Raw genomic sequence first — 144,179 nt, forward strand, 5'->3', positions numbered from 1 at the left:
TGAGAGTGAGTGTAAGTGTCAGAGAGAGTGAGGATGTGAGTGTGAGTGTGCATGAAATAGTGAGAGTGAGTGTGAGGGCGTGAGTCACAGTGTGAGAGTGAGAGAGAGTGAGTGCGCATGAGATAGTGAGAGTGAGTGAGAGTCAGAGTGTAAGTGTGAGAGAGAGTGTGTGTGTGAGAGTGAGTGTCAGAGCGGTGTCCAAGGGATCTTCCCCCTCCAGAGCTCCATTTCTCCCCGCGGCTGCCAGGCTTCCATCCGGGTGGCGGCTATACCGGTGTTCCAACACTTTAGCATACCCGACAAATGCTACTGAGCATGTTGGAAAACCGGCTCCTCTGCTCCTTGGCCTGCTGGCGGCGGCAGGTACGTGTCCTGTCCTCTTCCTCCAGCGGCGATGGGGCTCCACTTCTCCCCTGGTGGCTGCACAGGCTCCGGGCAGCGGCGGTGATGTGGGCAGCGGCGTGATGTGGGCAGCGGCGGTGATGTGGGCAGCGGCGGTGATGTGGGCAGCGGCGTTCATGTGGGCAGCGGCGTTCATGTGGGCAGCGGCAGTCATGTGGGCGGCGGGCAGCGGCGTTCATGTGGGCAGCGGCGGTCATGTGGGCGGCGGGCAGCGGCGGTCATGTGGGCGGCGGGCAGCGGCAGTCATGTGGGCGGCGGGCAGCGGCAGGCTTCCTACAGCTCCTCTTCCCATGGTGGCTGTGACTGACACCTGTGGCGACTAGTATAGACGTCACATGCGGTGTCAGCCAACCAGGGAAGAGGACAGATGTGGGTGGGGAAGCAAGGAAGGGGTGGGTGGGTTAGAAGGAGGGGAAATGGGTGAATATATTATAGATAGGAGAGCGCCGGCAAGCAAAAGTCCGGCGATGGCGAATTAAATGTCCAGTGCTGCAATACCCCCAAACAATACCTGCAGACATATTTTTTAAAATTTTGAATACAGCATAAGGATCTATATTGCACAAAAGACTCAGACCAGTTGCTGTTGAAATTTGATTTTTATAGTGACAATACCACTTTAAGGGAAACCAGAGCTGGTATAAAGCTAACGTTTTATACATAGCTAGGGCTTCCTCCAGCCCCATATGCACGGATCGCTCCCACGTTGCCGTCCTGAGTCTTCTTCCGCAGCTCCGATACCGGTCCCGTCACTTCAGCCAGTCGGGGTCAGGCTACGCAGGAAAAGTGCGCCCTCTACGCATCTCATCAGCGACTGCTGGAGAGATAAGCAAAGAGCGCACTTCTCCTGTGTCAGACTGGCTCTGACTGATGTAAGTGATGGGGCCCAGTACTGAAGCTGCGGGAAGGCTGAGGACGACGGCGTGGGAGCAATCTGTGCGTATGGGGCTGGGGGAAGCCCCAGGTTTGTATGAAATGTTTGCTTTATACCAGCTCTGGTACACTTTTAGTGCAATTAAAATTACAAGGGACAGTTACAGGTAAACCCGGTATTTTCAAAGGGGGGGGGGGATGGATTCCTGAAAAGTCTTTCTCAGTGTTAGGCCTCTTTTCCACGAACTGTTGATGGGCAGTAAAATGTTGATGACTGATAACTGCTCTCTGCTGCCTGATAACTGCTTGCTGAGCACACAGTTCAACAGTCTGGGGAATAGAGGCCTTAGATTGTGAACTCCTCTGAGGACCGTCACTGACATGTAATGTGCTGCAGAAAATTTCAGTGCTATATAACTACATAATAATAATAATAATGCAGGACATTAGACTATGACTATGGTAGTATTAGATTGTGATCTCCTCTGAGTACATCAATGACAAGACTATGTACTCTGTAATGTGCTGCAGAAAATGTCTGTGCTATATAAATACATAATAGTAGTTAGAATAAGACACTGTTGATTTTGTAAAAAAAAATTTAGGGGCAAGGGTGATAGAGAAATGTTGAGACAAAGACAGGAACGTGGGAGAAAGAGAAGAGAATGGGGGAAAGATAGAGAGAGAAAAGTGAAAGACAGTAAAGGGAAAGAGACATGAGTGTCAGTCAGGGGCGCCTCTAGCCTTTATGTCACTCCAGGCAAAAAATCCTTTGGTGCCCCCCCCCCCCCCCACACACACACACGTAATAAAAAATAAATGAATAAATAACACACATTATAGAACACTTTGCATATGATGTAAAACATAAACCATCAGAAAAGGATTAAAGGATTACTATGAAATGGAGCCCTAGGCAAGAGAACACGTTTTGCCCTACACTGATGGTCTCCTGGCTTATTTAGGTAGGTTTGGTGGGACCTTGCACCCACCAGGCCCCTAGACTCTCACCAGGCCCTAGGAAGCTGCCTTGTGGATGATCCAGCTCTGTATGCCATACAGCACATGCTGCCACTATGTGCCTCAAATAAAAACAGCACCCACACTACAAGTCCCGACATCATGTCACCAGAGAACAATGTAAGGTATCATGTCAGTCACATTGCAGGATCAGATTATCAAGCAAGACGGTCTTCATTTCAGAACACTTTTTCACAAGCATTATGGGATATGTAAATATGTTACCACCTGTTAGGCTAGGACTGGAGTGGGGGTATCATGACACTGAACTCTGGGTAGAACTTACCGGTAGCGGTATTTCTACGAATCCTCCAGGATGGCTGCATAACATGAGAGATAGCCTAACTCCTCCCCCAAAGGAAACACACCCGATACAAACTTTTGCATAAGAAGCCCCTGCCTACCCACACACCTCAGTTAACACAGAGTATACACCTTCCGAACAACCGGTACCTTAATTCCCCTGAATCAGGCCAAAACAGACCCTCATCGGGTGGGAACTAAGGTAGCCATCCTGGAGGATTCGTAGAAATACCGCTACCGGTAAGTTCTACCCAGAGTTCTCTCCTCATCCTCCAGGATGGCTGCATAACATGAGAGACCAGCGAGAAATAAATTACCTTAGGGAGGGATGATGTTCTGAAGAACCTTTCTACCAAATGACAAATCTTGGCTGGATAGTAGGTCCACTCTGTAATGCATGACAAATGTGTGCTTGTCTTTCCATATTGCCGCTTTACAAATTTGCTCTAGTGATGCACCAGACCTTTCAGCCCACGAGGTTGAAATTGACCTAACTGAATGGGCCCTGATGCCTTTTGGAACACTCTGTCCTTCCTGCACATAGGCTGAAGTTATTACCTCTCTGAGCCATCTGGCAATCGTGTCTTTGGATACACCTAAACCTTTTCTTGTGTTTGAAAAAGAAACAAACAGATGATTTGATCTCCTAAAAGATCTTGTAGTGTCAAGATATTGTATTACCGCCCTCCTGACATCTAAACTGTGCCATTCTGCTTCCCTATCATTTTTTGGTGGATCACAAAAGGACGGTATAATAATCTCCTGAGACCTATGATAGCCTGAACTAACCTTAGGTAAGTATGTTGGATCCGTTCTGAATACGATCCTATCTGGAAATATCTGCATATACGGATCTTTTATTGATAGATTTTAAATGTCACCAACTCTCCTAGCTGATGTGATAGAAACTAAAAATGTAGTTTTTAACGTCAGAGCCTTTAGAGAAGCCTTATTTAGGGGTTCATAAGGATCTTTTGCTAAAGACTTTAAGATCAAATTTAGATCCCAGGGGGGAACAACCTTTGTCGGTATCGGTCTAGCTCTAGATACCGCCTTTAAAAAATCAATGATTGCCGAATCTCTGGCTAATTTAATATTCAAAAATAAGGAAAGGGCCGAAACCTGAACCCTTAGTGTACTAGGTGATAGACCTAATTCTACTCCATCCTGTAAGAATTCCAGAATTGTAGCAATATCGTTCCCTACAAAATTCTTTCTCATTTTCCAGGAACAATAAACTTTCCAGAATTTACAATAAATCTTTCTTGTAGTAATCTTTCTACATGAAACCATCGTGGATATTACTCTGTTCGAAAAACCCCTTTTCTTTAACGCCCTCCATTCAAGAGCCAGGCCGCCAGGGAAAATTTCTCTGGACTCTGGTGGAATTTCCCCTGTTGTATTAATAAATCCTTCCTGTGAGGTAGAAACCAAGGGCCTTGTGATGCCAGGATACACAAATCTGGGAACCATATCCTTCGCGGCCAGAAGGGCGCTATGAATATGACCCTGGCCCTCTCTTTTTTTATTTTCCAAATTGAACGAGAAATCAGTGAAAACGGGGGAAAAGCATAAAGGAGAGTCTTGGGCCACGGTAAGGCTAGAGCATCCAGCCTTTCTATGGGGCACGCTGGATCCAGGGAAAAGAAAACCTCTGTCTTTGCATTGTTGGGGGACGCGAAGAGGTCCACACTCGGGCTGCCCCACATCTGTGCTATTTGCTGGAATACCTCCGAATTCAATGCCCATTCTGTTTCCAGCAATCTGGGTCGGCTCAATTGGTCTGCCAAAAAATTTAGAGAGCCCCTTATATGCACTGAAGTCAGTGATTTTAGATTGCGCTCTGCCCCTGCTGCAATATCCAAGGCCAGATCTCTGAGACTCTTTACCCTGGTTCCTCCTTGTTTTCGAATGTAAGAGACAGTCACCATGTTGTCTGAGAGAATTACAACATGTGCCCCTTTTATGTGGGGAGCCAATTGGGATAAGGCCAGCTTTACCACCATGAGCTCCCTGAAATTCGATGATTCCCTGCACATGCCCTGATCCCAGACTCCTTGAGCGTGCCATAGATCTGAGTGCGCTCCCCATCCCCACAGACTGGCATCTGTGAATATTCTGATGGTAGAAGGAGGGTGCCACATCCTGCCCTGATTCAGATTGTTTTGATCCTCCCACCACAACAGGGAGTCTTTGACTACCTGCGATAAGGTGAACCTTTTGTCGAGATGCACTGTCCCCTGCTTCCAATGTTGAAGGAACCATTCCTGTAATGTTCTCATATGTGCTTGTGCCCATACTACTCCCGGGATGGTTGAGGTCATAAGGCCCAACAAGGAGGCCGCTTCTCTTAACGATACCCTGTTTTTTATTCTGAAAGAATATGCCCTCTGCCTTAACTTTTCCTGTTTTTCTGTTGGCAGAAAAGTCCTTTCCTGAACCGAATCTACCCAAAATCCCAGATACAGCACTGTCTGACTGGGATTCAGCATTGACTTTTCTACATTTAGTAGCCATCCCAGGTTTGACAATACCTGACACGTTAGATGTAAATCGGCCAACAATTTTTCCCTTGAATCTGCCAGGATCAACAGGTCGTCCAGGTATGGAATGATTCGGATCTGCAGACGGTGTAACTGTGCCATCACTTCTGCTATGATTTTTGTAAAAATTCGCGGTGCAGTTGCTATCCCAAAAGGGAGTGCCCGATATTGAAAATGGTATATTTTGTCTCCCAGGGTTACTGCAAATCTCAAATAACCCTGATGAGCAGGATTGATGGGCACATGAAGGTAAGCATCTCTTAGGTCGAGAGTTACCATAAACGTGTCCTTCGGAATCAAGGATTGAATGGTAAATATACTCTCCATTCTGAATTTCTTCACTTGAATGAACGGATTTAGTTTCTTTAAATTTAAAATCATGCGATATTTCCCCGAGGGTTTTTTGATTAGAAATACCCTGGAGTAGTAACCCTGGTACAACTGCTCCTCTGGCACATTGCAAATCACATTTTGCTTTAATAAGGCGAGAACTGATTCTTTCAGAGCCATGGCTTTCTCTGGATCTTTTGGGGGTCCTGTAAGAGGGGGGGAGGCAAATATTATCTTGTAACCTGTTCTTAGAAGATCTAATATGAACAGGTTCTGGGTAATGAGACTCCACTGATTGACAAAGTGAAGTAACCTTCCCCCCACCTGTATCTCGTCATTTTTCTTGTCTTGCCCCAGAGAGAGGGGGCTTATTGAACATGAAAGAGGTTTTACCCTTTTCACCTGTATAGACCCATCTCTTCTTTTGGGGTTGTGGTCTTTGATTTTTGTTAAAGAAAGGTCTTTTCCCCCGAAAGGATCTTCGTGGAAGTGACTTGACCTTTTTATTAGGGAATTTTTTACCCTTCCCAGAGGATCTCTCCAAAATACTGTCTAGATCCTTGCCGAATAAAAGGTCTCCCTCAAATCTCATGGCACAAAGCTTTTGTTTTGAGCTTACATCCCCCTCCCAAGTGTTTAGCCATACTGCTCTTCTGGCTGTATTTATGAGGGCAGAAACTCTGGCTGTAGATCTTAAGAATTCCGTTGCCGCATCCGCTAGGAAAGCGACAGATCGGGCTAAAACCGGGAAGGACTCCAGGATCTCCGCCTGTGGCGTACCTACTATTAAATGGTCTCTCAAACCTGACAACCACTTAATCAAATTTCTTGCAATGCAAATGGATGCCATTGCCGGCTTGAACGCAAAAGCAATGGCCTCCCAGGCCCTTTTGAGCATAGTCTCAGCCTTACGGTCCATGGGGTCTTTTAGGGCACCCGTATCCTCAAAGGATAAATCCGTATCCTTTGAATGTTGTGACAGCGCCGCGTCCAACCTGGGACACTTTGCCCATAATGCTATATCCTCCTCCTTGAAAGGAAATCTGCGTTTAAACGATTTTGGTATATATAATCTCTTTTCCGGATCAACCCACTGGTCCGTAACTATCTTTTTAATTGCTGGGTGAATAGGGAAAGTTTTCCCCTCAATGCCCTGTAATCCCATATAAATATCGTCCTGTGCAGAGGAGATCGCGACCTGGTCAGGAATTTGCTCCGCATCATAGACTGCTCTCAAAAGCTCTGACGTTTCCTCTGCACTAAATAAGTACTTTGCTGACTTCATATCCTTTGCAATAGAATCTGATCCCGAATCTGCTTTGGATTCAATCTCTTCAACAGAGTCTTCCGCTGAAGTAGAGATAGCATAACCCTGAACCCCGACAGGCCTGCCCTGCGGCCGAGACTCCTGACTCGAAGCGGGTACAGGAAACTCTACTGATGCCGACATAGATGGCAGTTGAGGTGGAACTGGGTTTGTCATCATTACAGAGCGCAAGGCCTGAAAAGTTGAAGTAAATTCCTTCTGCATCGATTCCATGAAATTTAACATCACTATCGATGGATCAGGCTTATCTTTTGTAATACAATTTTGGCATACTGATTTCGACCAGGAGGCTGAAAGTTTTGCATCACACTTAGAGCATCTCCTGGACTTTTCTCTATGTTTTGTAGCTGGCTGCACGGGCAAAGCCTAAAAGATGAAAAAACAAACAAATACCTTTTTAGACTCCAGCCAGCCTATGCCAATTTCATACACCAATATTTTTCTTTCTGTCTCCAGCCACTAGAAACCACTAGGAAGCCATGGCTGGATCCATAGACGCATGTCAGTAGGTAACACCTGGTGTAATAACACACAGCCCCCTTCAGGCTAACATTACACCAGTGCCCCCTCTACTGACTGCGAGACCACCGCCGACAAACAGCCTACCTTCTCTGCTGTGTCACTGGAGGTTTTGCGGCCTTCCACGGAGGAGCCTTCTGCCTGCTCCATACTCCCCCGTACAGTCCTGTGGCTGGACTCGAATGGCGCTGAGCCGCCGCCGCCTTCCCACTTAAAAAGCGGAAGTTACATGGCCCCGGTGACCCTACCCGGAAGTACTTTGTTTCCTACTTCCGGGTTCGCCTGCCTGAAACGCAGACTACTCCTCTGTCACTACCTCCCCGAAACGAGCGGAAAAATACCGCTCCCACGGATCCTGACCAGCCCCCTCAATCACAAAAGAAGGTGCTGGCGCATGCGACCGACAGCATGCCTCCGCTTGTCGCCAGTGCAAGCAACGCTAGCTCACACGCAGGCATCCAGGAATCCAGGGAGAGAGGAGTCTATGGACGTTCGTATCCGGATGTTTCCAGGGTGGGAAACACAGCAAAACTGAGGTGTGTGGGTAGGCAGGGGCTTCTTATGCAAAAGTTTGTATCGGGTGTGTTTCCTTTGGGGGAGGAGTTAGGCTATCTCTCATGTTATGCAGCCATCCTGGAGGATGAGGAGAGAAATGCTATAATATTAACATTTACTTTCCATGTTCTTTTCATTTGAACTGGGCCCATCAAATGCGCTTCCTGCCATTTTTAAATGGCCCAGTACCAAACAGTATAGAATACGCAATTACGTTTATTGCATTTTATCAACTACAACACATCCCATTTGATATAATGCCATGAAAATAATGCCATTAAATAAAAACCGCCAAATCAGCAGATAACATGGCCACCTCAAAACATGTTTGGGTATTAGATACCATGTCCCCACAGATCCAATGCAGATACCATGTCCCCACAGATCCAATGCAGATACCATGTCCCCACAGATCCAATGCAGATACCATGTCCCCACAGATCCAATGCAGATACCATGTCCCCACAGATCCAATGCAGATACCATGTCCCCACAGATCCAATGCAGATACCATGTCCCCAAAGATCCAATGCAGATACCATGTCCCCACAATGCAGATACCATGTCCCCACAGATCCAATGCAGATACCATGTCCCCCGCAGATCCAATGTAGATACCATTGAGTTAATTTATTATGTAAAACAATTTATTTGTATGTGTAAAATGCATGAGGGTGTAGTTTACTATTTGGACACAAGATGGCCACAGTGAGTATGTTTACATGCGACCTGTAAGTGACCGGAAGGACGCTTACAGGAAGCAGTAGGAGGCTGGGAGACTCACAATGATCGCGCTGTTTCTGAAAGAAGCAGCAGATCATTGCGGGGGCTTAGATCAACGAACGGGAATGGATTTTCCCGTTCATTGATCTCCGGGCAAGCGGGCGGCGGCGTGCACGAGCGGCGGGTGCGCGCGCACAGCGGCGGGAGCGCGGAAGGTACGGATTTCTCCGTCCCTGGTTTTTTAGGAGGGAAAAAAGGGGCGGAGAAATTCGTACCGCCGGTGGTAAAGTGGTTAATTATGGTTTGCATATTATCATGTCAGTGCCATTTAAATTACCAAGGAGGCAGTACAGAAACGGGAGAGATACCTGACCAGAATTGGAATATTTTGCAGGACCAGACTGAGATAATACACAGATATATTGCAGTGGAGAAGAGACGGGGTGAAGGGGAGAAAGGATGGAAAAGACATGGGGGAGAGCAAGACGCATACTTCAGTAAGAAATATAGGTAATTGGATTTAAGAAGGCTATCATGTAAAGAGCCCGAGACCAGGAAGTAGTCAGCTGGCTTATACGTCCAGAACTCCCTCATTGCCGCTTCTATCACCACAGAAGTTGGCTGATTGAAAGCATTGCTATCTGTATTATCCACTGGCTTCTGAAGCATATTCAGTTTGGTGTTACAGGTGACAGTTAATACACATAGTAATCTGTAACGAATGGGAAAGGCTTCTGTAAGGTCAGACTTCCTTTTTTATTAGCACACAGCAGGTGTTGCACATATGATGAATAAACTCAACAGTGTGATAGGGGTGGATAGAGACTGTGTGTTTATTGATAATCAATCTGGAATGAGATGGAGGGCATTCTTTGATTAGGGCAGGGACAGTGTAAACACATAAAACCTTACATAACACAACATTACTCAGGCCTCACATCAATGCAAATACAGTGTAGCATATCACAGGTAACAGCAATCTGCATAACATGTACTCATCATGTCTGCCAAATGCAATGTCCTAACATCACTGCACTGAGTATCAGGGAAGCTGTCATACGACTCGACTACACTGCTCTCATCTCTGCCTCTAGCATATGACAGATCAGGGAATGTCTAACAAGTAAAGTTTAGTAAAACTATAACTTAGAAAAAGAATCATCATACCTGGAATGAGATGGAGGACATCCTTTCATTAGGGCAGGGAAAGTGTAACTACATAAAACCTCCCCACTAACCAAGAAAGTAGAAGTGGTTCCCCCACCACAGGAAGTTAGAGATGGGAAGTTCGGATCTTTTCAATGATCCGGATGATTCGAATCGGATCATTGAAAAGATCCGGATCTTTGATCCGAATCTCGGATCATTTTACTACTGAAGCATTCGGGGGTGAAATGAATAGCAGGACAGGTCTTTCCCTGCAGTGGACAGGAGAAGGGGAGGGGGGTGGACACACAGAGAAGGGGAGAAGATGGACAGAGGGCAGGGAGTGGACAGAGAAGGGAGGAGAGACGAGCAGAGAGCAGAAATGTTTGCTTGCACACAATACCCACATGCTGCAATCATATGCTTTACATGTATTTCACCTATATGCTCATCTGCGTACTTTGAATGCAAACGTCGCACAGTAAAAGAAAGCATTCCCCAAAGCATTCCCAGAAGTAAAGTGCAGCTGTTTAGTGCCGAGTGCAGGAGGATCATATTGCGCTGCAATCACAGTGCCTGCAAAGTTACTGAGCTGTGCTGAGCTGAGCCAAAAGCTTCCAATGTGTTCACTGTGCACAACTACGGAACAGACAGCCTATAATGGGCAGCACGTTATAGCCAGTATGTGTGCTCTACACATATCTGGCAGTGGCACCCATGTCCCCTCTCTCTCATCTACCTGTCTCCCTGCAAGGCTGCCTCCCATCCAACAGAGCGATCCATCTCAGCTCTGCTTCCAGGACCCCGCTGCCCGCTGAGACGCCGTGCCAGTTCGTAGCCAGCAGCCCCGCTCCAGCCTGCATAGTCTTCCGGGAGGCAGAGCAGGGCTACGGGAAGATGAAGTCCGAAGCCCTGTACTGGAGACTTTTTGTGTCTCCAGTACAGGGCTTCGGGCACCATCTTCCCATAGCCCTGCTATTCCATTCAGCGAGGGAGATATGCAGGAGGAAGATCGTCCAGGGAGCTGCACACCAGAGGCCAGCCGGGTGAGAGGACTCCTGGCAGGTGAGTAAATTTTTTTTTTTGCAGGTGAAATGCTGCACACATTGCGTTTATTTTCTCCTGACATGCTGCACACATTCGTTAATTTTTCCTGCTGACATGTTGCCCACATTGCGTGTATTTCCTGCTGACATGTTGCCCACATTGCGTTTATTTCCTGCTGACATGTTGCCCACATTGCGTTTATTTCCTGCTGACATGTTGCCCACATTGCGTTTATTTTCTGCTGACATGTTGCCCACATTGCACATATTTTTTGCTGAAATGTTGCCCACATTGCGTTTATTCTCTGCTGAAATGTTGCCCACATTGCGTTTATTTTCTGGTGTCTGGGGTAACTGTTGCTGCATTTATTATTTGATGGTCATAGTTGGCTATATTTGCTGCTTTGGTGCTACAGTATACTATTAAATAGCATCACATAGTTTCTGCACACCCATGATGCGAATCCTCGTTTGACCACATCATGGCGTAAACACTGCTTTCTTATGCCTCGCTGTTACATCATTACGTTAGCTCTGCCCATACAATGTCATGACCACACCCATTTTTGCCCCCCCCCCCCCCTCAGGTTGAACCCACAAAAATCTGGTCACTGTACTTTAGTGGCAACCTTTGGAGAGGATCCTGAGTGAGGGAGCTGGGATCCTACGTTCTTGGATCTTCCCAGAAGGAGGAGACTGCCAGAGAGACACACAAGTATAACACCTAACCGTCCCTTTCTCAAAAAGGAACCCAAATACCTCCTTCCCCCTTATGTCCTCATTCGCTTTCAGGACTTATGAGCAAATCTGTATTAATATATGTATTTTAGGACTAAAAATGTATTTGTCACTCTTAACTTTAGTTCTCTTCTCTAAATGGAGTTATTGCTCATTTTTCAATGCTGAAAACAAATGATTATTGAAAGGACCACAGTATTTTGCCGTACGAAAATGTCTCTTGAACAATAATTCTATATAAAATGTGTGTGGATGTCACAGAGGTATAACTGAGGTGTGTCAGGGGATTGTTTCCAGGAGTATCCTTTCCCTCTGGAGCTGTAAATTAGCTGCAGGATATGGGCAGATAAGGGTTAAAATGCTTTAATAACACTCTACTTGCTTGAAAAAGCTCATTAAGCACAAAAGGTATTTAAAATAATTTGTTCTCAATTTATTTCAAGATATAAGCCTGACGAAGGCTGCAAGGCCGAAAGCTTGCTTAGTTTTATTCATTTTTAGTTGGCCAATAAATTGTATCATCCTGATTTATAACTTCTTGCTTTTACTGATGGCTAACACGGTACAATACCCTACTGCTACTACAATTTATTTCAGTGTCATATTAATTTTATCACCTACTTGTACTTTTTCATTTGCTAGGTGTCGAAAACATAATTTGTGGTTAACATAAGAAAACATTTTCTGTTACAAACTCGGTTGTAAAGTTTAGTGAATCAGGACTGAAAAAAGGGTTTAGCCTCAGGTATAGCAGGTAAGCACGAAGAACCTTACTTATTTGCATTCATGTCTTACCAAGCATCCACAACACCTCTTTTCCACATTTAACTTTCTCCTCAATCATACACTCCCTCCTCTTTTTACCACCTTGTCCAATGACATAATCAGAGCAGTCCACTGTTTAATTGCCTCTCCACTTTTTTTTTTCTCTGCCTTCAGGGCCCATTTCCACTATCGCGAATTCGCATGCATTTTCCGCATGCGAATTCGCATAGCAATACAAGTGAATGGGACTGTTTCCACTTGTCAGGATTCCTTTGCGTTTTTTTGTGCAGAAAAAATTTGCATGGCAGAGCCATCAGAATTCGCATACCGCTATGCAAATCGCATACAATGTATTTAATAGGAAATTCACATGCGGTTTGGGTATGCGAATTTTCATGCAAATTCGCATAGAAACAATGGAAAATCACACCAGCACTGCCATGGTTAAATTCGCATACATCGTCATCCATGCAAATTCGCATACGAAATTTTCCCGCGACGATTCCCACTGCACAAGTGGAAATGCAGCCTCAAACATGTAATTGCCCTTCCAATGCTGAAGAGACCCTCCATGGATCCCTCCTTACCTACTTCCTTTATAGAAGCAGGTTTTAAAACCCTGTCTAAATATGTTAATGGTAGGGGTATGACTGTAAAGAGAAGGATGAAGTTCCATAGAATGGAATCTGACATTTTGCAGGTAGGTGAAGGACAACATTTGAGTGAGAAGAGCTTGAGTAGGTCAGAGGAACGGTGAGGGTGGTTTTTGACACAGTTTTGTATGAGGCCAGAAATATAGGTGTTGCGTGAGCTGTTAAGTTATTTGAAAGCACAGCTTAATAGCATGGAGTTTATCCCAATGCTGGCTGGGGGAGAGAGAGCACAATCATGCAGGCAGGTTGCAGAATACAGAAGTCTCTATGAAAAAAACAGATTAAAAAAAATGTCATAATGATATATTTATTTGTGTATGCTGAAGCAACTATGTTAAAAGAAAAAAAGTGCATGGCATGTGAAGTGCACTGATCCTGTCACGTTGCAGAGATGGAACGTTCCCACTTAAGAATAGTGTGGAGCCCATTATGCTGGGACAGTGACTGATATCCTATCTGTAAAAGCTGATACTTTGCCTGCTTTGACACCTTGTCATGCATTGTACAGCAATCCTCTCCCCTCATCAAACAACACCCAGCATGACTCTATAATGTTTATTTTCTTGCTATTCTAATCCTGTACAAAGGGAACAAAAACTTTAATTGGTTTAATAGGTTTCTTCATAACGAGGAGGCAATGTAATGCAATATTCCACACAATGGGCATGATTCACAAAGCTTTTTCACCTGTTTTCCTCTGTTTTCAGTCACCTTATCAATGTTACATTTTTCAGCTACAAGAGAGCAAAAATATAATATAATTAGGTAAGAAAAGTAATAATATTAAAGTTAATCAGGAACAACTTACTTTGAGTGATTATTTTGCTTGAAAATGTGCTGATTATTTTTATCAATTAGGTGATAAGTCATTTAGGAGAAGTATTGTGAATAGAGCCCAATGTTAAAGTGATCTGAAACTCTGCATTCCCTCTTTGTTCTAAAACGTTATTTACAGCCTTAAAGGGATACTTAAGTCAAAAATAAAAAAAATATTTTTACTCACCTGGGGCATCCCTCAGCCCCCTGAAGCTGTATGGTGCCCTCGCAGCCTTGCTCCGATCCTCCTGTCCCCGCCGGCGGCTACTTCCGGGTTCGGCGACAGCCGCTGACAGGCTGGGAACACGAGTGATTCTCCATGTTCCCAGCCGCTATATCACCCTCTATGCAGCAAAAGTGTATATGTTAAACGCTATAGCAACATAGAGGGTGATATAGCGGCTGGGAACGCGGAGAATCACTTGCGTTCCCAGCCTGTCAGCGGCTGTCGCCGAACCCGGAAGTAGCCGCTATTACTAGCAATATTGGTAAATAACAATTTAAGCTCAATGTTAAATAACAAAAAACGATAAAAACAGTAAATAATTTAATTGCGTATTACAGTATCGGTAAATTTACCGATAGATGTTGAACCCAACTATAATCTATTCTCTCCCTACTCTCACACAGAACCCTCCCCTGGTGGTGCCTAACCCTAAGACCCCCTAGTGGTGCCTAACCCAAACAACCCCTGATCCCCGCTAAGGGCCTGAGCCCATTAACGCAGTTGTGTCTGCTTCTGTCCGCTTTTCAGCATCTGTAACATTGATGTATAACTTAAAAGCGGACAAAACTGCGTCAGTGTGCTCAGGCCCTTACAATAATACAATAAATGTCAGTTTAATTGCAGCTGTCCGATAAATAGCAAAACAGCTTTCTATATTACAATAACCAACAATTGTGCCCATTTTTGGCCATTACTTTTTCAACTGCTCCTAAATTAAATTGTGCACAAAAGCAAATATGGTAACTGAATGGGTAATACACAATTGGAAAACACAGGAGGTATATAAACTGAAGTGTGCTATTTTAGGGCCCGTTTCCACTAGTGCAGAATTTCCCCACAGGCAAATCGCCATAGGGAATAATGGTGCTGCCGACCGAATCGCTTGCCATAGCGATTCGGCCAACATTGCAACATTTTCCCATGCGGGGGGCAGCGAATCCCATTGCCTGCATGGCGCGGCTTCCACGATTCAGTTGCATCCTCGCACAACAAGGAAGTGCCATCGCCATCTCGCAGGATGCCTGGCAGCTAGTGGAAACGGGCCCTTACAGTAGTTATTAGAGGTAGAAGGTAGTTTCCAAAAGCAACCAGATCTTAGTTTTCACTTGCTAGCAGGGTTCTGCCTGGTCGTTAAGGGGAAGCGCAGGTGTTTTTTTTTTTTTCCTTCCAGTTTAATGGAATAATCCAAGTGTGATCCTACAGAGATGAGGCACCCCTTCCAAACTAAACCTCATAAAATTAAGATGAGCAGAAGCCATGAGAGTATTCCACTTAAATGCTGTACAAGTTGTTACATGATAGAAAATGTGTGCCTTGAGAATAAAGTAACAAGTTGATGATGTCATACTCATCAAGTTTGGGGTCACTCGCGATGTGGTTCCATGGAAACTCCTGTAATTTCTCTAAGGCTACCCAAGTTCACACACTGCAAGCAAGAATGCAGTCCCAAGGACCTACATGTATTATAAGCCATTCTGCAAGTAGCTGGTTAAATGTCCCCAGGCTAAGAGGCAGTAATGATCAGCAGCTTGGAAAGATAGACAACATGTGACCATTTATTGTTATTTGGCTGCACAGGAATGACAGAAGTTATTCAGCAAGCATGGACACATTTTCAATCAGGGATCTGCAGTGCAAAAAGCAGGCTACTTTTCTCTTACACTGTGTACCTGCCACAAATGATGTAGAGGGGCTTTATTTAGAAATATGTTTTTTTTATTTTTTTTAGAAAACTATTTCTAGGTAGTGCTTAAGAGGAAGACATAAACTGAAAAAACTACAAAAAAAAAAAAAACACCTTTCTGCCAGAACCGGATATGAACCAGATACCTGGTTTGGTAGAAGTTGAAGACTGCAGCCATGTCGGCACTCAGAGTTAGCAGGCACGATATTTGACCTGAAGAAGCGACGTTTTGGTTGCGAAATGCGTTGTCCAAAGTGTGAAATAAATTATTTATCATTATCTCTGTTTATGAGTCTTCATATCAGGTAAGACTTCTTACTCTTAGCTTAGCATATTGATATCAATATTACCAACCTTGAATCCTATGGGCGCCTCCTACAGTGTATTATACTAGACGTTTTTACCCCACTTGGGGGATCTGCACCACTATAGCAATATAGGGTGTCTCTTTTCCGGGAGCAGCGCCCAACAAGGCCGAGTGGAGACGGTTATTCTCCATGTGCACAGATAGTGGTTACCTTCATAAGCAACCCATACTTGTGAGTATATTTTCACCTATACTAGACCATATACTAGTACGATAATACACGATATTGTGCTCCCGGTGTCCTTGTGTTTTTTGTCTCCGCTAGTCGAAGGTTCCCCAGTAGGTTAGATAGGTAGGTGCTTCTCAGTATAGGTTAGATAGGTAGGTTCCCTCGAGAATGTAGCTACAAACTCACCTTCCTCCACAATCTTAAAGGTGTTCCGCTTTTTTATCTAAAAATGTTGGGAGGTATGGGCAAGGCTCCACCGTGCATGGGGAAAGATAAATGCAACCACAGGGATGAAAGGTAATGGCGTCAATTCACCAGAGAGGATTTACTAAGAGAAAAAAGGTAGGTAGTTTATCTCATGAGGTATTTTAACACTCTGGAGTCAATTCACCAGTGTGAGAGGACAGAGAGAAAAGTGTTCGATAGCCGGGGATAATGGAGAGATATGCGTGAGGAAAGTGTGAGAAAGCAGAGAGTTAGGTAATCGGTATTATTGATTTACATGGGATACTTTTCCTCTCTGTAAACTTGAAAGTGAAGCATTGTGGGTAGGAGGCGGAATTTTACCACTACCTGACCAGAGTATTCCCGCCTTTTACTGCCGGATCATATCATAAATCATATCACGAGTGAGTCTGAACTTCTTCACCACCTCTGTCTCAGTAAAATTATCAAGAACTGTTCTCTCACGAAAAATACGAGGAGCGATTAAACAGACCCTCCTCCTGCGCCTTCGTCTCCTCATAATAGAAGCAAGCTCTAAGGCCTAGTGCACACCAGAGCGGTTCGGCTGCGTTTTGCGATGCGCTTGCGGCTGCGGATACGCTTGGGTAATGTATTTCAATGGGCTGGTGCACACCAGAGCGGGAGGTGTTTTGCAGAAACGCATACTCCCGGGCTGCTGCAGATTTTGGATTGCGGAGGCGTTTCTGCCTCAATGTTAAGTATAGGAAAAACGCAAACCGCTCTGAAAAACGGCACTTCAGAGCGGTTTGCCAGGCGGTTTTTGTTACAGTAGCTGTTCAGTAACAGCTTTACTGTAACAATACATGAAATCTACTACACCAAAAACGCTTCACAAAACCGCAAAATGCTAGCTGAAACGCTACAGAAAAATAAGAAAAAGCGTTTCAAAATCTGCTAGCATTTTGCGGATCTGCTAGCGGTTTTTGGTGTGCACCAGGCCTAACAGAGTAAGCTCAAAGGGCTCTATCTTCCACAGCAGCAGCTGCTGTGTGAAAACCACGATATCTCCAGGTTCATTCAGGGGATAAAGAGATGAAAAAATAATGAATGGCTACACCCCCTTTCTTCCCTGGTGAATTGTGATTTGGAGAAAAACTAACTACTAACTATCACTTATTTATCTCATACTTATCTCACACTTATCTCTTGCATTTCTCTCTGTCGATATTTTCCCCTATACTTCTGGAGAATTGCTATTTGGAGATATCACAGGAGGTAAATTACCTCCCAAGAGATAAATAGGTTGGTAACCTCTGGTGAATTGACGCCATTGGCGTCAATTCACCAGAGAGGATTTACTAAGAGAAAAAAGGTAGGTAGTTTATCTCATGAGGTATTTTAACACTCTGGACTCAATTCACCAGTGTGAGAGGACAGAGAGAAAAGTGTTCGATAGCAGGGGATAATGGAGAGATATGCATGAGGAAAGTGTGAGAAAGCAGAGAGTTAGGTAATCGGTATTAATGATTTACATGGGATACTTTTCCTCTCTGTAAGCTTGAAAGTGAAGCATTGTGGGTAGGAGGCGGAGTTTTACCACTACCTGACCAGAGTATTCCCGCCTTTTACTGCCGGATCATATCATAAATCATATCACGAGTGAGTCTGAACTTCTTCACCACCTCTGTCTCAGTAAAATTATCAAGAACTGTTCTCTCACGAAAAATACGAGGGGCGATTAAACAGACCCTCCTCCTGCGCCTTCGTCTCCTCATAATAGAAGCAAGCTCTAAGGCCTAGTGTACACCAGAGCGGTTCGGCTGCATTTTGCGATCCGCTTGCGTCTGCGGATACGCTTGGGTAATGTATTTCAATGGGCTGGTGCACACCAGAGCGGGAGGCGTTTTGCAGAAACGCATACTCCCAGGCTGCTGCAGATTTTGGATTGCGGAGGCGTTTCTGCCTCAATGTTAAGTATAGGAAAAACGCAAACCGCTCTAAAAAACTGCACTTCAGAGCGGTTTGCCAGGCGGTTTTTGTTACAGTAGCTGTTCAGTAACAGCTTTACTGTAACAATACATGAAATCTACTACACCAAAACGCTTCACAAAACCGCGAAATGCTAGCTGAAACGCTACAGAAAAAGAAGAAAAAGCGTTTCAAAATCTGCTAGCATTTTGCGGATCTGCTAGCGGTTTTTGGTGTGCACCAGGCCCAACAGAGTAAGCTCAAAAGGCTCCATCTTCCACAGCAGCAACTGCTGTGTGAAAACCACGATATCTCCAGGTTCATTCAGGGGATAAAGAGATGAAAAAATAACGAATGGCCACACCCCCTTTCTTCCCTGGTGAATTGTGATTTGGAGAAAAACTAACTACTAACTATCACTTATTTATCTCATACTTATCTCACATTTATCTCTTGCATTTCTCTCTGTCGATATTTTCCCCTATACTTCTGGAGAATTGCTATTTGGAGATATCACAGGAGGTAAATTACCTCCCAAGAGATAAATCGGTTGGTAACCTCTGGTGAATTGACGCCAATGTGTGTTTAAAATCTGCAAGTTAAGAATGGGAGATAATTTTCAAGGTGGAAGAACTAAAATGTCTGCTTAATTCATGTTAAGTTTAAGAAAATAAGAGATAGCATTAGAATGGTGAATGACAGGAGAAGTTAGTGCAATCAAATTTGGAATAAAAAGATAAACTTTGTCTTCATCAGCATATTGGTAATATTGGTAGACAATCAATCTGATAAGCTAACTGAGACCATACGTATTGATGAAGAGAGAAGTGATCTAAGGAAATAACTAGTAAGTAATAATGTTGTAATGAGTTAAGGCTGGTACACAAACTAGAGTGTTCTCGGCTCTGGTGACCAATTGGAGCCATCTCTGCGAAGAAAATAGGGTGTGTACACCAGAACCGATGTATTGGCAAGAGATTCAAAGCAGCAAATTCTCTAGGCCAAGCGTATTCTTCCCCTCCCTACCCTTCCCGTTGGAAGACATGCTGCCATGGTCTGCATCATTGACCACCTCCCCCCTCCATAGCAACAGAACACTAAGGGCTCATTTACACGGAGTGAGTTGCAGTGAGTTTTGACTCACTGCACATATGTGCATTTTAAAACAGAACATGAAAGTCCATAGACTCATTGGGCTTGATTCACAAAGCGGTGATAACTCAGTTATCACGCCTAAAAGACTTTAGGCGTGATAACCTTTGCACCACTGAGTTATCACCGATTTTTGCTCTAACTCGCGCGAAGTTTCCGCGCGTACGTGCGCGCGCAAAGTCCCATAGGGCTTAATGGGAGCTTCGCGCGAAGCGGGGACGCTGCGGTTGCGCGCGCAAAACTTTGCGCGTGGAAAATTCGCGCGAGTTGCTTCTTATCATGCCTAAAGTGAGTTTAGGCGTGATAAGGGGCTTTTCACTGGCGTGCAAACACTTTGCACTGCTTTGTGAATCAAGCCCATTGTATCATTCACACTACAACAGTTAGTTGCTGTGCAGTGCATTTCTACTCGCCGGGAGTTAAAACTCATGGAAACATACGGAAACTAACAAACCCATTCACACCTATTTATGTTATTTAGTTTTTAGCCATTTATTTTAATGCATTTTAACTCACTGACTGGTGTGAATGAGCCCTTAAGCCTTGTGACAAGTCTGTATGGCTGTTGGCTACAGCAAAGTAGCAGAATTGACTGATCAGTACTGTAGATACACAAGTAAATAATAAAGTTCAGTAATGGGTTTGCATGCAGCAGTAACATACCATGCCTTACCAAAAAAATAAACAGTGCCATAATATTCTCTCTCATAAATTACATTGCTTAGGTAAATGCTCATAATTTGGCACAAACAACATGAAATGAGAATTCCTGGTTAGGTTTCTGCCTCCTGTTTGCTGTCAGCTCGCCTCATGTCTCCTAATAGCTTTTCAGATAAGCTTCACACCTCCAGTAGAGCTTGCTGACTAGGGGTGGAAATAAGACAAGACAGATGTCCCTGCTGAGTCATATCCATCTTGCCTCACATTGTAGATGCAGCACTTGGCAGCAAAAAAGTGATGCACATACACTATAGCAGTATCTCCCTTGTGAATAAGGTAATCATCAATAAGGTACATTGGTAGAAATAATGGATGAACAGTGAACTTAGAGAATCAGGTCATAACAGTGAGAAATATATTTTTTTCTTTGTTCTTTATAATAAACCTGTCAAAGTGCAGTGCCAGTGGTTGCACATTGAAGCTGACCCCTAAGCCTTAAAATGTCTTAATTCTATAACCAATGTTGCCGTGTGCACAAGTTACCATCCCCTAGATCCATTCTACACACAAAGCACATGTCCTCCTTGCTGAGCAAGGGCCGGTTCACACTCGGCGCTTGGAGCGCCGCTTGCCCACGACAGTGTTCGGCTCTGCGACCGCAATTTGCAGGTAAAATCTTGCGATTCAGCGCAATTTGCGATTGTGATTCCTGTTCAATACAATGAGAATCACGCCGCAATTGCCCCTGAAACGCTGCAAGCAGCGCATTTGATGGTGATCGGAAAATGCTGCTGTGTGAATGTACCCATAGGGATACATTAGTAGCAGTGCTTTGCTAATCGCCGAGGATCAGCAAAGCACTGAAAAATCGCCCAGTGTGAACTAGCCCTAACACAGACGACAGAAAAAACACTGCTTAAAGTGCCAATGATTTTTTACTCAAATTCAGAATGCACAGAATATAAGAGTTTGGAGAGGTAAACCCTGCAGTGTTAACTATAGTGTTGGGCGAACAGTGTTCGCCACTGTTCGGGTTCTGCAGAACATCACCCTGTTCGGGTGATGTTCGAGTTCGGCCGAACACCTCATGGTGTTCGGCCTTTTAAGTTCGGGTTCGCCCCGAACTTCTGTATGCCCCCGAACAGGGCCGAACAGGGCCCCTGTTCGGGCGAACAGGGCCCTGTTCGGCCGAACAGGCCGCAATACGGCCCCCCTATGGGGTCGCAGGCATAAGGGGGGAGCATGCCCCGATCGCGGGGGGGGGGTCGGAAATTCCCCCCACCCCCTCCGCTAGCGCTCCCCCCTCTGCCCGCTTCCCCATTCAAAAGTTTCAAGAAGTACCTGTATAGCGGATGGCCTGGCAGTGGGCGGCACTGTGGAGTGAGGAGGAGGAGGAGTCCGGAGAGTGACGAGTTGAGGGAGGCCGGGCAGCGGGCGTGAGGTCAGAGAAAGGGCGGAAGTTCCGCCCTTTCGCTGACCTCACGCCCGCTGCCCGGCCTCCCTCAACTCGTCACTCTCCGGACTCCTCCTCCTCCTCACTCCACAGTGCCGCCCACTGCCAGGCCATCCGCTATACAGGTACTTCTTGAAACTTTTGAATGGGGAAGCGGGCAGAGGGGGGAGCGCTAGCGGAGGGGGTGGGGGGAATTTCCGACCCCCCCCGCGATCGGGGCATGCTCCCCCCTTATGCCTGCGACCCCATAGGGCCCCCAAAATAGGGATGTTCGGGAAGTTCGGGGTTCGGCCCGAACATGCCGAACATCTCGGCCATGTTCGGCGAACTTTCCCGAACCCGAACATCCAGGTGTTCGCCCATCACTAGTTAACTAGTTGTAGCTGGATCACTTTAACATTGACCTTGAACGTACATGAGATATAGGAAATGGCATGTGCAACATACTGTCTTTCAGCTCACTGCCCTACTTGTTTGCTATAACAGGCAGTGTACAAAGACCAGTTGTGTAGCTAAGGAGCTATGGGCCCCAGTGTGAGTTTTACATTGGGCCTCCCAAGCACTCTAAACATACAATTGATAGGGCGCACCAAAACCTGCCAAGGACAACCACAGAGGTGCAAGAAGGGTTGGGGAAAGCTTGTTAATGATAACTACCATTTAAAGCATTTATAGAAGTGATCATTACCCGCACAGGACCAATAAAGAGCTAATACTGCAGTTGAGGGAGGGCCCTATGGGGACCCTCTGGCCCAAGGGCCCCAATGCGGTCAAGACCTCTGCAACCCCACTGACAAAGACAAGTGAGATATAGCTGGCAATGAGTTTCTTGTGGGACAGTTCAGCAGACAGGCATGATCTATTTTCACAGTAGATAAAATGCCATTCATTTGATGACGGGCACCATCAGGGCTGGTTCTGAATGATTTTCTTAACCAAATTTATGGCCAATTAGCTGTGAGTCCGAACATGAACATTTGCTCACTCATCCCCCATGGCTTGGTAAGCTCAGTGACCCCTGACCTACATACACAGGTGAATCCAATTATGAGAGAGTATTTAAAGAGAACCCGAGGTGGGGATCATAGAAAGAAATCTATACACAGAGGCTGGGTCCGGCTATAGTGCCCAGCCTCTGTTGCTAGTTGAATCCCCCCTAAGTGCCCCCTGCGCTCCGCTCTCCCCCATAAATTACGACCGCGCTCTCGGGCATTGTTTACCTTACTAATGTCACTCACACCGCTCCTCCCGCCTCCTGCAGAGCGCCGGTCCCCGTCCGCGTCCCTTCTCTCTAATCAGTGGCGAGGGAAGGGACGTGGGCGGGGACCGGCACTCTGCAGGAGGCGTGGGAGCGCCGTGAGTGACACTAGTGAGGTAAATACAGCCCGCTGCGACACGCTGCGTGTCGCCAGCGTGGCTGTAATTTATAGGGGAGAGCGGAGCGCAGGAGGTACTTAGCGAGGATTCAACTAGCAACAGAGGCTGGGCACTATAGTCAGACCCAGCCTCTGTGTATAGATTTCTTTCTACAATCTCCACCTCGGGTTCTCTTTAAGGGGGTGAATTTTAAGTTTCCCTCCTCTTTTGTCTCTGAAGATTGGCAACATGGGGTTCTCAAAACACCTCTCAAATGCCCCGAAGACAAAGATTGTTCACCACCATGGTATAGGCAAAGGATACGGAAAGCTGTCTCAGAGATTTCAGCTGTCTTGTTCCACAGTTAGAAACATATTGAGGAAATGGAAGACCACAAGCTCAGTTCAAGTTAAGGCTCAAAGTGGCAGACCATTATCTCGGATAAACAGAAGCGATGAATGGTGAGAACAGTCAGTGTCAACCCACAGACCAGCTCCAAAGACCTACACAGGGCAGTTTTTAGGCTAAATTGCACCCAGGGCGAGTGTGTCAAAATTGCCCCCCCCCCCTCAGGAGCCAGGAATAGGTGCCCGCAGTATAGGTTAGTCAGGTCTAGTTGCACCCAGTATAAGTAGCCAGCCAGGGGAGCAGCTAGAAATGACTGGGCCCCATAGCAAATTTTTATGGCCGACCTTCCAACCCCACGGACCTCGGACCTCCCACCCAAACATTCCTCCAGGACCCTCCACCCCAACATTCCCACACCCCTCTAAGTACAGTATAAGTAGCCAGGTCTATAGGTGTCCCCAGTTTAGGTAATAGTCAGGGGCGTAACTAGAAATCACTGGGCCCCCTTGTGGCAACAGCAATTTAAACTAAATACTGTACAAACGTTTTAACTCATACATGAACATTATGGAAAATCCAAGTTGAAAATAAACTGTGAAGATAAACAATTTCATCCATCCTACTCCTGAAAAATATATTCATTTTTTTAGAACCTCCCAGTTTTATTTTCTGTTTTAAAAAGCTAAAAAAGTAGGTTTAATGCGATTGTCTCATATGATGATGATTCAGCTTTTCCCATAGTCTCGCAGCTAGCAATCATTTGACCCCCAACAAGACTGGTACCTCCAGTATAGGCTAGATAGGTAGGAGCCTTCAGTATAGGTTAGATAGGTAGGAGCCCCAAGTATAGTTTAGATAGATAGGTACCCCCAGTATAGGCTAGACAGGTAGGACCCCCCAGTATAGGTTAGATGGGTAGGTGTCTTAAGTATAGGTTAGATAGCTAGGTACCCCCAGTATAGACTAGATAGGTAGGAGCCCCCAGTATAAATTAGATAGGTAGGTACCCCCAGTATAGGTTAGACAGGTCAGCCATGGAGAGGGCAGCCCGACTTCTTCCTCCCTTACTCTCCCGGGCCACCCTCCGTGCTCCCCCTTGTATGCAGAGTAAAGCGCAGGGAAGCGATGTATGGAACAACTCACCTCCCTGCATTCCAATCATCGCTCAGTTGCCGCTGGTCTCCTCTTCTATATAGACGCTGATACACACGCTGCTTCCTGCTAAACAGGAATCAGCGTTTGTATCAGCGGCTATGCAGAGGAGCATAGCAGCAACTGAGCAGCGATAGGAACGCAGGGAGGTGAGTTGTCCTATACATCACTTCCCTGCACTTTACTCTGCATTAGGGGGGAGAACGGAGAGCAGCCCGGGAGAGGAAGGGAGGAAGAAGTCGGGCCGCCCTCCTGGGAGCTGCGAGTCACCCTCCATCACGGGGCGCCCCCGCCTACCCCCCCCCCCCCCTACCCAATGATATGCTGTATGAGTGATGCAGAGGATGCCTTTTCTCTGCCCACAGCACAAAGAGAGCCGCTGGAGGTATGCTTAGGCACATTTGGACGAGCCAGCTTCATTTTGGAACGAGGTGCTGTGGACTGATGAAACTAAAATTGAGTTATTTGGGCATAGCAAGGGGCGTTATGCATGGAGAAAAAACAACACAGCATTCCAAGAAAAACACCTGCTACTTACAGTAAAATATGGTGGTGGTTTCATCATGCTGTGGGCTGTGTGGCTAGTGCAGGGACTTGGAATCTTGTCAAAGTTGAGGGACGCATGGGTTCCACTTAGTATCAGCAGTTTCTGGAGACCAATGTCCAGGAATCAGTGACTAGTGCTGCTCGGATACCACTTTTCACTATCTGGAACCAATTCGAATCTGGATACCCAGATATCCGATCCGGGTCGGATATCAGAGTTCAAAATTTTCCAATCCGGATCCGAATCGGATGTCCAACCTCAGTATCCGGGGTATCTGGCCGGATTCGGATATCTGGATAGAAAAAACGGAAGTGCCCTTTAAATTGCTTTAACCTCCCTGGCGGTAAGAAGCGGATCGAAGCCGATGCACGGCGGCTATCATGTAGCGAGCCCTAGGCTCGCTACATGATTTAATCAAACTTTTATTTTACAAAAACACTGCTGCGCTGCCCCCTGGCGGTTTCTAATAGACCGCCAGGAGGGTTAAAAAGGGTTTTTAGGGTAAATGAGGCATGTATCACACAATTATTTTGCAAAGGGGAACACTAATTGATAATGTGGGGACTTCAAATCCCCCCCCCCCCCCAAAAAAAAACAAAAATGGTTGTCAATTAACATTAGGACCAGGTTCCAGACAGCGGTCGTGCAGCCCACATTGTGTCCAAAGTCCAACCGCACAACTGGGACATGACAGTTTTCAGCCAAGACGCCTCCAAAAATTACGCATCAATTGTGTTTTGGTTGAATATAGGTGGTATCAGTGGCCTGTGGCACCCTGGCCTGGCGGTGGCAGCTGCACAGGCAGCAGGAGCAGGGCAATGCAGCAGCAGCAGGTGTAACGTGTGCCAGGAGCATGCTGGACATGTCACGTGGCACTTGCCAAGTGTCACGTGGCACTTGCCAAGTGGCACTTGCCAAGTGTCACGTCCAGCACTTGCCAAGTGTCACTTGCCAAGTTCCAAGTGACACGTGGCAAGTGCCAGGTGCCATGTGACACTTGTCAAGTGCCGAGTGACAGTCAAACAGCATAGGAGAAGACACTAGTGCTCACTAACTGTCACACTGGCACTGCTCACAGCACAGCAGTTCTGTAGAAAGCTAACACAGTGGTACTACTACTCTAAAAACTACTAGCACTGACTGCTGTACTACGGTACTAACTACACAATAACACAATAATCCTATCCCCTAATCCCTAATCTAACCTATACCTAATGCTAATAGCTGGCCAGCAGGCAACAGGTGGCCTGGTCTGTGCACAGCACACACACAGACACATAGCAGCTGCATGCAGCACACACTGACTGTCACACAAATGACATCAAGCTAATTAATGACTTAAAAATAGTGTAGTGATAGTGAAAGGGTTAATCACTGAACAGCTTTCGGTTTATCACTGTGTACAGCCCCTCCTAGGCTAGCAGCACTGGACCACACACTCTGTCACACTAATCTATGACATCAATCAAGCTAATTAACGATTTAACAATAGTGTAGTGATAGTGAAGGGGTTAATCACTGAACAGCTTTCGGTTTATCACTGTGTACAGCCCCTCCTAGGCTAGCAGCACTGGACCACACACTCTGTCACACTAATCTATGACATCAATCAAGCTAATTAACGATTTAACAATAGTGTAGTGATAGTGAAGGGGTTAATCACTGAACAGCTTATCACTGTGTACAGCCCTAGGCCAGCAGCACTGGAGTACACACTCTGTCACACTAATCTATGACATCAATCAAGGTAATTAACGATTTGACAATACTGTAGTGATAGTAGTGAAGGGGTTAATCACTGAACAGCTTAGGTGCATCACTGTGTACAGCTCTTTGTAGGCCCCCAGCACTGGAGCATGTCTCTCAGTGAGCATTCAGCAAGCTAGGACGATCTGTCTCATCATGGCAGCCCTCCTTATTATACAGGGGGGCTGGCCAGTGTTCCTTTCTGTGATTGGGTGCCAGGGTTTAGGCTGGGAGGCCTCTGATTGGCTCAATGAGGTCAGGTGGGGCTGGCCAAGGTTCCCCTCTGTGATTGGTTGCTTTGGCTTCTGCTGGGAGCCCTCTGATTGGCTCCAGGACGTCTTCTCCTTAGTTACAGTATTTCGGATCAGGATACCCGCAATATCCGCGGATATCCGCAGATAGCTATCCGGATTTGGGCCCAGGTATCCGGAATCGGAATCTGGTCGGATAGCTGAAAAAAGTCCGGATATCCGGGTATCCTGATGAGCAGCCCTGTCAGTGACAAACCTGAAGCTGCGCCGGGGCGGGATCTTTCAACATGACACAACAACCTTAAACACTGCTCAAAATCCACTAAGGCCTTTTATGCAGAGGAACAACTACAACATTCTGGAATGGCCATCTCAGTCCCCAGACCTGAATATAATTGAAAATCTGTGGTGTGAGTTAAAGAGAGCTGTCCATGCTCGGAAGCCATCAAACCTGAATTAACTAGAGATGTATTGTAAAGAGGAATGGTCCAAAATACCTTCTACCAGAATCCAGACTCTCATTGGAACCTACAGGAAGTGTTTAGAGGCTGTCATTTCTGCAAAAGGAGGATCTACTAAATATTGATTTTATTTCTTTTTTGTGGTGCCCAAATTTATGCACCTGCCTAAATTTGTTTAAACAATTATTGCACACTTTCTGTAAATCCAATAAACTTCATTTCACTTCAAATATCACTGTGTGTGTCTCCTATATGATATATTTAACTGACATTTTATCGTAACAACCAACGTTTTATATAGGAAAATGATGATTAACAAGGTTGCCCAAACTTTCGCATCCCACTGTATATGGAAACTGGATTAAAACTGACTTCTTGGAACTGGAAAACTTGAGCTTGACTTTTCAAACCCGTGCGTTAGACCCACCTGGATGATAAGTGGCTGCCATCTGGTGAGGTGATATTTTAAAGGGGAAGTGTATGGATGCACACACAGAGTGAAGCACGTGTGGATCACCAATCACTTGTGGTGTATGATCAATGGTTTTAGTTCAACAGTAATGCACTATGTATAGTTCTACCCTACATATTGTGGAATACCGGAGGAGAGGAGCGCTGTCGTTCTTTATGATTTATCTGTGATTGCTGGACTTTTTGATAGTGAAGACTCTGAATATTGTATGAAGGTGTGATTTATTAGTGGGCAGGCGCAGTTTATATATATTTGATGATTATTAGAAGCCTTGTCAGGTGATGTCCCACAGATCCACGTAACACCATGATACCCCAGATTCAAATAATCTCCACCCATACACAGGTGGAAAAAAAGTCCCTCAACATTGGAACACGGGAATGGTTAAAACTATGTGGGTTGGTACTGGCAATGGGGAAAGGAGATGGCTGCTCATTCCTGGCCAAGCATTTATAGTTGGATGTGTGTGCCTAATGGTTGTGGTACTTTTTTATATTTATTTTTATCACAGTGCATATGAACACATGCATGCAGACTAAAAAATGCACTTGTGTTCTTGAGACTCTGCAGCTACATTATGTAGATCCTCCTGACATTCACTCTGCCGTCTCTATGACGGCAGAGTCATGTGAGCCGGTCAGAAGCCGCTTTCATTGGCTCCTGACCGTGTCTATCAATGTAAGTCTATGGGAGCAGCTTACATTGATAGACACGGCCCAGAGCCAATGAAATTAGCTCCTGACCAGCTCACATGGCTCTGCCATCATGGAGACAGAGCCAGTGAGCTGCAGCGACAAACGTTGGGTTTTAGCGGCAAGATCGGCTGAAACGGCAGATGCACGCAGCGGCCAGCCAGGTAACCACCAAAACAGGCCGTCTATTTCAATCACCGTGGTCCTAAAGTAGTTAAACTTCAGAATTTAATTTTGGGATTCCTTAGTTTAGCAAATCAGGCACTGGGACATAGCGGATAGTAATCTTGCATTGCAGCACTAGGGTCCCAGGCTAAAATATTGGCCAGCACACAGATTTATCTGCATGAAGTTTGCATGTTGTTCCCAGGCCTGCATGTGTTCCCTTGAGGCTCTCTGGTTTCTGCTTACAGCCCAAAAACATTCCGGTAAGTTAATTGGCCTCCATTACCCCATCAAAACCAAAATTTATGTTGGATTATAGAAAGGATATTTGACTAGGACTATAGAAGGGATTAAATGTGAGCTATTTTGAGTGAAAGTTAATGACATGACTATGTCCTCTGTAACGTGCTGAGGAAAATAGTGTTATATTAATGCATACTGTAATTATAATATCAACCTAGTATTATGCTACAGGAATATAGAGATTATTGTCCAAATCAACAGTGAGAGGAAAGCATCAAAAAACTTGGCCTGCCAATTACTTACCTCATCTTGAAAAAAATATTGTATGTGTATATGGTGCAAGACAACATTTTAATACAAGGAACACCAAAGACTGGTCATTTTTTCTATAGTTTTATTTCTACTTTTTTATTTGAAAACAATGAAAACGAATGTTTGTTCAGTGTGTGTGAACATTAATATTCAGTATAGTGCTGATGCTTTTACAAGGTGCACTTTAGAAAGAGTAAAGCAAGGTTCATAATGGTCATTGTGTTGCATCCCCTGTGACAGCAGAAGCGCAACACAAAGGATCAGGACAGCGGCTCCACAAGTTATGCTCTTGTTGCGTCAGTGAAGCATACAGTCTATGAAAAGTATGCTTCACCTTTACTGCTAACATTTGTGTTTAGCGGTAGCACACTTCATGCAGTGCGTTACGATGCTGCAACCCATTATACAGCCACGCTGCCGCTGCACTGTGAATGTCACATAGGTGGTGCATTGCAGTGCTGTAAGCCATGTTAAAAAGGATGTTACACCACACCACTATGAACGCAGTCTAAAAGCCTGGTTTACACATCCAATTATAATTGGCTAATAATTGCCAAATGTTACCACTTCCCTGTAGTATGAGAGCTTAGCTACACAATCTGTTCATAGTATTCACAGTCTGATGGCCCTTATACTTTATGGAGGTGGTGAAATTGGTCAGTACTTGGCCAATCAAAATTGGATGTGTGTATGCACCTTAACTCTGGGATAAACTAGGAGAGAAAAATACTTCTGCATCAAGCATTGCAAAAAAAAAAATAAATAAAAAAAAAAAATAAACAGATACAGTATATCGCCATCCTGGATGCCATGTGTTTGAGTGTGCTTCCAACCAAGACAAGAACCATCCAAAAACCATCCAAAAACCAATAAGAAGGAGCATTTCTGTCCATACTCTTCTCCCAGGGGTGATGAAGGACCACAATAGCTTCTTTAACATCCACTGCATATCCCTTAAATTATTATGTCACATTCCTGTTTTCTATCTCTGACAAGAAACTAACGAATGTTGCGGTTATAGCTCTCATTTCAGTCTGGATGAGTTGTTAAGGAAGTGTCTTCTGACCTGGCTGCTCCATTATGTGCCCCCTCATTGCTGAGCGGAGTGTACAGTGGCTGAAAGAGAAGGCCCCCTCTCTGAAGGGCTTCTAGCTCCTTGGCACTAGAGCTTGGGGTGGGCGTCTCATAGGTGTCATGAAATGTTGTATAATCCACTTCATAAAATCCCTTCTCCAGAGTCAGAACTGGGTTAAAGCGGTGCCCCCACAAGACCTCTCTGTCCACATAGGAGGAGCGAGCTTGGCAGGTCATGCCTAAAAAGATAGCAAAAATCATGAGAGTCATGTCTGGCTAATACAACACTACTCTTCAAGAGATTACATAAGTATAGTGTAAAAGAAAAACAAAAGTTTGCTTTCCTAAAACAGAAAGAATTTGCGATAATTCAGGTTGGAGTGAGCTCGAGATGTCTCCCGGGCACCACTGCTGAATATATGCAAATTAACCATTGTACCCTTAGCAGCTAAACACACCTCCAGAACCGCTGGAATGCAATGATGTGTCAGCTTGTTAATATGTACAGAGCCATAATAATCCAACATGCATACAGACTGTTTCGGATTGTTTGATCCTCATCAGTGCATGGCATGGATTAATTTGGCTCTATGGAGTAGGGCTTGTAAATCCGAGAGGCACAGACTAACCAGCAAGCTCATGGTGACCCAGAACTCATTAAGTATAGTGCAGCACTCTCACAGTCTTGCATGTAAGCCTATTCAACGGTATTACTGTAACCATTTTTCCCCTTAACTACAGTACAATAGATTTGTTTCACATGATGCTAAATTACTGTAGAGACTAAACCCCTTAGAATTCCAGAAAATACAGAAAGACCTGTGAACTATGTGTCATCTTTGTGATTGGAAGAAAAAAGGTGCAATGAGAGGAGGAGGAGTCTGGAAGCTGAGGACAAAGATCCTTAAAGCATACATGTCAAACTCTGGCCCATGAGGAAAATCTGGCCAGAGGAGCCATCAAATTTGGCCTGCAAGCGGTTTCCCCTCTTTGCATTATGTTTGGCCCACACCAGCAAAGCTATATTGGGGGTGAAAGCACAGTTCACCAGGGAAGTCATATGGTGGTGGTTGGGGGGGGGGGGGGGGGGAGGGAAGCACTAGACACCATGGAACTGTATGGGTGGGGGTAGTTAGACACCAGTAACCTGTATAAGGGTGCAAGGGAGACTGCTAGATAGCAGGGGAGTGAGGGAGTCCACTTGACACCAGGGAACTGTATAGGAAAGGGAAGGGGCTACTAGACACCAGGGAACTGTATAGGGAATGAAGGAGGGGGGACCACTAGACATCAGGGAACCATGTAGGGGAGGGAGGAGGTATTAGGCGCCAGAAAACTATATGGGGGGGGGGGGGGGCATTAGACACAAGGAGAATTTATAATGGAGGGACGTGGCCACTAGTCATTGTGTCAACTTGGTCCCAGAGTTCAATTTTGGTCCACTTTGTAATGGAGGTTGGCACCCCTGCTTTAGAGGAAGAAAGGGCAACAATCTTCTCATGTAGTTAGCAGAAGCTGTGATTTTTCTCTGTGATGTTGATGACTGATCCCTGAGGTAAAAGACTTCCTGCATTTCTAATAAGGAGCTGTGTAAACAAACAGAACCAAACTGCAGTTATGTACTGGGACATCCAGCTTATGCCCAGTACGATTTCATTTATCTGCTCTTACCTGTGAAGTGCTGGTGCTACTACCTGTGGACAGATACTGCCTGGATTTAGAAGTACATATATATATATATATATATATATATATATATATATATATATATATATATATATATATATATATATATATATATATATATATATATATATATACATACATACATACATACATACATACATACATATATATACACACACACACACACACACACACACACACACACACACACAGTGTTTCCCCTAAAGTTAGACCTACCCTGAAAGTAAGGCCTACCTTATATTTCAAGCGTGCTTGAAATATAAGCCCTACTCCGAAATTAAGACCTAGCTGGGGGACACTTTGTGTATGGGGAGGTGTGTGGTCTCTTACCGCACCTCCCTTGTGGCTGCGTTCCTAGTAATTCCTCCGGTGGCGTCGGCGGCATTGTAATTAATGTGCGCCTGGGATGCATCAGCCGGGCACACATGAATACAGGAAGAGAGCGCCAGCACAGAGCCCGAACTAGCGTACTGCATGAGGGTCAAAGGGCGCCCTCACAGATTAATTACAATGCCGCCATCGGAGGAATTACTAGGAACAGAGGGGGACGCAGCCACAAGGGAGGTACGGTAAGAGCCTGCCCATACACACAGCATCTAGCCCCTCCCACCCCTGAAAATAAGCCCTAGCACTAATTTTCTCCCCAAAAAGAATATAAGACAGTGTCTTATATTCGGAGAAAGACGGTATATCTGATGCCTTCACACATTTTTCAAAGAGTTAGAGCCTTAACTTTGAACTTCCAATAGTGAAGATATTATTTTCCTGCACCTCTGCACCTACAATTGAATGTATGCGTCCTGCAAATACTAAAAGTTAACGCATCTACTGGGCCCCACTTTGCAATTTTTTTATTATTTTTTTACTAAATCCATTTTTTCCACTTGAATGCTCTTTTTTGTACTCAGGATATAGTGTGTAAATTCAACAATAGTTTGCATGTTACCTGTTTAAAGGGAACTGAGCACATTCTCTTTCAATGGAATCTCTCCTGGCATAGAAGCTGCCATGTTCCCTCCTCCCCTTCTCACATTCCTCATTTACAGAAGTCAGAGATGCTATCTTGACATATTGACACAAACTAGGTCTTTGAAGAAACAGTCCTAATTACTAACCCCCTTTGTTGTCTAATAGCATTGTTTACCTCTTGGTAATTAGCCCAATAAAACAATTAGGAACCTGAAAGCTCTGCGGCCGGGGCCGGCCGGCCGGGCAGCCCTGCTGAAACAGGGTAATTAATCTACTTTGAATGTAAAATACAAGGTAAAATGAAAGTTTATTTTAATAATGAAACAGATTGTCGGCATGCATTTTTCATGTGCTATAGAAATGTGCTGAATGATAAAAAAAGGTGCTCGGTTCACTTTAATGCTATGATATGCATATATTAGCCACAGTGGGAGATTCTGAAATCCCAGGAGCTAAAAGGGGAACTGAACCGGATACCCCATTTCTAAGCCACTCCCATGGGATGGTTACAATAATAAAAACAATTTTGTGATGGTTGCCCTAGAAGTGTATCCAAGCCAATAATACATACAAGGGTTTTCTTTTCCTTTAAAGGACAACTGAAGTGAGAAGACTATGGAGGCGGCCATGTTTTTTATTATAAACAATACCAGTTGCCTGGCAGCTGTGCTGATGTATTTGGCTGCGGTAGTGTCTGAATCACAACAGAAACAAGCATGCAGCTAGTCTTCTCAGATCTGACAATGTCAGAAACATCTGATCTGCTGCATGCTTGTTCAGGGTCTATGGCTGAAAGTATTAGAGGCAGAGGATCAGCAGGACAGCCAGGCAACTGGTATTGCTTAAAAGTAAATAAACATGGCAACCTTCACATATGGTACTTCTGCTACAGTTCTCCTTTTAGAGATTCAATTTGAAGTACTAATATCCACCTTAGCACAGGCCTCTCCATCTGGACTAAGGGTTAAACACCAGGCTGCAGGCTTTTTGTCACTGAACAGCTTGTGTTATTTATTGCCCTGCTTAATGTCCCTTGAAATAGAATAAAGTTAGTTTTAGAGCTAACCTGCCAGTCCCAGAGGTCAAACAATGATTTATAAGTCCTAGTGCCTATACAACACCAAACACAGCCACAAATATGTGTCTTAAATCAAGTGACTGCAGTTAACTCAATGACGGAAAAATACAAACATTATAAAACACTCAGCTTATATAATAGCTGGACTCAAAACTTTGAATATTGTGCATGATACTATTTGCCCTTAGAGATGGCCCGAACTCGCGAAAAAGTTCGCGAACATGCAAACTTCGCGAACCGCAATAGACTTCAATGGGCAGGCGAATTTTAAAATCTACAAAAAATGTTTCTGGACACAAAAGTGATGAAAAAGTGGTTTCAAGGGGTGTAACACCTGGACTGTGGCATGCCAGAGTGGGATAAGTGCCTAAAGTCCCAGGGAAAAGGACGTATTTGACGCAGTGCAGGGTTATAATCCCTAAAGGGCAGAAATCAAATCACATTGCATTGCTAAATTGGCGGGATAAAGATCAGGTAGTGTAAGTAGTGTACTGCTTCACACTGACAGACCAAACTCACTGTTTAATGCACCACCGCAAACAGCCGCAAAGGCTGTTTATATTTGTGTGCTGCTTTTATTAATGCGTGCATACCACTGGTGTTTGTGTTTTACGATCAGGTGCCTTCGCAAAGCAGTTGTCCCTAGTTGAGTTTTGGGCTTTCCACGACTCCGTTTCTTTTGGATGAGGTTGCAGATGGAATTGCTGGTATCAGAGGCACACAAACAAAAATGCCACACTGATGATCTTTGGAATGTCAGCATTCGAGTGGTGGCAACAGCAGGCGTTAAAGGGCGTGTTGGCTGGATGACCCAAAGTGTATCACTAAATGCATCATTTGTGAATAACTCCTCTGACACATCAAGTGGAGCAGCTGGGTTGCTAGTGGTAGTAGTGTTAAGTTTTTGTGTGAAACCAGATGCTGAGGAGGAGGATGGTGCGTCAAGGAGGTTCTGCGCAGAAGCTGTAGAAGATATGGCGCGCTGTTTAAGCCAGTCAACTACATCCTCAGAATCTTGGGGGTTGAGGGTACCTGCCTTAACACTGCACTTTGGTCGAGGGCCACATGAAATCACGCCAGCACAACCTCTAAAATACCTGCGGGGTTGCCTGCCTCTGCCTATTATTTTTCCCATATTGGGGGTATGCAGTACTACTAGCAATATTCAATAGTGGTAGACAGTGTGTGTAATTACAAAGAGGCACACAATCCGTGTCAAATACACAGCAGTTGTGTGTGTGTGTATCACTGTGCTGTGTACTTAAACACACAGAGAGATATCCACTGATCTAATACAGTGTGCTGTCACACAAATACAGTGGAAAGATGTGCACTGGTCTAATATGGTGTACAGTCACAGAGATGCAGTGGAAAGATATGCACTGGTCTAATACAGTGTTCAGTCACACAGATGCATTGGAAAGATATGCACTTGTCTAATACAGTGTGCAGTCACACAGATGCAGTGGAAAGATATGCATTGGTCTAATACGATGTGCAGTCACACAGATGCAGTGGAAAGATATGCACTGGTCTAATACAGTGTGCAATCACACAGATACAGTGGAAAGATATGCACTGGTCTAATACAGTGTGCAGTCACACAGATGCAGTGGAAAGATATGCACTGGTCTAATACAGTGTGCAGGCAGTCAGTCAGACTACAAATCCCAAGCATTCAGCAACTGTCTGTGGGCTGTATCTATGCAGTGTCACCCACAAAGAGAGCTATGCTTTAGTAAGTTAAATCACACAAATAGAGTGGGAAGAAATACATGGGTGGTAATACAGTGTGCAGGCAGTCAGTGGGACTACAAATACCAAGCGGCCAGCAACTGTCTGTGGGCTGTATCTATGCAGTGTCACCCACAAAGAGGGCTATGCTTTAGTATAGTGGTTCCCAACCTTTTTGAAGTCGTGCCATATCATACCAAACGCTCAGATCTCAGTGACACATCACATATGTATAAATCGTATAGCTGCCCCAGTATAGGTAGTATAGTTCCCCAGTGTAGGTAGTATAGATGCCCCAGTATGGGTAGTATAGTTCCCCAGTATAGTTAGTATAGATGCCCCAGTATGGGTAGTATAGCTGCCCCAGTGTAGGCAATATGGCTGCCTCAGTGTAGGTAGTATAGCTGCTCCAGTGAAGGTGGTATAGCTGCCCCAGTGAAGGTTGTATAGCTGCCCCAGTGAAGGTAGTATAACTGCCCCAGTTAAGGTAGTATAACTGCCCCAGTTAAGGTAGTATAGCTGCCCCAAGTGAAGGTAGTATAGCTGCCCCAAGTGAAGGTAGTATAGCTGCCCCAGTGAAGGTAGTATAGCTGCCCCAGTGAAGGTAATATAGCCGCCCCAGTGTAGGTAATAGAGCCGCCCCAGTGTACCCAGTGTAGGTAGTAGAGCCTCCCCAGTGTAGGTAATAGTGCTTCCCCTAGTATAGGTAATAGCGCTGCCCCAGTATAGGTAATAGCGCTGCCCCAGTATAGGTAATAGCGCTGCCCCAGTGTAGGTGATAGAGCTTCCCCAGTGTAGGTAGTAGAGCTGCCCCAGTGTAGGTAGTAGGAAGCAGGGGGAGGCTGGCTGTACACTGCTCGAATCTGCTGTTCTCCCAGCCACAGCACAGCTGCAGCAATGTGTCTGCCACACATATGCTGGCTGTAACATGGAGAGAGACACTCAGGAAGGATGCTGCCTTTTTGCAGGAGCGGGAGCATGTACCTCAGTTCTTTATGGTAAATCCGGTCCTCTCCTCCCTTTCCGCTCCAAGTATTTATCTCTGGCTCCCTCCTCGCTCTGGCCCCCTCCTCCCTCTGGCCTCTGCCCTCGCTCTGAGTAGCTAGTGCAGTGCTACAAAAAAATGGCCGACTATGTCTACAAATGCGGACATCGGCGGCCATTTTCTTGTAGCACTGCTCATACACTGAGCGGCGGACAGAGCCGACAAATGAGGAGGAGGCAGAGCAGGGGAACGCGGCAACACATTCCTGGTGCTGCCGCGACACATGAATGTTGGGAACCACTGCTTTAGTAAGTTAAATTACACAAATAGAGTGGGAAGAAATGCACTGGTGGTAATACAGTGCGTCCACAAGCAAGGGCCAGCTGCCACAGGTCTGTATCTATGAGTCTGTGTCACACACACACTCATAAAAAGCACATCAGAAGAATATTAGCTCTCAAAAGAGCTGCTTTGGGGTTCTTTCAGCAACAAATTTCAGCAAGGAGCAAGCTAATAAGCCTAACTAATGCTTTCCCTATCTCTGCAGCAATGTGTCTCCCTTCTCTCACTAAGCAGGCAGCAGACAGAGTGAGAACATGTCCGACGCTGCTGCCTTTTATAAAGGGGGGGGGGGGGGTCCAGGAGGGAGTGCAGCCTAATTGGCTGCCATGTTTCTGCTGACTGTGATGTAGAGGGTCAAAGTTTAGCCCAATGACAAGTATACGAGGCTGAGCGAACACACATACAATTTCGCTATTTGCCACGGACGAGAATAGCGAAAATTCGCGCAAACTACCCACCGGGCGAACAGTTCGGGCCATCTCTATTTACCCTAACCACTGTTCTACAATTATTTTTTGGGAGTTGAACCAGCTTTGCCACATGAAAAATAAGTACTACTTTGCAGGAGATTAAAACTTGCTGCCATGGTTAAGCTGAGCTTAAAGCTCCATACACACGCTGCATGAAACTCGACAGATGCGGTCGTTATCGGAATCCAGCATGTGTACAACATCACCCCACCCACCTCGTCAGATTGCAATGGCCGAGAGCCTTGTTCTCCCCATAATTACCCAGCCTGCCGCATCAAATTACTCATATGCCTCTCTCCCCTCCCCACACACATAGGAACAGAACACGTTGCTATCCTGCAGGCTTGCTACACGTCTGTACAGCCTCAGCCCTGCTATGTTGCCCAAGGGATTGGGTGCTGATCCCAGTGGGATGACATGTCTTGTATACATGTACAAGGTTTTAATGTACATCAGTTACGACAGATCTGTGGGAGCACCTATTGCTAACTTTCTTCAAATATTGGTCACTTAGCTCTAATGTAAATACTCTGGTTATAATACCTTCCAAGTTACTCACCTGATAAACAGGTATGTAGATTAGAAGTGTCAGAACACCGGGTTTGCATACTTGTTCCAGCTGAGTCAGTGAGAATTTACTATTGCCTGATGACAGGCAGTACAGTCAGAAAACTAGCATTTTTGGGATATGGTCTGCAATGGTTACTTCTTGTGGCGCTTCCAGAGTTAAACATTCAAAGCCTATGCATAGAAGCAGTGGCCCCTTTTCTTTTACAAAACTTTATTGTCCCACCTTGGTATCTCCTATGTACACTGACTAGGTAGGAGGCAAAGCAGCGCACAAACCTTCCAGGTGCCAAGGCTGTCTAACAGACCCAGGTAATTCCAGAAGGAAGCTGGATAATCCAAAGCAAGGTGGAGGAAAAGTGGAGTCTTTTTACTTACCATTGACCTTCCGTCATAGGAGGGCACTCAGCCCAATTATGTTAAAAGGAACACACTGCCAACTTTTATTTTGTTTGTTTTTTTGGGTGGGGTTACGGACTTATGTTTTTTGAGGGGAGCACACAACCCATTTATGTTTTGGGGGGAGCACTGCCAATTATGTTTTAGTGACGCAATGTCTGATTAGGTTTTGGAAGTACACGGTCTGATTATTTTCAGTCTGCCTATTTTTAGGTTTGAGGCTATATGCTGCCTAATTTTGTTTTGGGATACAAATTGCCTAATCGTTTTAAGGGTAAACTCTGCCCAATTGTGTCATCTGGGGCATACATTTTAATGAATTTTGATCTAAGATTCTAAAAATTGTTCTTATGGAAAACAGTACTTGCACTATATCTTATAACTGTTTGCATAGTTTTTCAGTCCTCATTTTGAGATGGGGCTTTATCCAAAAGATGAATGGGGAAATGTCACTGATTTCTAGGTACACCTTGAATTAGGTTCGCATAAGTTTTGGCCCTAACAACAAAATACAGTGAACATTCTGGGTTTTTGCCTGAGCGCCAAGCCACATCATTGGTGACCAAAGGCCACCTCAATCAATACTGTCTGCAGTTAAATCTGCCTAGTTATTTACAACCTATTAATATGACAGAGGTGTCTCAGCTAGCATTGCCTATCAGGCACAGCTGCGGGATTGACTACAGGGAGACGAGAGCTGTATAATGGAAGAGCAGCAAGCTGCTGGCAGACATACCCAGCCATTACTGATAGCTTACGTCAGCCACTTTCAAATTTCATTAACAAAGCCTTTTTGTTATACAATTTTAAAAGCACTTGTTTATAATTGCATTTTTATGAAACAAAAAATGTGACATCAGGAATATATTGAGGGTTTAGAAATGAGTGATGGTGTAACAGAGGTAAAAACCCTCATAAGGTGGTGTTGTATAGATAGAGAACAATTTAAAAGTACAGTATTGCAATCTTAAAGTGAACCCAAGTTTAAAATAAACTGATAAGAAACAATTGGCTCTGTCCTCCTACTTAACTAATGCAGCCTGATTGGCTGAAGCCTCTTTCCCTCCTGTTTTCCCCTGCCACACCTCTGTTTCTCTCCGATTGGCCAATATTTCTTATGCTGAGACAATGCACTTTCTATTGCAGAGCTGGGCGGAAGTGCCTGAAGACTTGGACGAGGGCGGGCAATGCATACACAATCAGGCAGAGGAGAGTTAGGAGAAAATGACATCAGGATTGGCTTCAGAATAGACAGTTAAGATGGAGAATCATAAGAAGGATTTTCGCTTTTTTTACCATAGAATAATCACTAAAATCAAAACGTGGACAGTGCATATACATATGTTATGTAAGTAGAGCAAGTATTCATCTACTTATGTGATGAATACTTCTCTACTTATATATGTATCTACTTATATATGTATTCACTTAAATAATTTTTTTTCTGAGATAGTATTGCTGACAGCTCCTCTTTAATATGTTTTGCACAGTGCATACACGTTTATCTCATGTCACATATGACCTTGGATACACTTTGTAGCTCTGTAGCCCATTAAAGTGAACCATCAGACTAAAAATTGACTCAGCAGCACTGGAAAGGCCTGGTGTTTCTTTAACTGTTTCACAGCATCAGAACTTTTTTTTCTCTTATACAAGGCTCATTTTTAGCTGCACAGAAAAAAACTGCCCGGGCATTTTTCCCCTAATGCTGTGCAAAGCATGATGGGATTTCTGATGTTGTTCTCGTTCTGCTGTTTTGGTGCAATTTTTTTTTTTTTTTTTTTTTTACATTTTGAATTTGAAGCCTAGCGCGTGCAGCTGGGAGGGGTGATCAGGACACAGGACAGTTGTAACTGTGTCTCCTGCTCCCTGACAACTCCTTTCAACCAAAAAGATGGCTGCCCCCATAACAAAGATGGCAGCCCCCATGAATCCCAAACATTTGCCTGTTCTTTTAAAACAAGGTGGGTAAGAGATTATATTACCTATCTATTCTAATTAACATAACTAATGTAACTTAACCACTTCAGGACCACAGTCTTTTCGCCCCTTAAGGACCAGAGCCTTTTTCTCCATTCAGACCACTGCAGCTTTCACGGTTTATTGCTCGGTCATACAACCTACCACCTAAAGGAATTTTACCTCCTTTTCTTGTCACTAATACAGCTTTCTTTTGCTGCTATTTGATTGCTGCTGCGAGTTTTAGTTTTTATTATATTCATCAAAAAATACATGAATTTTGGCAAAAAAATGACTTTTTTAACTTGCTGTGCTGACATTTTTCAAATAAAGTAAAATTTCCTATACATTTGAGCGCGAAAGTTATTCTGCTACATGTCTTTGATAAAAAAAAAAAACATTCAGTGTATATTTATTGGATTGGGTAAAAGTTATAGCGTTTACAAACTATGGTGCCAAAAGTGAATTTTCCCATTTTCAAGCATCTCTGACTTTTCTGCGCACCTGTCAGGTTTCATGAGGGGCTAAAATTCCAGGATAGTACAAATACCCCCCAAATTACCCCATTTTGGAAAGAAGACATCCCAAAGTATTCAGTGAGAGGCATGGTGAGTTCATAGAAGATTTAATTTTTTGTCACAAGTTAGCGGAAAATGACACTTTCTGACAAAAAAAAGAAAAAAAAAAAAAGTTTCCATTTCTTCTAACTTGCGACAAAAAAAAAATGAAATCTGCCACGGACTCACTATGCTCCTCTCTGAATACCTTGAAGTGTCTACTTTCCAAAATGGGGTCATTTGTGGGGTGTGTTTACTGTCCTGGCATTTTGGGGGGTGCCTAATTGTAAGCACCCCTGTAAAGCCTAAAGATGCTCATTGGACTTTTGGCCCCTTAGCGCAGTTAGGCTGCAAAAAAGTGGTATTGCCGTACTCAGGAGAAGTAGTATAATGTGTTTTGGGGTGTATTTTTACACATACCCATGCTGGGTGGGAGAAATATCTCCGTAAATGACAATTGTTTTATTTTTTTTACACACAATTGTCTATTTATAGAGATATTTCTCCCACTCAGCATGGGTATGTGGAAAAATACACCCCAAAACACATTATACTACTTCTCCTGAGTACGGCGATACCACATGTGTGGCACTTTTTTGCACCCTAACTGCGCTAAGGGGCCCAAAGTTCAATGAGTACCTTTAGGATTTCACAGGTCATTTTGCGACATTTGGTTTCAAGACTACTCCTCACGGTTTAGGGCCCCTAAAATGCCAGGACAGTATAGGAACCCCACAAATTACCCCATTTTAGAAAGAAGACACCCCAAGGTATTCTGTTAGGAGTATGGTGAGTTCATAGAAGATTTTTTTTTTGTCACAAGTTAGCGGAAAATGACACTTTGTGAAAAAAAAAACAATACATATCAATTTCCGCTAACTTGTGACAAAAAATAAAATCTTCTATGAACTCATCATACACCTAACAGAATACCTTGGGGTGTCTTCTTTCTAAAATGGGGTCACTTGTGGGGTTCCTATACTGCCCTGGCATTTTAGGGGCCCTAAACCGTGAGGAGTAGTCTTGAACCCAAATGTCTCAAAATGACCTGTGAAATCCTAAAGGTACTCATTGGACTTTGGGCCCCTTAGCACAGTTAGGCTGCAAAAAAGTGTCACATGTGGTATCGCCGTACTCAGAAGAAGTAGTATAATGTGTTTTGTGGTGTATTTTTACATATAACCATGCTGGGTGGGAGAAATATCTCTGTAAATGACACATTTTTGATTTTTTTTACACACAATTGTCCATTTACAGAGAGATTTCTCCCACCCAGCATGGGTATGTGTAAAAATACACCACAAAACACATTATACTACTTCTCCTGAGTATGGCGATACCACATGTGTGACACTTTTTTGCAGCCTAGGTGCGCTAAGGGGCCCAACGTCCTATTCACAGGTCATTTTGAGGCATTTGTTTTCTAGACTACTCCTCACGGTTTAGGGCCGCTAAAATGCCAGGGCAGTATAGGAACCCCACAAGTGACCCCATTTTAGAAAGAAGACACCCCAAGGTATTCCGTTAGGGGTATGGTGAGTTCATAGAAGATTTTATTTTTTGTCACAAGTTAGTGAAAAATGACACTTTGTGAAAAAAACAATAAAAATCTAATTTCCGCTAACTTTTGACAAAAAATAAAATCTTCTATGAACTCATCATACACCTAACAGAATACCTTGGGGTGTCTTCTTTCTAAAATGGGGTCACTTGTGGGGTTCCTATACTGCCCTGGCATTTTACGGGCCCAAAACTGTGAGTAGTCTGGAAACCAAATTTCTCAAAATGACTGATCAGGGGTATAAGCATCTGCAAATTTTGATGACAGGTGGTCTATGAGGGGGCAAATTTTGTGGAACCGGTCATAAGCAGGGTGGCCTCTTAGATGACAGGATGTTTTGGGCCTGATCTGATGGATAGGAGTGCTAGGGGGGTGACAGGAGGTGATTGATGGGTGTCTCAGGGGGCGGTTAGAGGGGAAAATAGATGCAATCAATGCACTGGGGAGGTGATCGGAAGGGGGTCTGAGGGGGACCTGAGGGTTTGGCCGAGTGATCAGGAGCCCACACGGGGCAAATTAGGGCCTGATCTGATGGGTAGGTGTGCTAGGGGGTGACAGGAGGTGATTGATGGGTGTCTCAAGGTGTGATTAGAGGGGGGAAATAGATGCAAGCAATGCACTAGCGAGGTGATCAGGGCTGGGGTCTGAGGACGTTCTGAGGTGTGGGCGTGTGATTCTGTGCCCGCAAGGGGCAGATTAGGGTCTAATCTGATGGGTAACCGTGACAGGTGGTGATAGGGGGTGATTGATGGGTAATTAGTGGGTGTTTAGAGGAGAGAAGAGATGTAAACACTGCACTTGGGAGGTGATCTGATGTCGGATCTGCGGGCGATCTATTGGTGTGGGTGGGTGATCAGATTGCCCGCAAGGGGCAGGTTAGGGGCTGATTGATGGGTGACAGTGACAGGGGGTGATTGATGGGTGGCAGTGACAGGGGGTGATTGATAGGTGATTGACAGGTGATCAGTGGGTTATTACAGGGAATAACAGATGTAAATATTGCACTGGCGAATTGATAAAGGGGGGTCTGAGGGCAATCTGAGCGTGTGGGCGGGTGATTGGGTGCCCGCAAGGGGTAGATTAGGGTCTAATCTGATGGGTAACAGTGACAGGTGGTGATAGGGGGTGATTGATAGGTGATTGATGGGTAATTAGTGGGTGTTTAGAGGAGAGAATAGATGTAAACAATGTATTTGGGAGGTGATCTGATGTCGGATCTGCGGGCGATCTATTGGTGTGGGTGGGTGATCAGATTGCCCGCAAGGGGCAGGTTAAGGGCTGATTGATGGGTAGCAGTGACAGGGGGTGATTGACTGGTGATTGACGGGTGATTGACGGGTGATTGACAGGTGATTGACAGGTGATCAGGGGGGATAGATGCATACAGTACACGGGGGGGGGGGGGGGTCTGGGGGGGGGGGCTGGGGAGAATCTGAGGGGTGGGGGGTGATCAGGAGGGGGCAGTGGGCAGGGGGGGGGATAAAAAAAAAATAGCGTTGACAGATAGTGACAGGGAGTGATTGATAGGTGATTAGGGGGGTGACTGGGTGCAAACAGTGGTCTGGGGGGTGGGCAGGGGGGGGTCTGAGGGGTGCTGTGGGCGATCAGGGGGCAGGGGGGGGGGGGAATCAGTGTGCTTGGGTGCAGACTAGGGTGGCTGCAGCCTGCCCTGGTGGTCCCTCGGACACTGGGACCACCAGGGCAGGAGGCAGCCAGTATAATAGGCTTTGTATACATTACAAAGCCTATTATACAATGTAAATGCGGCGATCCGGGTGCTAGTAACCCGCCGGCGCTTCAGAACGGCCGGCGGGTTACTACGAGCGGTGGGCGGAGCCAGTCCCCGGCGGCTGATCGCGTCACGAATGACGCGATCGCCGCATAGCCACTCCCGCAGTCGCCCCCGCCGATGGGCGTATTGCGGTCGTTTGGGCCCAGTCTTTGCCGCCGCCCATCGGCTGGGGGCGGTCGGCAAGTGGTTAATGACAGTATGTTTGTTTAGGCTGAAGTTCCCCTTTAACCCTACATTGAGGCAGGGTTCACACTTCTTAAAAAGAAAAATCATGTCTGATATGCGATATTCTGAAAAGGCGATCTCTGCACGTGTAAGGCTTAGTAGTGGCATTGAATTCTATTTCTATTTGTTTTTAACTCTGTGTTTGAATTTTTTCTGCATGTGGATGTCAGCTCTTTTTTTTACATATATGGGGCTTGATTCACTAAACCGTGATAAGTCGTATCACGGCCATTTTCGCGCGATTTTTGCATTCGCATGCAATCATGAATTTGCGTGCACAATTGCAAATCATAATTCATGATTGCGTGCACAAATTCACGATCACGCGCAAATTGTGTGAAACCGGCCGTGATAGGACTTTTCACGGTTTAGTGAATCAAGCCCATGATGTGCGATTAGTGTTTCAATGCAGCCCAGTGGGGGGAAAAAAAAAAAAAATCACAGAAAAGATGCATTTTGCACAAGAAACCACATGCAATTTTTATGTTAGTAAAATTAATTTCATGTAAATTAGCTTTTTATTAATTAAAGGTTTTGTTTTTTTCATATAGAAAGCACTTAAAAATGCAAACTCGCATAAAAAAAACTTCATACAAAAAAGAATAAAATTGCACACCATTATTGTAATATTTTGGATTGTATTTAGATTACCCTGGCACATAGCTGTCTGAACACTATACTGTACCTACAGAAACACTTGCTGTATTTTAGCATATTTCACATCATGAAAACATGAAAGTGGGGAGGTTTGTTAAATAGGTGGGTGGGGTGGGCTTGGGTTGATATAAAAAAAGTACGGTAGTTTGTCATTACTTGCTTTCATCTTATGTTTACCTGCTTGAACTTTTTTCTCTGACAAACTGTAAAAAAAATTATTAAAAAAAAAAAAAAATGAAAGTGTGTTCTCTTTCAATTCTAAGGTTTATTTATTTATTTTTATTTTTTTTAGAAACAGGACAAGTAAAAATGCATTGGGTCTTAACAGGTCTTTATGTTTAGGTAAATAAAACATTAGATGAACACCACCACATGACACTGTGTCAAAAGTCTTAAGTATTGTGTGTAATTAGTAAGTACACCCTCACCGCTTCTATATCCAAGAGGGAAATTGTAGCTAGGTGCTAGGAATTAGCCACTTATGGACCAGAGCAACTTTCACATTTCAGCACTCCTTCCATTCATTCGCCAATAACTTTATCACTACTTATCACACCAAAATGATCTATACATTTTTGTTTCTGCCACAAATTGCGCTTTCTTTGGGTGGTACTATAGGCATTTTAACAAAAATAATAAGAGGGAAATTGAAACCATTCATTATTTCTTAGTTTTCAGACATTATAGTTTTAAAATAAAATATGTGACTAAGTAAAACCCACACATTTTATTTGTCCTGGTTATTACATCTAAATTATGTCCCTTGTACAATGTATGGTGACAATATTTTATTTGGAAAGAAAGGTGTATTTTTTCCCATTTTTGTAATTTTTTTTATTACAATCCCTTATTTGCAAAAAAAAAAATAATAATATACCTTCATGGCATACATATTTAAAAAGCCCTAATGTAACAATTTATGTATTCTATCAGTATTTTTTATTATAGTAACTGAGGACAGAAAGGGGTTAAAAGGCTTTTTATTTATATATGTTGACCTTTTTTTGTGGACAAAAATAATAATGCACTATTATATTTGTCTACTAGATTGTGCTGTCAAGTTTAGAAAACTGAATCACAGCTTTCTATACTATAACGAAAGTGAAAGTAATGTTTTGTTTTTTCAGTTTTTCAGTGAATAATCTCTGCTGTTCATTACAGCAGAGCTTATTCATAAATCCAGTACTAAGATTGGTGTATGCAAACATATTCCCATTCACCAATCAGTCCTCTAACTGCCGGTTACTGGCGCGAGCGCGGGTGCACTTGCTTTGCATCAGAAGCCAGAGATGATTATCTACACCCCTGGGACGGTAAGTGTACTCCCACGGAGAGTAGATATACTTCCACAATTGCAGCTACCAATTAAAATGCACTTGATTATTAGTCCATTGGTAAGCTTGAACGCCTTTATTAAAACAAATTCTGGCACTTCCTTGATCTGCAGCATTCAAAAATTGTATAAGATAACTGCTGATGTCTTTCTTCCTTAGAATGGTGTTTAGAGAAGCAATTGCTGCACTTCAGTCTGGGAAAAATGATAAGGTCATTCCAGAACAATTTAAAGTTCATCATTGTACAGTGACAAAATGTATTTACAAGTGCATAGCATTTAAGACAACAATTGTTGCCACAGCTACCTGAGGGTTTTGTTCATCAAGCTATTTATTGTATAAACAAAGAATTTAATTAACCCAACATTTTTTCATTCACCCACTCAAAGCAGGCAATTTGGGCATCTGCAGCTGGCTGGAGATTTGGGTAAGGCCATAGACCACAATGTAATTTGCAGCTATGGCAGTTACCAATGGTACAATTTGCAATGTTCCTGGAAGAAGTCGGCACACCATCTGTTATTTTTGGATGCTTGACAAAGTGGCACAGGCAATGCCACATCAAATACAATGTTGAAAGGATTGTCAGCACACCACTCTCTATAGCACACACTTTATTGTGCCAGTCTCCACTAGACAGTCCAACAATTGTTTCGGGGGCCCACTTTATCAAGGCATGTGGTTACATGGCATTCATACATCAATCGCTTTTTATACCAAATAAACCCCTAAATACCCCACCCCAAATGAGTGACCTCACATAGACATCATATTGATTGACAGAAGTAAACAATGAGAATTTCCCATAAATTGCTTACAATCAAGAAAACTTTTAGGTTCCAAATATGTAACAGTGCACACAGTACTACTGAAGCCATAGATCTTACCATCCAGATGTGCCCATATTGTCCCAGGTCACTTGCTGCCAATTATGCTAGTATCTTTTGAATCCCGCCCCCTGGCCGTTATGTCCAAAGCTACCGATCAGCCCATTGGCTGCAGGCGGCTCATTCCGCCTCCGCTACCCGCCGAAATTCGGGTCATGGTCGGGGCTCGACACCCATACTCCATTCCCCCTGCCGCGTTCGTGTCCAATCAGAACTCTGCATCTAGTTACGCCTCCAGGCATGTGGTTTCCCACGTGCCGAGAGTGGCCAATCCAGTTCCAATTGGCGTCATGCGTCCAATGAGACGCATTTATTGCGTCCCACTAAGCGCAGCCAATTGGAGAGCAGTTTGCGTCAAGCGTTCCATCAGACGCACACAATGCGTTCCACAGGTTGGATGCCCCCGCACTGTCACTCGTGCGCATTTTTAGTCCGATCACCTGACTTCGAACTGTGCGTCCTTAACGACGCATGGTAACGGATTGCGCTTCCTAGGTAGCCAAGCGCAATCGTTACTGCCATGGACAATACAGCCTGCTAGGCAAATTTCATTGCAATGAAAACAATGCCAAAACTAGTTTAAATAACACTCACCAACTGCGACCAGCTGGGCATACATCTATGTAGATCTTACAGAATAGAGTGAGAATTAAGACAAGAAGAACAGTGGGACAAAAAAGGAACAGGTAGGCGGGAAGGGGAAACAAATACTAAGAGGTGACACATTTGGAGGGAAGGAAAATCGGGATGGGGAGAAGAAAGACACAGAAAGAGAGAAAAAAATACACAATGAGTGGGTATTTCAATTGTACCACAGACCACTGCGTATATATGCTAAAATGCTCTTGCGGACTGGCATTTATAGGCCAAACCACAAATCCTTTTAAAAAAAGATTCCAATGCAATCGTAGTGACGTCAGGATTAGAGATGGCACGAACCTCCGATTTTCGGTTTGCGAACTTCCGCGAACCGCAATAGACTTCAATGGGGAGGCGAACTTTGAAAAATAGAAAAACGTATGCGGGCCACAAAAGTGATGGAAAAGATGTTTCAAGGGGTCTAACACCATGAGGTGGGCATGGCAGAGTGGGATAGATGCCAAAAGTCCCAGGGAAAAATCTGGATTTGACGCAAAGCAGCGTTTTAAGGGCAGAAATCACATTGAATGCTAAATTGCGGGCCTAAAGTGCTTTAAAAACATCTTGCATGTGTATACATCGCAAAAATAAGATTAGGAGCGGCACACCTTTCCGTATAGGGTCGAGTGCTGAGTCCTGGATGCTAAGCCAACATCCAAAATATATCATGAGGTTGAAGAGTAGGCTCGCACACCAGCTTCTCAATAGAGCCAAAAGTGTCGTTTAATAATCCATAATGTGTCAAACACAGAGCATGACAATTGTTTCGGGGCCACTTCGGGTCCCCTTCATCAGATAAGTGCAGACAAACGTCTGCACTTATCTGATGAAGGGGACCCGCAGTGGCCCCGAAACTATTGAGAAGCTGGTGTGCGAGCCTACTCTTCAACCACATGTGTATACATCAATCAGGGAATGGAATTAGAGTACTGCTTCACACTGACACACCAAACTCACTGTGTAATGCACCGCAAACAGGTGTTTGCGTAGTGACGGCCGTGCTGGACTGGTGCGCACCATGGCGAGATTGCTCTTCCTCACTCAGTGATGTCAGCTAATGTCTGGCTGCCTTAACTTTCAATGGTTCTTTCTCTACCATTGTTAAAGCTTACATCTATTGTTTTAAATACTTCTTCTGCTTGCTGTTCAGTACCTGCAACGAGAATCTTTTATGGAGGGCAAGTCTGCCATTGTGAGTTACCACTGGTAATGGCCGGGGAATCCTGGTTCAATTCCGGTACGGAGTGGGAGCCTAAGAAATGGCTACCACCACCACACATCCAAGGAAGGCAGCAGGCACACTGTGGGCAAAGGAGCAGGAACGGCTACCACAAATCCAAGAAAGGCAGCAGGCATGGCATGCACGTCCCGAGGTAGTGACCAAAAGAAGGACTTTAGAGGCCCTGCTGTAGATGACACTGATAGACTGTACAACCTGCAACGATAATCTGTTATGGAGGGCAAGTCTGCCATCCATTCAAGTGAAAGGTATGCACTGACTGCCAGGTATAATACAATGTGCAGTCAAAGATGCAGTGAAAGGTATGCAGTGACTGTAAACAGCTGTTTGTGTAGTGACGGCCATGCTGGACTGGTGCGCACCACGACGAGAGTGCAGGTGATGGCGGCTTTCCAGCCCATATGGTCGCCGGGCTGAGGTAGCTGAATTACAGAACAGTGACTGTCCAGCTGATCAAGTTTGGTCTGTCCACAATGAAGCAACGACCTTATTACGAGAGTGCAGGTGATGGCGGCTTTCCAGCCCATATGGTCGCCGGGCTGAGGTAGCTGAATTACAGAACAGTGACTGTCCAGCTGATCAAATTTGGTCTGTCCACAATGAAGCAACGACCTTATTATCTTTGGTGTGCCACCCCCCGAGAGACACATATAGCCGGCGGTCATTGCTTCATTGTGATACGCAAGCCCCTTCACTGCGGCAAGGTAAAAATCATGAAGGGGAGAAGGCACATGTACATGCCTTTTGTTTTGTTGTTGCAGCTGCAGTGCAGCCAGAAAAATTAGGCAGGCATGTACACACGTCAGAAAAAATATTATAGCGGTCGCGGCTAGCAGCGGCCTTAAAAATTCAGAAATCCGCCTGGAGTCCTGGACCCAGTTGGTGGTGGTGGAGAAGGCAGTCAAGCGGCCTGTGGGCAGAGGTGCTGTGTGGGGAGCGACTTAGTTTTGGGGCAGACAGCCAGTCACACAGCGTGCAGGCAGTGATGCTGTTTGTGGGTTAGTCTTCGGGCGAGGTACTGAACACTTTTGTGACTTAGTCGACTTCTCAGTGACAATGCCTCCAGCTGCGCTGAAGGTCCTTTCTGACAGGACGCTTGAGGCAGGGCAAGACAGAAGTTGGATGGCAAATTGGGACAGCTCTGGCCATAGGTCAAGCCTGCGCACCCAGTAGTCCAAGGGTTCATCGCTGCTCACAGTGTCTACATCCACACTTAAGGCCAGGTAGTCGGCTACCTGCCGCTCCAGGCGTTGGTGGAGGGTGGATCTGGAAGCGCCAAGTCGAGGTGTTGGACTAAAGAATGTCCGCATGTCCGACATCACCATGAGATCGCTAGAGCGTCCTGTCCTTGCCTGCATGGACATGGTAGAGAGATTACTGGCAGTGGTACCTTTATTGCGTTGTACTGTGACATCACCCTTAAACGCATTTTAAAAGCATAGTTGCCAGCTTGTTCTGCAAGTGCTGCATTCTTTCTGCCTTCAGGTGAGTTTGTAACATGTCCGCCACTTTGTGCCTATACCGAGGGTCTAGTAGCATGGCCACCCAGTACAGCTCATTCCCCTTGAGTTTTTTTATATGGGGGTCCCTCAACAGGCTGGACAGCATGAAAGACGCCATCTGCACAAAGTTGGATCCAGACTTGCTATCCATCTCCTCTTGCTCTTCCTCAGTGACGTCAGGTAAGTTCTCCTCCTCCCCCCAGCCACGAACAATACCACGGGAATGTCGAGCAGTACAAGTTCCCTGTGACGCCTGCTGCAGTTGTTCTTCTGCCGCCGCCTCCTCCTCCTCCAAAGAAACACCTTCCTCATCATCCGAGTCTGACTTCTCTTCTCCACACGACTCTTCCTCCTCCTCCCCCCTGTGCTGCCGCAGGTGTTGAGGAAACATCTGGTTCTGTTGAAAATTGCTCCCACAACTGTTCCTCCCGTAACTGTTCCTCTTCTCGCTCCTCCACCGTTTTATCCACCACTCTACGCACGGCACACTCCAGGAAGTAAGCGTACGGGATCAAGTCGCTGATTGTGCCTTCACTGCGACTCACCAGGTTGGTCACCTCCTAAAACGGCCGCATGAGCCTGCATGCATTTCGCATCAGTGTCCAGTTGTTGGGCCAGAACATCCCCATCTCCCCAGATTGTGTCCTTTTACTGTAATTGTACAGGTACTGGGTGACGGCTTTCTCCTGTTCTAGCAGGCGAGAGAACAAGACCAAAATCGAATTCCAGTGAGTCGGGCTATCACAAATCAAGCGTCTCACCGGCAAGTTGTTTCTCCGCTGAATGTCCGCAAAACATGCCATGGCCGTGTAGGACCGCCTGAAATGCCCACACAACTTCCTGGCCTGCTTCAGGACGTCCTCTAAGCCTGGGTACTTTGACACAAATCTTTGAATGACTAGATTCAGCACATGTGCCATGCAGGGTACATGTGTCAACTTTCCCAAATTCAATGCGGAAAGGAGATTGCTGCCATTGTCAAACACCACGTTGCCGATCTCCAGCTTTGAGGCAAGACATGTCTAAGATGGCATGACACCGTCGTACCTGGCATGTAGCATAGGCCCTGGGGAGATGGGGCTGTGTAGCTGGAGAGGAGATCGCAGCACCAGTAGAGTTGAACTGCCATTCAGCCAAGGAGGAGGAGGACGACGATAGCAAAGAGGATATAGCAGGAGGAGAAGGAGAGGAGGTGGCAGGAGGCCTGCCTCCAAGCCGTGGAGGTGTCACAAGTTGGTCCGCTGCACAGCCACGTACTCCCTGCTTGCCATCGGTCACCAGGTTGGCCCAATGGGCTGTGTAAGTTATGTAGCGGCCCTGACCGTGCTTGGCAGACCAGGCATCCGTGGTTAGGTGGACCCTTGACCCAACGCTGTGTGCCAGAGATGACACCACTTGCCTCTCCACTTCACGGTACAGTTTGGGTATTGCCTTTTTAGAGAAATAATTGCGGCCTGGTATCTTCCACTGTGATGTCCCATTGGCCTCACAGTCCACCAGCTGGTATGGTAACAGCTGGCGAGCTAACAGTTCCACCAAGCCAGCTGTCAGACGCTGGGCAAGGGGGTGACTGGCAGAAATTGGCCTCTTCCACTCAAAGATTTCCTTCACGGACACCTGGCTGCTGTGTGCAGAGGAGCAGGAACCGCTCAAGGGCAGAGGCGGAGTGGAGGAGGGTGGCTGTGAAGGTGCAAAGGAGAAAGCAGCTGAAGATGCTGCACCTGGAGGAGGAAGAGGAGAAGGAGGGTGGTTTTCTTTTGTGTGCTGCTTTTACTCAGGTGCTCTTCCCATTGCCTTTTCTCCATGTACCTTCGTAAGGCACTTGCCCCTATGTGGGTGTTGGCCTTTCCACGGCTCAATTTTTGGAGGCAGAGAGAACAGATGGCATTGCTTCAATCTGAGGCAGACACACTAAAAAATTTCCAAACCGCTGAGCCCCCCCCCCCTGGGGTGATTGCACTATGGTGGCATCAGCAGCTGACGTTGAAGGGCATGTTGGCTGGCTTGTCCATAGGTGGTGATACATGCCGCCGGACACTGACCCCAGCGGTTTCTGACGACGAGCTCCCCCTGCTTCTTTCAGGAACTCGTTTCCTTCTACTCCTCTCTGACTACCCCTCTGAACTGTCCCCCTGTTCATCACCTCTATTGGGAATATACGTGGGACCCGTATCATCGTCATCATCATAATCATCCTGCCCAGCTTTGCTTGCCTCAGACACCTCCAAAACTGCACCAACAGCAGGTACTTCATCATCCCCCTCCGCACACGTTAGGTCCATAGTGTCGCCTAACTCAGACATATGAGGTGGTGTAACTTGCTTACTGCCTTCATCTGGTTGTAACAATAATGGCTGTGCATCAGTGATTTCCCCTCCAAATAACTCCTGCGAACTGTCAAACGTAGCGGATGTGTTACTTGGAGTAGCGCTGGTGGCTGCAGAAGATGAGGTGTTCTGTGTTAAATTGTCAACCACGTCCTGACAATCTTGGGAGTTGATGGGACGTGCCTTCTTCTGAGCACTGTACTTTGGTCCAGGGCTGCACAAAATCACATAAGCACGACCTGGCACAGACTTGCCGGATGGCCTTCCTTTGGGTCTGCCTCTACCTCTGCCTCTACCCGTTTTGTCCATATGAAGTGAAAGGTATGCACTGACTTGACTAATACAATGTGCAGTCACACAGGTGCAGTTAACAGGTATGCACGGAGTGGTATATCACACTGCGTGCACTCACGTAGGTATGTGGGTGCACTGAACACAACAGGTAGGTATATGCAGTGATGAGGTGGGTGCACTGAACACAACAGGTAGGTATATGCAGTGATGCACCTGTCACACACAGACAGGTAGCAGACAGGCACAGCGACACTGCGTGCGCTCAGCTCACATAGGTAGGTGGGTGCACTGTGAACAACAGGTAGGTAGGTATATGCAGTAATGGGTATTACAATGTGCACCTGTCACACACAGACAGGTAGCAGACAGGCACAGTGACACTGCGTGTGCTCACGTAGGTGGGTGGGTGCACAGTGAACAACAGGTAGGTATATGCAGTGATGGGTAACGTGCACCTGTCACACACACAGGTAGTCACTGAATGTGCTGGGCCTGGAAGTGGCACACAGTAGGAATTATCAAGCCCGTCTATGCAACACAAGTGTCTGTGGGACACACAGAAAAAAAAATAGATCACAAGAACAAGATTAGCTCTCAAAAGAACTGTTGTGGGGTGCAATTTTAGCAATAAGAAACAGCAAGGAGCAAGCTAAGGAGCCTACAAGCCTACAAGAGCCTAATCTTTCCCTATGAGAGAGTCTGCAGCAGCTGTCCCTTCTCTATTTACTGCAGGCACACGAGTGAGTAAAATGGCTGGCGATGCCTGCCTTTTATAAGGGTGTGGGGGGGGGGGGAGTGGCTCCAGGAGGGAGTGTAGCCTGAATGGCTACAATATGCCTGCTGACTGATGTAGAGGGTCAAAGTTGACCCTAATGGTGCACTATGGGGGCAAATCATTCGGGCCATCTCTAGTCAGGATGGCATGGGCAGCGAAGGAAAAGAATGAGAACTTAGACTATACCAAATCTGTGGCTGTACACTGTGTAGAAAATAACCACAGGGCTCATCAAATTAGAGGGGTGGTTATTGAGCAAGTTTTGCACTTTTTTTCATCATAGGGAGAATACAGTAGTAATGATGTTCATGTCTTATTACAGGTTGAAAATTATGTGGGAGCCTAACATTTTTTCTCTCTTTCTGTGTCTTTCTTCTCCCCATCCTGATTTTCCTTCCCTCCAAATGTGTCACCTCTTAGTATTTGTTTCCCCTTCCCGCCTACCTGTTCCTTTTTTGTCCCACTGTTCTTATAGAATAGAGTGAGAATTAAGACAAGAAGATCTACATAGATGTATGCCCAGCTGGTTGCAGGTGGTGAGTGTTATTTATACTAGTTTTGGCATTGATTTCATTGCAATTAAATTTGCCTAGCAGGCTGTATTGTCTTCTCCCCATCCCAATTTTCCTTCCCTCCAAACTTGTCACTTCTTACTGTTTCCCCTTCCCGCCTACCTGTTCCTTTTTTGTCACACTGTTGTTCTTGTCTTAATTCTCACTCTATTCTATAAGATCTACATAGATGTATGCCTAGGTGGTCGCAGGTGGCGAGTGTTATTTACACTAGTTTTGGCATTGTTTTCATTGCAATTAAATTTGCTTAGCAGGCAGTATTGTCCATGGCAGTAACGATTGCGATTGGCTACCTAGGAAGCGCAATCAGTTACCATGCGTCGTTAAGGATGCACGGTTGTAAGTCAGGTGATCAGACTAAAAATGCGCATGAGTGACGGTCCGGGGATATCCAGCCTGTGGAATGCATTGTGTGCGTCTGATGGAACGCATGACGCAAACTGCTCTCCAATTGGCTGCGCTCGGTGGGACGCCAATTGGAACTGGATTAGCTGCTCTCGGCGCGTGGGAAACCATGTGCCTGGAGGCGGAACTAGATGCAGAGTCCTGATTGGACACTAACACGGCAGGGGGAATGGAGTATGGGTGTCGAGCCCCGCCCATGACCCGAATCTCGGCGGGTAGTGGAGGCGGAATTAGCCGCCTGCGGCCAACGGGCTGATCAGTAGCTATGGACATAACGGCCAGGGGGCAGTGCTGGATTCAAAAGATACCAGCATAATTGGCAGCAAGTGACCTGGGACAATATGGGCACATCTGGATGGTAAGATCTATGGCTTCAGTAGTACTGTGTGCACTGTTACATATTTGGAACCTAAAAGTTTTCTTGATTGTAAGCAATTTATGGGAAATGCTCATTGTTTAGTTCTGTCAATCAATATGATGTCTATGTGAGGTCACTCATTTGGGGTGGGGTATTTAGGGGTTTATTTGGTATAAAAAGCGATTGATGTATGAATGCCATGTAACCACATGCCTTGATAAAGGGGGACCCTGAGCGGCCCCCGAAACAATTGTTGGACTATCTCGTGGGGACTGGCACAATAAAGTGTGGGCTATAGAGAGTGGTGTGCTGACAATCGTTTCAACAATGGTACAATTTGGGTGCCAGAGTTCAGCTATTATCTAGCCAAACATTATTATTTAACAAAAGTAAGAATTTAAGTGTGAGATTATAATATATTAATATATATATATATATATATATATATATATATATATATATATATATATATATATATATATATATATATATATATATATATATATATATATATATATATATATATTTTATTTTTATTTTTTTTAAACAGCACAAATAAAAAATGGCAAGGACATACTGATGGCATTTCAACGTAACCTTTAGAGGTATTCATTTCAAACAAGCAATTCCTGTAGCCCAGTAAGGATTCTGAACTTACAAACAGGTGGCCCAGTCCTGTTCCTGAGCAATTTGCTAAAGCTGCATCGGGTTTAAAGAATGCCTTGCCTTCTCTAGACTGCATGCCTCAATTATTTCCACATATGCTAAATAGGATTCAAAATCAGAAGTCCTAGAAAGACACTTCAGAATAGTTAGAGGTTTAGTTCTTAGTGATTCTTGGGTGCTTTGAAATGCATTTTGAGTAATTATCTCATTGGATAATTGGAGGGCTCCGAGGTCACCAGAGTCCCCAGCACCCAACTCCTTGGTACCACCATCTCCAGTGACCTAAGGTGGGAAGAAAACACCACCAAAATGCAGAAAAAGGGGCCCAACAACATTGAGTCTGATGACGAAAGGGCAAAGCTAGAGGCAGGAAGTGACCAGCTGGAGCCGAGAGGAGACGTCCTCCATGTTTTAAACATGCAAAACGCTTTTTTAGTGATGTTTGTGAGTATCCACTCTTGTTTTATACAATAAATGTGTTTGGTTTTACACTATTGGAGGAGTCTTAGTCCATAGACATGGAAGCTGTGATTATAAGGCAGTGTACTTCCATTGAAGAGACCACACACTGAATCAAGTGTGTACAGCTGTCTGCGAGAGTGAGCAGCAACTGCAAAGGGTGATGTAACGATCGGTGTCAGCACACAGAGAGAATCTGATTATTGGTGATCTGCAGTATCACCAAGAATACAGATATATACCCGATTATTGATCATCTGCAGAATCACCAATAATACAAGTATAACTAACCTCTGGACACCTATATAGTGTGAGTGTTTGGTGCAACAGTAATGACTTCGAGTGGGACCACCCGAGGAGCAGGTGGTCCTTGGCAGTATGAGAAATACCTCCCTCTGGGAAGTGTGAAGACCTTCCAATAGCCTGAGACTTCCAAAGGGGAGGAGCCCCAGGCTGAATAGCAGGAAGGCCCTGTGGCTAAGTGACACCTAGAAGGTGGGCGTCACAAGCAGGACTGGAGACTAATCTCTCAATGGAGAGGGATAGCTCGCAAGGTCGGGCAGGCTAGGTCGGCAACACACGGGCAGATAAGGTACAGAGACAGAAGGCTGATTCGGTAACCAGGGACAGGCAGGGTTGGCAACAGGTAATCAGATATGCGTAGGTACCGAATCAGAAAGCAGAAGGATAGTCAGGGATGCAATAGGTCATAACAGATATCAAACAATGCCTAGTCTTGGGTGTGAGGTCCGTGGTCTCAACACCCTGGAACTAGCCTGAAGTATAATACAATGGTAACACAGTATCCATAGTCTTGGGTGTGAGGTCCGTGGTCTCAACACCCTGGAACTAGTCTGAAGTATAACACAATAGTAACACAGTAGTAATCTGGCTCAGTGTGAATTCCCAGGTCCTCCTGGTTCTAACACACTGTGGGATCTGACTATGGTCTGAGTGCTTTCACGTAAGTGTTCGCAACTGCAGACAATTTGAGACTGACCAGCAATAACTATATATAGAGCGGCGCTCCCCGGCGCCACCCATCACTGATCAACCAATAGCCACTCGCTCTGAGATCAGCTGACCAGCCTGGTCAGCTGATCCCTCCTCGTTTGTCATAAAGGTTCTGCCTCTCAGCGCGCACATGCATATTCCTCAATCTGTGTGCACTAACAGGCCCAGCCACATCAGACGCACGCTGCCGCATGCAACCCGCCGAGCTGGACGCGGAACCAGCCGCCTCGCTGCCAGTCCGCGTGACGGCTTTTCCGCAATCTATTACAGATGAGCAGCGAGAGTATTCAGTGTGTTGGGGGCTGTAAAAACTGTTTTTATGTGGTAAATGCATGGGATGCCTATACTATGATTGTCTGTTGGTTGGGGCAGTGCAGGGAGAAGGTGAGCGTGCCATCATAGTAGACACTGCAGCACTTGGTGATGGGGATGACCCTTTATTTTCCTCCACAAAGGAACCTACCCCGGGGTGGTGGCCTCCAATATTGCAAACAGACTGTGCGATAATCTCTATGCTTTTTTTTCTTGGTTCTTTCTGGTGGCCCTGTTCCTGTGGATTTCGGATGAGGAGTGGATCTGGTCTGGGACTGATCAATGTATTTGAAGGAACTTTGTATTTGAAGCGCCCTCTCAGTTGACTATAATGCTGTTGGAATAAGCGTGCATGTAACGCTGATATCGAGGTGCAGCAGGCCTGGACTGTGTTAGAGTTAGATAGGAAGAGGGGAAGCACATTATAAATATCATTTCTAAAGATCAAGGACAGTATAGAAAAACAGGATGAAGCATTCATTTTTCAGGTCTGTGCAATATTTTTTGAACTGATAGAAATTTTAGAATTACCATGGTTCTGCATTAAGCAAGGCTACCGCCTGAGGGGAGAAGCGGTTTCTGTGCCTGGAAACTGTTGGTATCTCACTTCTGATGGCAGAAGTTGTAAGATGGAATGGGCAGGGTGAGAGGGGTCATTGGAGATATTGGTTGCTCTCTTTTTGCACCTGCTAGTGTAGAGGCCCTGCAAGGAAGGTACACTGTAGGCAATTATTGTTTTTGCTGTTTGGATGATGCGCTGTCTCACCTTCTCCGGTGTGAAGCATGCGCTGAACCAAACAGTTACTGATGAATGATGTGATGGTGGATTCAAGGATTGCAGTGAAAAAACTGCACCTTTGCTTTCTATGTTAGGCCAAACTTTTTTGCTACTGTAAGTGGGTAGCACAACCTCTGTTGGGCTTTCTTGATGATGGCAGCAGTGTTGCTTTCCCATTTCAGGTTGTTAGAGATTATGGTCCAAAAGAATTTGAATGACTCCACTTGTGTCACAGAAGATACATTTATCACTAAGTGTAGGCGATCAGGTTGAGTTCTGCTGAAATCTATTGTCATCTCCATGAATTTAAGAACATCAAATAAGTTGTTGCTGCTACACCAGGAAGAAAGCTTTTCCTTTGCATACTTATATGCAGACTCTTCCCCATTTCATATAAGGCCGACTACAGTTGTGTCATAGGAACACTTTAGAACCTTTACAGAAGTATGTGGAGAGATTCAGTCATTGGTGTACAGTGAATAAGCAATAAGGAGAGTACACAGCCCTGAGGGGCTCCAGTACTGGCTGTCAGAAAGTCTGAGATGTGTTTCCCCACAAATTCTAAGAGAAGTTTCAAAGGTAATGCTGGAGGTACTGCAGGTAGTAAAGCCACACTGGCTGACTCCTTGATGTCTTTCCTTTACCCCAGCTAAGTGGTGTGCTGTACTTAAACTAGGCATCTTGTAAAAAGAAAAAATAAATGTTCAGCAATGAAATAATATAAACACAAAAAAAAAATAGAACTTCTATAGAAAAAGTGAAAGTATCATGTGATTTACAGGCAGTTTTGAGCCATACTCATTAGGAAATGCATCTATTCATACAAGGAATGGGGGGTCCGTTAAAAATGGCGCAAGTTATCGTACTTAAAAAACGGCGCCCCATAGAGAACTACTATCGCTAGTTATTTTTCGTTTTTGACAGCTAAAAAATGGCGCCGGCTTTAAAAATGATATTTATCGTTTATATTTATATTTGTATTGGAAAATATCTGCCCGCCGGCTTTAATGTTTAATAGCAAAGCCCCCTTAAAAGCTAAAAACACCAAATTTGCAGGGAATGTTAAGAAGAAAATTGTTAACAAGAGGAAAAAATTTTTTTTCAAAAAGACCTTATAGTTTTTGAGAAAATCGATTTTGAATATTCTTCTTCTGACCGTGGGAAAATTAAACTCCCGCCGACTTTAGCGGTTAATAGCAAAGCCCCTTTAAATGCCAGAAACACCAAATGTGTAGGGAATGTTAAGAAGAATAGTGGGAACACGAAGAAAAAAAAATGTTCAAAAAGACCTTATAGTTTTTGAGAAAATCGATTTTAAATCTTCAAAGAGGAAATGTTTCTATTTAAATCGCGTACTGACATTTCCGTGGAAACTTTTTCCGCCGACTTTAGAAGTTAATAGCAAAGTCCCCTTAAATCCTAGCAACACCAAATTTGCAGGATATGTTAAAAAGATACTGGGAAACAATATTTAAAATTGATTCAATACAAAAATACGATTCATTTGATTCTATACAAAAAGAACCTGCTACTAAAGAACCGGTTACTATACCTTAGGATGCGTCCTGTACGGACATATAGCTGCCAGCTCCGCTGTCTCTCCCCGTCTGCCTGCACCTGTCACCCTTACCTAGGGTGGCACCCATGGGTGCACCAGGTGCCAGGCTAGGTGAGGGTGACAGGTGAGGAGGCGGGGAGGACAGCGGGAGCCGTGCTATGCGTCCCTACGCAGGACGCATTGTAAGGTATAGTATTCTAATTGGCGTGGGAGATCTTCAATCAAGTTAATTGAAGATCTCAAGATAAGAGGATATTGTTATTCGTTGGATCATTTCCGAGGATATATTGGGGTGGGAACATTTTTTTAAAGGTACAGGTAAGTATTTGTGGTTAATTAAGATTATTAAAATACTTTTCTCGTGGTTGTGTTTTTATTTCATTTAACCCTTTGTTGAAATGGGTAAGGGGTACAAAGTAGCCCTATACTCATTTCTCCTGGGAGGGGGGTGGGCATCTGGGGGTCCCCTTCTTAAAGGGGACTCCCAGATGCCACCATGAACCCCCCCCCCCCCCCAGGGAGTCGTCGCCCCCACCTCCTCCTGGGGCACCGGAGGTGGGGAAGAGCCCCTTATCCATGGATTGGACAAGGGCTCCGGGGGGGAGGGGAAGGCTTGGCCGCCCCTCCCCCCGAAGCCCCCCCATACCATGGACCATGCGGGCTGGTATAGCTCAGGGTGCGAAGCCCCAGTCGGCCGGGGCTCCGCATTCTGGCTATCCCAGCCTGCATGGGGGACAAGGGGTTACAGAGGCTCGGGAGGGGGGACCCCACGTCTTTTTTTTAAATTTATTTCCCACACTCAGAACATTAAAAAAATAAAAATTGATACCAAATAAAAAAAAAAAACGACGTGGGGTCCCCCCTCCCGAGCCTCTGTAACCCCTTGTCCCCCATGCAGGCTGGGATAGCCAGAATGCGGAGCCCCGGCCGACTGGGGCTTCGCACCCTGAGCTATACCAGCCCGCATGGTCAATTGTGGCCAAGCCTCCCCCTCCCGGAGCCCCTTGTCCAATCCATGGACAAGAGTCTCTCCCCCGCCTCCCTTGCCCCAGGTGGAGGCGGGGGGCGACGACTCCCTGGGGGGGAGGGGGGGAGGGGTTCATGGTGCCATCTGGGAGTCCCCTTTAAGAAGGGGACCCCCAGATGCCCACCCCCTCCCAGGAGAAATGAGTATAGAGGTACAAAGTGCCCCTTACCCATTTCCACAAAGGGTTAAATGAAATAAAAACACAACCACGAGAAAAGTCCTTTAACCCCCCTGGCGGTATGAAACATTCCGCCAGGGGGCAGCGCAGCAGTTTTTTTTTATTTTATTTTTTTTAAATCATGTAGCGAGCCTAGGGCTCGCTACATGATAGCCGCTGCTCAACGGCATCCCCCCAGCCCCGCCGATCGCCTCCGGCGATAGGCGATCAGGAAATCCCGTTCAAAGAACGGGATTTCCTGGAGGGCTTCCCCCGTCGCCATGGCGACGGGGCGGGATGACGTCACCGACGTCGGGACGTCATTGGGACTCCAGATCTACCCCTCGGCGCTGCCTGGCACTGATTGGCCAGGCAGCGCACGGGGTCTGGGGGGGGGGGGGGCGCGCGCTGCAACGAATAGCGGCGATCAGGCTGCTGGTGCAGCTAGCAAAGTGCTAGCTGCGTCCAGCAAAAAAAAAAATTATTTCAATCGGCCCAGCAGGGCCTGAGCGGCACCCTCCGGCGGCTTACCCCGTGTCACACACGGGGTTACCGCTAAGGAGGTTAATGTTCTAAATTAACCACAAATACTTTCCTGTACCTTTAAGAAAAAAATCCCACGCCAATCAGGTCCCACGACAGTATCCTCCATCTTGCGATCTTCTGATACATCTTGATTGAAGATCTCCGCCGCCCCGACGCCACATACGCCGCCTCCGCCGCACTGCTCTCAGCTATACTAAGTATAGCTGAGAGTTGCGTCTATGCGTCTATATAGACGCATTAGTGCTAGCTGCCGCTGCCCTCCCTGCCTCCCCCCACCTGTCACCCTCACCCATGCTGGCACCCAATGCACCCATGGGTGCCAGCATGGGTGAGGGTGACAGGTGGGGGGAGGCAGGGAGGGCAGCGGCAGCTAGCGCTAATGCGTCTATATAGATGCATAGACGCAACTCTCAGCTATACTAAGTATAGCTGAGAACAAAAGCATCTTTAAATTTTGGCTCCAAGGCTCCCCATTGGTTCCTTATCGACCAATGGGGATCCTCCTGATCCCCATTGGTCTGTTAAGGAACCAATGGGGACCATTGGAGCTAAAATTTAAAGATGCTTTTTGCTCTTAGCTATACTAAGTATAGCTAAGAGCAGTGCGGCGGAGGCGGCGTGTGTGGCGTCGGGGCGGCGGAGATCTTCAATCAAGATGTAACAGAAGGTCGCAAGACAGAGGATACTGTCGTGGGACCTAATTGACGTGGGATTTTTTTCTTAAAGGTACAGGTAAGTATTTCTGGTTAATTTAGAACATTAAAGGACTTTTCTCGTTGTTATGTTTTTATTTCATTTAACCCTTTGTGGAAATGGGTAAGGGGTACAAAGTAGCCCTATACTCATTTCTCCTGGGAGGGGGGGTGGGCATCTGGGGGTCCCCTTCTTAAAGGGGACTCCCAGATGCCACCATGAACCCCCCCCCCCAGGGAGTCGTCGCCCCCACCTCCTCCTGGGGCACCGGAGGTGGGGAAGAGCCCCTTGTCCATGGATTGGACAAGGGCTGCGGGGGGGAGGGGAAGGCTTGGCCGCCCCTCCCCCCCGAAGCCCCCCCATTCCATGGACCATGCGGGCTGGTATAGCTCAGGGTGCGAAGCCCCAGTTGGCCGGGGCTCCGCATTCTGGCTATCCCAGCCTGCATGGGAGACAAGGGGTTACAGAGGCTCGGGAGGGGGGACCCCACGTCATTTTTTTCAAAAAAATTCCCACACTCTGAACATAACCCACAAATTTTAATTTAAAAAAAATAAATAAATAAAATTTTTCAATTTTTTTTTAAATATTGTTTCCCAGTATCTTTTTAACATATCCTGCAAATTTGGTGTTGCTAGGATTTAAGGGGACTTTGCTATTAACTGCTAAAGTCGGCGGAAAAAGTTTCCACGGAAATGTCAGTACGCGATTTAAATAGAAACATTTCCTCTTTGAAGATTTAAAATCGATTTTCTCAAAAACTAAAAGGTCTTTTTGAACAATTTTTTTTCTTCGTGTTCCCACTATTCTTCTTAACATTCCCTACACATTTGGTGTTTCTGGCATTTAAAGGGGCTTTGCTATTAACCGCTAAAGTCGGCGGGCGTTTAATTTTCCCACGGTCAGAAGAAGAATATTCAAAATCGATTTTCTCAAAAACTATAAGGTCTTTTTGAAAAAAAATTTTTTCCTCTTGTTCACAATTTTCTTCTTAACATTCCCTGCAAATTTGGTGTTTTTAGCTTTTAAGGGGGCTTTGCTATTAAGCATTAAAGCCGGCGGGCAGATATTTTCCAAACGGCAGCAAAGCAAGGGTTAAAACGATAAATATCGTTCAGGCAGGACAAAAAAAAAAAGTTTTAAAACGATAAATTTCGTTCAAAAGGTCTGCACTATTTTAACATTTAAAACGATAAATATCGTTTTAAACATATATCGGGCAGAAGGGGGGCGCCATTTTTTTGCCGGCGCCATTTTTAACTAGACGCAAGGAATGGATATGCTGTACTACTGTACATAGAGTATTTTTGGCTACCTGACCACCCTTCAACTTTATTAAATCTATCCTGCAAAGACTCATGTAATTTCCCTCTGTTTTCTGCAAAAACAAAGAAAAAGTAACGGTCAATAAAAAAACAAATGTGCCTACATGTGTGAGCATATAGTAATCAACAATTGCAATAATGTACACTAACTGTAAAACACATGCTTACTCTTTTCTTTTTGTACAGCTCAGACTATTCTGGCACCAGATTTGTAGTCACCTCTTCCATGGTCTTCTCATAGTAGTCATTATACTCGCAGCATTAAAGGGGTACTACAGTGAAAAATTATAAAATGTAAAATATGTGCAAACATACACAAATAAGAAGTACACTTTTTCCAGAGTAAAATGAGCCATATATTACTTTTCTCCTATGTTGCGGTCACTTACAGTAGGTTGTAGAAATCTGACAGAAGTGACAGGTTTTGGACTAGTCCATCTCTTTATCGGGGATTCTCAGGGAAATATTTATTTTCAGAAGCACTAAGTGAATGGCAGTTGCTCTGTCCAACTGCCAAACAACTGTGTCGCGAGCAGGGAAGCTGGCCAGCATCATTGTTTTAATCCTTTTTAGGGAATATCTTTATAAAGAATAAAAGCCTTGCTGAGAATCCCCTATGAAGAGATGGACTAGTCCAAAACGTGTCACTTCTGTCAGATTTCTACTGCCTACTGTAAGTGACAGAAACATAGGAGAAACATCATTTATGGCTCATTTTACTCTGGAAAAAGTTTACTTCTTATTTGTATATGTTTGCACATATTTTACATTTTATAATGTTTCGCTGTAGTGCCCCTTTAAAGCATACCTCCCAACTTTTTGAGATGAGAAAGAGGGACACTTAAGCCACGCCCCTGCCACACCCCTGATCATGCCCTCAGAACACCCCTAGTCACGCATTCAATAAAGATTTCATAAGAAAAATATGTTTTTTTATAATTCAAACCACACTGATCCTTTCTATCCTGGTGTATTTTCGTTCATATTAACATTTGAAAATTAGAAATATATCAATTTAAAAATGGTAATAAAGTTTAGAGGCAATTAAACACTTTTTTCAGTAGAGAAGTACATATATTTACATAAAAAGAGGGACAATGTCCTGAAAGAGGGACAAATGAGGAGGAAATGGGGACAGAGGGACTGGGCTCCCAAAGAGGGACAGTCCCTCCGAAAAAGAGGGACAGTTGGGAGTTATGAGTAAAGGCTGTAGAGCTCAAGCCTGCTCTCCATCTTACAGATAAGTGCTGCAGCTTGGGTCAAATAACACAGAAATGTGCACTTTTTTACCACGGTTTTGTTTGTTCACTAAAGATTTCTAGGTCATTTAGTATGGTAGCCAGACTGCAAAAAAGCATTCACAAAATATTTTGAGAATAATTTCAGAGGCATCCCCCCCTAAGCCGCGTTACCATTCATGAGACTGCATTTTTCAGTAGTCTGGCTGCAATACCAAATGAATGCAGAGAGTGAACAACAGTTTGTTCCGTCATTCTTAAATGCTAAATTGTACCCAGCAACAAAGGATAGGTTCCTCTGCAATTTAAAATGACACAAACAGGCTGCAGGCATATCTAGGGATGAGCACTTATGGTTGAAACCATGCATCTGCTTGGTAGCACTTAAAGAGAATCTGTATTGTTAAAATCGCACAAAAGTAAACATACCAGTGCGTTAGGGGACATCTCCTATTCCCCTCTGTCACAATTTCGCCGCACCTCGCCGCATTAAAAGTAGTCAAAAACAGTTTTAAAAAATTTGTTTATAAACAAACAAAATAGCCACCAAAACAGGAAGTAGGTTGATGTACAGTATGTCCACACATAGAAAATACATCCATACACAAGCAGGCTGTATACAGCCTTCCTTTTGAATCTCAAAAGATCATTTGTGTGTTTACCTTCTGTCCCCTGCAGCTCTCATGCACTGAATAGTGACAGGCTGTGAGGCTGATTGTTTCTTCCTGCAGACAGCTCTGCCTGTGTGTGTAATTCCTCAGTATGTGTCAGCCAGCTCCTTTCACAGCCTAACAGAGGATTTTTATCCAGCTCTCTTCTCTCACTGATATCTGAGATCCGAGACGCTGCTGGCTTTGTAAATAACACACACACACAAGGGAGTGTGCATAGAGGGGCCTGGAGTGGGGCGTGCATAGCAGATCACACTGAAGAGTTGTCAGCCTTCCAGACACAGGGCGCCAAGTCAGACAGGGGAAAGATACATTGATTTATTACAGAGACGGTGATAGTAGAAAGTGCTGCAGTAAGCCAGAGCACATTAGAATAAGTTTAGGAACTTGTAGGATGGTAGAAAACAGGATGACATTTTTGTTACAGAGTCTCTTTAATATACATACATTTCATAACCAGGTGTTCCTCCAAAAACACATTCTTAGCATATTGAGCCAAGTTTGATAACTGCAGGTTTTTTTGACCCATGGTTTAAATTACAGTAGAGCGAGTAAGCCTCAGGGGCGTAGCTAGGGGAGGGCGGGGTAGGTCATGTTCCCTTGGGCGCTGGGTCCCTAGGGGCGACCCAGCCATGACCGGAGTCCTTTTTTTAAAATATATATTATTTAATATATATTATATATATTATTTAATTATAGCGGGAGGCGGGAGCGCAGAGAAGAGGGACAGCAGTGAGCACAGCGGGGAAGGGGGGACGTCTCCCCCCTTCCCTCACCTTGGGGCTCCCCCTCTCTTGCTCCCCCCTCCAGATATGAGCGGCGGGCGGGCGGCAGGACACTTACCCTATTCGCGATGCATAGAAAGATCTGTGCTCAGCTACTCTGGTCTAGTCTAGACCAGAGTAGAGGAGCACAGATCGCTATACTCGGCCGGGAATAGGGTGAGTGTCCTGTCGCCCGCCCACCGCTCATATCTGGAGGGGGAAGCAAGAGAGAGGGGGAGGCCCAAAGTGAGGGAAGGGGGGGGGGGGGGGAGTCCCCCCTTCCCCACCGCAGTGCCCACCGCTCTCCCTCTTCTCTGCGCTCCCACTGGGGGACACACCTGGCTATCTATTCTGGGGATTGCTATACCCCTGGCTACATATACTGGGACATATACCCCTGGCTACATATACTGGGACATATACCCCTGGCTACATATACTGGGACATATACCCCTGGCTACATATGCTGGGACATATACCCTTGGCTACATATATTGGAACAGAGGGAGCTTAGGGAGTTAAATAAGTGGCTGAGAAATTGGTGTAGGAAGGAAGGGTTTGGGTTCCTGGAGAACTGGGCAGACTTTGCAGTCGGCTACAGGTTCTACAGCAGGGACGGGCTGCACCTTAATGGGGAGGGTGCAGCTGCATTGGGGGAGAAGATGGCTAAACGGTTGGAGGAGATTTTAAACTAGGATCTGGGGGGAGGCGGGAGGATAAAGTCTCAACATATAGACAAGATAAGGTAAAAAGACAGTGGGAGCCTAACATTATGGGGGGTGGAGAGGGGGGTGGGGACAGTGTAAAGATTAAGGAGGTTGGTAAAACTTCAAGTAGCCCATTTCAGGTAAACAAAATTGGTAAATGTGGTGGTAAAAATATAAAGTGCATGATAACCAATGCTCGGAGCCTTGCAAATAAAATAGATGAACTAGAGTTCATTCTGAATGACAAAGGCTATGACATTGTGGGAATAACCGAGACATGGATGGATGAAAGTCATGACTGGATAGCCAATTTAAAAGGATACAATGTGTTCAGGAGGGATAGAACAGGGAAAAAAGGTGGAGGGGTTTGTCTCTTTGTTAAGAATTCTTTTACAGCTGTCCTCAACGATGAGATGGAGGAAGATTGCGAAGATGTGGAGTCCGTTTGGGTAAATATTCATGGTGGAAATAAAAGTTGCCAATTGCTTATTGGGGTATGCTACAGACCACCTCATATTAATGAAGCTGCAGAACTGCAATTACTACAGCAAATTGAAAAAGCGGCAAGTAAAAATGAGGTCATAGTTATGGGCGACTTCAACTTTCCAGACATTGACTGGGGTATTGAGGCTACCCATTCTGGTAAAAGCAGCAGATTTCTGGCAGCACTACAGGACAATTACTTGACTCAAATGGTAACGGAACCAACTAGGGGGAATGCGTTACTGGATCTGATCATTTCGAATAGACCAGATAATGTATCAAATGTGCAGGTTCAAGAACATTTGGGAAATAGTGATCACAACATGATAACGTTTGATCTGGTGACTGATAGGCCACGGGGCAGCGGGACCACTAAAACTATGAATTTTAGAAAAGCAAAGTTCAATCAAATTAGGCAGGCACTAAGTTTGGTGAACTGGGATAATGTACTACAAGGGGAGGACACTGAAGGGAAATGGCAAGCTTTTAAACGTATTCTCAATCAATATTGTAGTATGTATATCCCATATGGAAACAAAATGTCTAGGAATAAAAAAAGGCCTCTATGGATGAATAGAAAGGTTAGAGATAAAATGAAGAGGAAAAAGAATGCCTATAAGGTCCTAAAACAGGAGGGGTCCGAGGCTGCACTCAGCAATTACAAGGAGTGCAATAAAAATTGTAAAAAAGAAATTAGGCTAGCAAAGATCGAAGCTGAAAATCAAATCGCTAGGGATATCAAATCTAACCCAAAAAAGTTTTACAAGTACATCAACTCTAAAAAAAGAAAGGTTGACTGTATAGGACTCCTAAAGGATGAAGGTGGAAACTCAATGGTGGATGACCAAGGTAAGGCAGAGTTATTAAATGCTTTCTTTGCTTCTGTCTTTACAAAGGAAACAGCACTGTTGCAAATTACAGAGGCGGAAGAGTCTCAATCTTCTAACTGTAATATTAAATACTTAACGCAGGAAGAAGTAAAGGCAAGACTAAATAAATTAAAAATAGACAAGGCACCTGGCCCGGATGGCATGCATCCTCGGGTCCTAAGGGAATTAAGTTCAGTTATAGATAAACCCCTTTATCTTATCTTTTGTGACTCTCTTGCAACTGGCAGAGTCCCAGTGGATTGGCGTACAGCCCACGTTTTCCCATTATTTAAGAAGGGCAAAAAATCAGATCCAGGAAATTATAGACCTGTAAGCTTAACATCAGTTGTATGCAAACTATTTGAGGGGTTACTAAGAGATACTATACATGACTTCATAGTAGAAAATAATCTTATTTCTCAGCATCAACATGGGTTTACTAAAGACAGGTCCTGTTTGACTAACATGCTCAGCTTTTATGAGGTAGTGAATGCTAATATGGATATTGGGAATGCTGTAGATGTGATATACTTAGACTTTGCTAAGGCCTTCGACACTGTTCCCCACAAAAGTCTGGTGCAAAAGATGAGGATGCAAGGACTGGGGAAGAGTCTGTGTGCTTGGATAGGGAACTGGCTAATGGACAGAAAACAAAGAGTTGTGGTCAATGGATCATACTCAAAATGGGAGACTGTTAGCAGTGGGGTCCCACAGGGGTCTGTACTGGGTCCAGTGCTCTTCAATTTATTTATTAATGACCTAGTGGATACAGTAGTGAGCAATGTTGCTATTTTTGCAGATGATACAAAATTGTGCAGAATCATCAACTCTAAGGAAGATAGTGTTATATTGCAACAGGATCTGGATAGGATGGCTATATGGGCACATACATGGCAGATGAAATTCAATGTTGACAAATGTAAAGTCATGCATTTTGGTCGTACCAATGGTCTAACACCATACAAAATAAATGGGATACAGTTGGGGACATCAAACTTGGAGAAGGACTTAGGAGTACTCATCGACAACAAGTTAAATAATCGTACTCAATGCCAAGCCGCTGCAGCTAAAGCTAACAAAATTTTGGGATGCATTAAAAGGGAAATAAAAACTCGAGATGCTAGCATAATATTGCCCCTGTTTAACTCTCTAGTAAGGCCACATCTGGAATATGGAATTCAGTTCTGGGCACCACATTACAAAAAAGATATTGCAGTTCTAGAGCAGGTGCAGAGACGAGCAACAAAATTGATACGTGGGATGGAAGGTCTCACTTACCAAGAAAGGTTAGATAAACTGGGTTTATTTAGTCTAGAGAAAAGACGCCTTAGAGGAGATCTAATTAACATGTATAAATACATCAGAGGGCAATATAATAGCTTGGCGGATGAGCTTTTTGTCCCTAGGCCTTCTCAAAGGACTAGAGGACATGATCTGCGCATGGAGGAAAAACGTTTTAGCCATTTATTTAGGAAAGGGTTCTTTACAGTAAGAGTGATTAAGATGTGGAATGCATTGCCACAGGAAGTCGTTATGGCAAACTCTATACCTGCATTTAAAGGGGGCTTAGATGCTTTCCTTGCGTTGAATGACATCCATGGCTACAATTACTAGGTAATGCCAATGATGTTGATCCAGGGATTTTATCTGATTGCCATCTGGAGTCGGGAAGGAATTTTTACCTTGTAAGGGTTTTTTCGCCTTCCTCTGGATCAACACGGATATGTGAGGGAGCAGGCTGGAGTTGTACTTTGTACTGGTTGAACTCGATGGACGTATGTCTTTTTTCAACCAAAGTAACTATGTAACTATGTAACTATGTAATATACCCCTGGCTACATATACTGAGGAAATATACCCCTGGCTACATATACTGGGACATATACCCCTGGATCCGTATACTGGGGACATATACCCCTGGCTACATATACTGGGGACATATACCCCTGGCTACATATACTGGGACATGTACCCCTGGCTACATATACTGGGACATATACCCCTGGCTACATATACTGGGACATATACCCCTGGCTACATATACTGGGACATATACCCTTGGCTACATATATTGGGACATATACCCCTGGCTACATATACTGAGGACATATACCCCTGGCTATATATACTGGGACATATACCCCTGGCTACATATACTGGGACATATACCCCTGGCTACATATACTGGGACATATACCCCTGGCTACATATACTGGGGAAAGCTATACACCTGGCTACATATACTGGGCATATATACCCCTGGCTACATATACAGAATCTTCTCAAAAAATTAGCATATTATGATAAAGTTCATTATTTTCTGTAATGTACTTATAAACATTAGACTTTCATATATTTTAGATTCAAATACACACAACTGAAGTAGTTCAAGCCTTTTATTGTTTTAATATTGATGATTTTGGCATACAGCTCATGAAAACCCAAATTTCCTATCTCAAAAAATTAGCATATTTCATCCGACCAATAAAAGAAAATTGTTTTTAAAACAAAAAAAGTCAACCTTCACATAATTATGTTCAGTTATGCACTTAATACTTGGTCGGGAATCCTTTTGCAGAAATGACTGCTTCAATGCGGTGTGGCATGGAGGCAATCAGCCTGTGGCACTGCTCAGGTGTTATGGAGGCCCAGGATGCTTCGATAGCGGCCTTAAAGAGAGTCTGAAGCGAGAATAAATCTCGCTTCAGACCTCATAGATATCCGGGGCATGTGTGCCCCTGCTAAACTGCCGCTATCCCGCAGCTTAACGGGGGTCCCTTCACCCCCAAATCCCCTCCGTAAAGCGGGGGAGCGCTTCCGCAGTGGGGCAGGGCTAACCGCCTCAGCCCTGCCCCACGCGCATCTGTCAGATGCGTATCTCCGCCTCTCCCCCGCCCCTCTCAGTCTTCCTTCACTGAGAGGGGCGGGGGAGAGGCGGCGATGCGCGTCTGATAGACGCGACTGGAGGCAGGGCTGCAGCCGTTAGCCCTGCCTCCAGGAAGGGAAGATTTATGACCAAGACTACGACCAAGTCTTGGAGGGGTGGGTTTGGGGGTGAAGGGACCCACATTTAGCGGCACAATAGCAGCGGTTTAGCAGGGGCACACATGCCCCTGCTAAGTATGAGCTCTGAAGCGAGATTTATTCTCGCTTCTGAGTCTCTTTAAGCTTATCCAGAGTGTTGGGTCTTGCGTCTCTCAACTTTCTCTTCACAATATCCCACAAATTCTCTATGGGGTTCAGGTCAGGAGAGTTGGCAGGCCAATTGAGCACAGTAATACCATGGTCAGTAAACCATTTACCAGTGGTTTTGGCACTGTGAGCAGGTGCCAGGTCGTGCTGAAAAATGAAATCATCTTCATAAAGCTTTTCAGCAGATGGAAGCATGAAGTGCTCCAAAATCTCCTGATAGCTAGCTGTATTGACCCTGCCTTTGATAAAACACAGTGGACCAACACCAGCAGCTGACGCACCCCAGACCATCACTGACTGCGGGTATTTGACACTGGACTTCAGGGATTTTGGCATTTCCCTCTCCCCAGTCTTCCTCTAGAATCTGGCACCTTGATTTCCGAATGACATGCAAAAGTAGCTTTCATCCGAAAAAAGTACTTTGGACCACTGAGCAACAGTCCAGTGCTGCTTCTCTGTAGCCCAGGTGAGGCGCTTCTGCCGCTGTTTCTGGTTCAAAAGTGGGTTCATGCTTCCATCTGCTGAAAAGCTTTATGGAGATGAAGATTTCATTTTTCAGCACGACCTGGCACCTGCTCACAGTGCCAAAACCACTGGTAAATGGTTTACTGACCATGGTATTATTGTGCTCAATTGGCCTGCCAACTCTCCTGACCTGAACCCCATAGAGAATCTGTGGAATATTGTGAAGAGAAAGTTGAGAGACGCAAGACCCAACACTCTGGATGAGCTTAAGGCCGCTATCGAAGCACCCTGGGCCTCCATAACACCTGAGCAGTGCCACAGGCTGATTGCCTCCATGCCACGCCGCATTGAAGCAGTCATTTCTGCAAAAGGATTCCCGACCAAGTATTGAGTGCATAACTGAACAAAATTATTTGAAGGTTGACTTTTATTTTTTTTAAAACACATTTCTTTTATTTGTCGGATGAAATATGCTAATTTTTTGAGATAGGAAATTTGGGTTTTCATGAGCTGTATGTCAAAATCATCAATATTAAAACAATAAAAGGCTTGAACTACTTCAGTTGTGTGTATTTGAATCTAACATATATGAACGTCTAATGTTTATCAGTACATTACAGAAAATAATGAACTTTATCACAATATGCTAATTTTTTGAGAAGATCCTGTACTGGGCACATATACCCCTGGCTACATATACTGTGGACATATACCCCTGGCTACCTATACTGGGCACATATACCCCTGGCTACATATACTGGGCACATATACCCCTGGCTACATATACTGGGCACATATACCCCTGGCTACATATACTGGGCACATATACCCCTGGCTACATATACTGGGCACATATACCCCTGGCTACATATACTGGGGGACATATACCCCTGGCTACATATACTGGGGGACATATACCCCTGGCTACATATACTGGGGGACATATACCCCTGGCTACATATACACCTGGCTACATATAATGGGGACATATACCCCTGGCTACATATACTGGGGACAGCTATACCCCTGGCTACATATACTGGGCACATATACCCCTGGCTACATATACTGGGGACATATACCCCTGGCTACATATACTGGGGACATATACCCCTGGCTACATATACTGGGGACATATACCCCTGGCTACATATAATGGGACATATACCCCTGGCTACATATAATGGGACATATACCCCTGGCTACATATATTGGGCCATATACCCCTGGCTACATATACTGGGGGACATATACCTCTGGCTGCATATACACCTGGCTACATATAATGGGGACATATACCCCTGGCTACATATACTGGGGACACATACTGTATACACCTGGTTACCTATTCTGGGGACACCTAAAGACCTGGTTACCTATACTGGGGGCACCTAGTTTGGGGGAACTTCTGCCAGATTAACTGTATTTTTGGGGAACCCGCTGCTGCCAGATTAAGTGTATTTTGGGGAACAGCTGCCAGATTATATGTATGTTGGGGTAACCACTGCTGCCAGATTATGTCTATTTTGGGGGAACCATTGCCATATCTGTATTTTGGAGGAACCTCTTCCTAATTACATGTATTTTTGATGAAATGCTAACAGATTATATGTATTTTGGGGGGAAACTCTATGGCAGAGCTCAAACTTCCCTGGCAGACCTTTTACACCACTGCTAAGGTCATGTATATTTGGCCCCACCCATTATCACACCCACATTCTGTAGCAGCAATGAACCCATGCAAATTCTGCAGCATTGAACCCATGCAAATAGTTACATGAGTATAGGGCTATCATCTATTAATGTACAGTACATGCAAAACACTTAAAGGGAACCGGAGACTAAGCACCCTCGTGTATTTTACCATATAAATCAGTGGGAACATGTCAGTAAACACCTACTCTGTTGTTTCAATCTTCTTTGCTAAATCTGCCTGTTATCAGCTGTGATAAGAATCCCTGACTGAGCATTCAGTCTAGCTTTGCCTGGAATGATTACAGCTGAGTCATTATAGCAGAGCCACAAGGGGGCAGGCTTGGGCTTGAAAAGACATTACAGAAGACAGACTCCGCTATAATCATTCTGTGGCAAAGCTAGACTGAATGCTGTCTTCTGTAATGTCTTTTCAAGCCCAAGCCTGCCCCCTTGTGGCTCTGCTATAATGACTCAGCTGTAATCATTCCAGGCAAAGCTAGAATGAATGCTCAGTCAGGGATTCTTATCACAGCTGTTAACAGGCAGATTTAGCAGAGAAGAATAAAACAAAGAGCAGAGTAGGTGTTTACTGTCATGTTCCCATTGATATATATGGTCAAATACATGAGGGTGCTTCGTCTGGTTCCCTTTAAAATATTAGAAGAGTCCGGTACAATAGTTTGGCATTAAAAGAGCAGTGATTGTCTCTGCCCCCACCTAGACAAGGGATTTTCCTGTTGCATGGCAAGAAGTCTTAGGCCTGGAACCCACTAGAAAGCGCAAAGCAATATCGCAATCGCTAGCGGTTTGTGATAGCGTTTTGCAAGTGATTTTGGGAGCAATTTCCCTGGTCCTATACAATTCATTAGAATGGAAATGCTCCCAATTGCTGCATTTCCTGCGATTGCGATTTCCTTAATCGCAATTGCTCTATTGGATTCTGTCGTCTGTCCCATCCATTTACATTGGTAGAGCTTTAGGGAAATCGCTAGCGACTGAAAGTGCTCCCTAAGGGCCCGTTCACATTGGAGCGTTTTAACAGCAATTTCAGCAAAACGCTCAAGTAATAGCGTTTTTTAAAGCGCTAGTGCCATAATACCCTATGGGCCCATTCTCACTTGAGCGATTTGCGTTAATCGCTGGTGAGTAACGCAAATCGCCAAATGCACATTTGTATCCTGCACCATTTTCAGGCGATTTCCCGGCGAACGCGTTTAGTGCTATAGAAGCGCTAATCGCAATCGCGAAAAAAGCGCCAAGTGTGAATGGTGATTTTTTTTTGCGTTAATCGCCAAAAATCACCAGAGCAAAATGCTAGAAAAAGCCCTAGCGTTTTGCAAGTGTGAATGGGGCCTAAAGTCTCCAAACAATGCTCTAGTGCATTCCAGACCTTACTGCTGCTAACTTTGTCATAGAAAAAAAAAATCAGTTAATAGGACAGTTTGGAGATGTATATCCTACTCTAACAGCCACACAAATTGTACAAGCCTGGAGGTCTCCAAAAATGAAATATATTTTTTTAGACTAACATTTAAAAAAAAAAACTAAAGTGGTAAAAGGACTTACCTGTAGCTTCCACCATGCCTTCCAGGATGACCACAATCTCAAAGTCCTCTACTTCAAGCTGTGTACGGGACATCTCCCAAAACGGACTCTTCTCATTGATTTCATGAGAAATAATTAGCGGTGAGACCAGGAACAGTCGGTCATCTCCAGTATCAAAACCAACATTTATATCTGTCTGATTGAGTGGGATGAACTCGCCTTCTTTTGTCTGTTTGGATTTAATGAGCTTGGCTCGAATTGAGGCCTCAACAATATGAGAACTGCGGAGGTCTCCTACTCTAAACATGAGACACAGTTTTCCATCTCGTAAGGAAATTACAGCATTGTTGGAGAACATAAGGGTTTCTGCTCGCTTCTTTGGCTGGCTAATTTTTACAAACATGCATCCAACCATTAGAGCATTAACAATAGAGCCCAGTATTGCTTGAATCAGCAGGAGAACAATACCTTCTGGACACTTCTCTGTGATAACTCTGTAGCCATAGCCAATAGTGGTTTCTGTTTCAATGGAAAAGAGAAAAGCAGATACAAAGCCATTGAGATTCTCCACACAAGGAACCCAGTTTTTGTCCCCTAAGTGCTCCAGGTCTCCTCTAACGTAAGCTATAAACCACCAAATAAGTCCAAAAAAAAGCCATGTGACTGTGTATACAAGAGTAAAAATAAACAAACTAAAGTGCCACTTAAGATCAACTAAAGTGGTGAAAAGGTCACTGAAATAGCGGTAAGTCTCCTTGACGTTGCCATGGTGAACATTACACTTGCCATCTTTCTCCATATACCTCTGGCGGGGCTTTTTGTGCTCAGCTAAGAGTTGGGAGCGGTCTAATGTCAAAGGTGGGTGTTCACGAGCCTGCTTGGGTAACTTTTTGTGCTCTCGGGGGGTAATTTTAACATCCATATCCTGGTCCTTGGAGACTCGTAAATCCCGTGCCATGATGGGAGTGTACCTTTAAGAAAAAAAAAAAAAAAAATTGTGCCAACTGCTTTACTCCTAGTGTACAAATTAAAGTAAAACTCCAACCATAAGTTTTGTTTGAAATGTTGGAAAGATTAGAGCCCCTATATAGCTCATTTTGTTTTATGTACCCTATTAGATAAGTTACCCTTACTCCGCTTTGTAGGTAGCACAAGAGAAAGTGAGTGAAAATCTATAATGTCAGCCTAAAAAGTAACAAAAACTATTTCTATTACTGTGCAGAATTACATTATAACCTTTGTCAGTTTTTATGGTTACAGGGTTAATGCTGAGGAGATTCATTCACTTCTTGCTCCTGTTGACAACTAAACCCAGTTATTCACAAACCTTATCTTATGTGTAAAGGGAAGGACCGGCACCATTTGTATTTATCTGCTCTTTATTTTCAAAAAGTCAGGTGCAGCCAATGAAGCAACGTTTCGGAGCGTCCTGCTCCTTTATCAAGCTATGCAAAGTACAGACTAAATATTTGCGTCACAACAACACACACATTTATATACTCTCATGGTAGGCAATACACCAATCCTGGCTGAAAAATCATCTGACCAATAGCGCAAGTCTGTGAATCACCAGACCTGATGGGGAACTGCAAGGCCTATTGTCTATTGGTCGCTATACCCAGGAGACCCTCCCTCCCCAACACACATCATGTAAGTGGAAGACGAAGCCCCAGCTGCCCATCGCATGTGCACAGGAACTCTCTACTGCACCACCCACAACTGTCTATGATAGTCCTAATGGGAAACCGCAGTGCGGTGTAACAGGTCGAGGCGGTGAAACTCACCGCTCTCACACCTACTCGCTGTGCATTCAATGAGAGGGCCTGTGGGGACACCACCCACCGCATGACCATGCGGATGTATGCAGAAGTACCCCACCTCCGTTCACTGCTGGGACAATGGGAGCTATTTCTCCGCCAGCAAGCCTAATACAATAGATATGTGATTGCATAGTAGACAGACGCAACTCGTATCTCTTTGTAACCACATTATTTAGGGAAGAACACTGAGACTGTATGGCATTATATATTGAATACTCATCCCCCTGAAAGATAAATAAGAATACAAAGAAACACTGGTGTGTCTGCTGCCAAAATTCCAGCGGTTTCTGTGCACCAATTGCGACCACAGATTGCATGGTCTGTGTGCTGAAACTGATTGGAAGGCATTGTGCGGTCCGGCCACTAGAGGGCATGTGACAAGCCCCTCTGTGGGACAGTTAGGTGACAGTACAATATATACTCTGTACAGCGCTGCGTAAGATGTCGGTGCTATAAAGTACTAAATAATAATAAAAATAAACAAACAAATTAATATTAACCACTTCACCACTGAGGGGTTTTACCCCCTGACCACCAGAGCAATTTTCACCTTTCAGCGCTCCTTCCATTCATTCATCTATAACTTTATTATTACTTATCCCAATGAAATGAACTATATCTTGTTTTTTTTTGCCACCAATTAGGCTTTCTTTAGGTGGGACATTATGCCAAGAATTATTTTATTCTAAATGTGTTTTAATGGGGAAATAGGAAAAAATGTGGGAAAAAATTATTTTTCAGTTTTCGGCCATTATAGTTTTTAAATAAAGCATGCTACTGTAATTAAAACCCATGAAATGTATTAACCCATTTGTACCGGTTATAAAACCATTTAAATTATGTCCCTATCACAATGTTTGGCGACAATATTTTATTTGGAAATAAAGGTGCATTTTTTTCAGTTTTGCATCCATTCCTAATTACAAGCCCGCAGTTTATAAAGTAACAGTGTTATACCCTCTTGACATAAATATTTAAAAAGTTCAGTCCCTAAGGTAACTATTTATGTTTTTTTTTTATTGTATTTTTTTTTTTTTTAATTACAAAAAAAAAATAAAAATTGGGGAGTGTGGGAGGTAATGAGTTAATTTATTGTGTAAATGTAATGTTTGTATATGTAAAATGCTTTTAGGGTGTAGTTTACTATTTGGCCACAAGATGGCCACAGAGTGTTTGTTTACATTTCTCCGTCCCTGGTTTTTTAGGAGGGAAAAAAGGGGCGGAGAAATTCGTACCGCTGGGGGTAAAGTGGTTAATAACAAAAAAATAAAAATAAGAATAGAAGTAAAAATACCAAACATATATAAACACACAATATTTCAAACAAAACAAAGGGAATAGAGGTATAGCAGATGAGACTAATTTCAGTTAAATAAGGGGAATAACATCTAATTCTCTATTGAGTCCCTTTGGTTCCATGGTGTCCAGTTTTTAATACACCATGCCTCTCTATATAGCAGTTTTTTAGCCCGATCGCCTCTTCTCCTAAGGAGGAAAACTTGTTCTAGAATTTTATATCTAAGTAGGCTGACATTATGTCCGTCTGTACAAAATGATACAAGACTGACTGCTCAGTCAACTTTTCTCTAATCGCATAGAGGCGGCACCTTTATTTTCTGGAGTACTGACACACAGTCCGAGGCACATCATCCTGATCAAGCAGTTGTGCTCCACGACACCTTCTCAAACCTTATCTTATGAATTACCTTGCCTTATCAATATAAAATCTTTTAAGCAAGCAAAAAATACTGAAAGTAATGCTGCATACACACTTGAGATAAAAGTCTTTGGAAAAGGCAAGATCACAGACCAATTTTACCCCATTCCATGTAGTATGAGAGCCATACCTACACAGTCTATTCTATGGAGCTGCACTCCCCATCAGATAAAATCTTTGCAAGATGCTGCACACAAAGATGCCCATACACATTCAAAAGATCATTATCTGCAAAAGATCTCTTCCTGCAATAGATCCATTCCTGCAAAATGCATTCATAGTCTATGAGATCTTCAGATCCTCATACACACCTTGTTTAACAGACTTCATCTGCATATCTGGCAATCAACTGCAGATCTGAAAATCCATCCTGGTGGATCTGATCTGCAGATGATTGCCTGTTAAACAAGGTGTGTATGATGATCTGCAGATCTAATAGACTATGAATGCATTTTGCAGGAATGGATCTATTGCAGGAAGAGATCTTTTGCAGATAATGATCTTTTGAGTGTGTACGGTCATCTTTGTGTGCAGCATCTTGCAAAGATTTTATCTGATGGGGAGTGCAGCTCCATAGAATAGACTGTGTAGAGTATGGCTCTCATACTACATGGAAGGGGGTAAGATTGGCCTGTGATCTTGCCTTTTCCAAAGACTTTTATCTCAAGTGTGTATGCAGCATAAGGGAAAAAGTAATATCAATGTCAACCAGAATTAAATTATCTGGAGTGATCTTTTTTTTCACTTATAGTAAGAAATAGAAAATGCTAAAGAATTCATGAGATACGTTTTTTAATAACCCTGAATCAGAGACGAGACAAGATCCTCCAGCACCCAAAGGCTGAGACACCAAAGTGTGTCCCTCCAGCACTCCCACCCCAGCTGTCACACACTTATTGCTATTAGACTAAGAGGCACCCCAGGGGCCCCAATACCTTAAACTCTAGTTATCTGGCTTGCAGTTACTGCCATGTACCTCCTGTTCTTATTTATCTATGCTTCAAACACAATAGGAGAATAAAAGTTGTGGGAGTTGTGTGCCCCGTCCTACGCTGCACCCTGAGGCTGGAGCCTCTCTTGCCTCTGCCTCAGCCTGGCCCTGCCCTCAATATGTGACATTTCTCAACTGTTTAACAAGCAGGATTGTATCTTTCAAATCAACTTACTGGTAGCAAGAATTACTAAAATACTGGGCCCACCCACTGAAGTTTATTTTACAATGATTTTTATTGGAATGTTACTAATATCAGATAGCGTACTACACCACTATTTTAAATTAAAAGAACCACCTTAAAAAGGTAAAAAAAAAAAGTAAGGCCTTATGTGTCTCTTATTATAACGCTCAAAATAATTCTCTGTACTGTAAATATACAGGACATTAATTGCCACAGCTATTAATGCACACACATTTAAAATTCTAAAATATGTCACTTTAGATTGCAAGCCTTTGCCCTATCATCGGGCACCCTACCTGTGGACTGACCTGGACTTCAATCATGTGGTCTTTAAGACTCCGCTGCATGATCTTGTATCTTGTTGTCTGTCTCCCGATTTATTTATTGTTCGGTGCTGGGTAATAAGTTGCTTTATGAATACAATAATAGTATTCTCTCCAATTCATACATAACCTCCTCTTAACCACTTGAGAATGGCGCATTTCTGGCACCTTACCCTCTTGAGGACCACAGTGCTAAACCCCCCCTAAAGACCAGGCCATATTTAGTAAAATTGGCCACTGCAGCTTTAAGGCCAAGCTGCAGGGCCGCACAACACAGCACACAAGTGATTCCCCCCCCCCCTTTTTTCCCCACCAACAGAGCTCTCTGTTGGTGGGGTCTGATCGCCCCCCAGTTTGTTTTTTTGCTTTTTTTTACAAATATTTATTGCTATTTTTAGTAAATAAACATTGTTTTCCCCTCTCCCTCCCGCCCACCTCCAACAGCCAATCACAGCGATCGGCTGTCATAGGCTTCAGCCTATGAGAGCCAATCACTCTCTGGTGCCCCTGGGGGACAGCCATGTCACACGGCAGTCCCCTGTACAGTGCTGCCATCGATTGCAGCTCTGTACTTAGTAAAAAGACGGTGGTTTCGCCGTCTAACAGTCTCCCAAGCTGTGATCGCCACTAAAGATGGCCCGAACGGTTCGCCCGCGAACTTATTCGCGCAAACTTCGGTGGTTCGCGTTCATGGTGAACCGCGAACTATATGTGAGTTCGACCCGCCCACTATACTACATCATTAGGGTCAACTTTGACCCTTTACATCACAGTCAGCAGGCACAGGGTAGCCAATCAGGCTACACTCTCTCCTGGAGCCCCCCCCCCCCCCCCCTTATAAGACGCAGGCAGCGTCAACCATTTCACTCACTCGTGTGGCTGCAGTAATTAAAGAAGGGAGAGAACCTGCTGACATAGAGAAAGTTTAGTTAGGCTCTTGTGTTAGGCTTGTTAGGTTGCTCCTTCTTGCTGATCTTATTGCTAAAAAGCACTCCTCATCCTCAACAGCTCTTTTGAGAGCTAATGTTGTTATTTTGATCTATTTTTTTGTGTGACCCACAGACACTTGTGTTGCATATACAGCCCTGTCAGTCAGTCGCAGCTGCTGGTGGGACCTTGGCCCCTTGGTAATTCCTACTGTCCCACTGCCAGGCCCAGCACATTCAGTGACTACCTGTGTGTGTGACAGCCGCACATTTGTAATACCAATCACTGCATACCCACCTGTTCAGTGCACAAACCTACCTATGTGAGTGCACGCAGTGTCACTGCACCTGTTGACGGTACCTGCGTGTGTGTGTGTGTCACAGCTGCACATTTGTAATACCTGTCATTGCATAATTGTTCACAGTACCTGTGTGACCACACGCTATGTAATATACCACTCCGTGCATACCTGTTAACTGCACCTTTGTGACAGCTGCACATTGTATTATAATACCAGTTACTGCATACCTTTCACTGCACCTGTGTGACTGCACATTGTATTAGTCAAGTCAGTGCATACCTTTCATTTCATCCCCCCCCCGATATGGACAAAACAGGTAGAGGCAGCTGCACATTTGTAATACCAATCACTGCATACCCACCTGTTCAGTGCACCTACCTACCTACCTACGTGACCGCAAGCAGTATTATATACCAGTCACTGCACCTGTTGACGGTACTTGTGTGTGTGACAGCTGCACATTTGTAATACCAATCACTGCATACCCACCTGTTCAGTGCACCTACCTACATGACCGCAAGCAGTGTTATATACCAGTCGCTGCACCTGTTTACGGTACCTGTGTACCCACGTAGGGACAACTTCCTTATGAAGGCACATGATGACAAAGGATAAACTGCAATGGAATGACCACCTGAGGAAAAGCAGCACACAAAAGCAAAGCCACACACAGCAGTGGAAGACACCAGGCTGTAATTATTTCTCAAAAAAGGTGATACCCAAACTGTACCGTGATTTTGAAAGGCAAGTGGTGTCATCTCTGGCACACAGATTTGGGCCTAGGGTCCATCTGACCACAAGGTCTGCAAAGCACGGTCAGGCCTGCCCGAAGACTAAGTCAGTCCACACACAAAGCATCTCTGAATGCACGCCGTGTCACTGCCTGCCCCAAGACTAAGTCGGTCCCCACACAGCATCTCTGCCTGCAGGCCGCTTGACTGCCCTATCAGCCACCACCAACAGGGTCCAGGACTCCAGGCGGATTCCTGAATTTTTAAGGCCGCTGCTAGCATCTGCAACAACAAAACAAAAGGCATGTACATGTGTCAATTCCCCTTTGTGATCATTACCTTGCCGCAGTGAAGGGGCTTGCGTATCACAATGAAGCAATGACCACCGGCTTAATGAGTGTCTCGGGGGGTGGGGGGGGGGGTGGGCACACCCAAAATAATAAGGTCGTTGCTTCATTGTTGACAGACCAAATTTGATCAGCTGGACAGTCACTGTTCTGTCATTGAGTCACCTCAGCCCAGCGACCATACGGGCTGGAAAGCCGCCATCACCTGCACTCTCGTCATGGTGCGCACCAGTCCAGCACGGCTGTCACTACACAAACTGCTGTGTGCGGTGCGTTACACGGTGAGTTTGGTCTGTGAGTGTGAAGCAGTACACTAATTACACTACCTGATTGAGGTATATGTTACGGCCAGAACCCAAAGTTTGGCCACTTCGCGTTGTGGCTGGCCACTTCTGGTTCTGATCGGAGCCGCCAGGATTCGTCTCATTTCGGACCTTGACCGCAGTGCCGCTGCCACTTCGCACATTGACCGGCCAAAAGCCAAAGTGGCCAGCCACAACGCGAAGTGGCCAAACTTCGGGTTCTGGCCGTAACATATACACATGCAAGATGTTTTAAAGCACTTTAGGCCTCCAACTTAGCATGCCATTGGATTTCTGCCCTTAAAATGCTGCTGTGCGTCAAATCCAGATTTTTCCCTGGGACTTTTGGCATGTATCCCACTCCCCCATGCAAAAACTCAGATGTTAGACCTCTTGAAATATCTTTTCCATCACTTTTGTGGCCAGCATAAATGTTTCAAATTTTCGAAGTTCGCCTCTCCATTGAAGTCTATTGCGGTTCAAAAAGTTTGCGCAAACCGAACTTTTTGCAGAGGTTCGCGCTCGAGGTTCGCAAACCAAAAATCAGAGGTTCGAGCCATCTCCAATCGCCGCTTGGAGACAGAAGGAAGGGGCGGAGCTCCTCCCACCAAGCAGGAGATGCGCGCACAGTAGCAGAAGCAGGAGATCTCCTGCAGTAGCCGGCCCCAGGTCTTGACACCAATTGCCGTTATGCTGTCCTGGGGCTGCCGCCGCGGTCACGCCCATTGGCATGACACGGTTGTTAGGTAGTTAAAGACCAGAGACTTTTTTTTTCTATAAAACAAGGAGTGATCACTGTGATTGACTCACAGTGATTATGGGGTCAGGAGCCAATGAAATTGTGTCAGTGTGAAAGCTGAGTGAGCAGGCTGCAACGTCACAATACCAGCTCAGAAATGCAGAAGTTGAAATTTATGCCCTGGCAGAATTAAAGGATACCGAGTTGAGAGGTATTATGGAGGCTGCCCTATTTATTTCCTTTTAAAGAGAACCAGAGATGAAGCACCCTCTTGTATTTTACCTTATAAATCAGTGGGAACATGACAGTAAACACCTAATCTGCCCTTTGTTTCATTGTTCTCTGTGTAATCTGACTGTTATCACGTCTGATAAGAATCCCCGACTGAGAAGTCAGGCTGCTCCGTCTAGCTTTGCTACAGAAAGATTATAGCTAAGTCTGTATTCTGTGGTGTTATTTCAAGCCCAAGCCTGCCCCCTTGTGGCTTTGCTATAATGACTCAGCTATAATCATTCCCAGCAAAGCCAGATTTAATTGCTCAGTCTGGGATTCTTGTGACTGCTGTTAACAGACACTTTTAGCAGTGAGGAGGAAACAGAGAGCATGGTAAGTGTTTTCTCTAATGTTCTTACTGATATACATGGTAAAATACACAAGGGTGCTTCGTCTCTGGTTACCTTTAAACAATACAAGTTGCCTGGCAGCCCTGTTGACCTGTGTTGTAAAAGGTTTATCAAACACTCCACAAAAAAGTATAAATATAGCTGCCAGAGGTAGACTCCAATCCACAATGGAAATGCAGAAACTGTACTTGTAATCCTCAGCGCTGTTGTGCCACCCCCAATTCTGCTGCAACAGCCTGCAGTCACCCAGTGCTCACAGGGTACACAGTGTCCACCACCAAGGACAAAACCAAAAGGAAGGAGAGACGGGCTATCTCTACTACACATTGTGATAAGGTGCAATTGATGCAGTTCAGTGCAAAAACCTTATGAACGATTTTATGCAGTTGGGTCCAGTTTGCATGGACCCACAATGTAAGTTACTTTTTAATCATTTGTCAATTGTGAAATACATTGTGGGTCCATGCAAACTGGACCCAACTGCATAAAATCGTTCATAAGGTTTTTGCACTGAATTGCATCAAGTGCAAGGCTGTAGCAGCAGAATTGGGGTGACACAACAGCGCTAAGGATTACAAGTACAGCCCTGTTGATCTGGCATAAGTAGTGTCTAAAGTCAAAAACCTGGAACAAGCATATGGTTAAACCAGTAAAACCTGAGTCAGCTGAGTCAGAGTACCTGATCTGCTGCATGCCTGTTCAGGGTTTATGGGTAAAAGTATTAGACACACAGGGTCAGGAGGACTGTCAGGCAACTGATATTGCTTCAAAGGAAATAAATATGGCAGCCACCATATACCTCGGGTATCATTTAAGAGGACAACATTTGGGCTTAGATTTAATGCGGTGGTCCAGTAGCATGCATTACTATATATATATCTATATCTATCTATCTATCTATCTATCTATCTATCTATCTATATATATATATGTATATATATATATATATATATATATATATATATATTCTAGTATCAGCTGTCGGGAGTATAAAGCAACCCCTCCAACGTTTGCCTCTCAAAAAAACCTAATAACGTGTGACCAGATTATGAGCCAAACCTCCAGTGTCTCCCCCCAATTGCATCTTACGTTACCACTCCAACCCTAAATATCTACCGCAACCTTCCCCATGTATGTAATCTATTAGTATTATACTGTACTGTTAGTAGAGGAAGACTTTGAAATGTTAATATTTACCTGATGCTTAATAATTTAACAGGTTAAAGGGCATGTTTTGTTTTGCTCGGTTTGTCATGATATCTTTTTTTTACTGATGTACTATTGTCTTCTACATTTCTATTGATCAAAGTTAATGTACATGCTATTTTTTTAAGTGATAGCAATTGTTTATTAATTGATAGATCTAAATAAAAACTATAACAAAGTTAACCCTTTTCCCAACAAAATAAAGTGAACTGTTTGCAATGGATAGGAACTATTATTATTATTATTTAGTATTTATATAGCGCCGACATATTACGCAGCGCTGTACAGTGTATATATATATATCTTGTCACTAACTATCCCTCAAAGGAGCTCACAATCTAATCCCTACCATTGCCATATGTCTATATTATGTAGTGTAAGTACTAAAGTCTAGGGCCAATTTTTAGAGGGAGCCAATTAACTTATCTGTATGTTTTTGGCATGTGGGAGGAAACCGGAGTGCCCGGAGGAAACCCACGCAGACACGGAGAGAACATACAAACTCTTTGCAGATAGTGCCCTGGCTGGGATTCGAACCAGGGACCCAGCGCTGCAAGGCGAGAGAGCTAACCACTACGCCACCGTGCTGGTTAATTGAACTAATCAATTAACTATTACACCATCATGATAACTTTATACCTTTTCCAATTCCATCCTTGTATTTGAAAATTTGTATTTGTATATTTGAAAAGATGCCTTATATCTCCATGGCGCCATCATTGGATGACCTATCCTTAACATTTATCTCATATTTTGCATAATTTGTTCATTTTCTCCTTTGATTTCTCTATGCTTCTTTCAGCATCTTTCTTTGAATGATGAGAATTTTTTTTAACACAGCCTAATTAAGTAAAACTTTTTGGAATAATTTCTAGTAAGTGGTTAAGTTTTTCTGCCATTCATAGAATTCATCTTGATGATGTGCTCCTGCTTGTTGAGCCATTCGAAGGAAAAAAAGATATCAGAGTGATGCCCACATACTGTATTGTAGAATGTGCTATTGTTGAAAAGCCAATTATCTCCCTCCCATGTTTTGTTTGACATTGTGCTAAATTTGTAGTGGTGTATGGTTTTCCACACCAGAAAAACATTCATTGGGACATTAATTTACTTTAAATACATGATCAGGAGGAGACAGGTAGTTTTGATACAATGCAGAAGCCAATTAGGATCTAAAAGATATTCACTTTGAGGCATTTAATGTGCAGATTGATTACTGAGCTAATAGAAGCATATTTGAAATTCTGAAATCAAAAGTAATACCTTGGGTTGAGGGAAATGATATGTCTACAAATCTCCTTTTGAATTCCCAGCTAATGCCAGAATGGAAATATAAAGGTTTAGAACATAAATTTATAAATATGAGAATGATTATAAATTAGAGATAAAAATAAAAATGGGTTTAATAAATACATTCAGTAAGTAAGGACTCAAAAACTCAAAGCCTTACAAATTAAAAAAAAATAAAATAAAAATCTAACAAACAAAATGTCGTGTTAATGATTTAAAAGGTGCCCAATAATAATACAATCTTGATTGTACAATTTTACCAAACCTACATAGGAGGAGGGTAAACTGGGTGAATTTACTTTCAACAGATCAGTTTAGATAGTCCCTCATATTACATAAAATAAGACTATACAATTGTACAGTTTGTACTATTGTACAGTTTAGTACATTCTGAGAAAAAAAATGCATTGTTGAGCTTAAAAAGTTACTTTGCACTTTACTAAAATACAGAAAAATCTAAAAAAAAAGCCAGAAAAATTTTGGAACAGTGTTTTTGGGCAGATAAAACCAAGATCAACCTCTACCACAATGAAGGCAAGAAAAAGTGTGAAGATGACTTGAACCAGCTCATGTTTCAAAGCATACTATGTCATCTGTAAAAAAAAAAAAAAACAGTGGAGGCTTGCATGGATGCCAGTTGTACTGGGTCACTAGTGTTTACTGATAATGTAAGAGAAAACATTAGCAACTGGATGAATTCTGAGATGTACAGAGACATGTTTAAATCCAGCCAGGTTGATTGGGAGGCATTTTACAATACAACTGGACAATGACCCAAAACATACAGCCAGTGATTGAATGGTAATCAAGTCTGATTACACCAGGTGTGACCACGGGTGACGAAAGGTTAACTTACTCAGAAGTCCGTGGAATCCTCTGCGTGCTGTTTGCATCATACGGGAAGTGTTGGCCACATTCCACGACTCACTACCATGCTTCCTTCTTCTGTCCGGAAGAAGGAAGCGAGGTAGTGATCGTGGATCGCGGCCAACACTTAGCGTATGAGTTGAATTTAACACAGAGGAGTCCATGAACTTCTGGGTAAGTTTACTCTCCGTCACCGGCGGTCACACCTGGTGTAATCAGACTTGATTGCCATTTCAATTCCGAGTAGTTACAAACTCATAGCTACTGGGAAGCCCCATCACTGCATACAGCAAAAGCAAAGAAAAAAAGTTTATTAACCACCTCTGCCACATGTTATTTCCCCTTAAAAACTAGAGCAAATTCCATACTTCATGCTCCTCCCATTCGTTTTTCAAACACTTTATCGATACTTATCACACCTAAATGATCTTGTATTTTGAGGGACTTTGGATGGTACTTTCTACGAAGAATTATTTTATTTTGTACACATTTTAAAGGGAATAAGAAAAAGCAATTGAAAAAAACTGATTTTTCAGTGTTCAGCCATTATACCTTGATAATTATAGCTTGTAGCATTATAGCTTGTAGATAAAACCCACACATTTTATTTGCCCATTTGTTTTGGTATTACAATATTTACATTATGTCCCTAGTAAAAAGTATGGTGACAATATTTTATTTAAAAATAAAGATGTATTTCTTCAGTTTTGTGTTTGTTTGCACTATATCAATAATTACAAGCCCCTATTTGCAAAAATAACCATAATATAGGGTATATGACATACATATTACAAAGCTGAGTCCCTAAGTGAACTGTTTATCTTTTTTTTTTAGAGCTAAATCCCAAATTTCCTTGAATCCGTATCCAAAAAGAATCTCGATTTCTTGAATCTTTTCTTGAATCTTTCATATCCTGTACATAAGAATGGTGTGATCAGTGTAAGAATAGTAGACTTAGAATAGTATATTCTAAATATAACTAAGTACTATTCTTACATGGATCATACAAATCTTATGTACAGGATTAGTTTGATTTTTTTTACAAGTGTTTTATTATGGTAACTATAGGGGAGGGGGGGGGGAAAGGCGTTAACAAAAGACAATAATAGATGTATTTTGTAACGTACATTATTTTTATTTTGGTTTTCCTTTTTGTCCACTAGAGGTTCCCACACTTCATCGGGTGTACATAGAACAGTACACAAGAAGTGAGTGTGTGTGTGTTTTTGCTTAAATTGTAATAAATGATTACTGGCTTCTCGCTGAAGTCAGAGTAACCAAGCAGAACAGGGTGACCCAAACTACTAGCAATGTATAGGGGGATAAAAGGGACCAAAAAGCCCTCCTACTAAAAAAAAGCAAATTTTGGTGTATTTGAATTCTTAAAACAGAAGGAAATCTGCAATAATTCAGCTATAAGTGAACATTTGTGGTTACCCACAATGCACTACTACTGAATATGCAAATTATCCCTTTTCGCCCTTGGTAAGCTTGGTAAGGGCTTACCAAGGGATTATTTGCATATTCAGTAGTAGTGCATTGTGGGTAACCACAAATGTTCACTTATAGCTGAATTATTGCATATTTCCTTGTTTTAAGAAGGCAAATACACCAAACTTCGCTGAAGTCAGTGTTCATTCATTAACAGGCATTTTGTTCAGCTTTGAGAACATATTCACTACTCAGTGGTTGGAGGAACGGCAATAGGGGATTGCAAACAAGGAAGTGCGTTCCTATACTCCCCTAATCATAAAGTGTCTGTGTGTGTGTGTGATACGGAAGTGGAATTATACTCCCAAACCTAAAATTTCACCAACTCCTCTTAGTTATATAAAAGAAAATTTGAAAGAATTCTGTGTGTAAAATCATGTATTTTCAGAAAGCATTAGAAGCTTCATTATCTCTGGTCAACAGCAAGGACAAGACTATCCTTGTATCTGTGTCTTCACTCTGCCCCCCTCCTATTCTGCTGAAGTGACTCAGCTGTTGCCAGGACAATGTGTCTATTCAGTAGAGGGAGGGAGGAGGGCAGAGTGAAGACACAGGCACAAGGAGATTCTTGCCTTTGCTTATGATTACAGATAAACAAGCTTCTACTGTTCTGCCGTGAAAATAATTTTACACGCTGGTATGCTTTCAAATGTTCTTTTATGTAAATAAGAGTGGTTGCTCAAATTTTAGTTTTGAGAGTACTATCCCACTTTAAAGCAAAAAACGGGAATATTCCCCAATGGCCTAGTCAGCCTCCTAATCTCTACCTAATTAAGCACACATTTCACTTGCTGAAAACCAAACTTCAGACAAAAGACCCCCAAACAAACAACTACGGAAATCCACTGCAGTAAATGCCTGGCAAAAAAATACAAAGGAGTAAACAGTGTGTGGTGCTATCCATGGGTTCAAGATTATTAAAAATTGACACTTCATTTCAAAAGATATTACCTGTATATACTCGCATATAAACCGACCCGCATACAAGCCGAGGTACTCACTTTTCCCCCAGTAACCAAGAAAAAGTGACTCATGTATAAGCCCCCTCCCCAGTATAGCCCCCTGCACAGTAACCAGATGTGCCCCCAGTACAAGTCATTCCATCTCCCCATAGCCAGATGTGCCACAAGGATGATACAGCTGTGTCTCAAGTTGTCAGATAGCATCATAGATATGAGACAGTGATTGCCACACAGGAAGAACACTTGATCATTGCACTGCTGACACATTGCTTACCTGCTTTGCTCCAGGGGACACAGGTAGTCTTGAGCAGTGCACTCTGCACACCATGTTCCAGGGGATGCGGGGCACAGACAGAGCAGGGAGCCAGCTGGCAAGAGCAGGTTCACTAGTGCATGATCCTTACTCTCCTCTGCCAGTAACAAAATTCGCTCGACTATCTATTCTGCTCCACTGACTCGCATATAAGCCGAGAGGGTAACTTTTCAGCACCTTTTTTTGTACTGAAGAATTAGGCTTACACGTGAGTATATACAGTAATTTGTCCAATTGCATTTAAACTCCTGAAATAAAGGAATTGTAAGTGAATAAGACTCCAGTTCCTAAATGTTGAAATACAATATTTTCATTTGTCCCATTAAATTAAACACAAACGCCTGCACTTCAATTGCATCTCAAATGATTAATTTAAATTCTATTGTGATGATGTGAGGAAACGCGGAAAAGCCGCCGTCTCTCGAGGTGAGGCGGCTGTTTCCGAGTCCAGCATGGCGTCACAACGCGGAAAAAACGCTGCATGCAGCATGGGCAGTGCGGCGGAATCCGCATTGGTAACGGCGGAATCCGCATCAGAGGCGGCCCCCGCACTAGATACATTGCATGACAGTACTGGTGTGGCTGGGACTGATAGTCCACCAGGATTCAGACTTACACGCGCGCGAGCACAGAGGCAGAGTTTAAATAGCAGTTAGAAGGGTGTCGGCTGACCAGCTGGGTCAGCTGACAAATTCCACTGCTCTCATTGGACCAGCATGGAAAGGTCCTAGAGTATATATACTGCTGGTTGTTCACTTGCTCTTTGTCTGGCGTGCGATCACATATGTGGGAGCACCCAGATCCGTAGTCAGATCCTTAAGTGTGCCGGGACCAGCTGGAGCTGTAATCCTACACTTAGCTAGATTCTGTTGATAGCTAAAGTACTAGTTTGATTGTGATTATATGTTATGACTTTTGCCTGCTTTGACTATCCTCCTGAACTCTGATCTTGTACCTCGATATTTCTGATACTCTGTTGCCGAACCCCGGCTCGTTCCTTGACTCGGTTTCTGCCTCCTGATTTTGTACCCCGATATATCTGATACCCCGTTGCTGAACCCTGCCTGTACTTTGACTCCGCCTTTGCCTCCTGATCTTGTACTTTATCTGTCCGTGTGTGTACGACCTGGCTTGTCCGACCTCGAGAACCGACCTTACCGTTAGAGGCGGTTCCTCGCTCTGTTAGCGATCCTTCCTCCTGAGGGTCACTTTCAGATATACCTTCCTACTGTCAGTCTGACTCCTCCCGTCTTGGAGAGCAGGTCTGCGGAAGGAATCTGTGCAGTACTCCTTGCTGCATTGAGGCCTTGTCCTCTAAGTGTTACTGTTACACCAAACACTACACTCTACTCAGGTGAACAGAGGTTAGTTTGTATATCGGATTATCGGTGAGACTGCAGATCACTTATAATCTGGTATATATCTGTATTTCCGGTGATACTGCAGATCACCGGTAATCAGATACTCTCTGCGCCCACCGATCGTTACAGAACGCCAGACCAAAATACAAAATGGACGCAAACACTGATTGTCTGGGTGTACTTGCCGCTTCGGTGGACAACATCAATCAAGTACTGGGCACTCACATAACTCTTATTGATGCCCTATCAGGGTCTGTACAAACCCTCCAGACATCAGTGGATCATGTGCGATCCTCTCCTAGCTCTGACATACGTATGCCTGTACCTGAAAGCTTTTCCGGCCACAGATCTGACTTCCGGAATTTTAGGAGTAGGGTGTTGTCCTATTTTGAGTTGAGACCCCAATCTTCGGGTACTGAGACCCAGAGGGTCACGTTTATTAAAACTTTGTTGTCCGGCGACTCCCAGTCTTGGGCGTATAGCCTGCCCGCCGGAGACAAAGCTCTTACCTCTGTAGAGGAATTTTTTAAAGCTATGGCGGTAATTTACGACGATCCGGACCTTGCCTCGACTTCTGAGCGGAAGCTCAAGCTTTTGCGTCAAGGCGAAGGTCCGGTCGAAGATTACGCGGCCGAGTTTAGGAGGTGGTCAGTTACGGCCAGGTGGGACACCTATGCCCTATTAGATCATTTCTTGTCAGGGCTGTCCGATGAGGTCTCTGATTTGATGTTAAGCCAGCCCGAGCCCAGAACAGTCGATGAGGCCATCTCAGCGGCCATCCGAATCGACCGCAGGCTGCGCTACCAAAAACAGACCAGGGGTAGTTCCCGTCTCAGAGGGGTATCTTACACCACGGTCCCAGTGACTCCACCTACTACTATTTCACCTTCTCCTGTCGTGCCTCCTTCCGAGCCGATGCAGATTGCTCGGTCAAAATTAACCCAGGTAGAGCGAAGACGGAGAATGACCGAACAGCTGTGTTTGTACTGCGGTGAAGGGGGGCATATAGTACAGAACTGCCCCAATAAGCCGGGAAACCGCTGCCGCTTAGGAGTGGTGGGGGGTAACACCCTGGGCGTCCGACTTTTACCCCTAGAAGAAAAACGATTGCTTCTTCCCTGTACTGTTACATGGGAAGATAAGACTGAGGTCACGGAAGCCTTTATCGATTCAGGCTCCGCGGCAAATTTTATGGATTCGGAGTTTGCTAAGAGATTGTGTATTCCGCTCACACCAGTACAACCACCCATCCAGGTTACGGCAGTGGATGACTCTTCTCTGCAAGGGAATCACCCACTGTCTCAGACACCAGAGGTGGGGGTCACCATAGGGGTACTGCACTGGGAAAAGTTACAGTTCTTTGTGTTGCATATGACAACCTCCACCATTATACTCGGCATGCCATGGTTGCACCTTCATTCTCCACACATTGATTGGGCCACCGGCCAACTAATTTCTTGGTCAGCACACTGCTTTCAGCGATGTTTAGGGAAGGTGACATTGGGCCAAACCAGGGTTCATGTTCAGGGGGTACCTGAGCAATATGTGGAATATTCTGATGTATTCTGTCCCAAGGCTGCAGACAAGTTACCCCCACATCGCTCTTTCGATTGCCCCATTGATATACGTTCAGGTTGTATGCCCCCTCGGGGTCATTTGTACAATTTATCTGGGCCAGAGAAATTGGCTATGAAGGAATATATCCGTGACAATTTAGCCAAAGGCTTCATCCGGCCGTCCCGATCGCCTGCTGGAGCAGGTTTTTTTTTCGTTAAAAAGAAAGACGGGGGCCTGCGGCCCTGTATTGATTACCGGGGACTAAATAAGATCACGGTAAAGAATCGCTATCCGTTACCCCTGATAGACGATTTATTTACGCAGGTCACCGATGCTAAGATCTTCTCAAAGCTGGATTTACGGGGCGCGTACAACCTGGTGCGCATTAGAAAGGGCGATGAGTGGAAAACGGCCTTTAACACGCCAGACGGGCATTACGAGTATCTGGTGATGCCCTTTGGGTTATGTAATGCCCCGGCCGTTTTCCAGGAACTCATCAACGAGGTCTTCAGAGAGGTGTTGGGGAGATTTGTGCTGGTCTATCTAGACGATATACTTGTTTTCTCCAACAACCTCTCTGAGCACAGAATACATGTTAAATTTGTACTCAACAAATTAAGACAAAACTCACTTTATGCTAAGATTGAGAAGTGTATTTTTGAAGTCACATCTGTCGCCTTTCTGGGGTACATAATTTCCACCACGGGCCTGTCTATGGACCCCGCCAAAGTCTCCGCTGTTTTGGAATGGCCTCAGCCGGTTGGGTTGAAGTCTTTACAGCGGTTTTTAGGCTTTGCGAATTATTATAGAAGGTTCATAAAGGGGTATTCCACGGTTATCGCACCCCTCACCTGTCTTACGAAAAAAGGGGCAGATACCACCCACTGGTCTCCTGATGCATTAAGTGCTTTCTCCACTTTAAAAGATTTGTTTTGTTCCGCACCCATCCTGAGACATGTAGACACCTCTTATCCTTTTATTGTTGAGGTAGACGCCTCGGAGGTTGGGGTAGGGGCTGTGCTGTCTCAGCGGTCAGGCTTGCAGGGAAGGCTACACCCTTGTGCGTATTTCTCTCGTAGGTTCTCTCCGGCAGAGAGAAACTACGATATAGGCAACAGAGAGCTCTTAGCCATTAAACTTGCCTTTGAGGAGTGGCGTCACTGGCTGGAAGGAGCAGAACATACAATTACTGTATACACGGATCACAAGAATCTAGAATACATCGAGGGGGCTAAGAGATTAAGTCCCCGTCAGGCTCGATGGTCTTTGTTTTTTTCGAGGTTCAGGTTCATAATTACGTATACCCCGGGTAGCAAGAACATTAAGGCAGATGCCCTGTCCAGATGCTTTGAGTTGGAGACAGCACAGCCTTCTGCCCCAGAGACCATTGTCCCACAAAATTTGGTGCTGGCCGTAACAGAGACTTGGGAAGACTGGACAGAGACCTTGAGTCCTTTTCAGCAGGATGTCCCTGAGGGGAAGCCTGAGGGGGTTTTATTTGTGCCTCTGCCATTCCGTCTCCGGGTGCTACAGATATTCCATTCACACAAGAATGCGGGACATCCTGGGGCATCTAGAACGCAGGATCTTGTGGCCAGGTGCGCTTGGTGGCCGTCTCTGGCAGCCGACTGCAAAGAATTTGTTAAGGATTGTGCGGTATGTGCTAAAAGCAAACCCTCCCGGCTGGCACCTGTAGGGAAGTTGCAGCCTTTACCCCCCCCGAATGAACCATGGACCCACTTGTCCATGGATTTTGTGGGTGAGCTTCCCAGATCAGAGGGCATGTCGGTCATTTGGGTGGTAGTCGACCGCTTCAGCAAGATGGCCCATTTTGTGCCCTTGAAAGGACTCCCCTCGGCCCAGGAATTGGCCGACTTGTTTATCAAACACGTGTTCCGGTTACACGGCATTCCGGAAAACATAGTGTCCGATCGGGGAGTCCAATTCGTATCTAAATTCTGGAGGGCATTCTGTCATCAAATGGGCATGAAGCTGTCGTTTTCATCGGGCTACCACCCACAGACCAACGGTCAGACGGAGAGGGTCAACCAGTCGTTAGAGCAGTTTTTGAGATGCTACGTTGCAGATGCGCAGAATGACTGGGTCAAATTTCTGCCCTTTGCAGAATTTGCACAAAACAATTTGAAAAGTTCTTCCACTGGATTTTCTCCGTTCCAGGTTGTGTCTGGAAGATTGCCCAAATTTTCACCGTTACCAGTGGCCTCCACTCCGTTTCCAGCTCTGGAGGCTTGGCAAAGGTCTTTTAAAGACATTTGGCGGACGGTGAGAGACAGTTTGGAAAAGGCGTTTCTGAGTCAGAAGGGTCAAGCTGACAAGAAACGGTCTTTGGAGTGGAGATTCCAACCAGGAGACTTGGTTTGGGTATCCACACGTCACTTGGCCCTGAAACAGCCCTCAGACAAGTTGGGTCCCAGGTTTGTCGGGCCTTTCCCGATAGCCAGAAGGATCAACAACGTCACTTACGCTGTTGATCTTCCCGCTAGCATGCGTGGGGTAAGGTCCTTCCACGTATCCCTGCTTAAACCAGCAGTCCATGTGGGTCCCACTCCTCCTCCTCCTGTGTTGGTGGATGACCAACCTGAGTACGAGGTAGAAAAGATTTTAGATTCACGCGTTGTACAAAACTCGGTACAATATCTCGTACATTGGAAAGGGTACAGCATTGAGGAGAGACAATGGGTACCGGGGAGTCGCATGCATGCGGACGAATTAAGGAGGGAATTTCACGCCTTACATCTAGAGAAACCTGGTAGGAGTTGTCCGGAGTCCACTCCTCGGGAGGGGGGTACTGTGAGGAAACGCAGAAAAGCCGCCGTCTCTCGAGGTGAGGCGGCTGTTTCCGCGTCCAGCATGGCGTCACAACGCGGAAAAAACGCTGCATGCCGCATGGGCAGTGCGGCGGAATCCGCATTGGTAACGGCGGAATCCGCATCAGAGGCGGCCCCCGCACTAGATACATTGCATGACAGTACTGGTGTGGCTGGGACTGATAGTCCACCAGGATTCAGACTTACACGCGCGCGAGCACAGAGGCAGAGTTTAAATAGCAGTTAGAAGGGTGTCGGCTGACCAGCTGGGTCAGCTGACAAATTCCACTGCTCTCATTGGACCAGCATGGAAAGGTCCTAGAGTATATATACTGCTGGTTGTTCACTTGCTCTTTGTCTGGCGTGCGATCACATATGTGGGAGCACCCAGATCCGTAGTCAGATCCTTAAGTGTGCCGGGACCAGCTGGAGCTGTAATCCTACACTTAGCTAGATTCTGTTGATAGCTAAAGTACTAGTTTGATTGTGATTATATGTTATGACTTTTGCCTGCTTTGACTATCCTCCTGAACTCTGATCTTGTACCTCGATATTTCTGATACTCTGTTGCCGAACCCCGGCTCGTTCCTTGACTCTGTTTCTGCCTCCTGATTTTGTACCCCGATATATCTGATACCCCGTTGCTGAACCCTGCCTGTACTTTGACTCCGCCTTTGCCTCCTGATCTTGTACTTTATCTGTCCGTGTGTGTACGACCTGGCTTGTCCGACCTCGAGAACCGACCTTACCGTTAGAGGCGGTTCCTCGCTCTGTTAGCGATCCTTCCTCCTGAGGGTCACTTTCAGATATACCTTCCTACTGTCAGTCTGACTCCTCCCGTCTTGGAGAGCAGGTCTGCGGAAGGAATCTGTGCAGTACTCCTTGCTGCATTGAGGCCTTGTCCTCTAAGTGTTACTGTTACACCAAACACTACACTCTACTCAGGTGAACAGAGGTTAGTTTGTATATCGGATTATCGGTGAGACTGCAGATCACTTATAATCTGGTATATATCTGTATTTCCGGTGATACTGCAGATCACCGGTAATCAGATACTCTCTGCGCCCACCGATCGTTACAGATGATGTACAAAAACAAAGTTTTCAAATCTGTGTCAGTATTCAAATATTTATGGATCTAACTGTATATATGACACCACCCTCCACAAAAGATGACACCGCTAAGGCTAATGCTTCTAATACATTTTAATGCAAATACAATTACTAATAGGGCGGGTTGTTCAGTTGCTGTCCTGTTCATTCTTGGAAAAGAGGTTACCAATGAGTCTGTCTTTTCCAGGTCATCTCAGGACAGCACCCATGAGATTACAAACAAGACAATGCATTGAGGAGGAACATTTTTCTTACAGCTCTCTGCACCAGAAATGTATGGGGGGGGGGGGGGGGGCAGACTAATACATCTATTGAGTTGTGGCTCTAGCCCTTTCTGACTAAGTAAAACTAGCTATTACTGTTGTAAAATGTGTCAACATTGACCATGTTAAGTGCTTCATTTGTAGCTTGTAAGCTAGAAAAATTTACCCCTGGGGGAGAGGTGGAGCAAGCCCACCCTCAGCCCTTAAGACCTGTGTCCGACTTCTGGGTGAAAAAGACCCAATGGGAGGGGGCAACTTTCAAGGTATCAGTATGAGAATAGAACTGTAAGGGATCGCTGCTCTTGGCCGCAGTATAGTCTGAGGTGGCGACAGAGGTAGAATCAGCTGACACTTAGGCAGGGGTTTATGTAATAAATAGTAATATATGATGCTGACCCTGGCTGGGATTGAATCCTGGTTTCTCACATCAGAGGCAGTGCTCTTTTTACCACTATGCTATAGCTGACACACAGTCAGGATGTTTACTGGTTACTCAGTTGACATGTATTGCCACTCGTGTCAGCTGATCTCTCTCGCAGCTGATATTTAAACAAGCTTAATGCCTACGTGTGATTGGCTGTTGTGTGCATGTGGCTGGCCACTGATTGGATGCTGTCAGTATTTAAACCTTGCTGTGACACTTGCATCTTGCCCGTGATAGCTTCTAGCTTGCTGGTTGGTGGGTGTGCTGTTACTAGTGTTGAGCGAACACCTGGATGTTCGGGTTCGCGAACGTTCGCCGAACATGGCCGCGATGTTCGGGTGTTCGCGCCGAACTCCGAACATAATGGAAGTCAATGGGGACCCGAACTTTCGTGCTTTGTAAAGCTTCCTTACATGCTACATACCCCAAATTTGCAGGGTATGTGCACCTTGGGAGTGGGTACAAGAGGAAAAAAAATATTTGAAAAAGAGCTTATAGTTTTTGAGAAAATTGATTGTAAAGTTTCAAAGGAAAAACACAGAGCACAATGCTATACAGTGGTGGGTGAGCGGTGTACTACTATTCCCAGCAGCGACACAGAGCACAATGCTATACAGTGGTGGGTGAGCAGTGTACTACTATTCCCAGCAGCGACACAGAGCACAATGCTATACAGTGGTGGGTGAGCGGTGTACTACTATTCCCAGCAGCGACACAGAGCACAATGCTATACAGTGGTGGGTGAGCGGTGTACTACTATTCCCAGCAGCGATACAGAGCACAATGCTATACAGTGGTGGGTGAGCGGTGTACTACTGTTCCCAGCAGCGACACAGAGCACAATGCTATACAGTGGTGGGTGAGCGGTGTACTACTGTTCCCAGCAGCGACACAGAGCACAATGCTATACAGTGGTGGGTGAGCGGTGTACTACTGTTCCCAGCAGAGACACAGACTGGCAGTAAACAATGCTATACAGTGGTGGGTGAGCGGTGTACACAGAGTGGCAGTAAACACAATGCTATATAGTGTGGGTGAGCGGTGTACTACTGTTCCCAGCAGCGACACAATGACTGGGGGGACCCTGGCTAGCCTGGCTGGAGAGAGAACTACCCTGCCTGCCTACCCAAAGCTAAACCCACGGAAAAATGGCGGAGAAATGACGTGGATCGGGTATTTATTTACCCGAACCACGTGACCCGTTCGGCCAATCAGAGCGCGTTCGGGTCCGAACCACGTGATCCGTTCGGCCAATCACAGCGCTAGCCGAACGTTCGGGGAACGTTCGGCCATGCGCTCTTAGTTCGGCCATATGGCCGAACGGTTTGGCCGAACACCATCAGGTGTTCGGTCGAACTCGAACATCACTCGAACAGGGTGATGTTCTGCAGAACCCGAACAGTGGCGAACACTGTTCGCCCAACACTAGCTGTTACCTGCTGTTTATATTGGATTATCTTTCGACCTCGGCTTTGATTACTGGACCTCCCTTGTCTGCTGCCTGAACTGACCTCTTGCCTGGAATATCGTGAAGACCCTTGCTGCCTGGTTTGATTTCGGAAACATTCTTTGACTACTCTCTGCCTTGCCCTCCGGTACTGTGATATTTCTGCTTACCCGTGTATGACCCGGACTGTTGCTGGACTTTGTTATTCTGTATCCTTTTTTGGCCTGGAAGTTTATTTGCTCACCCTGCATTCAGCTCTAATACCTTGCACACTAAAGGCCTGGGTGTAACCGAAGCCAGGCAGGTGTTGTCTCTTCACCTACCATTCAAGCGAGGACGCACCACATAGGGTGAAGCGTGTGGCGTTAGATTGGGGCATTGGAGCGGATTCGTGAGTAGATAAGATATCCCTACAGGCCTGGCAAGAACACACAATTTGGCAGTAGAGTTGGGCCGAACGGTTCGCCGGCGAACGTGGTTCGCGCGAACGTAGGTGGTTCGCGTGCGGGTACCGCACGCGAACCTTTTGCGGAAGAAGTTCGGTTCGCCCCATAATGCACTGAGGGTCAACTTTGACCCTCTACATCACAGTCAGCAGGCCCAGTGTAGCCAATTAGGCTACACTAGCCCCTGGAGCCCCACCCCCCCTTATATAAGGCAGGCAGTGGCGGCCATTACGGCCACTCGTGTGCCTGCATTAGTGAGAGTAGGGCGAGCTGCTGCAGTCTCTCATATAGGGAAAGATTAGTTAGGCTTAACTTCTTCCTGGCTGCATACCTGTTCTGTTCAGTGAGCCCTCAGCCCACTGCATACCTGTACTGTGATCCTGCCACTGCATACCTGTTCAGTGATCCTGCCACTGCATACCTGTTCAGTGATCCTGCCACTGCATACCTATTCTGTTCAGTGAGCCCTCAGCCCACTGCATACCTGTACTGTGATCCTGCCACTCCATACCTGTTCAGTGATCCTGCCACTGCATACCTGTTCTGTTCAGTGAGCCCTCAGCCCACTGCATACCTGTACTGTGATCCTGCCACTGCATACCTGTTCAGTGATCCTGCCACTGCATACCTGTTCAGTGATCCTGCCACTGCATACCTGTTCTGTTCAGTGAGCCCTCAGCCCACTGCATACCTGTACTGTGATCCTGCCACTCCATACCTGTTCAGTGATCCTGCCACTGCATACCTGTTCTGTTCAGTGAGCCCTCAGCCCACTGCATACCTGTACTGTGATCCTGCCACTCCATACCTGTTCAGTGATCCTGCCACTGCATACCTGTTCAGTGATCCTGCCACTGCATACCTGTTCTGTGAACCCGCCACTGTATACCTGTTCTGTTCAGTGGACCCGCCACTGTATACCTGTTCTGTGAACCCGCCACTGTATACCTGTTCTGTTCAGTGGACCCGCCACTGTATACCTGTTCTGTTCAGTGGACCCGCCACTGTATACCTGTTCTGTTCAGTGGACCCGCCACTGTATACCTGTTCAGTGGACCCGCCACTGCATACCTGTTGTGTTCAGTGAACCTGCCACTGCATACCTGTTGTGTTCAGTGAACCTGCCACTGCATACCTGTTCTGTGAACCCGCCACTGTATAACTGTTCTGTTCAGTGGACCCGCCACTGTATACCTGTTCAGTGAACCCGCCACTGTATACCTGTTCTGTTCAGTGGACCCGCCACTGTATACCTGTTCTGTTCAGTGGACCCGCCACTGTATACCTGTTCTGTTCAGTGGACCCGCCACTGTATACCTGTTCAGTGAACCCGCCACTGCATACCTGTTGTGTTCAGTGAACCTGCCTCTGCATACCTGTTGTGTTCAGTGAACCTGCCACTGCATACCTGTTCTGTTCAGTGGACCCGCCACTGTATACCTGTTCAGTGAACCCGCCACTGTATACCTGTTCTGTTCAGTGGACCCGCCACTGTATACCTGTTTAGTGAACACGCCACTGCATACCTATTGTGTTCAGTGATCCTGCCACTGCATACCTGTTCTGTGAACCCGCCACTGTATACCTGTTCTGTTCAGTGGACCCGCCACTGTATACCTGTTCTGTTCAGTGGACCCGCCACTGTATACCTGTTCTGTGAACCCGCCACTGTATACCTGTTCTGTTCAGTGGACCCGCCACTGTATACCTGTTCTGTTCAGTGGACCCGCCACTGTATACCTGTTCTGTTCAGTGGACCCGCCACTGTATACCTGTTCTGTTCAGTGGACCCGCCACTGTATACCTGTTCTGTGAACCCGCCACTGTATACCTGTTCTGTTCAGTGGACCCGCCACTGTATACCTGTTTAGTGAACACGCCACTGCATACCTATTGTGTTCAGTGATCCTGCCACTGCATACCTGTTCTGTGAACCCGCCACTGTATACCTGTTCTGTTCAGTGAACCCACCGCATCAGTGCGCATACCTGTGCAGTTAAGTGAACCCACCTACCTACGTGAGTGCACGCAGTGTGATATACCACTCCGTGCATACCCAATATGGACAAAACAGGTAGAGGAAGAGGAAGAGGTAGTGGCAGAGGCAGAGGAAGGCCACCCGGCAGGTCTGCGCGAGGTCGTGTAAATGTAATTTCGTGTGGACCTGGCCCACAGTACAGTGCTCGGAAGAAGGCACGTCCCATCACCTTCCAAGATTGTCAGGACGTGGTTGAGTATTTAGCGACACAGAACACCTCATCTTGCTCAGCCACCAGCGCTACTACTAGCACCACTTCCGCTGCATTTGACACTTCGCAAGAATTATTTAGTGTTGAAATCACTGATGCACAGCCATTGTTGTTACAGCCAGATGAATTTTCACCAGCTAATATGTCTGAGTTACGCGGCAACACTATGGATGTAACGTGTCAGGAGGATGAAGGACCTACTGATGGTGCAAGTTTGGATTTGTCTGAGGCAAGCGAAGCTGGGCAGGATGACTACGATGATGACGGTAATAGGGATCCTCTGTATGTTCCCAATAGAGGAGATGAAGAGGGGGACAGTTCAGAGGGGGAGTCAGAGAGTAGTAGGAGGAGAGAAGTTGCTGAAAGAAGCTGGGGCAGCTCTTCGTCAGAAACAGCTGGTGGCAGAGTCCGGCACCATGTATCGCCACCTATGTACAGCCAGCCAACTTGCCCTTCAGCATCAGCTGCTGAGGTCCCCATAGTGCCCACATCCCAGGGTGGCTCAGCGGTGTGGAAATTTTTTAATGTGTGTGCCTCAGATCGGACCAAAGCCATCTGTTCGCTCTGCCAACAAAAATTGAGCCGTGGAAAGGCCAACACTCACGTAGGGACAAGTGCCTTACGAAGGCACCTGGAGAAAAGGCACAAACAGCAATGGGATGGCCACCTGAGCAAAAGCAGCAGCAGCACACAAAAGAAAAGTCACCCTCCTTCTCCTCTTCCTCCTTCAGGTGCATCATCTGCTTCTGCCGCTTTCTCCTTTGCACCTTCACAGGCACCCTCCTCCACTCCGCCTCTGCCCTTGAGCGGTTCCTGCTCCTCTGCCCACAGCAGCAGTCAGGTGTCCGTGAAGGAAATGTTTGAGCGGAAGAAGCCACTTTTGGCCAGTCACCCCCTTGCCCGGCGTCTGACAGCTGGCGTGGCGGAACTGTTAGCTCGCCAGCTGTTACCATACCGGCTGGTGGACTCTGAGGCCTTCCGTAAATTTGTGGCCATCGGAACACCGCAGTGGAAGATGCCAGGCCGCACTTATTTTTCGAGAAAGGCCATACCCCAACTGCACCGTGAAGTTGAGAGGCAAGTGGTGTCATCTCTTGCGAAGAGCGTTGGGTCAAGGGTACACCTGACCACGGATGGCTGGTCTGCCAAGCACGGGCAGGGCCGCTACATTACCTACACAGCCCATTGGGTGAACCTGGTGGTGAACGATGGCAAGCAGAAAGCGGCGGACCAAATTGTGACACCTCCACGGCTTGCAGGCAGGCCTCCTGCCACCTCCTCTCCTCCTGCTACATGCTCTTCGCTGTCCTCCTCCTCCTCCTTGGCTGAGTGGCAGTTCTCCTCTCCAGCTACACAGCCCCAGCTCCGCAGGGCCTATGCTGCATGCCAGGTACGACGGTGTCACGCCATCTTAGACATGGCTTGTCTCAAAGCGGAGAGTCACACTGGAGCAGCTCTCCTGGCTGCTCTTAAGAAACAGGTGGATGAGTGGCTGACCCCGCACCACCTGGAGATAGGCAACGTGGTGTGCGACAACGGCAGCAATCTGCTTGCCGCTTTGCATATGGGGAAGCTGACACACATACCCTGCATGGCACATGTCATGAATCTAGTGGTTCAAAGATTTGTGGCAAAGTACCCTGGCTTAGCGGATGTCCTGAAGCAGGCCAGGAAGTTCTGTGGGCATTTGAGGCGCTCTTACACAGCCATGGCACGATTTGCAGAAATTCAGCGTAAAAACAACATGCCGGTGAGACGCCTCATTTGCGATAGCCCCACTCGCTGGAACTCGACCCTGCTCATGTTCTCCCGCCTGCTAGAACAGAAGAAAGCCGTCACCCAGTACCTCTACAACTGGAGTAGAACGAAACAGTCTGGGAAGATGGGGATGTTCTGGCCCGACAACTGGACACTGATGAAAAATGCATGCAGGCTCATGCGGCCGTTTGAGGAGGTGACCAACCTGGTGAGCCGCAGTGAGGGCACCATCAGCGACTTAATTCCCTACGCGTACTTCTTGGAGCGTGCTGTGCGTAGAGTGGCGGATGAAGCTGCGAATGAGCGTGACCAGGAACCGTTACGGCAGGAACAGGCATGGGACCAATTTTCATCAGACCCAGCTGTTTCCTCAACACCTGCGGCAGCACAGAGGGGGGAGGAGGAGGAAGAAGAGAGGTCGTGTGCAGAAGACGAGTCAGACTCAGAGGATGATGAGCAAGGTGTTTCTTTGGGGGAGGAGGAGGAGGAGGGGACAGCGGCAGGAGAACAACCGCAGCAGGCGTCGCAGGGGGCTTGTGCTGCTCAACCTTCCCGTGGTATTGTTCGCGGCTGGGGGGAGGAGGTTGACTTACCTGACGTCACTGAGGAAGAGCAAGAGGAGATGGAGGGTACTGGATCCGACTTTGTGCAAATGTCGTCTTTTATGCTGTCCTGCCTGTTGAGGGACCCCCGTATAAAAAACCTCAAGGGGAATGAGCTGTACTGGGTGGCCACACTACTAGACCCTCGGTACAGGCACAAAGTGGCGGACCTGTTACCAACTCACCGGAAGGTGGAAAGGATGCAGCACATGCAGAACCAGCTGTCAACTATGCTTTACAATGCCTTTAACGGTGATGTGACGGCACAACGCCAGCAAGGTACCACTGCCACTAATCCTCCTCCCGTGTCCACGCAGTCAAAGACAGGACGCTCCAGCGATCTCATGGTGATGTCGGACATGCGGACGTTCTTTAGTCCAACGCCTCGCCGTAGCCCTTCCGGATCCACCCTCCACCAACGCCTCGACCGGCAGGTAGCCGACTACCTGGCCTTAAGTGTGGATGTAGACACTGTTGTGAACAGCGATGAGGAACCCTTGAACTACTGGGTGCGCAGGCTTGACCTGTGGCCAGAGCTGTCCCAATTTGCCATCCAACTTCTCTCCTGCCCTGCCGCAAGCGTCCTCTCAGAAAGGACCTTCAGCGCAGCTGGAGGCATTGTCACAGAGAAGAGAAGTCGCCTAAGTCACAAAAGTGTTAAGTACCTCACCTTTATCAAAATGAATGAGGCATGGATCCCGGAGGGCTGCTGCCCGCCCCAAGACTAAGTCAGTCCCCGCACACACAGCATCTCTGCCTGCACGCCGTGTGACTGGCTGCCTGGCCTGCCCCAAAAAGACTAAGTCGCTCCCAGTCCCTCCACACAGCATGTCTGCCTGCAGGCCGCTTCACTACCTTCTCCGCCACCACCAACAGGGTCCGGGACTCCAGGCGGATTGCTGAATTTTTTAGGCCGCTGCTAGCAGCGGCCGCTGTAATAATTTTTATGGTGCGTGTACATGACTGCCTAATTTTTCTGGCTGCACTGAGGGCAGCTGCAACAACAAAAGAAAAGGCATGTACATGCGCCCATTCCCCTTCGTGATCATTACCTTGCCGTGGTGAAGGGGCTTGCGTATCACAATGAAGCAATGACCGGCGCCTAGATGAGTGTCTCGGGGGGCACACAAAAGATAATAAGGTCGTTGCTTCATTGTGGTCAGACCAAATTTGATCAGCTGGACAGTCACTGTTCTGTCATTCAGCTACATCAGCCAGGCCGACCATATGGGCTGTAAAGCCACCAAAACCTGCACTCTCGCCATGGTGCGCACCAGTCCAGCACGGCCGTCACTAGTACAAACAGCTGTTTGCGGTGCGTTACACGGTGAGTTTGGTGTGTCAGTGTGAAGCAGTACCTTAATTACACTACCTGATTGATGTATACACATGCAAGATGTTTTAAAGCACTTTAGGCCTGTCATTTAGCATTCAATGTGATTTCTGCCCTTAAAACGCTGCTTTGCGTCAAATCCAGATTTTTCCCGGGGACTTTTGGCGTGTATCCCACTCCGCCATGCCCCCCTCCAGGTGTTAGACCCCTTGAAACATCTTTTCCATCACTTTTGTGGCCAGCATAATTATTTTTTTTTTTCAAAGTTCGCATCCCCATTGAAGTCTATTGCGGTTCGCGAACTTTAACGCGAACCGAACGTTCCGCGAAAGTTCGCGAACCCGGTTCGCGAACCTAAAATCGGAGGTTCGGCCCAACTCTATTTGGCAGGAGAGGTCATTTTTATCCTAATCAGTGGTATCCTCACCCTCCCACAAATTGCTCATCACAGAACCCTAAACTCGATATAGTATTCCAACCTATAATAGATATAAGGCTATTGGCAGTGTTGCTTGCAAGTTTTCACTAAAATTATTTTCCCATCGAAAATACCATTTTCGATTTTAAAAAAACATTTGCAAAAACACATTATTTTTTCGCAATATGGTCATAGGAATCAAATGTTTCTCTCTGATGTGAAAATTTGTGAAAAATCACTAAGTGGTTACAAAATGATTTTTAGTGGTATTTTCACTTGAAATTGAAATCCACATCATTTTTGCTAATATTTTTATGTGAAAAGAATATTAGCATTTTTCGCTCATCTCTGGCTATTGGTAATCAACCTGAGGACACTCCTTTTCCATGGGGCTACCCGAGCCAAGATGCAGGGAAAGACAGGAGGAGGGGGAGGGGGCTTTACCCAGCATTCCAAACAAATGAAGAGCAGAAGTGGGTATGGAAGGGGGAAAAGGGAAAAGGAAAATAAACTAGCTGGACAAGGGATTTTTAACATCAGTGGTAGTACCTTTACAAAGGAATAACTGAAGCGGACCATGGACTGAAATATGCTCCTCCTTGCCCCATGAATAAGTTCAGTACCTACATTGATGTCCACAAAAATATAAGGAAAATGAATATTAAAAAATATTTCCTAAAAAAGGAAGGTCCCAACACTAATCCTCCAGATGTATATACAGTATATACACATGAACCTAAGAAACAGGTCTGCTTTTAAAGGACAACTGTAGTGAGAGGGATATGAAGGCTGACATATTTTTTTTTCCTTTTAAGCATTACTAGTTGCCTGGCTGTCCTACTGATCCTCTGCCTCTAATACTTTTAGCCATAGACCCTGAACAAGCATGCAGTAGATCAGGGGTTTCTGACATTTTTGTCAGATCTGACAAGATTAGCTGCATGCTCGTTTCTGGGCCAAATAGATCAGCAGGTCTGCCAGGCAACTAGTATTGTTTCATGGGAAATAAATATGGTAGCCTCCATATACCTCTCACTACAGTTGACCTTTAACCCCGATGATAACGATGTGGGTAGTACAGTAGACACTTTCAAAAATATGGTCCTTCATGACCTGGATAAGATTTGAGGGCCGTGAGTGGACTGCAATGTTAACACTCTTCAAACTGACACATTCTGGTCAGAGAATTGCTTGAGGATAAGCAACTTGTCATATGCCCCATGCACAAAGGTGATGGAGTTGTTATCCTCCACCAGGATCAGTACACCACAGAGCTGAAGGTTGGTAAATGATGAGCTTACTCATGCTAAACTTCGTGGAGATTAGAACCCACTTGTCAATACTATGGCCAATTGAGAGAAATATTGAAAGCGGAGTTACGAAAGGGTATGTTGAATTACAAGGAGTATGAATATTTGCTTCCTGATGCAACATGAATCCCTGTCATTTTCCAGACCCCTAGGGTGCATAAGTGTTTGGAACAGCCTCTTGGGTGTCCAGTTATAAGTGGAATGAGTTCCATTACCCAAAGACTTGGAGAGTACTTTGATGACATTTTGCAAATTGCTGTTGCATAGATTCCCTATTTATTGTTTGATACAAAACACATGCTGCAGGTCCTTCAGGGGGTGCAGGAGACCGCGAGTACCTTCACTGTACAAAGGCATCCCCCATGCTCACAGGCCACAGGCCATATCTACGCAAGACAGACATGAAGCCTCGTTAATGTGATTTCATCCTTGCCCTCCCCCATTTCGCCTTGAGACCTAACTATTTCCGTCATGTGGACACATGGTTGCATGATGGGCGCTAGCTATGCCTCCAGCTTCCAAATATCTTCATGGCAGTATGGGAGGAAGAGGTGCTGGAAAGGCCTGAATCCAGTTAAGTTATAAAATGGCCATGATACATAGATGACTTGTTGATATTTTGTGAGGGAGGCGGCATTCCTCTGAAAAGGGCGCCTGACAAAAAGGTTTATATATCCATTTCATAGCCGAAATAAAACCCTTGGCAATATCCAGCGCCCTTTTATCATAGACGCTCAGGTGCCCTTTTCAGCTGATACCGGGGACAAAGGGGGACTTTAATGCATGTATTGGGACACTTAATAAAAGCTGTATAAATGTTAAACGAAATACAGTCAGCAGTTATGAGTCGTGGTCTTTTTAGATTTAGAAATACATAAGGATGACAATATGCTATGGACCAGTACCCATTTAAAGGGCACTGACAGGAATGGTTACATTCCTGTAGTTACCTGCCACCACCCAAACAGTGTCAGGCATACCACTAAGGAGGTTAAAGGGACTCAGAGCCAGAGCTGGGACAAGGTCCTTCGGCACCCAAGGCTGAGACACCAAATTGCGCCCCTCCATCCCTGCCGCCCCAGCCGGCACACACTGATTGCTACTAGACTAAGAGGCGCCCCAGGGCCCCCAACCTCCCTAATACCTTAATCTCTAGTTATCTGACTTGCAGTCACTGCCATGTATCCCCTTTTCCTATTTCTTTCTGCTTCAAACACAATTGGGAATGACACCTGAATGAATTGTGCGCCCCCTCCTACACTGCGCCCTGAGGCTGGAGCCTCTCCAGCCTCTGCCTCGGCCTGGCCCTGCTCAGAGCTCATGAAAATAAAAAGATTTACACATACCTGGGGCTTCCTCCAGCCCCATATGGTCCGATTGCTCCCACGCTGTCATCCTCAGTCTTCTGCATCGCCTGTACCGGATCCCTGCACTTCCCTCTGTCAGCTCCAGTCTACGCAGGAAAAGTGCACTTCTCTGGCGCACTACGTCAGACTGGCTCCGTCTGACGGAAGAGCAGCGACCCGTTACCGGCGCTGCAGAAGACGGAGGACGGCGGCATGGGAGTGATCAAAGCGTATGGAGCTGGAGAAAGCCCCAGGTATGTATAAATCTTTCTATTTTCATGAGCTATGGTACACTTTAAGCCTCCCTGCCGCCAGAACTTTGACCATTAACAGGGCAGACGACAAATAAAGTGAACAACAGTAAAATTGGAAATGTTTTACTTTTCCTAAATGTATATGATAAATCTCAGGAAGCACAGTGAGTCCATTTGTATTGGGAAGTGCAAGTTAGCGTGCACTTTATATCTAGGGGCATAAGGAACAATTGGACCCCATATATACGATCTATGTCTGACTTGATATCCTTCATACTGAACTTCCTGAATCAAATAAACTTCTTGAGAGGTTTTAGATTTCAAATAACACCCATGGAGACCCTGTGTAAGACTGGTGAATGGCACCCCTTCCTCTCTGACAACATAACTTTCCTTATAACGCTCTCTGTTTTAGAGGCACCATGTAATGCTGAAGCATTTGCCTGACTCCAGGCGCTGGTGTTACCCATCATGTGGAACACGGTTGAGCTGTGAACTTTAGTTTGTAATCCTCTAAAATTATGCAGAGTGACCATTTGTTTAGAAAGTTTAATTGCCACGTTTCATAAAAGTGTGAGAGACGTCTTCAGCTGCAATTGTGGCATGAACAGGCTTGATACAAAGATTTTTCACCTGTTCCTCAGTTTTCACCTTATCCATTTTATATTTTTAAGCTCCCAAAGAGCAAACATATAATATAATTAAGGTAAGCAAAGTAATATTGAAATGAAGTTAATGTGCTAAAAGGTTATTTTTATCAATTAGGTGTTAAATAAGTCATTTATGAGAAGTTTTGTGAATAGAGCCCATAGCGTCTTTGGCGCGAAATAATCAGTGGTGGGCATGAAGATGGCTTTACTTCTTTGGTCTCAGTTGGGAATCCAAATTTTCCTATTAGGTACTTCAGTTTGCATCAGAGTCCTACTTTTGCTCGTTCTACAAGGCCCACTGAAAATGAAAATGTTTCTTTATATTAAGGAAATTTTTCTTACTATTGGAATAGTTTTCTAGTTTTGGTCTGAACAAGGTATGCCACACAATCATGATTTGGATTACCCGTGACCCTCTCCAATCTTAAATTGAGTGGCCAGTGATCCTATGATGCTGGGAATGATTGTTGGGTAGACTCTCGAGTACCTGCTGAAATCTGCATCTCTATCTGTTCCAGACATATCTTAGAGATCAAGCAATAGCAGCGGAAGCAGCTGCTGGCATGAAATATAACAAAAATTATTCCCTGGCTATTCTTAAAAACTCAACCACTTATTAGCTTAGTAACCCTTTAAAGTTCTAGACACAAAGAAAAAAAAACCTAGGTAGAGGAAGGCCCCTGGATAGATAAGAGGCTTCCCGTGTCCTTCTTGCCCTGACCATTGCCACACGTAACCCTCAGAACATGTCCAATAAGAGTTTGTCAATAGGTCATTATGGCTGGGATCCCAGGCCGCGCCTGCACAGTAAGCCAGAGCTGCCCATCCATAAGCAGCTCTGAGGTACTGCACAGCCATGGCCGTACTCGCTCAAGCACAGTATAGCCATGCATGTGCACAAAGTTGAGCGTGGCTGGGAATACAGTGGCTGCCACTTTCATTCTCTTATAAACAATGCTGGTTGCCTAGCAGTCATGCTAAGTTTATGGCTTTAGTTGTTTTTGAGTCACACACCTATCTATCTAAGGGCTAGAACCCAGATGTTATAAACTTTGTATTTGAACACACATCTTTTTGACAAGGATTCAGACCAGAACACCCTCTTCTCAGGAAATGACTACTCTGGTTAAAATCTCTTACAGGTTGTCATGGACATAAACCTTGGTCCTCACTCAAGTCCTGATACAACATCACGTCTAGTGGAAAAACAAATATGGCAGTTTTGGCTCTTCTTTCACTCCTCTTCCTCCCTATGAGACTGAAAGTCCTCTTCTAAGGAGGAAATGTCAGTTTCACCCTTGTGTAATTCAGAATTGTCTGAATCTGTGGTCCCTTGCTTTTTCTGAGCAGGTACTTAAGGGAAAAGGGACTAGGATATGGATGAGCAACTGCAAGAAACATTCAGGGCATATTCACAGTGGGACATTGCGATTTAATGCGACGTTAAAGTCGCAAAGTTTCTGCATTTAGATTAAACGCACTGTAAGCAGTGAGTTACCACAATGCAACATTTTCAATGCGATGATAACGTTGCACTGTGACCATAGGATTACCATTGCAGTGCGGTAAGCTGCGTTCTAAGACTTTATAACGCAGCTCCGCAACATGGCACTGTGAATGCGATCTCAAAGCCTAAAATGCAGAGGTCATTTCTGATTTCATCCAAAACAATGTATTTTAAACTGTTGGAGGCTCCTCCCGAATTGTTTATTCAGTTCAAGATTGACATAAAGGTTCTACAGAATAAGTGGGAATTCATACAGCACAGCTTTTAAAAGATTATCTAGATGCTGAGGTTTTTGGATTATTTGCCTGTATATCAATCTTTCCCCCCATGTCAGCCTTACAGGGGCGTAACTACAGGGTGGCAGCCCCTGCAACTGCAGGGGAGCATCAACAACTAATGTTTCCTCTCTCCAATACTCTAGATCAGGTGTTTTTGTAGTTAAACGCTATGAGTGTGAAGATTCTGATGGTCACACTTATTTTATGCTCTTTGTAAGGTGGGCCCCAAGGCTGTGAGAGTCACCAAGGGGAGGCAAGGGAATGATTGTGAACATTAAAGGACTACTGTAGGAGGAAAAAAAATAAAATAAAGTTGTACTTACCTGTGGCTTCTAACGGTCTCCCACAGACGTCCTGTGCCCGCAGCCAGTCACCGATGCTCTGGTCCCCGCCTCTGGTTCACTTCCGGAATTTTCAACTTTAAAGTCGGAAAACCACTGCGCCTGCGTGACCGTACTGGGCCTGCACTGTACACTTCCGCTGATGACAATGAAAGCGAGGAAGCGGCTGTGCAGGCGCAATGGTATTCTGACTTTAACCACTTGCCGACTGCCCACTGCACAGGGGCGGCCGGAAAGTGGATCCCGCAAGGACCGCCGCATGCACAGAGGCGGAGGTCCTTGTACGGGCATGGGCGGAGCGATCGCGTCATCCGTGACGCGATCCTCCGCCGGGGATCGATGGCCGGGGACTTAGCCTCCAGCTCGCCGGCCACTTAGCAGCGCCGGCGGGCAGAGGAATACAGAAATCCGCTGATCATTACGTATAATAGGCTTTGTAATGTATACAAAGCCTATTATACAGGCTGCCTCCTGCCCTGGTGGTCCCAGTGTCCAAGGGACCACCAGGGCAGGCTGCAGCCACCCTAGTCTGCACCCAAGCACACTGATTTCCCCCCCCCCTGCCCCCTGATCGCCCACAGACCTCTGTTTGCACCCAATCACCCCCCTAATCACCCATCAATCACTCCCTGTCACTATCTGTCGACACTATTTTTTTTATTCCCTAAACTGCCCCTGCTCCCTCCTGATCACCCCTCCCCACCCCACAGATTCTCCCCAGACCCCCCCCCCTAGACCCCACCCCCCTGTGTACTGTATGCCTCTATCCCCCCTGTAATAACCCACTGATCACCTGTCAATCACCCATCAATCACCCCCTGTCACTGCCACCCACCAATCAGCCCCTAACCTGCCCCTTGCGGGCAACCTGATCACCCACCCACACCAATAGATCGCCTGCAGATCCGACGTCAGATCACCTCCCAAGTGCATTGTTTACATCTGTTCTCTACCCTAAACACCCACTAATTACCCATCAATCACCCATCAATCACCCCCTATCACCACCTGTCACTGTTACCCATCAGATCAGACCCTAATCTGCCCCTTGTGGGCACCCAATCACCCGCCTACACGCTCAGATTGCTCTCAAACCCCCCCTTATCAATTCGCCAGTGCATTATTTACATCTGTTCTTCCCTGTAATAACCCACTGATCACCTGTCAATCACCCATCAATCACCCCCTGTCACTGCCACCCATCAATCAACCCCTAACCTGCCTCTTGCGGGCAATCTGATCACCCACCCACACCAATAGATCGCCCGCAGATCCGACGTCAGATCACCTCCCAAGTGCATTGTTTACATCTGTTCTCTACCCTAAACACCCACTAAATACCCATCAATCACCCCCTGTCACTGCTACCCATCAGATTAGACCACTATCTGCCCCTAGGGCACTCAATCACCCGCCCACACCCTCAGAACGCCCTCAGACCCCAGCCCTGATCACCTCGCCAGTGCATTGCTTGCATCTATTCCCCCCTCTAAATCACACCTTGAGACACCCATCAATCACCTCCTGTCACCCCCTAGCACACCTACCCATCAGATCAGGCCCTAATTTGCCCCGTGTGGGCTCCTGATCACTCGGCCAAACCCTCAGATCCCCCTCAGACCCCCTTCCGATCACCTCCCCAGTGCATTGATTGCATCTATTTTCCCCTCTAACCACCCCCTGAGACACCCATCAATCACCTTCTGTCAACCCCCTAGCACTCCTATCCATCAGATCAGGCCCAATACAACCCGTCATCTAAAAGGCCACCCTGCTTATGACCGGTTCCACAAAATTCACCCCCTCATAGACCACCTGTCATCAAAATTTGCAGATGCTTATACCCCTGAACAGTCATTTTGAGACATTTGGTTTCCAGACTACTCACGGTTTTGGGCCCGTAAAATGCCAGGGCGGTATAGGAACCCCACAAGTGACCCCATTTTAGAAAAAAAGACACCCCAAGGTATTCTGTTAGGTGTATGACGAGTTCATAGAAGATTTTATTTTTTGTCAAAAGTTAGCGGAAATTGATTTTTATTGTTTTTTTTCACAAAGTGTCATTTTTCACTAACTTGTGACAAAAAATATCTTCTATGAACTCGCCATACACCTAAAGGAATACCTTGGGGTGTCTTCTTTCTAAAATGGGGTCATTAGTGGGGTTCCTATACTGCCCTGGCATTTCAGGGGCCCTATACCGTGAGGAGTAGTCTTGAAACATGCTGAGTGGGAGAAATCTCTCTGTAAATGGACAATTGTGTGTAAAACAAAATCAAACAATTGTCATTTCCAGAGATATTTCTCCCACCCAGCATGGGTATGTGTAAAAATACACCCCAAAACACATTATACTACTTCTCCTGAGTACGGCAATACCACGTGTGGCACTTTTTTGCAGCCTAACTGCGCTAAGGGGCCCAAAGTCCAATGAGCACCTTTAGGCTTTACAGGGGTGCTTACAATTAGGCACCCCCCAAAATGCTAGGACAGTAAACACACCCCACAAATGACCCCATTTTGGAAAGTAGACACTTCAAGGTATTCAGAGAGGAGCATAGTGAGTCCGTGGCAGATTTCATTTTTTTTTGTCACAAGTTAGCAGAAATGGAAACTTTTTTTTTTCTTTTTTTGGCACAAAGTGTCATTTTCCGCTAACTTGTGACAAAAAAATAAAATCTTCTATGAACTCACCATGCCTCTCAGTGAATACCTTGGGATGTCTTCTTTCCAAAATGGGGTCATTTGGGGGGTATTTATACTATCCTGGAATTCTAGCCCCTCATGAAACATGACAGGTGGTCAGAAAAGTCATAGATGCTTCAAAATGGGAAAATTCACTCTTTGCACCATAGTTTGTAAACGCTATAACTTTTACCCAAACCAATCAATATAGGCTGAATGGGTGTTTTTTTTTAATTAAAAACATGTTTGTCCACATTTTTCGTGCTGCATGTATACAGAAATTTTACTTTATTTGAAAAATGTCAGCACAGAAAGTTAAAAAAATCATTTTTTGACAAAATGTATGTCTTTTTGATGAATATAATAAAAAGTAAAAATCGCAGCAGCAATCAAATGGCACCAAAAGAAAGCTTTATTAGTGACAAGAAAAGTAGCCAAAATTCATTTAGGTGGTAGGTTGTATGAGCGAGCAATAAACCGTGAAAGCTGCAGTGGTCTGAATGGAAAAAAGGGTCTGGTCCTTAAGGGGGGTAAAGCCTATGGTCCTCAAGTGGTTAAAGTCTCAAATTCCAGAAGTGAACCGGAGGCTGGAACTGGAGCATCGATGACTGGTTGCCTGGACACAACACATCTGTGGGGGACCGTTAGAAGCCCCAGGTAAGTTCAGCTCTTTTTCCCCATACCCCCCCCCCCCTACATTAGTCCTTTAAGGTAGCCCCATCAAAAAATGTTGCTGTGTGGGGGCATGCTTTCTAGTTATGACCCTAAAGCCTTAAGCTTCTTTTTGGGCTGGCAATATCAAGTAGCCTTAATACTGGAGAGAGAGTCTATTAGCCCACAGTGATGTATGAGAAAAGAGCTTCCATGCATACTTTAGGGAAACTGTTTAACAGAGTGATATAGAAACCCAATTTTGGAATATCCTGAAAATAAGGATGTCAGCATTCAGGAGATCTCACACCAGGTTTAAGTATATTAAGTAAAATCCTTGTCTTGTATACAATGTCTCACCACAACAAACATAGGAAAACGTTTGTCCAACCATGTAACTCTGTAGCCTGCCTGTCTAGCACTATCTTAGCCTACTGGTCCCTATAGCGCGAGTCCACAAAAGAATGTACATCCCAGTTAGGGCAGTGGGTCTTTGGTGGGGAGGCTGGACAAATTACTCCTGCAAATTACTGGAAAACTTTGCGATAGCACAAAACCTAAACATGATGGGATGTTCCTGTTGTCATGCACCACTCAGATCCCCTCTGATCTGAAGCTTAACTAAGGAACATGTGTTGTCTGCTGCTCTACTGCCTGACATTAATAGCCCTCTTGAGCACAGCAATCCTACTCCTACATATGGATGAGTCAATGAGATGGAAGTCAGTCCTAAGTTAATACAAATGTTTATGTTAATTGTAGGGAAATGTATGCAGCTTGAAAATGGACTACTCTGAATTTGATTGGTCCATTTTTAATTTTCATGCATGTTAATAAATCAGCATAAAGACTTGCATCAACTTGTCAAGTTGTGTGTGTGTGAGGCTTGGCATCATATACAGATAGTACTCGGTTAATAAATGAGATAGGGACTGTAGGTTTGTTCTTAACCTGAATCCGTCAATAAGTAAAAACACTGTGCGTTCTCTGTCCCCTGTACCTCCTCTATGCCCCCCATACCTCCAGTGTATCCCTCTGTATCCCCTCTGCTCACCCATGCCTTCAGTGTCACCCTCTGTGCCCCACTGTATCACCCCCTGTGCTGTCAGTGTACCACAACAAAGTGTAATTTTCACGGTTTAAAAAAAATTGTCCTTGTGGGGGGGGGGGGGATTATTTAGAATAGATTCTCTCAAAAACTACAAGGTCTTTTTGAAAAAAATGTTACATTTTCGGGCCTTGCGTGTTAGTGGGTTGTAGAATCAAAATTTCACATTTTCGGGCCTTGCGTGTCAGTGGGTTGTTCTTAAGTTTGGGACTACCTGTATATCCCATGGCTAATTTGAATATTCTATTTTCAGCCCACATCAGAGTAAACATCTCTCTCACGGAAGGGATGGTCATTAACCGATTAGGGACCAAAGGCTCTGGACCCTTTAAGGACCAGAGCCATATATATATATATATACATACTATATATATATATATATATATATATATATATATATGTATATATTTGCACAGTAATCAGGCACTTTAGTCTTTAGACAGCGGAGATCTGCCCTCGCACGATTGTGTCCCGTTCACAGGAGCCAGCACCGTTATTGTACATTGCATCATGCTTAGACAGCAGCAAGTAGTGCAATGTTTTAACTAGCAGCAATTCCGAAGCAGTTAAGATGCAAATAATTCTAATGGTTCCCATACATGATACAATAATAACGTTCAATTTTCCCGTTTATTCGATCTAAATGATCAAATCGAATGAAAGTTAAATATATTTTTTTTTTCAATCAAGAAATTCGAACGATTATCCCGTTTTTTCGAGAAAAATCTGATCGGACATACTGGAAAAATCTTTATATTCGATCTAACGGAATAATCAAACTAAATTATCTAATCGAAAAAAAAAATAAAAAATTGTACCATGTATGGCCAACATAAGTTAGGCTGCTGTCATAGGCCTATACGCTTTGTTACCAATAATGATTTTATTTTAATTTATTGCTTTGTAATGCATCCTATCACTATATGCAGTTATAGCACTGCACTTTGTTCCCTTGAGAAAGCTTCCAGTAGGAAGTGAAACATGTTGGGTTGTTTATGTATGGTGGGGGGTTTTGTTTAGGCAGTAAAAGCGACCGTTATAAGTTGAGGTAGGAGGGGTATCCATTCCCTTTGTACACAGACTACTATATCAACTTATGTTTGAAGTAACTATGATGACAGCATACCCTAGTCAATTTTAATGTAAAAATAAACGTTACGTTTTATCCCCTGGTGAGGGAATTTTGTTAAATATTCCACCATAAATTAATTCAGATTTTTATGGTCATTGTCAGGGATGCTCATCCGGATTTTGGATATCCGGTTAACCCTGATATCCAAACTTTTTTATACTATCCGATTCGGATTCCGGATTTTTTTTTAATCTGGATAACTATCTGCGGATAATTTCCCCCATGATCCGGATATCCGCGGATTTACCAGATATCCGAATCCGGATTACAGGTTCAGTGGCAGACAGACAGACAGACAGACAGACACACACACACACACACACACACACACACACACACACACACACACACACACACACACACACACACACACACATCCTCCTCTTCCCTCTCTCTTTCTCTGATCTTGCCTTCCAGGGATTTGTAGGCTGTCAAAAGCAAGCTCACATACTTTGGCCAGGAATCAAACCCAGGTCCACTGCTTTGAAGGCAGCTATGCTCACCACTATACTACCAACAGCACTACATGACAAGACTTCAGAATCATAAAGATAATGTGCCCCCCTGGATGATGCTGGTGTAACACACACAGCAATGGACAGCAATTTGAAGTCTGGAAGATTCCAGGGCAAGGGTGGGAAGGATGAAAAGCTAGGTGGCCATGCAACCCTTCCTGCTAGGGATGGCCTTGCCTCTTGTGTTCAACAGTTGTCTGAAGAGAACCCCAGATAGCCATTTAGCAGCAACTACATATACACAGTCCTTGTGGCAAAATCAGTTAGTGCATTTGGCTGTTAACCAAAAGGTTGGTGGTTCAATTCCTGGCCACTGATGGTATAGTGAGGAGAGCTGCCTTCTATGCAGTGAACCTGGGTTAGACTCCTGGCCATGGTATGTGAGCGTGCTTTTGACATCCTACAAATCCCTGGAAGACCGGAGGGGGGGGGGGGGGGGGAGGAAGGGAGTGGGTAAGAGGATGGAAGGTGTTTTTAGAGGTTAGAAACATTTTAAAGCATTTTAAAAGGCACTTCCGGTTTTTCTATCCGGATATCCGAATAGGTCGGATATCCGCGGATAATGCGTTCGGATATCTAAAAGGTCGGATTCGGATATCCGAACCGGATCCGGATATCTGAATATCCGGATCCGGATCAATTTGGATGCTAAAAAGTACTATCCGAGCATCCCTGGTCATTGTACGCAAATATATACAGCTTAAAAACAGGCCAATGTGACAATTGACTGGCCTATTTTCAAGTTGCAGAACACTGCATAATGTAAGCATAGGACATCCATAAACTTAAAATTGTTTACAACTTCTTTACCATCTCTACATATAGTTACTGTCCTCTTGTAATGATCTGGGAAATAAATGAAAGTTTGGGTCACAGAGAAGCAATAGGGTAATGGCATACTTTTAGGCATTGCTACATCAAAATGCATGAAAAGATGAATGCAATGTACCTATGATTACTGTGGACTTTACAGACAGTAAAGGGTGTAGAAAGTATGAAAAACATCTTATCACATACAACAGAACATTTGCAAACAGGCCCGCCATCAGGGGGGGACATCCGTGACTCCCGTCACGGGCCCGGGGCCTGCAGGGGGGCCCCATCCCCGCCGCGGCGCTGCGGGTGCCGCCCGGCCGCCGCTCAACCCCTCTGGCCGCTGCTCCCTCCCTCCATCCCTCTAGCCGCTGCCGCCGCCTCCGCCGCGTCAGACCTCGATCAGGCGGCGACAATAGTGCGGGCGCTAGGACCCAGCGCCCGCACTGATATGCGGAAGTGACATCACTTCCGCATATAGAGCGGGTGCGTCCGGTGCCCGCTCTTACTGGTCGGGTCGCCGCTGATCTTGAGGTCTGACTGCTGGCTGCAAGGTAGGGGAAGCGGCGGCGGCGGCGGGCGGCGGGCGGCGGGGGGGGGGGTTGCTCCCTGTCACTCACTCACTTGCTAAAGGGCCTCCCTGTCACTCACTCACTAGCTATAGGGCCTCCCTGTCACTCACTCACTTGCTAAAGGGCCTCCCTGTCACTCACTCACTAGCTATAGGGCCTCCCTGTCACTCACTCACTTGCTAAAGGGCCTCCCTGTCACTCACTCACTTGCTAAAGGGCCTCCCTGTCACTCACTCACTAGCTAAAGGGCCTCCCTGTCACTCACTCACTAGCTAAAGGGCCTCCCTGTCACTCACTCACTAGCTAAAGGGCCTCCCTGTCACTCACTCACTTGCTAAAGGGCCTCCCTGTCACTCACTCACTTGCTAAAGGGCCTCCCTGTCACTCACTCACTTGCTAAAGGGCCTCCCTGTCACTCACTCACTAGCTAAAGGGCCTCCCTGTCACTCACTCACTTGCTAAAGGGCCTCCCTGTCACTCACTCACTTGCTAAAGGGCCTCCCTGTCACTCACTCACTTGCTAAAGGGGCTCCCTGTCACTCACTCACTTGCTAAAGGGCCTCCCTGTCACTCACTCACTAGCTAAAGGGCCTTCCTGGCACTCACTCACTTGCTAAAGGGGCTCCCTGTCACTCACTCACTTGCTAAAGGGGCTCCCTGTCACTCACTCACTTGCTAAAGGGGCTCCCTGGCACTCACTCACTTGCTAAAGGGGCTCCCTGGCACTCACTCACTTGCTAAAGGGGCTCCCTGGCACTCACTCACTTGCTAAAGGGGCTCCCTGGCACTCACTCACTTGCTAAAGGGGCTCCCTGGCACTCACTCACTTGCTAAAGGGGCTCCCTGGCACTCACTCACTTGCTAAAGGGGCTCCCTGGCACTCACTCACTTGCTAAAGGGGCTCCCTGGCACTCACTCACTTGCTAAAGGGGCTCCCTGGCACTCACTCACTTGCTAAAGGGGCTCCCTGGCACTCACTCACTTGCTAAAGGGGCTCCCTGGCAATCACTCACTTGCTAAAGGGGCTCCCTGTCACTCACTCACTTGCTAAAGGGCCTCCCTGTCACTCACTCACTTGCTAAAGGGCCTCCCTGTCACTCACTCACTTGCTAAAGGGCCTCCCTGTCACTCACTCACTTGCTAAAGGGCCTCCCTGTCACTCACTCACTTGCTAAAGGGCCTCCCTGTCACTCACTCTCTAGCTAAAGGGCCTCCCTGTCACTCACTCACTAGCTAAAGGGCCTCCCTGTCACTCACTCACTTGCTAAAGGGCCTCCCTGTCACTCACTCACTTGCTAAAGGGCCTCCCTGTCACTCACTCACTTGCTAAAGGGCCTCCCTGTCACTCACTCACTAGCTAAAGGGCCTCCCTGTCACTCACTCACGTGCTAAAGGGCCTCCCTGTCACTCACTCACTTGCTAAAGGGCCTCCCTGTCACTCACTCACTTGCTAAAGGGGCTCCCTGTCACTCACTCACTTGCTAAAGGGCCTCCCTGTCACTCACTCACTAGCTAAAGGGCCTCCCTGGCACTCACTCACTTGCTAAAGGGGCTCCCTGTCACTCACTCACTTGCTAAAGGGGCTCCCTGTCACTCACTCACTTGCTAAAGGGGCTCCCTGTCACTCACTCACTTGCTAAAGGGGCTCCCTGTCACTCACTCACTTGCTAAAGGGGCTCCCTGGCACTCACTCACTTGCTAAAGGGGCTCCCTGGCACTCACTCACTTGCTAAAGGGGCTCCCTGGCACTCACTCACTTGCTAAAGGGGCTCCCTGGCACTCACCCACTTGCTAAAGGGGCTCCCTGGCACTCACTCACTTGCTAAAGGGGCTCCCTGGCACTCACTCACTTGCTAAAGGGGCTCCCTGGCACTCACTCACTTGCTAAAGGGGCTCCCTGGCACTCACTCACTTGCTAAAGGGGCTCCCTGTCACTCACTCACTTGCTAAAGGGGCTCCCTGTCACTCACTCACTTGCTAAAGGGGCTCCCTGTCACTCACTCACTTGCTGAAGGGGCTCCCTGTCACTCACTCACTTGCTAAAGGGGCTCCCTGTCACTCACTCACTTGCTAAAGGGCCTCCCTGTCACTCACTCACTTGCTAAAGGGCCTCCCTGTCACTCACTCACTTGCTAAAGGGCCTCCCTGTCACTCACTCACTTGCTAAAGGGCCTCCCTGTCACTCACTCACTCACTTGCTAAAGGTCCTCCCTGTCACTCACTCACTTGCTAAAGGTCCTCCCTGTCACTCACTAGCTAAAGGGCCTCCCTGTCACTCACTCACTTGCTAAAGGGCCTCCCTGTCACTCACTCACTTGCTAAAGGGCCTCCCTGTCACTTACTCACTTGCTAAAGGGCCTCCCTGTCACTCACTCACTTGCTAAAGGGCCTCCCTGTCACTCACTCACTTGCTAAAGGGCCTCCCTGTCACTCACTCACTTGCTAAAGGGGCTCCCTGTCACTCACTCACTTGCTAAAGGGGCTCCCTGTCACTCACTCACTTGCTAAAGGGGCTCCCTGTCATCACTCACTTGCTAAAGGGGCTCCCTGTCATCACTCACTACCTAAAGGGCCTCCCTGGCACTCACTCACTACCTAAAGGGCCTCCCTGGCACTCACTCACTACCTAAAGGGGCTCCCTGGCACTCACTCACTACCTAAAGGGGCTCCCTGGCACTCACTCACTACCTAAAGGGGCTCCCTGGCACTCACTCACTACCTAAAAGGGCTCCCTGGCACTCACTCACTACCTAAAGGGGCTCCCTGGCACTCACTCACTACCTAAAGGGGCTCCCTGGCACTCACTCACTACCTAAAGGGGCTCCCTGGCACTCACTCACTACCTAAAGGGGCTCCCTGGCACTCACTCACTACCTAAAGGGGCTCCCTGTCACTCACTCACTACCTAAAGGGGCTTCCTGGCACTCACTCACTACCTAAAGGGGCTCCCTGTCACTCACTCACTACCTAAAAGGGCTCCCTGTCACTCACTGCCTAAAGGGCTCCATGTCACTCACTACCTAACCTGGGGGTCCCTGTCAGAATCCAGGTGAGAGGTGTCTACCATAAGGGGTCATTCTGCCTATTTATGTGAAATGCTGTCTATTTATGTGCCTCATGACTGCTGAATTTGTCTTGTTGGGGGCCTAATGATTGAATTTTTACTTGTTGGGGGCCTCATGATTTGTTGGGAGCCTCAAGATTACTGAATTTGTCTTGTTGGAGGCCTCATGATTTGTTGGGGGCCTCATGATTGCTGAATTTGTCTTGTTGGGGGCCTCATGATTGCTGAATTTGTCTTGTTGGGGGCCTCATGATTGCTGAATTTGTCTTGTTGGGGGCCTCATGGTTTGTTGGGGGCCTCATGATTGCTGAATTTGTCTTGTTGGGGGTCACATGATTGCTAACTGCGAGACTATGGGAAAAGCTGAATCATTACCATATGAGACAATAGCATTAAACCTACTTTTTTTTAGCTTTTTTAAACAGAAAAGAAAACTGGGAGGTTCTAAAAAAATGATGGAGCACTTCCTCCTTCCGGCTTGAAGGAGGAAGTGCTCGATATCGAGGCTTGCAACGCGTCCATTCGGACACTTGCACCTCGTTGAAACGCTGGGCGGAGAGTGGCGTTCTGGGTAATTAACCCCGCCGCATCTAGCCGCTCAGCTGTGGCAATTGGAGCTAACTTGAATCACGAGTATCCACCGTGGTTATTCGTGATTAATTTGTGGACAGCAAGCCTCCAACTAGCTCTGCCAACATGTAATGGCTACGCACATTTCTCAGTTTGGGTGGGGGGGGCCCCGGACTGATGATTTGTGAGGGGCCCCAAAATTTCTGATGGCGGCCCTGTTTGCAAAGTACCAGGACATTGTTGCAGCCCACAGTATTTAGTGAAAAATGAAGCACAAATTGAGAGAACACACAGCAGAGCATATTTGAAATATTAAGAACTGGACAGAAAAAAAGTCCAGCTATGTCCTGCCGTGACTGTACTAGTTCATATGCCACTTCTGTCTCAAACTGCATTTCTCCATCTTAAATATTCTAGTATGACTCAGCTATTTAATATACAGCACAATTGCTGTTACCTGTCTTATAATTATCTTGGTGTGACTCAGCTATTTCCTGTGGCACTACTGTTTCATAAGCTGCATTCCCCGTCTTAAACATCCTGTAATGATTTATGCTTCATCCTGTGTTTTCCATTGTTTCATTGAAGCTTCATTTATATAACGGTAACCAGACACTTTCCTCAATCACTCCCTACTGTGAGATTTCCATACCTGTTCACACACACATTAGCTAACCTAGCTGTCTTAGGCAATTAGAATAGTCCGTTTTTGACCTTGGACAGATCATGCACCATTACTTTTAAAGGGCACCATTTTTCTAAGGGCTTTTGATAATGTTGTGATTAGAATGAAACCAGAATTGACCTGAATTGTCCTGCCACTAATCTATGCTTGGCTGAAGAACTGGCCTACAGACACCTTCTGCTGGATTGTTGACAACACCGCTGGCACACATTTTCTCCTGGCTTTTTCTTGTATTTGTTCTACTTCCCTACATTCAAATATGCTAATATACTCAAGATACCTTTTCTTCCTAAATGTATTCATATTTTAACTTTTACGCTCTCCTCTAACTTTCTTTCAGCACTTGAACAGCTGTTAAATTTAAAAATATCAAACACTCCTTTTTTAGTTCTATGCACACACCAGCCACTTTTAAATCCCATTCTCACCCTTTCTTACCTCTCTCTATCCTCCTCTGGTTGGTAACATTCCTTCAATTTCTTTCCCACACACCTTCTCCAATCTTCTCAACCCATTCCTACACCACCACTCTTCAATTCCAAGTAATTGGACGAGCATCTATAACTGCTTCTCTTTGAAATGCAAGATAATGGTTCAGTTAAACTCAAAAACACAATATTTCAATCACTAACTTCTCGTAATTCAAAGGTTTCACAGAGATGGGGCTGACCATGAAACAGTCTCACCTGCCGCATTTTTATATGGTGGCTTAACACTTAAAGGGAACCTAAAGTAAGAGCAATATGGAGGCTGCCATATTTATTTCCTATTAAACAATGCCAGTTGCCAGGCAGTCCTGCTGATCTCTAGATGCAGTAGTGTTTAAAGTATGACTAGTTTAGCTGCTTGCTTCTTCCAGCTGTTTATTTCACTCAGAGCAGTTGATCTGCATGCTTGTTCATGGTCTATGTTAACAATGATTAGAGACAGATAAGCAGGACAGCCAGGCAATTTGCATTGTTTAAAAAGAAAAATATGTCAGCCTCCATATCCCTCTCACTTCAGGTGTATTTTAAAAAGAATCCAAAGTGAGAGACATATGGAGGCTTCCATATTTATTTCCTTTTACAATACCAGTTGCCTGGCAGTCCTGTTCATCCTTTTGGTCAGTAGTGTCTCAATCACACACAAAACAAACATGCAGCTACTCGTCAGATTTATGTCAGCAACATCCAAACCTGCATGCTTGTTCAGGGTCTATGGCTAAAAGTATTAGAGGTAGAGAGTCAGCAGGACAGCCAGGCAATGTGCATTGTTTAAAAGGAAAAAAAAAGGTCAGCCTCCATATGTTTCTCACCTTGGGTTCCCTGGTGTGAATAGGCCAGCACCGGCATGATCATTTACTCTCCCATACACCATTCTCAATCGTGTTGTTTCATTTTTCCCTGGATGCTAACGGTAGTGTCCAGGATCGAGTAACTGCAGTATCTCCTTTCCCCCCTTGCGGGGGTCCAAACGTGATCAAAAATCAAAGGACAAAGCACCAGCGGAAGTTGCCAAATGCTTTTCTACTCACTTGCAAACTAATCTATTGTTTACAGCCAGGCTCTGAGGTATAACCGAATATGTTCTATTTCAGAGGACAGAGACAGACAACTTCTGTCACTACGTAAAATATTCATAGATCAGGGATATCATCCACAAATCGTTGATGATCAAATACACAGAGCAACTTTAAAATCAAGAGAGGAACTGTTGAAGTACACCCCAAAGACTGAAAAAAACAGAATCCCAATTGTGGTAGCCTACAACCCAAAATTAAAGACACTGAGGAAGATATCGAAAGGCCTTCAACCGATACTCCATAAAGACAAACGCCTGAAGGATGTTTTTCCTGATTTACCACTGCTTGCTTTCAGACAACCTCCCAATTTGAGACAAATGATTATAAGAAGTGCATTATCTACACCAGAAACTCCAGACAAATTACCCTGCAATAACAGAAGGTGTGAGACCTGCCCTTATATCTTGTGCACAAGCCAAATACAAATACCAAACTCACAGAAATATCATCAAATACCAGACCAATTTTCCTGCGAGTCATCCAATGTTGTATACATGATACGCTGCATGAAATGCCCCTCAAGAGGAATAGGAGAAACAGGACAAAAACTGTGCACAAGAATGAACCATCACTGCTTTAAAATCAATGAAGGTAAAATGGACACACCAGTGGGCCAACACTTCTGTGAACCAGGACACAGCATGCAAGATCTAAAAGTACTTGTTCTTAATGGTAACTTCAAAAATGATCAATCAAGAAAAAATTCTGAGTACAAATTTATTAAAATGTTCAAGACATTAACAGAAGGTTTAAATTGTGGAACAGGATTCATGACACCTTATGTAACATGATTGATTTGGCTTCATGATCTTCAGAAACCTGCTGGATTTCATGTATGGTTGCACTAACTCACTGGCTCCAGCCTGCTGATCACCTGACACCTAACGGATAAACAGTAACCAGCACAACTGTCATCTTCGTGTTTACCATTTATCTGCATCAGTGTTTTACTTCAGCTGACATCTGGAAATATGCCTGAAGAAGGGGACTAGATCCCAGAAACCATGCATCATTTAACTCTGTTAGTTAGCCATTAAAAGGTTTTATTTTTTACAAAACGTTTTTTCTACCTATATAATTTGTTTGGCTAACACGGTACAGAAACTTTTTTGCTACTATACTCACTTGCAAAAAAGCATTTGAATTCAGATTCCGGGTGGCTAGTTCAGACATCCATCTGAACCAAGAAAAAGAACACATAAATCCAGGCACATCGCCTCTTGTTAGGACATAAGTAATTTAAGGAGAGGGAGTAGTGTTGGGCGAACACCTAGATGTTCGGGTTCGCGAACGTTCGCCGAACATCGCCACGATGTTCGGGTGTTCGCGCCGAACTCCGAACATAATGGAAGTCAATGGGAACCCGAACTTTCGTGCTTTGTAAAGCTTCCTTACATGCTACATACCCCAAATTTGCAGGGTATGTGCACCTTGGGAGTGGGTACAAGAGGAAAAAAAATATTTGAAAAAGAGCTTATAGTTTTTGAGAAAATTTATTGTAAAGTTTCAAAGGAAAAACTGTCTTTTAAATGTGGAAAATGTCATGTTTCTTTGCACAGGTAACATGCTTTTTGTCGCCATGCAGTCATAAATGTAATACAGAGAAGAGGTTTCAGGAAAAGGGACCGGTAACGCTAACCCAGCACCAGCAGCAGCACACGTGATGGAACAGGAGGCGGCGCAGGAGGAGAAGGCCACGCTTTTTGAGACACAACAACCCAGGCCTTGCATGAGGACAAGAAGCGTGCGGATAGCATGCTTTTTACCGCCATGCAGTCATAAATGTAATAAAGATGAGAGGTTCCATAAACAGGGACCGGCAACGCTAACCCAGCAGCAGCAGCAGCAGCACACGTGATGGAACAGGAGGAGGCGCAGGAGGAGAAGGCCACGCTTTGAGACACAACAACCCAGGCCTTGCATGAGGACAAGAAGCGTGCGGATAGCATGCTTTGTACCGCCATGCAGTCATAAATGTAATAAAGATAAGAGGTTCAATAAACAGGGACCGGGCGGCAACGCTAACCCAGCAGCAGCAGATGTGATGGAACAGGAGGAGGCGCAGGAGGAGAAGGCCACGCTTTCAGGCGCAACTCAGGCCTTGCATGAGGACAAAAAAATGCGTGCGCAAAGCAATGCAATGAGTAGTTTTCAGGACACAATGGGCTATTCGGAGGAGCTATTCCCACCCCCACAATCTTCTACCTGTGAAAGGTCAATGGAACAGCCACAAATGTTGTGCCCGGATTCACAACCTTTTTCTGTGGAAAATGCAACTCGCACTGAAATGCAAGGCGAGGCCGAGGATGAACATGACGTCAACAACTCAACATGACGCAAAATGGGGGCGGAACAGAAAGCTGCTTTCAATGTTTTGAAGGCCTTAATTGCCTCCGGTGGCCAGTTAGATGCATCATTCATCACACCCAAATCCCAGAGCAATGTGTGCAGGAATTTGAATCGCAGGAGGTGTACCGAGATCATCTGGACAAGTGACCAAGTGACAAGTGACCAAGTGACCAAGTGACAAAGTGAAAAGTGACAAAGTGACCAGTGACAAAGTGACAAAGTGACAAAGTGACAAAGTGACTGACAAAGTGACAAAGTGACAAAGTGACAAAATGACAAAGTGACAAAATGACAAAGTGACAAAGTGACCAGTGACAAAGTGACAAGTGAGAGGTTGTTCTGGGGAGCTCTACTCCACTGCACACAGTCACATATGAGGAGAGGTCTCGTCGGGACTGCTGATCCTCCTCAGCTTGCTCAAAGCCTTGAGGGTTCCTGAAGATCCTCTGCTTGAAGTTCGCCGGGGTTCAGCTTGGTGTCGGGGTCGTCAGCGTCCTCCTTACTCCAACGAGGCAGATCTTCTGTTGAAGGAAAAAAAAAAAACATTTTTTAAAGTCCAGTACCGCTTCTGAAGGACTCGCCAAGAGATGCAGGAGCGCTTCAATCTAGCGCACCATCGCTCGCTGGGTGATGTCCCTCCCTACGTGCTGAAATTCTACGCTGCACATGCTAGCACGCTTTTGCGCAGTGCTGAGGCGCATTCCAGCAGCTAGCTACCAAGCTTCTGTGGATCTGATTGGGCCACCATGTTGGATCTCTGCCAAGTCTTCCAAAATTTTGAGCAATCCACGTTGCTTGTGACTGAGCAGTGACAACTCTACAGTCAGCATTACAATACCACTGCTGTGTTTACTGAAGAAATAAATGTTGAAGATGGAAACCGCTGGCATGATGCAAGTGGGGGAATCTGAAGATGAAAATGATCAGCGTGATGATACCAACATCAGGCAACCTGCCTCAGGAAACGCTGGTCCCAGCTATGACAAAGAACAGGACGAGGAACAGCTGGAATTGGAGCAGGAATTGGATGCCCCCACTGCCGAGGGACAGAGCGGTGCACGTTGGACTTCCACAATTTAGCGGGAATGGACAGCAGAAGAGGAAGAAAGTGATGCTGGTGACGAATATGGTGCATCACAACAATCACAATGCTCACAAGAACATGAAGACAGAGGGGTCTGGCTGGATTCTCTGGCACACATGGCTCAATTCATGCTAGACTGCATTGAACGCGGCCCGCGCATTATTCACTATTCATTATTATTCATTATTCTGGACAACACCAATTACTGGGTTTATACCCAGTTTATACAAACACAATGTTAAAAAACTGATTGAAGAAAGTGTCAGACAGGTCAAAAATGGAACAATTCCAGCAGGCCCTTGAGGATGGAGACTTTAGAGAGGAGATTGACATCCTCCTCCTTCTCTAGCCAGTTGTATGCCGACAGACTGACTTCAGCAAACCCAGGAGGACCAGGAGGGCAGCAAAGAACACAAGCTGCTGCTAGTGCCCAAAAGGGAATGGTATTGGCAGTGTCCTTGGAGTGGGAACATTTTCTGACACCCATGCAGCAGCCCACAGAACAGCAATCGGGCAGTTCCACGTCCTCCAACACCAATCGCCTGGAGAAGATGGTCAAGGACTACATGTCAGATGGCGTAGCTGTGTTGAACAATCCATCTGCAGACAAACGGTGAGTGTGACAGCACAGAAGGACCATGGCAACTCACTCATAGTACCACAGTTTGATAGTGCTGCCCAAAAAATTATATGGATCCGTGGACCTGGGCAGTACTGGGAAGTGGGAACGCAGATTTTAGTACCTAAACACACGATACAACATGTTTTCCGGGGTCGGACTCTGAGGCACATACAGATGGTCCCGATCATCATCCTCATCATACAACTCTTCTCCTGAGTCTGACCCACCCACCACCTCTGCCACCCCAACATCCCCAGACACAGACCCCTCATCGTCCTCAACATTAACTTGGGATGCTGGCCTGAGCCCGACCTCCTCCTCCACATCAGGCCCCATCATCTCCTCAATGGCAGCCCTCAATAATCTCTCTGGCGCTGGACCGATGGACACAACGTTCTCCTCCGGGGAGGGCTGCTGCTGACCACTGGCTGCTGGGGTGGATGTTATAGCTTGCGTGGGGCGTTGGCTGTTGCTGTTGTTGGGAGTGCTGCTCACAGCGGAGGTCTCTGAGGAACTCATGGTGAGCTCATATAGTGGTTGACGTTGAGTGGAGTATTACTGATCCCAGCAATATACACACTGACTGGCAGAGTACGCAATGCTATATAGTGGTTGACGGTGAGTGAAGTACTACAGATCCCAGCAATATACACAGTGACTGGCAGTAAAATGGTATGGGTGGGTGAGCAGAGTACTACAGATCCCAGCAATGCTATATAGTAATGGGGTGACTGAGTGAGCGGCAGTGTACTACTGTTCCCAGCAGACACAGAGTGGCAGTAAACACAATGCTATATAGTGTGGCTGAGCGAGCGGTGTACTACTGTTCCCAGCAGACACAGAGTGGCAGTAAACAGAATGCTATATAGTGTGGCTGAGCGAGGTACACAGAGTGGCAGTAAACACAATGCTATATAGTATGGCTGAGCGAGGTACACAGAGTGGCAGTAAACACAATGCTATATAGTGTGGCTGAGCGAGCAGTGTACTACTATTCCCAGCAGACACAGAGTGGCAGTAAACAGAATGCTATATAGTGTGGCTGAGCGAGGTACACAGAGTGGCAGTAAACACAATGCTATATAGTGTGGCTGAGCGAGCGGTGTACTACTATTTCCAGCAGACACAGAGTGGCAGTAAACACAATGCTATATAGTGTGGCTGAGCGAGGTACACAGAGTGACAGTAAACACAATGCTATATAGTGTGGCTGAGCGAGCGATGTACTACTATTCCCAGCAGACACAGAGTGGCAGTAAACAGAATGCTATATAGTGTGGCTGAGCGAGGTACACAGAGTGGCAGTAAACACAATGCTATATAGTGTGGCTGAGCGAGCGGTGTACTACTATTCCCAGCAGACACAGAGTGGCAGTAAACAGAATGCTATATAGTGTGGCTGAGCAAGGTACACAGAGTGGCAGTAAACACAATACTATATAGTGTGGCTGAGCGAGCGGTGTACTACTATTCCCAGCAGCGACACAATGACTGGGGGGACCCTGGCTAGCGTGGCTGGAGCGCGAACTACCCTGCCTGCCTACCCAAAGCTAAACCCACAGACAAATGGCGGAGATATGACGTGGTTCGGGTATTTATTTACCCGAACCACGTGACAGTTCGGCCAATCAGAGCGCGTTCGGGTCCGAACCACGTGACCCGTTCGGCCAATCACAGCGCTAGCCGAACGTTCGGGGAACGTTCGGCCATGCGCTCTTAGTTCGGCCATGTGGCCGAACGGTTTGGCCGAACACCATCAGGTGTTCGGCCGAACTCGAACATCACCCGAACAGGGTGATGTTCTGCAGAACCCGAACAGTGGCGAACACTGTTCGCCCAACCCTAAGAGGGAGGTGCTAAAGGGTGTGTGGCCAGAACAGTGGTGCCTGGATGAGTGAATCTGTGAATGTATTTGTTTGAACATTTGCATTTGAGTGTGCAAAGGGTTACGGATTTTTGCTATTTTTCTGGCCACACCTCCTTTAGCACCTCCCTTTCCTTAAATTACTTATTTAAATGTCCTAACTAGAGGCGATGTGACTGGATTTATGTGTTTTTTTTTCTTGTTACGGACCCTTGTGGCCAGGGTTTTAATCTACTGCAATCTCTCCTTCCCCTGTTTGTGTTTGTCAGCATGCACACAGCTTATGCTGGTGTATGTGCATTGTGCACATGGATACATTAGGTTAGCTCCCTTGTGCGATAGGTATAATGCGCTATCTGTCCCAGGAGAGGACATCAGGATGTATACTCCCAATCCCTAGATAGGTTTGATGCAATTCATGTTTGCATGTCTGCACTATGCATCAGAGTAAACAAGCAGCTCAGGGTGACCCAAACTACTAGGAATATATAGGGGGATAAAAGGAACCAAAAAGCCCTCCTACTAAAAAAGCAAAGCTTGGTGTAATTGCCTTCTTAAAACAGAAGGAAATTTGCAATAATTCAGTTATAAGTGAACATTTGTGGTTACCCACAATGCACTACCACTGAATATGCAAATTATCCCTTTTTCGCCCTTGTTAAGCCAAGCAAGCATCCAGAACCGCTGGTGTATAGCAAGCCTATAGCTTTAAGTTTTACAAAGCCATATCAAACCCACATGCACTGAACTGAAACTGATCAATTTCTGCATTCATCTGCCTGTGTATGTTTGATCTCTAATCTATTGCATATGGTTCATTCTGCTGTCCTGCTTCTCAAATACTGGTAGCACCTAAGTAACATATTTACATTGTAATTTACTAATTGCTATTGAAATTCTGGCTTTTGTTTCACACTGGTGGCCCGTCTGTAATTTCAAACAAAGTTGTAACACCTACAAGTTTGTTTGACTTGCAGGAGACTCTAGTGACCCGCCCCCCTGCTTAATTGTAAATCGTCTGCTAGGCCATCCTAATTATTCATTTGCTCTGATGCTGTGTGTATATCAGGAGGCCCTGGTAGTCGGTTCTGGCCGACTCGGTTCGTCCTTCTAAGGTTCATCTTCAAAGGATGGAAATTAACCAAAATTTAACAGAATTTAACAGCAATTCAGCAGAATTCAGCATTACACCAAGGTAACTTCCTCAATCCTCTAGCCTCACCTGCATTCCTGATCACTATCCAAGCCTACACACATTTCTTTCTCTCTCCTACTCCATGCATCTTCCACCATTCTCTACACTTCTACCTCAGTCCAAACCACTGCCAGCCTCATCACCACACAACGCAATGTACCCCCTTCCCTCCTACCCTTTCCCTGGCTCACCCACCATATTCCTCCCAACCCTTTGCCACCCCTCCACCACTTCCACATGCTATTCCTCCACCTGCTTCTCCGGCTGGTCCCAGTACTTTCTCCCTCCATCCCCTACCCACCCATCCCTAGACCCCCACTGGTCCCTAAACTCCCAGCCACCCCCCTTCCAGCCCCACCACACTCCTCTTGCATCCGCAGACCACACCATAATAATCTCATTCCCATCCATACAACTCCCAGGCACACTCTCCCTCTGTTTTGTGGTCTCTGGAATGCCAGATCTGTCCGCAACAAGCTCACATCCATCTATGAGCTCTTCCTCTCCAAATCCCTCACCTTCCTCGCCCTCACAGAGACATGGGGCTCACCCCCTCTGACTGTACCGCAGCCGCTGCTCTCTCCTATGGGGGACTGCACCTCAGTCACACCCCCAGACCTGACAACAGGTTTGGAGGAGGAGTGGGTCTGCTTCTCTCCGCATCCTGCACCTTCCGGGTCCTATCACCACCCCCTTCCCTGCACTTCTCATCCTTTGAGGCCCATGTAACCGCCTGTACCAACCTCTCCCAGCCATCATTGCGGTCCTATATCACCCCCCATCTGCTCCAAGTTCACTCTTCCTGGACAACCTGGCCTCCTGGCTCCCCCACATCCTGTCATCTGATCTCCCCACCATCATATTTGAGGATTTCAACTTACCTATCGATGAGCCTATCTCCACTGCTGCAAAGCAGCTACTCTCCCTCACCAAATCCCTTGGTCTTTCTCAGTACACAAATTCTCCCACCCACCGTGCTGGTCATACGCTTGACCTCATATTCTCCACCTCCCTCAGTAACCTGGACATTGCACCTTTCCCTATCTCCGACCATCACCTCCTCACCTTCACCATCTCCCCATCAACAACATCTCTCCCCACCCCTCAGCCTGGTCGATGGCAGAGAGACCTCCGTAATCTCAGTCCAAATTTCCTAGCAAGTCCCCTTCTCTCCCTCTCCTACCACCTACCCACCCTAACATGCCCCAATGAAGCGGCTGCACAATATAACCTTGCCCTGTCCTCTGCTTTGGATCAAGCTGCCCCTTCAATCTTCCGCCCTAACAAGCCCCTCAACCCCCAACCTTGGCACAACACCCACACACGTAACCTCAGGAAAGAAACTAGAGCAGTCGAACGGAAATGGAGGAAATCACGTCTCAATTCTGACTTCCTAGATTACAAGGCCAAACTGTTACTCTTCCACACTGCCCTCTCTGAGGCTAAACAAAGGTACTTTGCATCACCAATTGGAACCCAAGCTTCCAACCCTTGACAGCTTTTTGCTACCTTTAACTCCCTGCTCAACCCCACTCCTCCCCTCCCAGCTACTCCCTCTCAGCCAACGACTTTGCCAACAACTTCACCACCAAAATTACAACAATACGCAATGAAATTTCCCTCCTCCATCCCTCCCTTCCCAACGCCTCTCAGGTGGTCCCCTTGTCTTCCCTCCCAGCTGCTCCCCAGTCTCATCCACCCCTCACCTCTTTCGCTCCTGCCACCATTGATGAAGTCAGCCTGCTGCTAGCAGCTTCCCCCCCTCCTCCTCCCCCTGTGATCCTGTACCCACAAATACTCTTCGTCCCCATTTCCCTGACCTGGCCCCAGTCCTCACCTCCTTGTTCAATCTTTCCCTTTCCACAGGCACCTTCCCCAAAGCATTCAAACAGGCCACTGTACTTCCCCTGTTGAAAAAACCCTCACTCGACCCAGCCCTACCCTCAAACTACCGCCCAATCTCCCTCCTTCCCTATGCTTTTAAATTCCTCGAACGCCTAGTCCACCAACGCATTACCCAATACATCAACACCAATACCCTACTTGACCCCCTACAGTCTGGATTCCGACCTGCACACTCCACTGAAACAGCCCTCACCAAGGTGGTCAACGACCTTACCCTTGCCATGGCCAAAGGCAGTTATTCCATCCTGCTCCTCCTTGATCTCTCTGCAGCATTTGACACTGTTGACCACTACCTCTTCCTCCAATCACTACAGTCCATGGGCATCCATGGTCTTGCCTTGACCTGGATCTCCTCCTACCTATCCAATCTCTCCTTCACAACTTCCTTCAATGTCTCCTCCTCAACCGCTGCCCCCCTCGCCGTTGGGGTCCCCCAGGGCTCTGTTCTGGGCCCCCTTATTTTCTCCATATACACTTCCTCAATTGGCAAGCTTATCTCCTCCCTGGGCTTCAATATCACCTTTATGCCGATGACACGCAGATTTATTTCCATACCCCCGATCTCTCATCCACCACCATAAACAAGGTCTCCACGTGTCTCTCAGCAATTTCCTCCTGGATGTCTGCTAGGTTCCTGATGCTGCTGCACCCCTCCCAGATTTCCACCTGACAATCGATAACACAACCATTCACCCTACCTCCCAGGCCCGCTGTCTGGGTGTCACCTTGGACTCTGAACTCTCCTTCATCCCACACATCAAAAACATCACCAGAGCCTGCAATTTCCACCTCCGTAATATCTCCAAGATCCGCCCCTTCTTAACTCCGGACACGACCAAACTGTTCATCCATGCCCTCATAATCTCCCGCCTTGATTACTGTAAATCCCTCCTTTCTGGCCTCCCCTTGAAACACACTGCCCCCCTGCAATCAGTGATGAACGCGGCTGCAAGACTCATCCATTCTTCGCACCGCTCCACATCCACATCTCCCCTTTGTGAATCCCTGCACTGGCTCCCTATCCGTTTCAGGATAACTTTCAAGATTCTATGCCTGGCGTATAAATCTGTGCACAAAACCTGCCCTACCTACATCTCGGAGCTTGTTCACAGGTATACACCAGGTCGCCCTCTCCGATCGTGATCCTCCAACGACCTTCGCCTCACCACCCCACGCATTTCACACTCCCATGCCCGCCTGCAGGATTTCTCAAGAGCTGCCCCCACTCTCTGGAACGCCCTTCCGCCACCCATCAGACTTGCTCCCTCTTTCAACTCATTCCCTCAAAACCCACCTCTTTATGATGGCCTACCCACCTCCTACCACACAGTAACTCTCTACTGAATATTTAACAGCCCCACCTAGTGTTTCCACCCAACCCTTTAGTTTGTAAGCCTCTGGCAGGGTCCTCCATTCCCTAGTGTAATCTACAGGATCATGTACTCCTGTCCTATGACAGCCTGTACTTGTATTACTGGGCCTACCTAACCAGCCCATATTGCATGATCATGTATTTTGTACAATTTGCATGTATAACTTTGTTCTATGTTGTATAACCTTGTTATGTCTGTCAACCTTGTATCATTGTATATATTTATTGTCCAGCGCTGCGTAATATGTTGGCGCTTTATAAATTCAATAAATAATAATAATAATGTAGACAGCCTGTTTCTGACTTTTGGTCCTCATCAGTACATGTTACAGAGCCAGAGTTAGGACACATACATTTACCTGGGTACTTCTGTGCAGTGTAGGTGACTAAGCAAGAGAATGCATTCCTTTGTGAACTAAGACCCCGGCTTAGCTGTAGTGATAACAGTGGTGCCTGGACGAGTGATTCTGTGAATGCATTTGTTTCAACATTTGCATGTGAGTGTGCAAAGGGTTACTGATTTTTTCTATCCATCTGAACCAGCCCTAAGCAGTGGCAGCGGTGCTACACTGTGGCACGGTAAGGCACTGGCCCCCACTGGGAATCACTGTGATCACCTCTACCCCCCACCCCTTAGTGCCCCCCCCCCCCCTCTTAAATATTTAACGGTTTCCAGGCTTCAGAACTGTGCACTCAACAAGATAGGGTCTGTAAGAAACTAAACAAAGGTTTTATCTATCTGACTGCCATAAATACCTCAGAAGCCAGTTCCCTTTTAATTAATGTATCTGGATGACACTTATATTTGCACACAAAAAAAACACTGACTCCTTCTGTGTATTCAATGTATGTAAACTGTTTTCTGACATTGTCAGCCTACAGGAATAGAATATGCAGAGGCTTATTAGGCAAAAGCTTACTTATTAAACATTTCAGCCTTCAGTCGTTTTTCACTTTATGCATACGAGCAATTTTCACCTCCCATTCTTTTGCCAATAACTATCACTAATTATCACAATTAATTCATATATATCTTATTTTTTCCGCCACCAATTAGGCTTTCTTTGGGTGGTACATTTTAAAGAGAATTATTTTTTTTCTAAATGCATTTTAACAGGAAAATTGAGGGGAAAAAAATGAAAGAAATTATTTCTAAGTTTTCAGCAATTATAGCTTTAAAATAATACATGCTACCATAATTAAAACCCACACATTTTATTTTCCCATATTATTATACCAGTTATTACACCATTTAATTTACATCCCTATCACAATGTATAGTTTCTATATTTTATTTGGAAATAAAGGTGCATTTATTTTTCAGTTTTGCGTCCATCACTATTTACAAGCTTATAATTATAATTTCTTGACATGCATATTAAAAACGTTTAGGCCCTTAGGTAAATATTTATGTTTGTTTGTTTTTCAAATTGTAATTTTTTTTTCTTTAGTTAAAAGTTGCATTTGGGTATTTTTTGGGTGGGTGGGGTAAACACTTAATTTTAAATGTAATTTATTGTGTTTTATGTGAAAAAAAAAAATGATGTACATGTAATTTTACTATTTGTCCACAAGATGGCCACACTAATTTTTTTTTAAATTCCATCCTGTAAGCGAGTACTCTTGCTTACAGGAAGTACAAAGAGGTCATGATTTTATTTTCTCAGAAAGACCACGGCTTCTGATGAGAAGCTGTAGGTCTTTCTACCAGGGACTTAGATCAATGAATGGGAACTATGTTCCCATTCATTGATCTCTGGGCTAACGGGAGGGAGGGGGGTAACACGGGAGCACGTGGGCGATCGCACGCAGGAGTGCGCAGCAGCGCAACAGCAGCCGTTTGGACGTGACAGTCACATCCAAATGGCTAAAATGGTTTAAACGAAAACTTACAATAAATTGTATCATCCTGATTCAAAACTTCCTGTCTCTAAAGCCAACCTCTCTGTCTGCATAAATGCTCAGCTATAACAGATAAGGAATTACACAGAGTGTTTCTCTCCCTCCTGCCTCCTCCCCCTCCCCTTAGCTCAGCTTGTAGAATCTGGGGCTGCAATGATTTGTGTGTGATTGCACACAAAACTGGAGAAGTGGATAACACTATAAAAAGAGTGGTGCTGCAGGAAATCAGGAAATGCATTTATCATCAGCACCACAGTGAGGTCAGAGTTTCTTACAATGGTCACTTTGCAGTTAGTAAGGTGTGGCTAGGTTAGTGAGCAATGCAGGCTCAGGAAACAACGAAATAAACACTAGTTTGGGAATCCAAAAGGTCATGTCAAGTAAGAGGAAGGTTAATGTGGGGTTTTATGTTAGGTTCTTCTGTTCATCTAAGGGCTAAGATCTGGGTTAGCAGCAGCTGTGGCCTTTGTATAACTCCCTCCTCCCTGTGTTAAAGTGTGCCCCTCAAGCCAACCATTGTGCCCCACCAAAGATTTAAAGCTGGAACCGCCACTGGCCCAAAGCCATATATAGACGTGCCAGAGCAGGTAATGTGGGAGTTATTGACAATAGTGGTGATAATATTATGGTAACCTTTTACCAGCACATTAAATGTTTGTTTATTCATAATGGACTTGATTACTGTCATGTACATTTACTATGCTAATTACTAACGTCTCTGAATAGTATGTAGCCAATGGTGCCCCAGAACCACCTGGAAGATATAAAGGGCTTAGAGAGACCAAAAAGCCCTCTATTAAAAAGCAATTCTAAGGCCTCTTTCACAGTAGGACGTTGTGTTTTGATGCGATATTAACCACTTCACCACTGAGGGGTTTTACCCCCTGACCACCAGAGCAATTTTCACCTTTCAGCGCTCCTTCCATTCATTCGTCTATAACTTTATCATTACTTATCGCAATGAAATGAACTATATCTTGTTTTTTCCGCCACCAATTAGGCTTTCTTTAGGTGGGACATTATGCCAAGAATTATTTTTTTCTAAATGTGTTTTAATGGGAAAATAGGAAAAATGTGGGGAAAAAAAAAATTATTTTTCAGTTTTCGGCCATTATAGTTTTTAAATAATGCATGCTACTGTAATTAAAACCCATGAAATTTATGTGCCCTTTTGTCCCGGTTATAAAACCGTTTAAATTATGTCCCTATCACAATGTTTGGCGCCAATATTTTATTTGGAAATAAAGGTGCATTTTTTTCAGTTTTGCGTCCATCCCTAATTACAAGCCCATAGTTTATAAAGTAACAGTGTTATACCTTCTTGACTTAAATATTTAAAAAGTTCAGTCCCTAAGGTAACTAATTATGTATTTTTTTTAATTGTAAATTTTTGAATTTTTTTTTAATTACAAAAAAAAAAAAAATGGGGAGTGTGGGAGGTAATGAGTTAATTTTTTGTGTAAAAGTCATTTATTTGTATGTGAAAAATGTGTAGGGTGTAGTTTACTATTTGGCCACAAGATGGCCACAGTAACTTTTTGCTTTATTGCGACCTCCAAGCCTCCTTCCGGAAGCTTGGAGGAAGAATAAGGAGGCTGGACACATGAGTTTCTTCTCACAATGATCGCGCTGCCCATAGGAGAGCAGCGGGTCATTGTGGGGCTTAGATCAACGAACGGGAATGGATTTTCCCGTTCATTGATCTCCGGGCGAGCGGGCGGCGGCGGTTTTACTAGCGGCGGGCGGCGTGTTTACGAGCGGGAGCGCGGACAGCGTCGGGAACGCGGAAAGTACGTGTTTCTCCGTCCCTGGTTTTTAAAGGATGGAAAAAGGGGCGGAGAAATACGTACGCGCGGGGGTAAAGTGGTTAAAGTCGCAATGCAAATTACAATGCAACGCCCCAAAAAAGTTGCAACGCAACTTAATGCCCCGTTATCGTCGCATACAGTTGAGCATACAGGCAATGAAAGGTATGCTTCCAAGTCATTACTGAGCATGTGCAAACAGTCTAACGCAGCTAATAATGTGTATAACGCACTGCATGCAGTACTTTCACTTAACGTGCAGTGTTAGACACCATGTGCAATGTGAATGGGGCATTGATTTTTTATTGCAGAGAGCTATTCGGAGTTAAATGTTTTAATGTGCGACTTTAACATCGCACTGTGAAAGAGGCCTAAATGTACGGTAATTTTGTCTTATTAAAACAGAAGGCATTTACAATAATTCATTTGTAAGTGAGCAACTATGGTTCCCCATGATGCATCACTCCCAAATATGCAAATCATCTCTTTATGCCCTTGAAAGCAAGGTTGCACATCAAGACTCACTGGTATAAAGTGAGCCTGTAGCGAATACATTTTACAGAGCCACCCCAATGCAACATATATGCAGGGCCGGTTCTAGACTTTTTGCTGCCTGAGGCAAACTTGTGAGGATGCGACCCCCCCTCCCCCCGATTTGGAATGACCGCACAGCACCCGACAATTTACTCTGCTTTGTTTCATGTTCTCACATGACATGCTGCAGCTCAACACAATAGCACACTGGATGGCTGTGAGTCTGTGACAAACAAACTGCTCACCCTCAGCCACTCCATTCCTCCTTAGGAAGGTACACACAGTATGAAAATGCTGTCCCCCTGAAATCTTTGCGTCTGATGCAAATGTTTCACTTTGCTTCATGAGAGAACCGGCCCTGCATACATGAAAGCCTGTTTTGGACTTCTTGGTCCTCATCACTGCATGGTGGATATGGTTCTGTGGGATAGGGCTTGACCAGTACTAAGAAGTCTGAAACAGGCTGGATGCATGATGAATTAGTGTGGCCCTGTAAAATGTATTAGCTACAGGCTTACTATACACCAGATTTTCTAGATGTGCAGCTTTGCTTTTGAGGGCACAAAGAGCTTATTTGCATATTTGGAACTGATACATCTTGGCAAACCACAGTTGCTCACTTAGGCCCGGTTCACACTAGCAATTAGGCGGCAAATGGATCCGTGAAAACGGATCGAATTACTGGTAAATCGGATCCGTTTTCTCTCTGCTGCCGTTCAATTGCTTCCGTTCCGTTTCCCCATTTCCCCCCCCCAGACCCTCATCACCAAAGTGGATTTTGCTGGCTAGAACGGTCCATAAAGAAACATTCCATTTTCTCATTGCCCCCAATGCAGTACTTCAGCTTCTGCTTCTGTTCCACTGGTCCGAAAAAATTGCTGCATCACCAAATTTGCAGTCTATTCAGCGGATCGTGTGGAACTTATCTGCTCTAACTGAACAATGTGAACGGATCCATAGATTAACATTGGATATGTTCTCAACCGTTCTATAAGGCTCTATGAACTTTTTTTCCGCCAATGTGAACTGGGCCTTACAGCTGAATTATCGCAAATATCTTCTGTTTTAACCACTTGAGGACCTAGGGCTTTACACCCCTTAAAGAGAATCTGTATTGTTAAAATCGCACAAAAGTAAACATACCAGTGCGTTAGGGGACATCTCCTATTCCCCTCGGTCACAATTTCGCCGCTCCTCGCCGTATTAAAAGTGGTTAAAAACAGTTTTAAAAAGTTTGTTTATAAACAAACAAAATGGCCACCAAAACAGGAAGTAGGTTGATGTACAGTATGTCCACACATAGAAAATACATCCATACACAAGCAGGCTGTATACAGCCTCTCTTTTGAATCTCAAGAGATAATTTGTGTATTTCTTTCCCCCTGTTCTCAAGCACTGAAGTTTCAGGCTGCTTGTTTCTTCCTGCAAACAGCGTTGCCCTTGTCTGAATTTCCTCAGTATGTGAAAGCCCAGCCAGCTCAGAGGACTATTTATCCAGCTTGTAAAAGATAAGAGAGAAGCTGCTCTGCTCTAATCTAAATAACACACATGCAGTGTGTGTTATTTGTGGGCCTGGAAGGGGGAGTTCATAGCAGAACCACAACACTGAAGAACTTGGCAGCCTTCCAGACACAGGCTGACAAGTCTGACAAGAGAGAGATAAGTTGATTTATTACAGAGACAGTGATAGTATAAAGTGTTGCAGTTAGCCAGAACACATTAGAATAGCTTTTGGAACTTGTAGGATGATAAAAAACAGGATGCAATTTTTGTTACGGAGTCTCTTTAAAGGGATACTGTAGGGGGGTCGGGGGAAAATGAGCTGAACTTACCCGGGGCTTCTATAGGTCCCCCGCAGACATCCTGTGCCCGCGCAGCCGCTCACCGATGCTCCGGCCCCGCCTCCGATTCACTTCTGGAATTTTTGACTTTAAAGTCAGAAAACCACAGCACCTGCGTTGCCGTGTCCTCGATCCCGCTGATGTCATCAAGAGCGCACAGCGCAGGCCCAGTATGGTCTGTGTCTGCGCAGTACACTCTTGGTGACATCAGCGGGAGCGAGGACACGGCAACGCAGGCGCAGTGGTTTTCTGACTTTAAAGTCAGAAATTCCAGAAATGAACCGGAGGCGGAGCCGGAGCATTGGGGAGTGGCTGCGCCAACACAGAATTTCTGCAGGGGACCATTAGAAGCCCCGGGTAAGTTCAGCTCATTTTCCCCCGATCCCCCTACAGTATCCCTTTAAGGACCGGCCACTTTTTTTCCATTCAGACCACTGCAGCTTTCACGGTTTATTGCTCGCTCATACAACCTACCACCTAAATGAATTTTGGCTCCTTTTCTTGTCACTAATAAAGCTTTCTTTTGGTGCTATTTGATTGCTCCTGCGATTTTTACTTTTTATTATATTCATCAAAAAAGACATGAATTTTGGCAAAAAAAATATTTTTTTAACTTTCTGTGCTGACATTTTTCAAATAAAGTAAAATTTCTGTATACATGCAGCGCGAAAAATGTGGACAAACATGTTTTTGATTAAAAAAACCCCATTCAGCGTATATTTATTGGTTTGGGTAAAAGTTATAGCGTTTACAAACTATGGTGCAAAAAGTTAATTTTCCCATTTTCAAGCATCTCTGACTTTTCAGACCCCCTGTCATGTTTCATGGGGGGCTAGAATTCCAGGATAGTATAAATACCCCCCAAATGACCCCATTTTGGAAAGAAGACATCCCAAAGTATTCACTGAGAGGCATAGTGAGTTCATAGAAGATATTATTTTTTGTCACAAGTAAGCGGAAAATGACACTTTGTGACAAAAAAAAAAAAATAAAGTTTCCATTTCTTCTAACTTGCACCAAAAAAAATGAAATCTGCCACAGACTCACCATGCCCCTCTCTGAATACCTTGAAGTGTCTACTTTCCAAAATGGGGTCATTTGTGGGCAGGGGCGGACTGACAACTCATGGGGCCCCCGGGCAATAGGAGATTATGGGGCCCCCATACCAGTGTTTCCCACCTTTCACGTTATATTTTTACAGACTAAGATATAATAATTTATTGACAACAGTAGATATGTTATATTGAGATATTACACAATGACAAAAACTGCAAAATGGGTGTGGTCACGCAACAGAATGTGGGCGTGGTCATGGGTGGGGCAAAATATACATGACCTTAGCAGTGGTGTAAAAGGTCTGCCGGGGAAGTTTGAACTCTGCCATAGTGCTTCCCCCCAAAATACATGTAATCTGACAGCATTTCACCAAAAATCCATGCAATTTGGCAGAGGTTCCTCCAAAATACAGATAATATGGCAGTCGTTCCCCCAAAATAGACGTTATCTGGCAGCAGCGGTTCCCCCAAATATACATAATTTGGCAGTGGATCACCAAAAATACATGTAGCAGCAGTGGTTCCCCCAAAATACACAGAATCTGGAAGCAGCAGTTCCCCCATTATACACTATCTGGCAGCGGTTCCCCAAAAATACACATAATCTGGCAGCTGTTTCTCAAAATACACTTAATCTGGCAGCAGCAGTTCCACAAAAATAGTTAATCTGGCAGCAGTTCCCACAAAATAGGTGCCCCCAATATAGGTAACCAGGTCAAAGGGTATCCCCAG

The 144,179-nt window shown here is 45.3% G+C and overlaps 1 protein-coding gene across 2 annotated transcripts; it reads right to left on the reverse strand.

Moving 5' to 3' along the window:
- Positions 1 to 24,235: 24,235 nt before the first annotated feature.
- On the reverse strand, positions 24,236 to 76,903 carry KCNJ5 (potassium inwardly rectifying channel subfamily J member 5). Of its 2 annotated transcripts, XM_068242719.1 has the most exons (3): positions 75,964 to 76,900; positions 30,487 to 30,682; positions 24,236 to 24,251 (listed from the first exon to the last, which is right to left on the reverse strand). In XM_068242719.1, exons 1-3 carry the CDS (start codon positions 76,898 to 76,900, stop codon positions 24,236 to 24,238), a joined length of 1,149 nt encoding a protein of 382 aa, XP_068098820.1. The 2 variants fall into 2 exon arrangements, with proteins under 2 accessions (XP_068098820.1, XP_068098821.1); XM_068242720.1 differs by lacking the exon at positions 24,236 to 24,251 and having other exon boundaries at positions 30,168 to 30,682; positions 75,964 to 76,903.
- Positions 76,904 to 144,179: the final 67,276 nt, after the last annotated feature.

This window comes from Hyperolius riggenbachi, chromosome 6 (genome assembly GCF_040937935.1).
Source record: "Hyperolius riggenbachi isolate aHypRig1 chromosome 6, aHypRig1.pri, whole genome shotgun sequence".
Classification (NCBI taxonomy): domain Eukaryota; kingdom Metazoa; phylum Chordata; class Amphibia; order Anura; family Hyperoliidae; genus Hyperolius; species Hyperolius riggenbachi.

Excerpts from the sequence above, each read along its gene's own strand:
- KCNJ5 (XM_068242720.1), bottom strand. The coding sequence starts at position 76,900 with ATGGCACGGGATTTACGAGTCTCCAAGGACCAGGATATGGATGTTAAA. Across the intron at positions 30,683-75,963 it reads AGGCATGGTGGAAGCTACAG|GCATGACCTGCCAAGCTCGC; the intron begins GTAAGTCCTTTT and ends CTATCTTTTTAG.